At 43.3% G+C, this 106,403-nt stretch overlaps 2 protein-coding genes across 2 annotated transcripts; one reads left to right on the plus strand and one right to left on the minus strand.

The window, feature by feature from the left end:
* Positions 1-34,005: 34,005 nt before the first annotated feature.
* Positions 34,006-49,132, plus strand: COL9A2 (collagen type IX alpha 2 chain). The gene is made up of 32 exons (XM_082440387.1): positions 34,006-34,186; positions 35,472-35,546; positions 36,751-36,786; positions 36,871-36,933; positions 37,963-38,016; positions 38,140-38,175; positions 38,268-38,291; positions 38,600-38,653; positions 39,006-39,059; positions 39,179-39,226; positions 39,476-39,532; positions 39,608-39,661; positions 40,000-40,053; positions 40,452-40,505; positions 40,603-40,656; positions 40,778-40,831; positions 41,962-42,015; positions 42,389-42,442; positions 42,653-42,706; positions 43,654-43,698; positions 44,075-44,128; positions 44,744-44,797; positions 45,083-45,136; positions 45,222-45,293; positions 45,563-45,598; positions 45,746-45,790; positions 45,878-45,910; positions 46,100-46,246; positions 46,528-46,582; positions 46,920-47,108; positions 47,872-47,949; positions 48,352-49,132. Exons 1-32 carry the CDS (start codon positions 34,115-34,117, stop codon positions 48,549-48,551), a joined length of 2,067 nt encoding a protein of 688 aa, XP_082296513.1. The 5' UTR covers positions 34,006-34,114; the 3' UTR covers positions 48,552-49,132.
* Positions 49,133-55,528: 6,396 nt separating this feature from the next.
* On the minus strand, positions 55,529-105,989 carry ZMPSTE24 (zinc metallopeptidase STE24). Its single transcript, XM_082443956.1, has 10 exons — positions 105,763-105,989; positions 103,625-103,771; positions 95,288-95,374; positions 84,369-84,485; positions 83,821-83,973; positions 82,322-82,463; positions 77,261-77,445; positions 62,930-63,034; positions 61,270-61,413; positions 55,529-58,476 (listed from the first exon to the last, which is right to left on the minus strand). Exons 1-10 carry the CDS (start codon positions 105,883-105,885, stop codon positions 58,252-58,254), a joined length of 1,428 nt encoding a protein of 475 aa, XP_082300082.1. The 5' UTR covers positions 105,886-105,989; the 3' UTR covers positions 55,529-58,251.
* Positions 105,990-106,403: the final 414 nt, after the last annotated feature.

Here is a 106,403-nt window from a genome sequence, read left to right on the forward strand (position 1 = left end):
CTGTCCTCCCTTCTCTCTCTTAGTTTCACAATAAAACCTCCATGACTATCAACCAGTACAAATCTGGGAGAGGAGGCAGAGTCGTCTGTACTAGCAGTGTCTGAATCCAGCCTAACTCAAGCCCTGCTGTTCGTGCTGCCGGCCTTGCTGCTCTATGTAGCTTTTGTCGCGGTGCCAATCCTGCAGGTCGCAGCCTACAGCGTGTTTTCTTGGGACAACGGGTATATTTCTTGCATTTTCAGGGCCTAGGAGGGATTGAGCAAGTATACCTGGCCTGGCCTACTCTGCAGACCCTGTTGTATAATAACAGAAACTTACCCCTCACCAAATAGCAGAACACTGGGGCAAAGACAAGATCTTAAGTTTCCAGAAAGGAAAAACAAGTCACATAAAAAGGATCAAGAATCAGGATGGCACAGAGTTCTCAACAGCAACTCTGGAAGCCAGGGAACAATGGAAATTGCCTCCAAAATCCCGAGGAAAAGGAGTTGCCAGCCCAGATCCACCAGAGGGCAGATAGCAGAAGCAAGAAGAACTACAATTCTGCAGCCTGTGGAAGGAAAACCACATTCACAGAGAGACAGACAAAATGAAAAGGAGAGGACTTTGTACCAGATGAAGGAACAGGATAAAACCCCAGAAAAAGGGCTTCCTTGGTGGTGCAGTGGTTGAGAATCTGCCTGCCAATGCAGTGGACACGGGTTCAAGCCCTGGTCTGGGAAGATCCCACGTGCCGCAGAGCGGCTGGGCCCATGAGCCACAATTACTGAGCCTGCGCATCTGGAGCCTGTGCTCCACAACAAGAGAGGCTGTGATAGTGAGAGGCCCGCACACCGCGATGAAGAGTGGCCCCTTCTTGCCACAACTGGAGAAAGCCCTCACACAGGAAAGAAGACCCAACACAGCCATAAATAAACAAAACAAAACAAAACAAATACTTAAAAAAAAAAACCCAGAAAAACACTAAAGATGATACAGGACCTCAGAAAAAGAATGGAGGCAAAGATCAAGAAGATGCTAGAAATATTTAACAAAGACCTAGAAGAATTAAAGAACAAACAAACAGAGGTGAACAATACAATAACTGACATGAAAAATACACTAGAAGGAATCAATAGCAGAATAACTGAGGCAGAAGAACGGATAAGTGACCTGGAAGACAGAAGGGTGGAATTCACTGCTGTGGAACAGAATAAAGAAAAACGAATGAAAAGAAATGAAGACAGCCTAAGGAGACCTCTGGGACAACTAAACGCAACAACATTCGCATTATAGGGGTCCCAGAAAGAGAAGAGAGAGAGAAAAGACCTGAGAAAATATTTGAAGGGATTATAATCGAAAACTTCCCTAACAAGGGAAAGGAAATAGCCACCCAAGTCCAGGAAGTTCAGAGAGTCTCAGGCAGGATAAACCCAAGGAGAAACATGCAGAGACACATAGTAATCAAAGTGGCAAAAATTAAAGACAAAGAAAAATTATTGAAAGCAACAAGGGAAAAACGACAAATAACATACAAGGGAATTCCCATAAGGGTAACAGCTGATTTCTCAGCAGAAATTCTACAAGCCAGAAGGGAGTGGCATGATATACCTAAAGTGATGAAAGGGAAGAACCTACAACCAAGATTACTCTACCCAGGAAGGCTCTCAATCAGATTCGATGGAGAAATCAAAAGCTTTACAGACAAGCAAAAGCTAAGAGAATTCAGCACCACCAAACCAGCTCTACAACAAATGCTAAAGGAACTTCTCTAAGTGGGAAACACAAGAGAAGAAAAAGACCTACAAAAACAAACCCATAACAATTAAGAAAATGATAATAGGAACATACATATCGATAATTACCTTAAACATGAATGGATTAAATGCTCCAATCAAAAGACACAGGCTCACTGAATGGATACAAAAACAAGGCCCATACATATGCTGTCTACAAGAGACCCACTTCAGACCTAGGGACACATACAGACTGAAAGTGAGGGGATGGAAAAAGATATTCCATGCAAATGGAAATCAAAAGAAAGCTGGAGTAGCAATACTCATATCAGATAAAATAGACTTTAAAATAAAGAATGCTACAAGAGACAAGGAAGGACACTACATAATGATCAAGGGATCAATCCAAGAAGAAGATATAACAATTATAAATATATATGCACCCAGCATAGGAGCACCTCGATACATAAGGCAGCTGCTAACAGCTATAAAAGAGGAAATCGACAGTAACACAATAATAATGGGGGACTTCAACATCTCACTTACACCGATGGACAGATCATCCAGACAGAAAATTAATAAGGAAACACAAGCTTTAAATGACACAATAGACCAGATAGATTTAATTGATATTTATAAGACATTCCATCCAAAAACAGCAGATTACACTTTCTTCTCAAGTGCACACAGAACATTCTCCAGGATAGATCACATCTTGGGTCACAAATCAAGCCTTGGTAAATTTAAGAAAATTGAAATCATATCAAGCATCTTTTCCAACCACAATGCTATGAGATTAGAAATCAGTTATGGGGGGAAAAATGCAAAAAACACAAACACATGGACGCTAAACAATACGTTACTCAATATCCAAGAGATCACTGAAGAAATCAAAGAGGAAATCAAAATATACCTAGAGACAAATTACAACGAAAACACGACGATCCAAAACCTATGGGATGCAGCAAAAGCAGTTCTGAGAGGGAAGTTTTTGGCAATACAAGCCTACCTCAAGAAACAAGAAAAATATCAAATAAACAATCTAGCCTTACACCGAAAGGAACTAGAGAAAGAAGAATAAACAAAACCCAAAGTTAGTAGAAGGAAAGAAATCATAAAGATCAGAGCAGAAATAAATTAAATAGAAACAAAACAAACAATAGCAAAGATCAATAAAGCTAAAAGCTGGTTCTTTGAGAAAGTAAACAAAATTGATAAACCTTTAGACAGACTCATCAAGAAAAAGAGGGAGAGGACTCAAATCAATAAAATTAGAAATGAAAAAGGAGAAGTTACAACAGACACCACAGAAATACAAAGCATCCTAAGAGACTACTGTAAGCAACTCTATGCCAATAAAATGGACAAGCTGGAAGAAATGGACAAATTCTTAGAAAGGTATAACCTTCCAAGACTGAACCAGGAAGAGATAGAAAATATGAACAGACCAATCACAAGCACAGAAATTGAAACTGTGATTAAAAATCTTCCAACAAACAAAAGTCCAGGACCAGATGGCTTCACAGGTGAATTCTCTCAAACAATTAGAGAAGAGCTAACACCCATCCTTCTCAACTCTTCCAAAAAATAGCAGAGGAAGGAACACTCCCAAACTCATTCTATGAGGCCATCATCACCCTGATACCAAAACCAAACAAAGATACTACAAAAAAAGAAAATTATAGAGCAATATCACTGATGAATATAGATGCAAAAATCCTCAACAAAATGCAAGCAAACAGAATCCAACAACACATTAAAAGGATCATACACCATGATCAAGTGGGGTATCCCAGGAATGCAAGGATTCTTCAATATATGCAAATCAATCACTGTGATACACCATATTAACAAATTGAAGAATAAAAACCATATGATCATCTCAATAGATGCAAAAAAAGCTTTTGACAAAATTCAACACCCATTTATGATAAAAACTCTCCAGAAAGTGGGCACAAAGGGAACTTACCTCAATATAATAAAGGCCATATACAACAAACCCACAGCAAACATCATTCTCAATGGTGAAAAACTGAAAGCATTTCCTCTAAGATCAGGAACGAGACAAGGATGTCCACTCTCACCACTATTATTCAACATAGCTTTGGAAGTCCTAACCATGGCAATCAGAGAAGAAAAAGAAATAAAAGGCATACAAATTGGAAAAGAAGGAGTAAAACTGTCACTGTTTTCAGGTGACGTGATACTATATATAGAGAATCCTAAAGATGCCACCAGAAAACTACTAGAGATAATCAATGACTTTGGTAAAGTTGCAGGATACAAAATTAATGCACAGAAATCTCTTGCATTCCTATACACTAACAACAAAAGATCAGAAAGAGAAATTAAGGAAACAATCCCATTCACCATTGCAACAAAAAGAATAAAATACCTAGGAATAAACCTACCTAAGGAGGTAAAAGACCTGTACTCAGAAAACTATAAGACACTGATGAAAGAAATCAAAGATGAAACAAACAAATGGAGAGATATACCATGTTCTTGGATTGGAAGAATCAGTATTGTGAAAATCTATGACAAAGGAGGCAAGGATATACAATGGAGAAAAGACAGTCTCTTCAATAAGTGGTGCTGGGAAAACTGGACAGCTACATATAAAAGAATGAAATTAGAACACCCCCTAACACCATATACAAAAATAAACTCAAAATGGATTAGAGGGGCTTCTCTGGTGGCACAGTGGTTAAGAATCCGCCTGCCAATGCAGGGGACATGGGTTCGAGCCCTGGCCCGGGAAGATCCCACATGCTGCAGAGCAACTAATCCCGTGTGCCACAACTACTGAGCCTGTGTTCTAGAGCTCACGTGCCACGCTACTGAGCCCGCACGCCTAGAGCCCGTGCTCCACAAAAAGAGAAGCCACTGCAATGAGAAGCCCACGCACCACAACGAAGAGTAGCCCCCGCTCGCCGCAACCAGAGAAAGCCCGCATCCAGCAACAAAGACCCAATGCAGCCAAAAATAAAAATAAAAAATAAATAAATTTTAAAAAAAATGGATTAGAGACCTAAATGTAAGACCGGACACTATAAAACTCTTAGAGGAAAACATAGGAAGAACACTCTTTGACATAAATCACAGCAAGATTTTTTTTGATCCACCTCCTAGAGTAATGGAAATAAAAACAAAAATAAACAAATGGGACCTAATGAAACTTAAAAGGTTTTGCAAAGCAAAGGAAACTACAAACAAGACGAAAAGACAACCCTCAGAATGGGAGAAAATATTTGCAAATGAATCAATGGACAAAGGATTAATCTCCAAAGTATATAAACAGCTCATGCAGCTCAATATTAAAAAAACAAACAACCCAATCAAAAAATGGGCAGAAGACCTAAATAGACATTTCTCCAAAGAAGACACACAGATGGCTAAGAAGCACATGAAAAGCTGCTCAACGTTACTAATTGTTAGAGAAATGCAAATCAAAACTACAATGAGGTATCACCTCACACCAGTTAGAATGGGGATCATCAGAAAATCTACAAACAACAAATGCTGGAGAGGGTGTGGAGAAAAGGGAACCCTCTTGCACTGTTGGTGGAAATGTAAATTGATACAGCCACTATGGAGAACAGTATGGAGGTTCCTTAAAAAACTAAAAATAGAATTACCATATGATCCAGCAATCCCACCACTGGGCATATACCCAGAGAAAACCATAATTCAAAAAGACACATGTACCCCAATATTCATTGCAACTCTATTTACAATAGCCTGGTCATGGAAGCAACCTAAATGCCCATCGACAGACAAATGGATAAAGAAGATGTGGTACATATATACAATGGAATATTACTCAGCCATAGAAAGGAATGAAATTGGGTCATTTGTAGAGACGTGGTTGGATCTAGAGACTGTCATACAGAGTGAAGTAAGTCAGAAAGAGAAAAACAAATATCGTATATTAGTGCATATATGTGGAACCTAGAAAAATGATACAGATGAACCGGTTTGCAGGGCAGAAATAGAGACACAGATGTAGAGAACAAACGTATGGACACCAAGGGGGGAAAGTGGCGGGGGTGGTGGTGGTGGGATGAATTGGGAGATTGGGATTGACATATATACACTAATATATATAAAATAGATAACTAATAAGAACCTGCTGTTTAAAAAATAGGTAAAATTCAAAAAGAAAAAAAGATGTGGTACATATATACAATGCAATTTTACTCAGCCATAAAAAAGGATGAAATAATGCTATATGCAGCAACATGTATGGACCTAGAGATTGTCATACTGAGTGAAGTAAGTCAGACACAGACAAACATGGTATTGCTTATATGTGGAATCTAAAACAATGGTACAAGAGAACTTATTTACAAAACAGAAATAGAGTCACAGATGTAAAAAACAAACTTATGGTTACCAAGGGGGAAAGGTGGGGGAGGGATAAACTGGGAGATTGGGAATGACATATACACACTACTATATATAAAATGGATAACTATTACGGACCTACTGTATAACACAGGGAACTCTACTCAGTACTCTGTAATGGCCTATATGGGGAAAGAATCTATAAAAGAGTGGATGTATATGTATAACTGATTCACTTTGCTGTATAGCAGAAACTAACACAACATTGTAAATCAACTATACTCCAATAAAAATGTTTTCAAAAAGCAAAAAAAAAAACAGAGTTGCCAGCCCAGAATTCTATACCAGCAGAACTATTGCTCTAGAGGCAGCATTGAGTAAAGACACTTTCAGATACACTAGATTTCAAAATTTTACCTCCTATGCTGGCTGTGCTCCACTGTACCCACCCCCCATATCCACTCTCCACCCTTCACCCTGCTCTGTGCCCCAAGAGGCAACCTCTGTGTAGGGTATCAGCTCAGCTCCCCTGCACACTGGCTTCTGGTTGAATTCAGCCAGTTGGAGGCATGAGTGGGATATCAGAGGGCAGGAGTGAATAGAAGTTGAAATATTTATTTTCCCTGCTTTCTCCCTGCTGGCAGAACCACCACATTCCTAAGTGACAGCCAGAGTGCCTATGAGGTGGCCCTCTCACCACGTTCTGGGAACACCAGCTCCTTTTGCCCCTTTCAGCTTTGAGGGTAGCAGCTTCCAGCTGTTGCTAGCCCCAAGGTACATCATGCCCCTTGAATTTTTTTTAACCCTGCCCACATTTTGTAAAATGGTCCCTTCTTTAAACTCTTTTCAATTGCCCTCTTTGCGTTGTCCATATGCTTCCTGTTGGAACCTGATTCACCTCCCATGCATACTTTGTCCAAAATGACAGAGTAAATCAAGGAAAAGGGAAACACCAAATCCAAAAAAGAGAGAATTCAACAGGAAAAAGATAGAGGTTATTCCCAGTGTGATGGAGAAGGGAAATTCCAGGGTGACAGTTATACAGCAGAGTAGCTACCCCAGATTGGAACAGTAGAATGGCCAGTGCCAAGAAAAATGAAATTTATAGATTAGGTGATGTGTTGGAACCAAGAGGAAATTCTCTTCTGTCAGAGGATAAGGGGTATGAATTAATCATAGATTCATAGAGAATTAAGCAAATAAAAAATGGAGCAATTATTGACTCCAGAAGAAAAAAAAGTTTAGCCAGAAAAAATGTAATCAGTGAATACAAGGCTCAGCAGTCAATAATATTTAGTCATAATATGAGAGACATTGAGTATTAATTGAGCAAAATATTGTTATTTAACTATATTGGGAAGATGTGGGACAGGAAGTAGGTGGTGTGTGTGGGGGGAAGGATATAGAAAAAGAAATCTAAATGCTCATCTTCCATAGCAGGACATGAATAAACAAAGCCAAAAAGGTATATAATGGTAGTATAAGCATGTCATTTAGGTAAATTTGTAAATTCCAGAAGAAACAAGAAGCGTTGAAAACGATTGCCAGGGACTTCCCTGGTGGCGCAGTGGTTAAGAATCCACCTGCCAATGCAGGGGACACGGGTTTGAGCCCTCGTCTGGGAAGATCCCACATGCCGCGGAGAAGCTAAGCCCGTGTGCCACGACTACTGAGCCTGTGCTCTAGAGCCCGCGAGCCACAACTACTGAAGCCCGTGCACGCCTAGAGCCCGTGCTCCGCAACAAGAGAAGCCACCGCAATGAGAAACCCACGCACCGCAATGAAGAGTAGCCCCCGCTCACCGCAACTAGAGAAAGCTCATGCGCAGCAACGAAGACCCAATGCAGCCAAAAATAAACAATAAAATAAATAAATTTATAAAAAAAGAAAACGATTGCCAAAAAAAGAGAGACAAAAATGAAAAACAAAAACAAAAAAACCCCCTAAAAACAGTTGCCTCAGAGGAGTAGGAGCAGGGTGGGTAGGGGTAGGGGTAGTGGTAGGGCAGATCATTATCATTTGTCATTATAAGCCTTGCATAATTAGATTTTTAATATATTGCAACGTTTTAGTTTGATAAAAAAAATTTTTTTAGTTAACCTAATATTTTTTAAAAACCACAATTTTACTATAATCATACCCATGGACTCTGAGAAATGTTTCAAAGTATTTCCTGTTGAGGCGGTTTTTACTCCATGCTAAGTTAGCCTCAAATAAGCATCCTTCTGGATTTTTCTCTCCATCTGCCCTCCCCACAGAGTCCAGCTCTCTGTAAGTTCAGAATGCTTTTGAATGTGAGTCATAAGAAAGCCAAATAACCATGGCTTAAACAAACAGTGGTTCATTTTCTCACAGAACAAGAAATCCACAGGCGGGGCAGTTATTTACATTGATTAAGCTACCTGACAAGGCCATCAGCATCCAGACTCTATCATTCTGCTTTGCCCTCATTAGGCTATTGAATTCCCACTCTCACATTCAGTGGGTCTCAAAGAGTGGTTCCCAGCCCAGCAACATCAGCATCACATGAAAATTTGTTAGCAATGCAAATTCCCAGGCCCACTTCAGACCTAGGAATCAGAAACTCTGGAATAGGTCCCAGCAGTCTGTGTTTTAAGAAGCCCTCTGCATGATTCTGCTGCACACTTAAGTTTGAGAACCACTGCTCATGCTAATAACCTCATGGACACAAAATAGTTGCCACAGCTCCAAATATCACATCATCTTTGAAAGAGGAAGAAAGAATGCCTTCAATCCCTTTTGTCAGGAAAGCAAAGTTTTCCCCAGAACCTCCCAGCAGACTTTCCTTTAAGGCTCCTTAGCCAGAACCAGGCTGCATGACTCAACCCCTAACTACAAAGGTGGTGAGGAAAGTGTGTGTCTGGTTTTCCAGGCCTTATACTGGAAGGCAACAGTAGAGAAGGGGGCTGGGAATGGCTGTGGACAGCCAGCAGACAGTATCTGCCACAGGGTTTATGATGGTCAGAGTCATAGATAACATCATTCCTGACCCCATCCTGGAAAAGCAGCAGAAGATTTTGTCACTCTTCTGCAAAAGTAGCCTTAGAACTTGCGAATTCTTCAGATGGGAGAATCTACAAGACATAGAAATCGAATTCTTATTAATATTATCTGCCTCTCATGGAATGGTGGTTCTGATCATAATTCATTATGCTGAAAGAATCCCTTTCCATTAGAAATAAGCAGGGGAAGGAATAGAGGAAAGAGAGGACAGAAAATCCTCTCCAGTCTACTGGCTGAAAGAAACACTGTTTTTACATGTTAACATGGAGATTTGACATAGTGACTGTTTGATACCATTGATCAAACAGCCCATCAAAATGCCCTGTTTTGGTACCCATAACACACAAAAAGAAGTGCTTAACTGTGTCTTAATAGAGTTAGTTTCCAGGCAATCAAGCAGGAGGACACTCCAGGCAGAGACATAAGTATTCATGAAAAGGCAGAAGTGGAAAAGGAGAACTGTGAATTGTTAGAAAGGGTACATGTGATGAGTGTTAGGAAAAGCTGGAGAAGGAGCAAAGGGCCATATTATGAAGGACCTTGTCTGCTGTGCTGAGGAGGTTGAACTTCACACCGTTCCTAATATCATTAAAGCTTGGAGGGTATCTTAACCTGGGTCCACAGATGGACTTTAGTGCCTTGTCAACCCTCTGAAGTTATAAGACAAATTTCATGGGTGTGTGGGTGTGCTCACTTTTCTGAGGAGTGGGTCCTAGATTTGAAAAATATGCATAACCCAAACAAGGTTAAGAATCACTTCTTTGAGGAATCAAAGAATTAATCATTAAATTTTGTATGTATCACCAGAATAAATGCAGACTCCAACCAGATTCTAGCTCCAGGTTAACTAGAGAAGGACAGGGCTCAGACTAGAACCAGGGTTCTGTTTTCCTGTCCAGAGCCCTTTCCTGTGAAATCTCTGAAATGGGCAATCTCCAACAAATGCCAAGAGAGAGACGGGTACCCCTCCAATGTATGAGAAACACTTGCGAGGTCACAGAGTTCCTCCTCTCTCCATAAACCTCTCAGTCCTGCCCTCTATCACCTCTTCCAAATGATGGGAAAGGAGGAGATGGGACATCTATGATGCAAGAACCACTGCTCTCCGTCAAAGTGGGGACACTCCAGAATGGCACTGCCTGCACCAAGAAGTCACCAGAAAAATGCAACAGGAGTGGATGTTTCCAAGGAGAGTGGGATAAGTGCAGAGGAACTTCTCATCTACGACTTGTCCCTGTGATTCCTGGTAGAGTAGGATCAGTTGGATCTGTTCCCTACTTTGTGTCTTCAGAAGTCTCTCAACTCTGGAGGCTTGCAACCATTATTTGTAATGAATGAACAAGCATAGCAGGACAGAATATAATTGCTTATTTTTCTTAAAGAGAAATTACTTTATTAAAAAATGTTTTAGAAGATGATACAGAAATGTTCTTCACATGACTAAACCTGTTCGACAATGGTGTTCTTTTGGTTCTTTCCAATCAGTTCCTGAGTTTAAGAAGGCTTTTAGGTTCTCAGCCCTTTAAGTACCATATACCTGAAATATTCATCCAGGTAGACTCAACAGACCTCCAAATAACTTTGTCAGTACCCTCGAGTAAGGTGGGAATTTCCCTTGATCCAGCAAGGTGGGGCCCTATTACCCAAATATATTACACAACTAGTGCCTGAACAGGAAGTAGCCCAGATTTGCAAATTGCCACACAAATTCAGTTTTGCACCAATAATACAGTCTTTCTCTTGGTTTGGTCTCTTACCAGGAAACAGATGTATCACCCATTCTTGAAGCCCACTTTCCTCTGTTCTTGAAGTCCTCATTGATTTCTGGACCTCTTCTGGTCATGCTCTTATGGTGTCATGGAGTAGGGACCTCAGGTTTGTACATTGCCTTCTGTGCCTTTTGCTAATCTCCAAAACGGTGTGATGGGTCTGATCTGATTCCTACATATCTGGTGCTGATGTACGCTGAGGTACAGCTGGTTCTGTTTGGGTACCCTGCTGAAGGTCATGGCTGGGGAAGCTTGTGACTTCTCCCCTGGCTCCTCTGGCCTGGTCTCTGGTACTGAACCCAGCTGGGCAGACACTCCATGGCTTCTTGAGACAGAGATCCCATGGCCACACACCTGCTCCTCATTACTGGTGGAGGATTTACCTCCACAGCCTCTGAGAGGGCTGGAGAGTACTGCCCACTCCACCAACCTTTGCTCTCTGAAAAGGCTGGAGACAGTTCTTGCTGTCTATCTGACTCACCAGCCCTCTGCTGTTTCCAAAAACTGCTTACAAGATACCATATTGGACAAGGGGCTCCTGTGAGTGACCTTAGAAGAATGGAAAACGGGAGCTTGGATTGCAGAGAAAATAACACCACACAAGTTGTCATGAGGATTAGAAATAATAAAGAGCTCTCCACTTGCTCTCTACATGACCTCTACCTACTTAACCTTTATGTGCCTCGGTATTCTTATCTCTAACATGGGATTAAAATGGTGGTTATGAACATTTGAAATAATATATGAGAAGTATCTGGGATATTGTAGGTATTTAACAAAAGGGGGGCCTATCCTTTTTTTAAAAATAAATTTATTTATTTTATTTACTTATTTTTGGCTGCTTTGGGTCTTCGTTGCTGCACGCAGACTTTTCTCTAGTTGCGGCGAGCAGGGGCGGGGGCTACTTTTGGTTGCGGTGTGCAGGCTTCTCATTGCGGTGGCTTCTCTGTTGTATAGCATGGGCTCTAGGCACATGGGCTTCAGTAGTTGTGGTGCACAGGCTCAGTAGTTGTGGCTCACGGGCTCTAGAGCACAGGCTCAGTAGTTGTGGTGCAGGGGCTTAGTTGCTCCGCGGCATGTGGGATCTTCCTGGATCAGGGCTTGAACCTGTGTCCCCTGCATTGGCAGGCGGATTCTTAACCACTGCACCGCCAGGGAAGTCCCAACAAAGGGGGCCTATCCTTATTATTAACTATGAGCAGCAGGCCTATTTTTGACCCCACTTTATAACTGAAGTCACAGAACTTCATGCATTAAATAACATAGCACCAACAAGAGGCAGAAATAGTAGTCTAAGAAAAATTCAGAGAAATGCAACTGTGGGAGCATTTAATACATTAAATGTCCCAATAGAAAAATAGGGTAGGTGATATGTGCCGGCACTTTCACTAAAAAACAAAATGATCAATAAACATATGGAAAAAAATTTGCTCTCACAAGAAATACATACAAATTAATAGAATAATAAAATTGGCTTCACCTGTTATATTGGCAAAGATTTTAAAATTATGATACCCTCATTTGGTCTAGGAGGTAGAAAACCAGTAATCTTGTATACTGCTGTGGGGAGGGGTACAGATTTGTTAACACAATTCTGGGGAACAATTCAGAAATATATATTAAATGTCTTAGAATATTGCATATTCAGTCATGATAATTCCACTTTAATGAATTTATTCAAAAGTAATAATTATAGTTGAATGCAAGGATATCTTTAAGCACAATTTATAACACATTAAAATCAGTTTTATTTATTTAATTTATTTACTTTTGGCTGTGTTGGGTCTTCGTTGCGGTGCGTGGGCTTCTCATCGCAGTGGCTTCTCTTGTTGTGGAGCACAGGCTCTAGGCACGCGGGCTCAGTAGTTGTGGCTCGAGGGCTCTAGAGCACAGGCTCAGCAGTTGTGGCACACGGGCATAGTTGCTCCGCGGCATGTGGAATCTTCCCGGACCAGGGCTCGAACCCATGTCCCCTCCATTGGCAGGCGGACTCTCAACCACTGCGCCACCAGGGAAGCCCTCAAAATCAGTTTTGTAAAGGTGACTATTTAGAGGCGGTTTCCATGGAATTATCTAAGTATGAAAACCATAGAAGAATTCACATGTACAAAAAATGTAAATCTATATGCTAGAAAAATCATAAATTATATATAAAAGCAAGCAACAAGCTGGAAAAATATGTATTACAAAATTGACAACATGATAATATCCCAATACTACACTATAAATCAATCAAATGCCCTCCAATAGAAAAATGGACAAAGAATCATTCGAAGACAATTCACAGAAAAAGTACAAATGGTTAATAGACATAAGAAAAATATTTAGCCTTATTAGTAATGAAAGAAATGCATATGTAAACGAGGTTTTTAAAAACTTACCAGGTTAGCAAAAGAAGTTTCATTATAATACCCAGCATTGTTAAAGATATAGGGAACTATGCATTTTCGTTTACTATTGTTAGAAATTTAAATTGGTTTAATTTTTTTTTTCTGGAAAACCACCAGCAGTATATTAAATACCTTAAAAAATCAGACTGTTTTTTGGCCTAGCTGCACTGCTTGCGGGATCTTAGTCACCATGCAGCTTGTGTGATCTTACTTCCCTGACCAGAGACTGAAAGCTCGGAGTTCCAATCACTAGACCACCAGGGAATTCCCCAAAAAATCAGACCTTGAGCTTCCATTCTAGCACTGTACAAAGGAGACAATCCAGTAAATCCACAATTAATTATGTATTGTAACTTTCTTCCCAGCATTACTATTTTTGCGAACATAGAGACTGGTTAAGTAACATATTTCTGTAGGGGCGGAGGGTGAGGGTAAGGGGACCGTTGGCATTGATCTCATCATCTATCTCCTTGATGCATATTCTAGAAGACACCACAAATATAACAGGTATACATGATTTGATATAAAAATGATATAACAAATACAAAAATATACTAAGAGATATAAAAATGAGTTGAAAAGTATGACCTGTGATAGAAATAACAGATTTGAAGGTATTTTTCTAATATAATAGGTAGAAGAGAAGGAAAAAACTCTGATATCAGACTTTCCCCACCTCCTTTCCCTTCCAGCCTGACATAATTTTGGTCCTTCTAGGTCAGGATTCTTTTCCCCTCTGGACCTCCATTGGCTGGTCCCGCTGCCCGGAAGACCATGCCTTACTCCACACCCCTCATCCCCACTCCATCCCTCCTCTTCACTTGGCTAGCTCCCACACAGATCCAGACCCCAAATCATAAGAGGAAACCCTGGAAACATAAAGACTGGTTATATTAAAAAACAAAACAAAACAAACTCCTTTCAAGAATAATGTGTACTACTGTTGGGTGGGATGGAGGGTTTGAAACCTACAAGCGTGTGTTCCAGCAACTGCCTTTAGAGAGGATGGGTGGATTTGGTTAAAAGTAGGGCTTTTGTTTTGCAAGTTTGGGCTAGAGTTGAATTGCTTAGGATAATGGAGGAGTAAAAGAATACTTCCCTCAATAGGTCTCCCTCTCCAACCTTCCCTTGTATAGTATTCTGCTCTCTGGTGAATACATTTTGAATGAATAGTTAAAGACTATTGGCTTAAGTGGGTGACAAATTAGTGTTCTGCCCAAAACACTCAAGGGATCATCTCGCTTGTTTCTGCTCATCTGCAGGTTCTTGCCTAAACATCACTTTCACTGTTGCAGTCTCAGTTCTGAGCACTCAAAAAAAATTATAGAATGAATAAATTATGTGATGGAGTAGAATAGTGACATGACTGGATCTTTCAGAGAAGCTTAAACTCGGAACCAGAGAAAAGACTGTGAAATTAGCCCTTGTTTGTAACCTGGGGTTTTCTGTTTTCACGCAGCTGCTTCCTGCCATGGTGAGTGGGCATGAGCTAGAGGAAATAACGTGGAACTGGGATTCAAGAGAGCTGATTTTCTTTCTTTTTTTTAAATTGAAGTATAGTTGATTTACAATGTTGTGTTAGATTCTGGTGTACAGCAAAGTGATTCAGTTATACATACATATATATATTATTTTTCATATTCTGTTCCATTATGGCTTATTAAAGGAAATTGAATATAGTTCCCTGTGCTATACAGTAGGACCTTGTTGTTTATCTATTTTATATATAGTATAAACAGTATATCTGTTAATCCCATACTCCTAATTTATCCCTCCCCCACCCCCTTTCCCCTTTGGTAACCATAAGTTTGTTTTCTATGCCTGTGAGTTTGTTTCTGTTTTGTAAATAAGTTCATTTGTATCATATTTTAGATTTCACATATAAGTGATATCATATGGTATTTGTCTTTCTCTGTCTAACTTACTTCACTTAGTATGATAATCTCTAGGTCCATCCATGTTGCTGCAAATGGCATTATTTCATTATTTTTTATGGCTGAGTAGTATTCCATTGTATATATGTACCACATCTTCTTTATCCATTCATCTGTCAGTGGACATTTAGGTTGCTTCCATGTCTTGGCTATTGTTAATAGTGCTGCTATGAATGTTGGGGTGCATGTATCTTTTCGAATTAGAGTTTAAGAGAGCTGATTTCTAAACCTAGTTCTGCCACTTGTGGTATACCTTTGGGTAACTCATTGGAACAGTAGAGGTGTTGAAAGTATTAGGTCTGTAAAACACCAGGTACAATTCTGATTAAAACATTTATATTCATAAACATAGAGTGAAAATATCAACCAGATCAAAATGGTGTCATCAAAATGTCTGGCACAACCTCCCTACTAATAAAAAGAAAAGGAATTACTTGGCTAGTGCATGTTTTTCCTATCATGATAGCAAACACATGAAAGATAGATAAGGTCTGGTATTAGTGAGGGTGTAGAAAAATGGCAGGCTCACAAATCATGGTGGGAGCATAAAAGACGTTACAAACTTCTCAGAAAGTGGTTCGATACATTTTTGGAGTGGTATTTAAATGCACATACTACTGAACAAAGGACTCCTCTTCTGGGGATGGATCCTGCAGAAATAATAGCAAAAGCACCTTAAGATGCGTATTCAGTGGCATCCACTGTTTATGTAATCCTAACACATCCAAAGCAGTCCAGTCTTTACATGGAGTCACATTAAGAGATGTTCAGCAATCATGGATGGACCTAGAGATCATCATACTAAGTGAAGTAAGCCAGACAAAGAAAGACAAATATCATATGATATCACTTATATGTGGAATCTAAAAAATGATACAAATGAATCTATACACAAAACAGAAACAAACTCACAGACATAGAAAACAAACATATGGTTACCAAAGGGGAAGGGGAGTGGGAGGGATAAATTAGGAGTATGAGATTAACAGATGCATGCTACTGTATATAAAACAGATAACAACAAGGATTTACTGCATAGCACAAGGAACTATATCCAATATCTTGTAATAAACTATAATGGAAAAGGGCTTCCCTGGTGGCGCAGTGGTTAAGAATCCGCCTGCCAACTCAGGGGACACGGGTTCGAGCCCTGGTCTGGCAAGATCCCACATGCCACGGAGCAACTAAGCCGGTGTGCCACAACTACCGAGCCTGCGCTCTAGAGCCCTCGAGCCACAACTACTGAAGCCCGCGCGCCTAGAGCCTGTGCTCTGCAACAAGAGAAGCCACTGTAATGAGAAGCCCGCACACCACAACCAAGAGTAGCCCCCACTCACTGCAACTAGAGAAAGCCCACGCGCAGCAGCAAAGACCCAACGCAGCCAAAATAAATAAATGAATGAATGAATAAATAAATAAATAAACTTATTTAAAAAAAAGAGGAGTCTTTATGTACTGATCAAAGAAATCCATGATATGCTGATATGTTGAAGAAAAGCAGATTGGGTGTGTGGTGGCGGGGAGAGAGAGAGCTTGAGAGAGAAAGCATTTTTAAGAGGTGGGAGTCTGGATGCCACTTACTATTTTGTTTTTCACAAAAAACAATAAAAAATAAAAGCAAACGTGAACCTTTAGAGCTGAGGAGTCTCCTTTCCATCAACAGAAGGGAAACTCCTTGACTACCCTGGGGTGTGACAGTTGGGGCTAGAAGTGTTGCCTTCTGAGCTGGGAATCAGCGGAAACCATTAGCGAGGCAACGGTCTGGCCGCTCAAGGCTCTCACTTCTGCCTCTGTCACTCACAGCTCAGCATCACTCCCACGAGCATGATGATTGCCTTGGACACCTCTGCCAAAATCCTCCAGCACATCCTGCAGTGAGAGTTCACAGAACAGAATGTGTGAGCTGGAAGGAATCGTGTCCATTACTTCTCAAAGCAAACTCATGAAGAGCCTATCTCATAGTGGACCCTTGCGGGGCACACATAGAGGACACAGCAACGGGGCAGACACAGTCCCTGCCCTCATGGAGTTTACAGTCTAGTGGGGGAGACTGAAAAGTCCACGGGTCATTCCAATGCCATAGGACACACCCTGCCTTGGGAAACGTGCTGGAAGGTGTTGGAGGGGGACACCTAACACAGGGAAGGCTTCCAGAAGAAGATGATGCTCAACTAGACTCGATGCTGAACTCAATGAACAATGACCTTGGTGGCAGCATGGGAACTGAGCGGCTGCATATGGCTGTATTGCAGGGTGCTTGAGGCAGGACTGCAGGGGAAGATGAGAGAGTGTCCAGTGGGTAAGGACGGCCAGATCACAAAAGTTGCTTTATAACAGCTACAGTAGGAATTTGGTCTGTATCCTGAAGTCCATGGGGAACCATTCAAGATTCATTTTTGGTTTGTTTTTTCAGTTTTTTAATTGAGGTATAATTGACATATAACATTATATTAATTTCAGGTGTACAAACATGATATGTTTGCCCCCAAGACAAAACTCATTTAAGAATTTTAAGCAACAGACTTCCCAGGTGGCGCAGTGGTTAAGAATCCATCTGCCAATGGAGGGGACACGGGTTCAGTCCCTGGTCCAGGAAAATCCCACATGCCGCGGAGCAACTGAGCCTGTGCGCCACCACTACTGAGACTGCATGCTGCAACTACTGAAGCCTGTGTGCCTAGAGCCCGTGCTCTGCAACAGAAGAAGCCACTGCAATGAGAAGCCCGCACACCACAACGAAGACCCAATGCAGCCAAAAAATAAATTAAATTTTTTAAAAAATTAAAAAAAATTTTTTTTAATTAAAAAAAAGAATTTTAAGCAGGGAACTAACATGACTGAATTTGTTTGGAGAGACCACACTGGCTAAAATTTGCAGGGGCGTGGTAGGCAGAATAATGGCTTCCCAAAGATTTCCACATCCTAACCTCTGGAACCTGTGAATATGTTACATTATGTGGCCAAAGGGATTTTGCAGGCATGATTAAATTAATGCTCTTGAGATGAGGAGATTAGCCTAGACTAGCCGATGGGCTCTATGTAATCACAAGCATTCTTAAAAGTGGAAGGCGGGGAGGGCAGGAGGGAGAGGCAGAAATTTGCTATGGAAGAATGATAAGAAAAATGTATCATGGCTGGCCGTGAAAAATGGAAAAGGAGGGCCATGAGCCAAGGAATGTAGGAAGCCTTTATTTTTTTATTTATTTATTTTTAAAATAATGAATTGGGTCCTATTTATTTATTTATTTAGCTACTCTTTAGTGGGGGTGCGGCTGACTTATTGTGGTGGCTTCTCTTGCTGCGGAGCACAGGCTATAGGCACGCGGGCTTCAGTAGTTGTGGCACGCAGGCTCAGTAGTTGTGGCTCACGGGCTCTAGAGTGCAGGCTCAGTAGTTGTGGCACACGGGCTTAGTTGCTCCGCAGCATGTGGGATATTCCCGTACCAGGGATCGAACCCGTGTCCCATCCATTGGCAGGTGGATTCTTAACCACTGCGCCACCAGGGAAGTCCTAGGAAGCCTTTAGAATGCAGAAAAGTAAAGGAAATAGACTCTCCTCTAGAGTCTCTGGAAAGGAAGATGGCCATGCTCACATCTTGATTTTAGCCCAGTGTCGGACTTCTGACCCACAGAACTTTGAGATCACAGACTTGTGTGGTTTTAGGCCACTACGTTTGAGGTAATTTGTTACAACAGCAATAAGAACTAATAATACAGATTTGGTGCCACTGTAACAGATACCTGAACAAGTGGAAGTGACTTTGGAATTGGACTGTGGGAAGAGGCGGGAAAAACTCTGAGGGGTATGAAAGAAAAAAACCGAGATCACCTTGGACAGACCTTAGTAGAAATATGGAGACTAATGACTCTGCCAGTGAGAACTCAGAAAAAAGCATGGCAGAGAAAACATAAATCGACTTGGAGGATACCTAAATCAGCGTGAACAAACTTGGTAGCAATATGAATGCTAGAGTGCTGCCTGTGAGGCCTCAGGCTCAGAAGGAGATGAGGAACATGTCATTGGAAACTGGAGGAAAGGGTGATACCCAGTGGCAAAAAAAAAGAAACCCAAAAAACCCCCAAAACCTTAGGATTGTGTGCTCTGCAGTTCTGTGGAAAGCAGAACTTATCAACAATGAACTTGAATATTTAGCTGAGGAGATTTCCAAGCAAAGAGTTGAAGGGTATGGCCTGGTTTCTTGCCACTTATGGTAAAATGAGAGGGGAAACAGATAAATTGAAAGAAGAACTGACCAACAAAAAAGAGCCAGAACTTGATGATTTGGGGAATTCTCAGCCTATCTAAATTGCACATGATATTAAAATGAAGAGATTCACTGCCAGGAAAGCTGCTTAAGGGGAAAAGCTGAGGATGTGCTGGACATTCTTTTGTTAATTTCTCTGAAAGATCCAAAGATTTGCGTATTCAACCACATAAAGGCTTTTTGGAGAGATTAAGTATGTGACCCACAGAGTCCCCTCATCTATCTCAACAGAAGCCAAAAATAGAAATGAAATGATCTAGGGAAGATCTGTGGAGGAGCCTCTTGTCTAATGGAGTGAATTCGTGGGCTTACATGAGAGACTTAAAGGTTCTTGAGAATTTTATACCAGGAGAAACAGTGGAACTTGGACTGAAAGGGACAGAGAGGATGAAATGAAAGAAGACTACATGACTCCCAAAATTCTACAGGCAAGAAACAGGCTGATAAAACTAGCCTTGAAACAGCTGCTATCTTTCAAGAAAAAAGAAAAATGACTCAGGAGGCAGATCTGTGGGCCCGGAGAGCTGAGCCTTGAGCTACAGAGTATTATTCCTAGGCCTTGAAACTTACTGGAGTTTGTCCAACTTAATTTTGAAATTACTTGGGACTGGTGATTCCTTTATCTCTTCTTTTTCTCTCTTTTTGCACACGAATGTCTATAACTGTTACCTTATGCCAGTAGCACCATTCTATTTGGGGAGCAGAGAACTTGTTTTCTAGTTTCACAGGTCCACAGATGGAGAGAAACTTCACTAGATTATACTGAGTGTCATCCAATACCTAACAAACACAGACAGTTTCAGTGGTGAGACTTGGGACTTTTGAGCTGATGAGATTTTGGACTTTGAGTTGATACTTTAATGGGCTGAGACTTTGGGGGAACTTTTTGGAATGAAGTGAATGTATTTTTCATGTAAGACAGACATATTTGGAGGGCAGAGAGACGACTATGGTAGGTAAAATAAGAGCTCTCATGTCCACATCCTAATGCTCAGAATCTGTGAATTTGTTACACTACATGGCAGGAGGATCTTTGTAGATATAATGAAGTTAAGGATCTTGAGATGGAGAGATTACCCTAGATTATACGTGGGTCCAAATGCAATCACAAGGAAATGTGATTTTCTTTTTTTTAAGTAGAGGAAAACAGAAGAGAGAAGCGTAGAGAAATTTGACTATGAACGAATGGTCAGAGAGGTGTAATTTTTCTGGCTTTGAAGATGGAGGATGGGGATCATGAACCAAGGAATGTGGGAAGCCTCTAGAATGTGGAAAAGGCTAGGAGATGGACTCTCCCCTAGAGCCTCCAGAAGGGAACACAACAAACAAACAAGGGGCAAAACTGAGGCAAAGAGTCAAATTCAGAGGTGGTTGTAATCCAAGCAAAAGAGGCTGGGGTCCAGAGTTGCAGTGGGGATGGATTGATAAACATATATGAGGCATTGTGACTGGAACATGGTGATAATACTTCTGGGGGAGAAGAGAGGGAAGAGTCCAGGCTGACACCCAGATTTTTGGCTTAAGCAACAGGACAAAGGAACCACTGGCTGTGTGGGCCACACAGGAAGAAGAGCAAGCTTGGGGGCAAGCAAATCATTTCATTTTGGACATATCAAGTTGGTGGTACCTGGGGAACATCCAAGAAGCAGTTGGATAAGTGCTCTGAGGCTCTGGGGAAAACATAAGTGATAGCTAAAGTCAGTGGAGTGGGTTAGGTGGCCCAAGAAGAACATACGCATTAAGAAGAAAAGGACAAGACAGGACCCTTTGGAGTGGTAAATAAGGGTGTGCAGAGAAAAGAAACCCACAAAGGAGCTTGAGAAGGGACACCTATAGAAAAGCAGGAGGAAAACAAGGAGAATATAGCTCATGGAAGCCAGCACTGGGGTTTACCAATGTTGTACCAGAATTGGGAAAGAATCAGATGCAAGAAATAGGGGGGAATATGGAACCAAGACCAGGATTGGGCAGTTCACAGGAGTCTGGAGGAGCTCTGCTCCAGCTTGAGAAGGAAGTATGGTGGTTGGCATTTTCTGCTAGGCATATGACAGCAGCCAGAGTCCAGGGGAGCAAACCTACTTACGGCTGGGGCTCCGTTTAGAATGGGCAGCTGGTTCCAAGAAGGGCTTCTAGCTCCTCTCACTGTGCTGTGGCTAAGAGACCCGTGCTCCGCTACCCCACCCAATTCCAGCAGGGAGGAGGTATCATGTTATCTACCCTGTGCTCTGAACATTCGTCCTGTTCCCTGTCTTTGCTTTCAAAGTTCCTTCTACCTAAAATAAATATCCAAAGCTTGCAGGGCACTGTGCTAAGCACTTCATGGACATCAAGAGGCATTAGTGTTGCCTCTGTTTTACAAACGAGGAAACTGAGGTTCAAAGAGGTGAAGTGACTTGCTCAAGGTCACACAATTAGTTTGTGGTAGAATCAGGACCCAAGTTTAGCTGAATACAATTTCTAAGCTGTAATTCCCCAGAAGCTGTGATCTCTCCCTCACTGACTTCCCACCGTGTTTTATCTTCTCTCTGCATTCCATCTCCCTAGGAATTTTTCTACCTGAGAAAAAGGCTTTTATTCACCTTGTGAAGTTTTCAGCATGGTGTTATGCGGCAGAGAACCACTAGGTGGCACCAGAGGACCAGAAGCCTGATTTTCTGCAGGCCAGGAGTTGGACTCTCCCAGAGAGGGAGGAATGGGTGGGGAAGGGGGTGTGACCTTTTCTTCTTGATCCAAGTCCACATCTCCTTCCCATCAGAATTGCAGAGAAAGGATCAGGGATTGGAAGATTAGAGATTAGAGGTCCGAGTATTGTAAACTGGAGTGGCACAGGCCTCAAGTCTAAGAATTCACTAAGAGGAATTTCCCTGGTGGCTCAGTGGTTAAGAATCCACTTGCCGATGCAGGGGACAAGGGTTCGAGCCCTGGTCCAGGAAGATCCTACATGCCGCGGAGAAACTAAGCCCGCGCGCCACAACAGCTGAGCCTGCGCTCTAGAGCCCGTGAGCCACAACTACTGAAGCCCGAGTGCCACAAATACTGGAGCCCGCGCGCCTAGAGCCGGTGCTCCCAACGAGAGAAGCCACCGCAATGAGAAGCCCGTGCACCGCAACGGAAGAGTAGCCCCCGCTCTCTGCAACTAGAGAAAGCCCTTGCGCAGCAACGAAGACCCAACGCAGCCAAAAATGAATACACAAATAAATAAATAAATAAATTTATTTTAAAAAAAAAAGAAGGGCTAGGAGCAGCAAAATAAAAGTGATGGCAGGCTTGCGGTGGGGCTGGATTTCATTCCTCTCCCTGCTCTGTCATCCACTTTTGTGCAGAGCTCAAATTGCACAGCCATAAACGGTGATCTTAGTGGAAAGGGGAGGAAATGCATATTACTGGTACCTACCATAACCAGAAACAGGGGAAACCCAGCTGAGCATCCTTGGGGAAATCACTTCCTTCCACTAAGCCTCAGTCTTCTTTTCATAAAATGGGAATAATCAAGGGACCCACCTCATCGAGGGGTTCTGAGGACTTAACAACAAAATGCACATAACACACTAGTACAATATTTGTCATATAGCAAGTGCTCAATATGTACTGTTATAAATATATAATTATAATAATACAAATATATAAATGATAAATGTTCCTAATAAATAGTAGTTTTTAGCTATCCTTTTTATGATTTTGTCACTTAATTAATTCCTCACACTATAGGCCTGACACATAGTAAGTAGGTCCGTGGGAAATAATAGTGGAAAAAAAATATTTTTAATGAATTTCAGTCATGTGCTCTGGGCTGATCTAGGTTGTAGAGGCTGGGAAGACTTTCTGGAGGTGGAGTCTTTAAGGACCAGCTAAGGATAACCACACCCTCTGCAGTATACAGAACAGTGTCTGGGTATAGAAAAAAGGTGCAGTGAATATTTTAGAAAGAAGGAAGGGAAAGAGGATGAATGGAAGGAAGGAAATGAGGGAGGAAGAGCAAAAAGAAAGAAAAGCTCAAGGAAATCTTTTGGCTGAGCTAAGCATATCTGAGAAGGAACTACAAATAGGATCCCTGGCAAAATCCTTATTAGAGAGTTGACATCAATATACCTTTGGCCCCCATAGTCCTCCAAATTTCCCATAACACAGCCTACAGCACGGTTCTTTTTTATCTGAGCCCCCCACCCCCAAGTGTGAGCTCTGTGAAGCGTCTACCTTGTTCAAAGTTATACCTATCCAGTATAAAGCAGGTGTTCACTAAATAGTTGTTAAATTCCTAAATTGGGCTGAGTTCCAGCTCTGGTAACAGTGGAGGAAGTTGTCAAAATATTCCAAAAAAAAAACTGAATTATGGAACAGGAAAGTGACCAAAAGCAGGCATAAACTGAAGGAGGATTCAGCATTTAAAATAAGTGAGCCACGCTAGATGTGGATTTTCTGCCAAAGGTATTTCTCAATCTTCACAGCACAGGGAAGCTAAAATTCAAACAGAAATCCAGAATCCTATTGGTTTGATGAATTAGAGGACAGAGTTCAGAGTTGCCACAGTGCCTAAAAATTTAGGGGAAAACCCCAGAAACAAAAGAGCCAAAAGGAGGGATGGCCAAAAATTTGTACATAAACTGCCTTCTAATCCTTGGCTAACTTCTGAATTGCACATGCACAAACAAGACTCCAAGTACCCCACGGAGAAATCCATAATGAAGGATGAGAGAACTGAGCAAAGATTGTAGCTGCTGTCCACTGCAAGAAAGACAGCTTGGAGTTTAAATTATGCCAGGTTAGAAATGCTTGGTAAACACCCAGGACATTCTATTAAAATCCCAGAAAGACCACAGCTTAGGAAAAAACTCTATATCCTATAACTAAGAGATATATCCTAGATCTAGGAGCAAAACCAAAAGTAGACTTACCCCAACAAAGAGTAAAAGCAAACATCCGTAAGTTCAGGGTGATCCACCAGTAAGTTAACTGTTGGCTGAAAAATATTTTGACACTCTTCAGAGGAATATTACAAAATTCAGAGTCTCTATAGCACATCATTCATGCCCAGTATATATATATATATATATATATATATATATATATGACGAAACCAAGAAAATGTGATTCATAGCCAAGTAGAAAAATAAGTCAATAGAAACAGAGCCATACAGAAATAGAGACACAGATGTAGAGAACAAACATATGGACACCAAGGGGGGAAAGTGGTGGGGGTGGGTGGTGGGTGAGCTGGGAGATTGGGATTGACATATATACACTAATATGTACAAAATAGATAACTAAGAAGAACCTGCTCTATAAAAAATAAATAAAATTCAAAAATTAAAAAAAGAAACAGAGCTATAGACAATCCAGATATTGGAATTAGGACCCAAAGACTTTATAATAACCATGAAAATATATGTTTAATAGTCTACAAGAAAAGATGGATTTTATGTTAGGTAAAAAAATGAGGAAGTTCAGGAGAGACTTGGAAGCAGTAGAAAAGAACCAAATGGAAAGCCTAGAAATGAAAAATACAATATCTGAAATTTTAAAATGTATTGGATGTATTAATAGCAGATTTGACACAACTAAAGAAATAATCCATACATGTAAGACAAGATAATAGTAATCAAGCAGCCTGAATCATAGAGAAAAATAAAAGATTGGGAAAAAATAATCCCAAACTTCATGACCTATGGGACACTATTGAAGGGTCCAATATATGTATAATTAGAGTTCCAGAAAGATGAGAGAGAGATTATGAGGAATAACAAATTTTTGAGGAAATATTGCTAACAAATTTCTAAATTTAATTAAAAATAAAACAAAACACAGCGATCTATATATCCAGGAAGCTCAGAAACACAAAGTATGATAAGTACAAATCAAACTACATCAGAATACATAATAGTCAAACTATTGAAAACTTAAAAATAAAGAGATAACTTAAAAGTGGCCAGAGATTTTCAAAAAACATATTACATACAGGGAAACAACTATAAAAATGACAACTGAGTAGTCACTAGAAACAGTGGAGCCCAGATGACACAGTGGAGCCCAGATGACACTGGAACAATATCTTTAAAGTGCTAAAACAAAACAAACAAAAAAACCCTGCAAATCTAGAATTCAAGGTCCAATGAAAATATATTTCAAAAATGAAGACAAAATGAAGAAATTTCAGTTAGATTGAAGTTGAATTTGTCACCAAAGACCCAAATGTGTGAAATGATGTAGAAGGGACTTCAGCTTGAATGGAAATTATACAAAATGTCACTTTGGATTTACACAAAAGAAGGAAGAGCACTGGAAATGGTAAATATGTTGATAAACATTAAGTATATTATTTTTTACTTTCTAAATTCTTTAAAAGTCAGTGGACTTTTGGAGAGTGATGTCAGCAAGATGGTGCAATAGGAAGTCCAGACCTTGCTCCCCAACAAAGACACAGACTTAATAACAATATACAGTTCAGAATGCCTTTATGAGAACTCAAGAAACCAGTTAAGAAGTCACGGTACCCCAGGCAAATGCAAAGCCAAGAACAGCCATGTTGAAACAGTAATAGAAAATAGTACCTAAACTATTTGTGGAATTTAATTCTAAAAATACAAACGTTATAGGTTCTTATGAAGATAAAATATTTTTATTTCTCTTGGAAAAAAGGTCAATGGACTTCTTAAAGCAATAAATAATAACAACATATTGTGGGGTTTATAACATATGTAGAAGTAAAATATGCAACAAAAACAGTACAATGAACAAGAGGGGTGGCAATGAAATTATACTGTTGTAAGGTTCTTACATTATAAGGTGTATTATACGAGGTGGTATAATATTACTTCTAAGTAGATTGTGATAAGATAGAGCTGCATATTGTAAATCCCCACAGCAATCACTAATAAAAGAATGCAAAGACATATCATTAAAATGCCAGTAGAGGGGCTTCCCTGGTGGCGCAGTGGTTAAGAATCCGCCTGCCAATGCAGGGGACACGGGTTCGAGCTCTGGTCTGAGACGATCCCACATGCCACGGAGCAACTAAGCCTGTGCGCCACAACTACTGAGCCTGCGCTCTAGAGCCTGCGAGCCACAGCTACTGAGCCGGTGCGCCTAGAGCCCGTGCTCCACAACGAGAAGCCACCTCAATGAGAAGCCCGCGCACCGCAACGAAGAGTAGCCCCCGCTTGCGGCAAGCCCGCGCGCAGCAACAAAGACCCAACACAACCAAAAATAAATAAATAAATAAATAAAATTTTAAAAATAAATAAATAAAATGCCAGTAGAGGAGATAAAATAAAATGCTAAAATATACTCAATTATACCAAAAGAAGACATGAAAGAAGGGACCAAGAAACAAGAGAGAAGATAAAAGAAAATAACAAGTTGAGAGCTTCCCTGGTGGCGCAGTGATTGGGAATCTGCCTGCCAATGCAGGGGACACGGGTTCGAGCCCTGGTCTGGGAAGATTCCCACATGCCGCGGAGCAACTGGGCCCGTGAGCCACAACTACTGAGCCTGCGCGTCTGGAGCCTGTGCTCCGCAACAAGAGAGGCCGCGATAGTGAGAGGCCCGCGCACCGCGATGAAGAGTGGCCCCCGCTTGCCGGAACTAGAGAAAGCCCTCGCACAGAAACGAAGACCCAACACAGCCAAAAATAAATAAATTAATTAAAAAAATAAAATTAAAATAACAAGTTGATAAAATTAAACCCAATCATGTCTATAATTACCTTAAATGTAGGTGGGCCACTCTAATTAAAAGGCAAAGATTATCAGGCTGGAAAACAAATCAAGACCCAACTATATACTGTTTACAAAAGATGAAATTTAAATATAAAGACACAAAAGGTTTAAAGTAAAATGATGAAGTAAGATGTCATGCAGGGGCTTCCCTGGTGGTGCAGTGGTTAAGAATCTGCCTGCTGATGCAAGGGACATGGGTTCGAACCCTGGTCCGGGAAGATCCCACATACCGCGGGGCAACTAAGCCCATGTGCCACAACTACTGAGCCTGTGCTCTAGAGCCTGCGAGCCACAACTACTGAGCCCACGTGCCACAACTACTGAAGCCCGCCTGCATACAGCCTGTGCTCCACAACAAGAGAAGCCACCACAGTGAGAAGCCGGCGCACCACAATGAAGAGTAGCTCCCACTTGCTGCAGCTAGAGAAAGCCCACGCGCAGCAACGAAGACCCAACACAGCCAAAAAAAAAAAAAATGATGTCATGCAAACTCTAAACACATGAAAGCTGGAGTGAGTATATTAATATCACACAAAATAGCCTTCAAGATGAGGAGTATTACCAAAGATAAAGTGGGTAATTTTATGATAAACAGATTAATTAATCAAGAATACATAACAATCCTAAATATCAACACACTTAATAGCAGAACTACAAAATACACAAAACAAAAATTGACAAAATGAAATTGAAAATTAGACAAATCTGCAATTGTAGCAGGAGATTTTAACACCCCTTTTAAAATAATTGATAGAATTTATAGACCAACAAAAATCAGTAAGGATATAGAAAATTTGAACAACACTACCGGTCAACTTCGCCTAACTGACATTTATAAAATCTTGAAAGCAGCGGTTGAAAAAACACTACATTACCTCAAGGGAGGAAAAAACAATGTGAATGCTGATTTCTCACCAGAAACCCTGAAGTCCAGAAGGAAGTGGCACACTTTTCAAGTGCTGAAAGAAAAGACTATCAACCCAAAATCAGTGAAAATAAACTTCAATAATGAAAGATAAATCTGGACATTGTCAGGTAAAGGAAAACTAAAAGGATTTGTTGCCAGCAGACTTACTGTAAAATAATAGCTAAAGAAAGTTGTCTAAACAAAGAAGAAAGAATTTTTTAAAATGAATCTAGGAACATCAGGAAGGAAAGAAAAACATGGTAAGCAAAAATATGGGTAAATACTTCTTTGAGTTTTCTAAGTTGTGTTTGGAGGTTGAAGCAAAAATTATAACACTTTTTGATGTGGTTCTAAGTGTACGTAAAATAAATGTTTAAGATAATTATATTATAAATGTGGAAGAGTAAAAGGACATGAAGGGAGATAAGTTTTATACACTTCCCTCAAACTGATAAAATGGGATGTTATGTATCTGTAACATAATATCTATATAGTTTTGCTATCAGAATAATTCTAGCTTCATAAAATGAATTGAAAAGTGTTCTCTCCTATTTTCTGGAACAGAGTGTTGAGTTCTATATTCTTGCTGATTTTCTGTCGAGTTGTTCTATCAGTTGTTGAGAGAGGGATGTTGAAGTCTCCAACTTAAACTGTGCATTTGTCTATTTCTATTTTTCAATTCTATCAGTTTTTTAAATAACAGCTTTATTGAGATATAATTCACATATCATACAATTCATCTACTTAAAGCATATAATTTAATGATATCTAGTATTTTCTCAAAGTTGTACGTACAATCATCACCACGGTTAATTTTAGAACATTTTCATCATCTCAAAAAAAGAAACTCTGTAACTATTAACAGTCACTCCCCATTTCTCCTCAACTACTTCCTTCCCTCAGCTCTAGGCAATCATCGATCCACTTTCCACCTTTATAGATTTACCTATTAGGAACGTTTTGTATAAATAAAATAATAGAATATGTGGTCCTTTGTGATTGGCTTCCTTTACTTAGGATGTTTTCAGGGTTCATTCATGTTGTAGCATGTACAAAGCTACATGTATTTCTTTTTTTTTTTATTTATGTATGTATATATGTATGTATGGCTGTGTTGGGTCTTCGTCTCTGTGCGAGGGCTTTCTCTAGTTGTGGCAAGCGGGGGCCACTCTTCATAGCGGTGCGGGGGCCACTCTTCATCGCGGTGCGCGGGCCTCTCACTATCGCGGCCTCTCGTTGCCGAGCACAGGCTCCAGACGCGCAGGCTCAGCAATTGTGGCTCACGGGCCGAGTTGCTCCGCGGCATGTGGGATCTTCCCAGACCAGGGCTCGAACCCGCGTCCCCTGCATCGGCAGGCAGATTCTCAACCACTGCGCCACCAGGGAAGCCCCATGTATTTCTTTTTATTGCCAAATAGTATTATATTGTATGTATATGTCACATTTTATTTATCCATTCATCAGTTGATGGACATTGGGGTTGTTTCCACTTTTTGGCTATTGTGAATAATGCTACAATGGACATTTGTGTACAAGGAACTGCCAGGCTGTTTCCAAATCAGCAGTACCATTTTACATTCCTATTAGCAGTGTATGAGGGTTCCAATTTCTCCTCATCCTTGCTAACATTTTCATTACCTGATTTTTTATTATAGCCGCCCCAGTGGGTGTGAAGTACTACCTCATTGTGGTTTTGATTTGCATTTCCCTAATGACTAATGATGCTGCATCCAGGCTCTGTGCATCCTTTGGGAGCGATGAGGCTGGTAGGGTGTGATGTCAATGTTTCCTTCTGGTCTAGTACCTGGCTTCTTGGGCCACCATTTTCAGGTTTATTCTTGCAGAGGTAATTACTATGGTAGGTGGAAAGACAAGAGCAGACATTTGAGTTTCTTTTTTTGGCATTTTGAGGTGAGCTTAAACCTTTTTTCTTTAATAATGTGGTGAATTACATTAATAGATTTTCTAATTTTAAACTCGGTATAAAACTAACTTGGTCATGATGTATCTTTTAATAGATTGCTACATTCACTCTGCTAATATTTTAAATAGGATTTTTCCATCTGTGTTCATAAGACAGATTGGTCTCCAATATTCCTTTCTCTTATAGCCCATCACTGGTTTGGATATCAAGGTTATATCAGCCCCATAAAATGAGTTTGAGAGTGTTCTTTATTTTTCCATTCTCTAAAAAGCTTGTAGAAGATTCAAATTAGATATTCCTTTGAAGTGTTTGATAGAGCTTGCTTTATTGATTTGTAAGAGTTCTTTGTATGTTATCCATATTAATTCTTTGTCTGCTAATGTAGATGGTGAATATTTTCTCTCCATCTTTTAATTTTATCTAAACATTTTTATTATAAAGACATTTTAGGGGGTTCCCTGGTGGCGCAGTGGTTAAGAATCTGCCTGCCAATGCAGGGGACATGGGTTCGAGCCCTGGTCCGGGAAGATCCCACATGCTGCGGAGCAACTAAGCCCGTGTGCCACAATTACTGAGCCTGTGCTCTAGAGCCCATGAGTCATAACTAATGAGCCCGTGTGCCACAACTACTGAAGCCCACGCGCCTAGAGCCCATGCTCCGCAACAAGAGAAGCCACTGCAATGAGAAGCCTGCACCGCAATAAAGACTAGCCCCCACTCGCCGCAACTAGAGAAAGCCCAAGTGCAGCAACGAAGACCCAACGTGGCCAAAAATTTTTTAAAATAAAATAAAATAAAAGACATTTTAAAAGTGTTGTGAAGTCACATTTAAACATCTTTTCATGGTTTTGTCTATTGCTCAGGAAAGTTTTCCTTACTACAAAATTGACATTTTTTTCTGAATATATATCCAATTGCTTCAAAATTTATTGACTGATCTACATTTTCCTCAATGATCTTAAAGTTAACCGTTATCATAAACTAAATATATAGACCTTTATCACAGAGTAAATATATGTGATAAGTGTGTGTATGTGTCTTCTGTCTTTCTCTCTTCTATCCTTGGGTTGATAAAACAATACTTGCTATATAGTATGTTTTGATCTCTGGTGGGGAAAGATGTTTCTCATTTGCTTTTAAATTTTTTATTGGCTATTTTCGTGCCATTTCTCTCCTAGAATCTCTCTTTAGAATCAGTTTGTCAAATTTCATAAAAACTGCATTCCAATTTTGATTGCGATTGCGTGGAATTTATAGACTTAAGTTGACATCTTTGCAACATTGAGACTTCCTATCCAGGAATGTGGATATATGACTCTCCATTTATTCCCTGTTCCTTAACAGCTATATGAGATTGGCTGGAACCTCTGATCCATGTCTTGTGTCTAAGATTTCTCTTGATCAGCTCCTGCTTTGAGCTTAAGCTTCCACTGAATTGGTTCAGTTTATAAGCCCGAGTGTGCTAGGTTGTACTTTCCAAAGATGGCTGCACCAATATATGTCCCGTCCTCCATGCTCTTCTTCTTTTTTTGGGGGGGGGGGTTGTTTTGTTTTTTTGGTTGTTGTTTGTTGTTGTTGGCTTAAACAACAGAAGTTTATTTTCTCACAATTCTGGAGGCTGGTAGTTCAAGATCAAGGTGCTGGCAGGGTTGGTTTCTCCTGAGACCTCTCTCCTTGTCTTACAAGTGGCTGCCTTGTCGCTGTGATTTCACATGGTCTTTCTTTTATGCATGTGCATTCCTCATGTCTCTGCTTCTTCCTACTGGTCTTGGAGGGTCTCCTGGGGAGGGGGGGGTCCCTCTCTTGGGACATAAAAGCTGGTGGTGAACATACCTGGGAGTACTCACCCGAAGGCTGACATCTTGTCTGGGCCCCCATGCTCTTCTTGAATTGTGACATTGACACTCATCCATCAAGAGTTGGGGGTCTCTGTTCCTTCCCCTTGAAACTGGGCAAACCTTTGTAATTGCCTGCACCAAAAGAATGTGCTGAAATTGACACTGTGTGACTTCCGAGCCTGGGTCCTGGGAGGCAATTCTACTTTAGTCTGGTATTGTCTTGCTCTCACTGAACTGCTGTGTAAGAAGTTCAGCTACCTTGAAGCTGCCATGTGGGAGATACTTGTGGCAAGCTCACAAAGGGATCAAGGAGAGAGCTGCCCAAGAAATTCCATTTGTTCCAGCCTATTGGAGGCTTCCCAGTACAGACACCAGACACATGAGTGAAGAAGGCTCCTGCTGACTCCAACTCCAGTCACCATCTAACTGCAACCTTATAATAGACCTCAAGTCAGAACCAATCAGCAGAGCCATTCTTGAATTCCCAATCCGAGAAATGGTTGTTTTAAGCCACTCAGTTTTTAGATGGTTTGTTACGCTGCGATAAACAATGAATACACTCGTGTGCTGTCCAAATGTGAAGCTCATCCCCTTTCCACAGTCTCCACACACACACACACACACACACACAAACAACACTTACTCCTCAGAGGCTTTTGTGTGCTTAGTCTACAAAGAGAGGAAGAAATAAACAACATAAAACCAACTACTTTGTACATCCCATTTCTTAGACGTCCTTTACAAATCGTTCCGCGCACCCAGGCAGTGCCCATCAGCCCTCTGTCGCCTCCTCCTCCTCTCATCTTACTTCCTACAAACTTCAAATTCTTCTTCACTCCGTTAGGCAGTGCAATTAAGTTCTCTCAAGCCCTTTCTCCCAAACTCAGCTCCAGGAACCCCTTTCAAAGCCCAAGGCCCTTTGCCAACATGCCCAATGGAGTTGAACTTTCCCAGGTTCTAGAGAGTATTCTCCTTCACTATTTTAGCTGACCTGCTTGCGGTTGTCTTCCCCACATTGGGTGCAGGACTGGTACACAGAAAGTCCTCAATAAATCATAATGAAAGCAGAAATGTATCAAGCACCTACTATGTGCCGCTTGCTAGATTAAGGACATCATATGCATCGTCCCGTTCAGTCTTCACAAAAACCCTGTCAGATAGGGACTATTATTCCTTGTTACAGATGAGCAAACTGAGACTTCATATGGTTTTAGGTCCTGTGGTCATACTCAGTGACAGAGTCAGATTCCAAAGCACTCTACCAACATTGCTTAAGTGAATGAAAGGGAAGGTAAGAAACTCTGGAGAGAGGTTATTTTGGAAACCGGTAAATAAGGTGATGGTTGTTTCCATGATCATGGAGGAGATCACTTGGAGGGAGACAGCTGGCCAATCCCACAGACTCTGGTGCTTAAGGGAGCTGCAGAGAAGAAAAAGCAATAGAAGAAGGGCTGGATGGTGGACACCTGGACAGGGAAGACTTCAAGGATGGAATGGCCAAGGCAGACCCAGGTGCCAACAGCTTCACGACCGGAGGACTGAAGAGGACTTAAGCCTCAGTGGTGACCTCCAGCAGGGGCAGAAGCAGGGAGATGAGAGGAAGATGAGGAAGTTTAGAAGTGCTAGTGTTAGCAGTGAAGCCAGAGGGAGGAGGCGGAGTGGGTATTCACAGGATGGCTGATGCAGGAAGGGTCTTGGTATGTTTTAATATGGAAGAGGCCTGACTGACTGTATGTGGAGAGGAACGAGGTGGGTGGGGAGGGGCAGAGCCTGCTCCAAGGTCTGCAGAACCTGAGGCGCCCTGGGCCTGGGCCCTGGCGTAGAGCACCCAGGCCGGAGCTCGCAGGCAGAAGTGGCCGAAGACGTGGCTCAGGGGATGGGACGCGGACTGTGGGTCGGGGGAAGGGGCTGGGTCCTGGAGATCAGGCTGGACAGGGACCTGGGAAGGCCCTCTGCCTCCTCAGAGAGAAACGGAGGCGTGGTCCCTGTCCCGCACCCTGGCGGCTCTTCGGATTACCCGGCCGATGCCTCGGGGAAGCCCGAGGCGAGGATGGAGGGTGGGCGCTGGCGGCTGGACGGAGCGGGGCGGAGCTGGGCCGAGGGCGCCGGCCTCCCTCCCCGGGTCCTCTCAGGTGACAGACCCCCGCGGGCCCCCCGCCCCGCCCCGCCGCATATTCAGGAGGCCGGACCCGCCCCGTCCGAGAGCAGCTAGCGCGGCCGCGCCGGGAGCCTCAGCGGTCGGTGCGTGCGCGGAGCCGGCACCCATCCTCCTCGAGTCCGCCGCCCGCCATGGCCCCTGCGGCCGCCCGCCGCAGCCTCCTGGTTCTCCTGCAGGTGCTCGGGCTCGCCCTGGCGCAGATCGTAAGTCCCGCGCCGGGGTCCGGACTGCGGGGTCTGGGTCCGGGGTTCAGCATCCCGCGGTCTAGTCAAGGGCTCTCTCTGCCTGACCCCCACCCTCTGCTGACACTCCCTAGCGCGAGGGGCAGCTTCGGACAGTCCCGCGGCGCACGTCCCCTTAGGAGGGGCACAAACGGGGGGCGTCTTGGCACAGTGAAAGGGGGTGGATGAGCCGGGGAGCCAGAGGGACCCTGTCCCGAGATGCTCGGCCCTGCCTGGGACGGGCAGCGTGCGGCGAGAGCTGGCGCCGGGTCCTGGCAGCCCGGAGAGCCCAGGTGGCGGGGGACACAATGGTGCCCATTCACGGGGCTCCGGATTCTCCGCCCCCGCCGCCTCCCAGGGGCCGCCGGCTCCAGCCAGACGCCGCTCTCGCTGGCTGCTGCCTCTCTGCCCGGCTCGCGCGCTCGCGTCTCACTTTCGAGGGCCGGCTGGGGGGAGGGGGCCTAACGGGACGCGGGCGCGGAGGGGCAGGGCCCGGGCGCCATCTGGGGCCTGGTGCGGTTCGCAGCTCGCCTGCCGGGCGCCAGCCTGGCGCTTCTCGGCCTGGGGAGGGCGCGGGCACCTGGCAGGCGGGGGGCCCCCACCCGAGGCGGGGGTGGCCCCGTACGAGAGCCGCCTAAGGGAGGACGGAGGAGCGGTGCTGCGAGAGGGTGCTCTGAACAGGAGGAGAGAACAGGCTTCCCTTCCCTGGGTCCCCCCACGCCCCGTCTCTCTGCGCCTCCCCAGCTGTCCCGTCGGACTTTATCCGCACCGGGGGGAGAGGACGGGGTTCCTACTCACCTTCAGTATCTGTTGTTCACCTAAAAATAATCCGAGCAACCGTCCATTGAGGACCAAGCGTCTCTAGGCACCATCTTCCTTACCATCGGTTATTTATTTGAACCATCAGCATCTCCATCTGCTCCCACCCACGACAGCGCAAGGGCAACATGGTACAGTGGAAGGAGGTGGGCAGACCTAGGACGGAATTCTGGCTCCACCGCTTACTTCCGGTGATCACGGACCCCTTCATCTTTCAGAGCCTGTTTCCTCAACTGCAAACTGGGGCTTTTTAGTTTCGGCCTCACAGTTCTAAGCATTCAAGAACATAATATATGTAATGGTACACAATATCTGGTACACAGTGGGTTCTCAAGAAACGGGGAGTTCGCGGCTCCCTGAGGAGCTCCATTTCCTCAGGGAGAGGTGCACTCCTGGATGCCCAGTTCCCTGCACTATCTGAGGGCTGCACCCCTGTATGTGTTTTCAGAGAGGTCCACCAGGAGAGCGGGGCCCCCCGGGCCCCCCAGGGCCACCGGGAGTGCCTGGATCCGACGGAATCGACGTGAGTCTCTAACCTGGGACGGGAGGGGGAGAGAGGCGGCGGACAAAGGGGAACTTTGTGAGCCCTGGGTGTAGGGGGCGGGGGGCGGGGCGGTGAGGTTGACGCCTGGAGATGCAGTGCCCCCTGTTGCCAGTAGGCGACGCCGGCCTGCACCACAAGGAGACCGTTTGTTCTACAAAAACCTCAAACCAGCCCCGAGATGCAGAGCCCGTTATAGCCGCCGGCGGACAAGGAGCTGCTGTTCGGTCTGCCCGCCACAGCTCACAGAGATTCCTTATCCCTCGCCCCCTCCTCCCTTCTTTTTGGGGTGGGAGGCGCCCTGCCTCCTCGCCCTGCCCCCTGGCACGTCTGGATGCTTCTTCAGGGTAGCTTGGGAGCCTTGGCCAGACCACTGACCAGCTAGGGCCAGACTCCCGTCTCTTCCCTTTGCATTTTTCTCCCCGATTTAGAACCAGCTGGTCTCGTTCCCTGCTCTCCCTACCACAGTGAGGGTTAAATACCTCATTCTGGATGCTCCCCCAGGAGGTCAACCCCATGTTTACCTATCTCGACAGCCTTCTATTCAACCTGGTGCCCCACCCTCCAAACACAGGGCACAGGGTCCCTGCCAGGCTCTCTGGCCGCCACAGGCTCTGAAATGCCTGGAAGCCTCTCTGGGGCTGAATGTGATTCCACAGCCCATGTCTGTCCTCCACCAAGGGTCCTTTGTCACAGGGGAAGGAGGTCCTTCTTGCCTTGGTGACAGATTGAATCTGTCCCCTTGGTCCTTGCCCCTGCCCCATCTCGATTTCCTGACCCCAACCCAGAAGGCCGTCACTGCCCCCTTCGCTTACCTCCCCTTCATGTTTTCCTAAAAACCCCATGTTTCTCCCCACACTTGCTCAAATCCAAGAGGCACCTGCTCTCCAACAACCCTGTTCGCAGGTCTCCTAACTGGCCCCTTACCAACACTGGCATGACGAGAACCCACTCACATGCTGTTATCACCCTCTCCAGCCTGCCTGGGATTGGTCTCAATCCACCTATGGTTTTCTTGCGGGAAAGGGAGCTATTTTCCTAAAAAGCACAAGGCTTGAGAGGGCCCAGGACAGAAGAGAGGAGAGTGAGGAGAGGAGCGTGTGGGCCGGGCCAGCCAGGGCTTGTGTGTGCCCATCTGGCGGAGCACGAGCCATGGTGTGCTGTCTCAACAACTTGTATCTTGCAGGGTGACAAGGGGCCCCCTGGGAAAGCTGGCCCTCCGGTGAGTGCTTTTTCCTCCTTGACCTCTGACCCTTCCAGGTCTTAACCTCCTGTGTCTAATGTTTGCTCCACCTCTGTTTTCAAGGGACCTAAGGGAGAGCCTGGCAAAGCGGGGCCAGATGGGCCAGACGGCAAGCCCGGGACTGACGTGAGTACCTACCTGAGCGTCAGGTAGAGCAGGTTAGGGCTCCACCCACTGACTTCCAGAACCCAATTCTGGCATCTTCCCTGATCTGCTATTCAGAGCAGGACGGAGACTCTACAGCTGTGAGCCCCGCTCACCTTCATGTGAGATTGTGACCTCACACCCACCCCAGGAGCATTGAATCACAAGCAAATGGGGGTCCAGAGACGGGTTCTGCTCATCAGCAGCAGCCAGAATTTAGTCTCACATTTCTGGCCCCCAAGTATCAAACTGAATACTCTGGGCAGAGCTGCCCTTATGCTCCCTCTCCCTTCCTCTCCTTTTTCCTTCCCCACTCCACCCATCACAGCCCCAGGCACCACTCAGGAGAGGAACATTATTTGGCTGATACCACAGAGTTCCCGGGGACCCCAAGGTCACAGGCTCCTGGACACAGCCAGGGGCATTGGGAAGTCTTCTTCTTGGGGCATACATTTGAGTCAGTCACTGAAAGATGGGAGGAAGAAGAGGACCCCATGAGTTGCCTTTGCCCTGCTGGTGCAAGAGGTGCCCATTAGGGCTGTGACCAGCCACCAGGGCCGTTCCAACTCGTCCACACCCTGCAAAGATTACAAAGTATATTGCCTTCCACATCAGTCTTCATAGCCACCCAGAGAAGCAAGCATGATTATTAATCCATTTTGCAGATGAGAAAACTAAGGCTCAGAAAAAGTTGCCAAGGGCAGACATCAAGAAAATGGCTAATCCAGACCTATGTCTATCTAGGTTTTCTAGGCTCCTAGACTTGAGGCATGAGGTTTGGGCTGACAAATCTTTGGGCCTTGGTTTCTCATCTTTCAAAAGACAATAATTGTCAAGGGCTATGGTGGGAACCGTCGGAAGGGAAAGTGAGGTGTTGACGCCCTTAGGCCTTCATGGAGTGTGGTGAAAGGCAGCCTGGGCCCACCCAGGAGAGACCTCTGGACCCGCCCTGCCCCGTGGGTCAGGGAGCAGGTTCGTCTCTCACGGATATACCTTCTCTTTCTTCGCCAGGGTCTAACTGGAGCCAAGGGGGAGCCTGGTTCTATGGGGATCCCTGGAGTCAAGGTAAGTAGCCTGCTGGGGTCCTCAGCACGGGCAATCTAGCGCCAGAGTTTGGGAGGGGCTTCTGCAGACAGGATCAGGGACCCAGGAGACCCCAGCCTCTGAGCCTCTCCATTGCTCTTGCAGGGCCAGCCTGGGCTCCCAGGTCCCCCCGGCCTGCCGGTGAGTATAACTGGCAAGGGCTTTAAAGGACCCTTTGTGGGTAGGGGGACTTGTAAAAGGAGCCATGAACCTAATCTTTTCTTCTGTTCCAGGGCCCTGGCTTCGCCGGACCTCCTGTAAGTCTTCAGGGATGGGGCAGAGTCCCTGGGACTCTCCGGGAAGGAGGGTACAGAGGGCTTCCAGGGGAATGACCAGCATGGGGAGGGGCCAGCATGCTGTGATGGTGTTGGAAGTGGGCAGACTTGTCAGAGAACTCTGGGCGTATCCACTGGCTCTGAGATTCTCTGGCCCTTAAAGCCCTAATCTGTGAGCTTCTCTGGTGTTGGTTGCAAAGTGAAAGTGGGGAAGAGGGCTCTGGGTCCCTCTGTGACAGGGCTGGGCTGACCCTCTGAGGCATCCCAGCCACTGATGTCTCTGTCCCTAGGGACCACCTGGACCTGTTGGCCTCCCTGGTGAGATGGGAATCACGGGCCCCAAGGTGAGCCCCAGCTACCCCTCTGCTCACTCTGCCTCCTGCCCTCTGCCTTTAAGCTGGCAAGCTGAGTATCTCTCCAGGATTTCTTGAGTCTGCCTCTGGCCACCAGGGAGCTCCTGCAGGTCTAGGGCAGAAACCCTTCCTGCTGAGCCCACCCTGTGGTAGGTCTTCCAGGGAGGCCAAGGGCTGGGGCCATCCCCCCGAAGATCAGGCCTTGATCTCCCCAAGAGCCCAGATCTCAGGAGGTGACCTGGAGGGCAGGGTGGACAGGGCAGTAGCAGGAACTGGAGGAGGGGGCAGGGGTGACCTAGGCAGGACTGGACAAGGGTATGATTTGGGCCCTTCTTGCTTCCAGGGGGATCCTGGACCAGAGGGACCAGCAGGGCCCCCGGGGCCCCCTGGGAAACCGGTAAGTGTCCTCAGACCTCCCACACGGCAGTGTGTGGCTGGGGAAGGACAAGAGTCCTTGGCGCAAGCCCGGGGTGGGGACAGTTTGCTTCAGGCCCGTCTCCATACATCTTTTCTCAGGGCCGCCCAGGAACCATTCAGGGTCTGGAAGGCAGCGCGGACTTCCTGGTGAGAGGCGGTGTGGGGGTGGGGGTGGGCGGGGCTAATTCGGGAAGGGGCGGGTCATGTTGAGAGGGGCGGACAAGGAGATAGGTTCCTTCAGGAGGTAGGGTCAGAGGGAGAGGGGAGGGGCTGCAGCTGAGAGTTGCAGCCAGGTGCGGTGGGAGGAGGGCTCGGAGCTGGCAAGATGGGGAAGCACTGCCCAGTTGGCCTGGGGCAGGCCAGTGACCTCAGAGCCCTGCGGGATTTCCTTTCCAGTGTCCAACCAACTGTCCAGCGGGCGTGAAAGGGCCCCCGGGGCTGCAGGGAGTGAAGGTGAGCTCCTGGCCCAAGTCTTGGGGGATGGGGGGTGGGGAGGGGACCTACTCTGAGCTCTCTCCTTCCCTGCAGGGGCATCCTGGCAAGCGCGGGCTTCTGGGAGATTCCGGCCGCCAGGGGAAGCCGGTGAGTGTGAGGGCTGAGGGCCCTGGGAGGGTGTGTGTGGAGAGGGCCCTACAGGAGCCTCCCCCCCATCCTTCTCCCTTCCCCTTCCCCTGTGGGGCTCTGGGGATAAAGCCTTGAGCTGGGAGGCAAGAGGCCTAGATTCTAGGTCAATGTGTCCCTGGGCAAGTCCGTTCTCCTTGCTGTGCTTCCATTTCCCCATCCGTCCATCACATGGGACCGTATGGTTTCTAGGAGGCCTTCCTGTCTGCTTTTGCTGGGAAGAGGATGGTGTCTTTGGTTGTCTGTATGTTTGTCTCTCGATCTGCCTGCCTATCTGACTGCTCTTTCCTGCCCCTTAGGGTCCCAAGGGAGATGTGGGTGCCTCTGGAGAGCAAGGCATCCCTGGACCGCCGGTAAGGAACACTTTCCAAGGGCCCTCCTCACCTCTCCTGGGAGACCTTAGTGGAGTCATTCTCCTGCTCTGGGCTCTAACTTGTGAAAGAGACACCTGTGTCCAGCTGGTGTGTCTCTGGGTTGGTGGGGGGGGAGGGAGGCTGAGGCTGACTGTGAGAGACTGGGGGACAGGAACCAAGGCTGTCAGCCAGAAGACTCACCTGAGGCCCAGGTTCTGCCACTGTCCCTTCTGAGTGACCCTGGCGAGTCTCTCCCACCTCCGAGCATCAGTGACCGTCCGTGATAGGGACTCCGTGCCTGCCTCAGAGAGGCACTGAAAAAATTGGGTGGGGGTCAGGGAAGGTGTCACGAAGTGGGCCTTCTAGTTGCCATCGCTGTCATTATTCTGTCTTGACAGGGTCCCCAGGGCGTCAGGGGCTACCCGGGCATGGCGGGACCCAAAGGAGAGACGGTGAGTGGGTCTGGGGTGTCCTGCAAGAGCTGCTGGAACCAGCCCTCTGGCCTCTGGGGTCCAGCCAGCACTGACCCGCGACCTCTCCTCTCTCCAGGGTCCTCACGGGTACAAAGGCATGGTGGGCTCCATCGGCGCCGCCGGGTCACCAGTGAGTCCACTCCTGCTTCTGCCCACACTCACCTCCTCCAGACACAGCTCCTAGGGCTGCAGAGGGGTGCGGCTCCGCCTGAGCCCACATAACTTGCATTTCTGTTTGTCCTTCTTGCCAGGGTGAGGAAGGTCCTCCGGGGCCACCAGGCCGAGCTGGGGAGAAGGGTGACGTGGTGAGTCCTCAGGCACCCCTGTCCAGTCACGGCCCCTGGGGAGAACTGGGTGAACTCAGCTCCACCCAAGGCTCACGTGCGTGCACAAACGTGTGTGTGTGTGCATACGTTATTCTGCATGTCTGTGCGTGTGGGTGACTGATGTGAGGGAGGAACGTCTGTGCCCAGAGCCCAGCCAGCCCCAGCAGCCCCCTCCTCCAAGCCCAGCCTGTTGCTGATCAAATTCAGACTTTGGGAGAACCGTGTAATGCAGTCCCACGGTCACTGGGGCCAGACAATGAAATTCCAGGGAATCAGTCATGGGGCTAATGGGATTTGGTCCAGATCCCAGTTCTCTTAACTCTCTCTTTTTTTTAAAGTAAAAGACTATCTCTTTTGAGCAGTTCTGAGTTTACAGAAAAATTGAGCAGAAAGTAAAGTTAGGGTTGTTTTTCTTTTTGTTAGTTTTCTTATTGTGCAAGTTTTTTGACAAACGCAAAAGTAGGGCGAATAATATAGTGATCTCTTATGTACCTACCTCCCCAAATTAACCTTTTACCGCTCTCACTTCATCCATCCTCTTCTCCCTTTCTTTCCTTCACTTCGTTGCTTTGCTCTGATATTTTCAAGCAAATTCTTAACATTACGTCATGTTACCCACTTTTGAATGTATCTCTTACAAATAAGGCTCTTTCCTCACATAACCACGATATCATTATCACACCAACAAAATTATCAATTATTCCTGAACATCATCTAATCATCAGCTTGTAGTCTGTTTTTCCCAGTGATCTCAAAAATGTCTTTTCAGGGTTCTTGTTCAAATCAAGACCCAAACCAAGTGCACACATTGTCTTTAGTGGTTGTGTTTCTTCACATCAGTGTCACTCGGGGCCTTGGTGGGTCTCAGCGCTGGCTCCTCCCCTGTCCTGCTCCAGCCCAGCCTGCTTGGTGCTGACCTCTGCTCCCTCCCGCTAGGTCCAGGGCAAACTCACACAACTAGGCCCCTCTCCTCCGGCCCCTGCACAGCATGGCCTGTGCCACAGGGACCCTGGGACCCGGAGGTCACTGTTCTCAGCTGTTCCCTTCTCTGAACAGCCAGACAGGAGTTCAGCCTCCTGAAGGTGATCTGATCTCTGTCTACTTTGCAGGGCAGCCAAGGTATCCGAGGACCCCAGGGAATAACAGGCCCGAAGGGAGCAACTGTAAGTGGACAGAGGGCGGGGTCCAGGCAGCTCTCCAAGCCCCCAGAGGAGGAGGAGCCTGGGGTTCTAGACTGAACTCTGTTGCCAGTGGGCTGTCACCTCGGGAAATGCCCTCTTTCTGCGCCTTAGTTTTTTCACCTGTAAATAGGGTGGTGATGTAGGAGAGGTCCTGGGATACTTATCACCCACACAAGGGAAGGACTGTGGTCCATCCCACGAAATCCCTTCCCACTTCCACTCTCCCACCCCCAATTGGCTGGTGGGGCTTCCCAAGATGACCTGACTCACTTCCTACGCACAGGGACATGGGTGGGTGGCCTGACCCTAGGTATCTCCTCATTGTGAGTGTCCCTTCGACTTTCCTCCTGAGCAGGGCCCACCAGGCATTGACGGCAAGGACGGGACCCCAGGCACACCTGGCGTGAAGGTAGGAGTGGGGACGGCTGGTGGGATTGGGGCAAGGGTCAGGGCCCTTTCCAGCTGAGGCTGTGAGTCCCATCACACTGAGCCTGGAGGCCCAGGAGCCTGGGATCCTCACGCGTGTCACGGACACATTCCTGGTTGCCTCGGGGCCTCAGTTTCCCTGCCTCCACTCGGGTGGGAGACTCATCTGTGTCTCTGGCTCTGTCTCTCGCAGGGCAGTGCAGGACAGGTGGGGCGGCCAGGAAACCCGGGCCACCAGGGCCTAGTGGTGAGTATGGGGCGGAGCCATGGGGGCTGCCACACAGCAAGTTGCTTATCCTCCTCCAGGAGGCCAGGCACCCTGTGGCCCACCTCCCCACGGTGGCGTGAGTGGCTGATGAGATGGAAGTCACACACCCGGGGCTCGTGCTCTAGTCCCTGTCCCCACCCAGCTCAGGCCTCCTCACCAAGTCTGGCCTGGCTTGGGCTTCATTATTTGGACAGTTGCTCCGGCCTTCTCTTTGACCATTCCAACCGTCCATGTTGGCTAAGTGGAATCTGACCATTTCCCTGCTAAACACCTTCCGTGCTCCCCCTCCCCTGCTGCCTCCAGGAAAAAGTCATTCTGTCCAGTCATTCAATAGAGTTACTGAGGTCCAGTAAGTGGCAGAGAAAGTTGTGAACAGCACAGCTACACCCCTCATCCTCGCAGCTCACCTTAGCATCTAAAGACCACCATAATCGGACCCCAGCCTATCCCTCCGCCTCATCAGCCACTGCCTCTCTTCATCCTTTCCCTTCTCAACATGGCCTTGGCTTTTCTGCCTCCACACATTCAAGCCTTTACTGGTCCCTCTGCTTGGAATGCCCTTCCCATCTCTCTGTGCCTTCTCACCGTCAGGCCCACCTCCATCCCACACCTTCTGGGAACCGCCGTCCCTCCCTGCCAGGGGTACTGAGGCCGAGGCCTGCTAACATGTCCACGTGCAGACTGTGTTCCTGTGGGCACTCACATGTGGTCCCCTTCTCCCCATGGACCACAGGCACTTGTAGGCAGGCCCTTCTGTACCCACCTCCTCTCTCACCAGGGATTCGCGGCTAGGCACAGTCAAGTTCATGGCTGGGCCTTCTGCTGTTCAGCTCCCATAAGGCAGGGGAGGAATCCGGGAGGTAAAGCATTAGGTGCACAGGGCTCCCCCTGCCAGGGGAGAAACTGACATCAGCTTCCTTCTACAGGGTGTGCCCGGCCAGCCTGGGACAAAAGGAGGCCCTGGAGACAAGGTGAGAGGGCAGAGTTGGCTTCATCTGAGCAAGGGAGCCTGGGGGCAGGGACCAGGGACACGGCTTAAAGACTGCAAGGCCCAGTCCTCAGCCCAAGATCAGAGACTTGGCCTGGACACAAGTCCCTTGGGCCTAACCACCTCCCTCCTGTCCCCTCCCTCCCACCCTCATCCTGGCTAGAGGAGACAGGATGGCGTGGCTGCATACCTAGATGAGAAACAGGAAAATCAATGGAGTCCAGAGGACCTCACCAATAACCCTCTCCTCTCCCCAACTCATTTGGTTCCAGAGTCTTTTTAAGGTTCCCTGGGCTTCTCCAAGGCCAAGGGCCTGACTGGGCTACACAGACTGACCTCAGAACTCTGTTTTCCTGCAGGGTGAGCCAGGCCGGCAAGGCTTCCCAGGAGTCTCTGGTTCCCCCGGGAAGGAGGTGAGTGTCCCCTCTTCTGACACAAGGGCTCTTGCTTTGCTCCCTTCCCCCGCTCCCCCAGGCCTGAGGACCCTGCACTCATTGTATGGGGCCTGAGTGAGACTATGAGGTGGACCCCTAGCCTAGGGGTGCCCTCGGTGCCAGTCAAGGCTCTGCCACTGACCCAGGGAAGCTCTCTTCTCTCTCTGGGCCCCGGTTTCCCTGTGTACAATGCAGAGAGGGTGGGAGCTGCTTCTGTCCTGGGGTAGGACCTCTCCAGGTGGCCCAACTGACTGGGGCTGAGAATCCAGCAGGAAGTCATTGATTCATTCATTCCATAAACATTCACCAAATATCTGCAACCCGCTAGACGCTGAGATAGACAGTCTCCTACTCACATGGAGCTTACAGTTTCGTGGGAGAGACAGACATTAAATTAAATAAATGATCGCATGATGACTACAACTGTATTGGGTCCTATGAAGGAAAAGTACAGGGACCGGAAGAAGAGGAGGTAAAGGAAGTCTTCCTGATGAAGCAAATTAGCTGAGCCCCAAGGGTGGGTAGGGGCTGGCCAGGTGTGGAAGGGAGGGATCCTCCAGGCTATTGCTCACCTCTGATTTCTCTGTCCCCCAGGGAGAGCCAGGGCCTCGAGGAGAAATCGGTCCCCAGGGCATCATGGGGCAGAAGGTAAGTGCCTGGCACAGTGGCCCCTCCCTGGGGGCCTCTGCAGCAGCTGGCACTGCTGGACCCAGGATCTGGGTCCTCTCAAGGCTCCAGTACCTGCCCAGTCCTGCCCAGCCTGCATGAGGTCTCCCAGTCAGGGCCTCAGTTTGCTGGTCTGAAGTGGAGCCAAGGACCTCCACGGTGGTGACAGCAGGAATGGAGGGCACCCTGACCACGCAGGGTCTGGGATCTGGCAGGGAGAGGCTGCCCCCACTGATAGCCGGATGTGACCTTCACTTTCCATTTCAGGGTGACCACGGTGAGAGGGGGCCAGTGGGGCAGCCAGGCCCTCAAGGCCTACAGGTAAGTGCAGGGCGGCTGAGATGGGCATGGGGAGCATGTCTGGGCACCTCATCTGACTTACTCCTCTGGTTTCTTTTCTCCTCAGGGCCCCAAGGGGGAACAGGGTCCCCCCGGAATTCCAGGGCCCCAAGGCTTGCCAGGAATCAAGGGAGACAAGGTACCAAATGGGGCTGGAAAATACCAGGGAAAGAAGCCTTAAGACTCTGGGGGAGGAGTCGGTGGAGGGCAGTGAGATCCTTGAGCACCGCAAATCTTCGTGGAAAAAGTACTCCCTGCGGGTCCCAAGGGACTCCGGAGGTGGGGGGCGGAGCTGCAGAAGGGCGTGTGGCCAGGAGCCGGGGTTGGGGGGACCCTGTGGACCTAGCCTCCCCTGGACCCGAGCTCACCAAGCCCCGGAACCCCCCCCCCCCGCCCCGCTTTCTCCAGGGCTCCCCAGGGAAGACCGGGCCCCGCGGCGGAGTGGTGAGTGCCAGCATGTCCCCTACCTCCGCCGTCTGGGCATCCCGCGTCGGGGCGGGGGACGCGGGTGTCACAGGCCAGCACAGCCGCCCCACCCCTGCTCCCACGCCACGCGGGGCCACAGCGGTCTGACTCGGTTTCAATCTGCAGGGCGACCCGGGGGTGGCTGGCCTCCCAGGAGAGAAAGGCGAGAAGGTGAGCCGGCTGTGAGGGGCGGCGGGGTGGGGGGAGCGGCGGGCGGGCCCTGGGACCCCTCGTGACCGTGCTTCCTTGTGCCTGCAGGGCGAGTCCGGCGAGCCGGGGCCCAAGGGACAGGTGAGTCCTGCAGCCATGACACCACCTTCCCCCTCTCCCGCCATCCCCCTTCCCTCGGCGCCGCTGGGGACCAGGACCGCGGCTCCCCAGGCTTCCCTCCCCCCATCCCATCCTTCCCCGACCCCGCCCCCCGCTGACCCCAGCGCGTGCGTCCTCTGACCCCGGCTCTGCACCCACCCCGCTCGGCAGCAAGGAGTCCGCGGAGAAGCCGGCTATCCGGGCCCCAGCGGAGATGCAGGCGCCCCGGGGGTGCAGGGCTACCCCGGGCCCCCGGGCCCTCGAGGACTGGCTGGAAACCGAGGCTTGCCCGGACAGCCCGGGAGGCAGGGTGTGGCGGTAAGTTGGCCTCCAGGGGTGGAGGAGTCTCTTTGGAAGGACATCTCTTTGGGTTGCTGCTTATCGCCCCAAAGTCTGGGAATTCCCAGAGGAAGCTGGCTTCCCTGAGGCTGATTCCAAACCTCAGGGTCAGAGAGGATGGGTGTGGGTGCAGGAGGGATTTCAGTCAGATGCTGAAAATACTTCTGGTGAGAAAATGGGAACAGGAGGGGGTCATAGCGCTGGAGCGGTCAGCCCTGGCAGCCAGGGGCTTCTTCCCGAAAGACCTCCTCTGCTTTCAGGGCCGAGATGCTAGTGACCAGCACATCGAGGATGTGGTGCTGAAGATGCTGCAAGGTGAGGGGCGGGGGGGCAGCAACTCCTCCCCACAGTCAGGGCATCGCCATCCTTCAGGAGCCTCTTCAAGTGGCCTTGCTGGAGAGTCTGCAGTCAGGGGCGGCCCTTCCAGCTCTGCCTCCAAGGGTCTGGGGACCTTACCTACATCCCTGCCCTCTCAGGACCTTTGACCTCCATAAAACAGCCTGAGGAAGGTGGAGGTTAACCCCCAGGCTGTTCTGTGTGCACACGTAGGGGCCAGGGGCCAGGGGCCAGGGGCCGGGATGCTCTGCCTTCCCCAGTTTTACTGAGCTGACACCCATCTTACAGACTTCCCTGTCTCCCTCCCTCCCTCCAGAGCAACTGGCAGAGATGGCTGTGAGTGCCAAGCGGGAGGCTCTGGGTGCGACCGGGATGATGGGTCTCCCAGGACCCCCTGGGCCTCCTGGGTACCCAGGCAAACAGGGACCCATTGGGCACCCTGGCCCTCGGGGCATTCCTGGCATCGTGGGAGCCGTGGGTCAGATTGGCAACACTGGGCCCAAGGGTGAGTGCTATTCTGTGGTGGCCAGGGGATGGGGATTTGGCCAAGACCAGCCCCTGGGGGGTCTCAGTTACTGAGTTGATTGCTCCGCCTCCTGTTTTATCTTTCATCATTCTCCTTCCCAGGATGAGGTATAGACACTTTCACCCATTTCTCCCACATGTGACTCCTGGGCTTGCTTTTTCAGTAGCTAATTGATAGAAATGAATGTACTGTTTTACAGATTGGGCTTTTTGGGGGGTTTTGTTTGTTTTAAATTTACTTAGTGGTACTCCATAAACCTCCTTCCATGTCTCTAAAAGTGGGGAGGCAGATTAAGAAAATACTAATGAAGGCAAGCTCAAGTCACAAGACAGGTGTGAGTCCAGACTCTGCCACTTTCTCATTGTGGCTCCTGAACAACTTACCTGTTTATCTTCCTGGGTCTTAGATTTATCATCTGTAAAATGGGGATATTAATAGCAACAACCTCATAGTTGTCATGAAGATTACATTTATAGGTAACTTACATAGAGTTGGTACATAGCAAATGCCAACTATTGTTATTATTAGACACTTTCCTGTAAAGAACTTTATCAGCTGTATAGTCTTCCATCCTTTGGACTTGCCTTTATTTAATCAGTTCTGCAGTCATGTCCAACTTTCCCCTATTATAAACTAGCACAAAACAAATAATTGTGTGTGAAATAGAAATTAAGTAGCAAGCCGAGTAGAAAAAAAGCATTTTCCTATTCTGAAAAACTAAGGCTTGATTCTTTCTCTGCAGGAAAATGTGGAGAGAAGGGTGATAGGGGAGAAGTTGGACGAGGGCATCCCGGGATGCCTGGGCCCCCAGGGATCCCAGGTAAGATCTTGGCGCTGCCCAGTGGCAGTTGTGTCCCTCAGCTCTGGGATTAATGACCCAAAGACAACTGGGTCTCTTCCATGGAAGCCTCAGGCTCAGCCAACTCAGTCCCACACATCCGATTTTTGATACTTTCGGAGCACCCAGGAGCCTCTGGGTGGGGTCTGGCTGAGAACTGGACAGCTGGGATTCTGAGGACTTCCTGGGTTGCACAAAAATCTGCTTCATGGAGGGAAAGGAAGGGGCATGTGCTCCCCAGAGTCACTGACTGGGAGTTGGGAGGAAAGGACAATCAGACACGACTCTCTCAGAACCTGTGTGTCTGGGGCAGAGTCCCTCCTTTCTGTGTGTCCTTGGCTTCATTTTTCCCACCTTGATGTCTTGACCTTCTCCCTCTCATAGGACTGCCTGGCCGGCCTGGCCAGGCAATCAACGGCAAAGATGGAGATCGAGGGGTCCCAGGGGCCCCAGGAGAGGCAGGCCGACCTGGCCTGCCAGGCCCCATGGGGCTGCCAGGCTTCTGTGAGCCTGCGGCCTGCCTTGGAGCCTCAGCCTACACGTCTGCACGCCTCACAGAGCCTGGATCCATCAAGGGGCCATGAGCATCAGGCCAAGACGGAGCCCAGTGGGCATCCTAGGGTGAAAGGACTAGGTGCCCTCTGGGTGGACATGCATCCCATTCCTCTGCCCAGGAAACTAGCTTCCCCAGGACCTTTGTCTGGGACCCAGGAGTCCTGAGGAAAAGGAAATTCTAAAACATGGGGGAAGGGAAGGGAGGACATCAGAGTGAAAAGGTGAGGCTAACAGACAGGGCAAGTGGCACCGGAGAGTGCAAGGTCCAGAGGATGGGGTGGCTTTCCTTCCCAGAGCACCGCTCAAATGTCACCAAAACAAATGTCTCCTTAATTTGCACCATCCTCCACTGGCCATCTTGTCCTTGGGGCAAGTGGACTGACGCCTTTGCTGGTTCCTGATTCCATTTTCACCCCCTGGGCTTACTGGCTGACTGCCTGGAGGTGGCCATCCTTAAGCCAGTCCACTACTTCCTCCCTGCCTTCCTCCCATCTGAGTATTTAAACACCCATCTCTCTTCCCTTTCTGGCATCACCCTCTCCCACCAAACCGCTAGATCCACCCAGGCCTTTCTGTAAATAAAAGCCCCTGACTTGGGTACAAACCAGGATGTGAGTGTTGGGCTTAATTTCTTGTGGATTAGGGGTGGGCCTCCACGTCCTGAGCAGGATGGTCAAGGGCTCCAGAAGGGGAGGGTGGAGGGCGGGGTACCTTCCTCTGGGTACATCCTGAATTATGAGGATGGCACAGCATATTTGAGGAACACCTGTGGGATGAACCTGCAGGTAGAGTTAGGATGGTGACCCTCTGTCTAACTTTGGGCAGATCCTTCCCAGCCTTTGTACAGCTGGGCAAGGACTTGGCCTTGCCTCACTTATTCAGTAGAGCGCACCCAGTGTCTTGCCAGGGCCTGACACACAGGAGGTCCTCTGTGAGTTTTGGCACCCACCGTGTGCTGGCCCTGGGGCAGGAGTTGGCAGCCAAGACTGGAAGTCCTGGCTCTTGCCTTCCAGAGGCTTCTAGGCCCGTGAGAAAAACAGACCTGGACCTGGATGATGAGGGCAGAAGTGACATTCACTCATGCCACTTTCACTGAGGGAACATCTAGGGGAGACTCACTCAGATCTGATGTGTGGGTCTGGGGGCTCCCAGCCTCATAGCTGTGTAGGCCAGCAAGGCCACTGCAAGCAGCAGGAGCAGGAAAGGGCGTGGCAGGTAGCTCTGACCCATGCAATGATGGGAGCTTTGGGAATTCAGGGAGTGACCCATCCCTTTGCGCCATTATTGATTTGGGCATTTATTCCCCCAAATGAAGCATTCTGCCAATCTTCCTCCTGGAGGCACAGGACTCCGGCCTGAGGTCCCAGCATTTGTGAAGCTTGGGCTCTCTTACACCTCACCCTAAACCTCTAAACCTGGCTGTAAGTCTCCACTTGTGCTGGGGCAGCCTTCTCTTCCTCTGGCCAGCAGATGCCGAGAACTACCCTCAGTAGCCTCCCCTGCCCCAACACACACACACACACACACACACACACACACACACACACACACACACACACACACACACACACACACACACACACCCATGGGCGGCCTCTCAGCCCCCTTACCTCAATCCAGGGACAGGAAGGAGAGGGTAGGGTAGCCCTAAGGGCCACAGAGGTGGCTTCACCCTCAGAGCTTTGGCAAATCCGGAATCACAGCATCCCAGGCCCCAACGGGGGCCAGAAGGCCCCGTTGCCGCTGTGGCTGCCAGGGGAGCCGCTGGAATGCAGAATCTAGAGCTCAGTGGAGGGCTAGAGGATGAGGGCTGCAGGAGGCAGCTGCATCCCGGCCCTGAGCAGCAGGCCCTCAGGCATTTCATACCTGCTGGGGAAGGGTTCTCCTTCCCAAGGCCATGTCACTTTACTTGTCCCGGTGCCTGAAACTTTGGGCTTAGAGAGCCAGTCTATTCCTTGAGCTTTCCTCATGTGCTGGCCCTGGCCTCTTTCCTTCTCCCTCTCTGTGACTTTCCCTGAGAGTAGTTCCACTGGAGGATTTGAATTACACGATTCACAGATCTTATGCAGAGTTACACCTCATTCCTTACGACTCAGGCATTTGAAGGAGACAAAAGGGGGCTGATTCCTAGGAACTAGTGGCTGGTAGCCTTTCTGATACTTCCTGGAGGGTGATTCACTCAGGAAAAACACACGTCCTTACTTTGATCTTACAATTCTCCCAGAAGTCTCTCTGACCTCATGTCCACGCTTGGACCCTGGTACATTTCATTCCAGCCACTCCAGCCCCTGTGCTGCTCCTCAAACATGCTGCGCCAACACACGTGCTATTTATGCTCTCTACCTGGAATGTCCTTTTTCAAAGTGTCACGGTCAGCGACCTCGCATCAGGTCTTTACTCAAAAGTGACCTTCTCATCCCTACCCCAATATTGATACCCACCTTGGGTTTTACTATTTCTCCTTAGCACTTATCACTATTCAACATACAACATATAACATACAACATATAAGCTCCATAACGGCAGAAACTTTGGTCTTGTTTGCCACTCCGTTCCCCAGCACGTAAAACAGTGCCTGGTAAAACATAAGTGACTCTGGTTGATAAGACTATATAACTGAAATTTGCTAAGAGGGTAGAACTTAAATGTTTCACCAGAGATATATACATACATATCTCTGTACATATGAAAAAAATCATTTGAAAAGAGAAAAGTAAACAAAAGAAAGTTTCAAAAACAAAACCTCAAAACGGTGCCTGGCACATAGCAGGTGCTCAATAAAGTAGTTGTTAAGTGAATGAATAATATGTCCAGGGTGCTCAAAGAAGACCCCACCAATCATCAAACCAGGAAGGAAGGGATTTGGTCTCAGCTTGTGTGTGGCTGAGGCATTTTCCAAGATGACCCAGAGCATCCAGGTTATTCCCTCCACCGCCAGGAATGGGTATCATATGATGGCACCAGGTGGCCTTAGAAGCTGACAAACCCTCTGCCAGGTAAGCACTGGCAAGAGCAGTGAAGCAGCAGCAGACAGGCTAATCCAAAAGATCCTGGTGGGGGCAGACATTTCCCCAGGATAAATGGTGGGCTTGTATCTTACCTGTAAAGGAAGGCTTCCATTGGTGACAGGACCCATAGCCAGTTGTCCTGGTTAACAGACCTCTGTCATGCTGTTCATGAGGTTACAACCAACTAAAGTCAAGTGGATGAGAAGAAATGTGTCCTTTGCCCCTTTGCACACCCTCTCTGATAAGCACCTCAAACTCAGCTCATCCCAAACTGGTCACCCCCTGCCCCTAACCTGTTCCTTCAGGGTCCCCTATCTCAGTAACTAGTTCTACCATCTAGCCGGTACCCAGGCCTGAAATCTGCATCATCTTTAACTCCTTCTGCCTTCACCCCTTCTTGCTAATTCATCTCCAACCCTGTCAACCACCTTTTCACTAATTTGTTTAGCAAATATTCATTCATTCTGTGAGCGCTGTTGTCTCAAGTAGAATGTAAACTCTGTGAAGCAGGGGATTTTGTCCTGTTCCCTGCTGTACCCTCAGAGCCTACAACAATGTATGGTATTTAGCAGGGACTTAATACATATTAGCTAAATGCATGATTGTATTATTTAGGATAATATCCATTTGCTTTATTATGGCACACAGGCCTTTACACCTGGCCCGTCTTCCTCTCTAGCCACATTTCTCACTCTGACTTCTCATAATCCCCCAAATGCCCCATGTTCTCATGGTTTTGTACCTCTGTCCCTGGAATACCACCCCCTTGTCCTTCCTTGTCTAGCCAATTCCTACTCCTCTTTCAAAACTTGATCATGTCTTCCAGTAATCCTCTCCTCACCCCAACTGCCAGCTGGGTTAGGCATTTCTGGTTTTGTGCTTATTTACATCATAGCAATTATGGTGAATTTTTCATATCATTATTAACAATTATCATTATTAACCAGTTATTGAGCTCTTATTATTATCAGCTATTGTGCTAAACACCCTGCAAACATGATCTCATTCTACCCTTAAGACAGCCCTGCAAAGCAGGTATTATCCCCATTTGTCATGTTAAAAAATGAAATCTCTCTCAACCCCACTTCTCCCTATGGCTACCATCCCATACTTTTTGCTCCCTTTTATGGGAATAAAAGGTTGTATAATCTGGCTTCTAGCTAGACATCTAGTAGACATCTCAATTTTAACATGAGGGAAATGTTAAAATGCTCTGCCCCTCCAAAATTCCTCCCTTGTCCCCCTTTCCCCATCTCAGTTACTGGCAACACCATCCCTTCTGTTACTTAAGCTAAATATGCTGGAGGCATTCTCTACTCCACTTTCTTTCTTGCACCTCACCTCTGATCCATCAGCAAATCCTGTTGGCTCAGCCTTCAAAATATTTCCAGAATCCAACCACTTCCCATCACTTCCCTGACTACCACCCCAGGTTCCATTTTTACTTCTTGCTGGAAGTATTTTTTTTAAAATATTTATTTATTTATTTGGTTGCATGGGGTCTTAGTTGCAGCAGACGGGCTCCTTAGTTGCAGCACGTGGGCTCCTTAGTTGTGGCACGTGAACTCTTAGTTGTGGGATGCACGTGGGATCTAGTTCCCTGACCAGGGATCGAACTTGGGCCTCCTGCCCTTGGGAGCGCAGAGTCTTATCCAGTGTGCCACCAGGGAAGTCCCTTGTGGAAGTATTGCAAGAGCCTCCCAACTAGTACCCTGCTTGTACCCTTGCTCCTCAACATAGCAGCCAGTGATCCTGTTAAAACTTAGACCATGTCACTCCCTGGCCCAAAACCCTCCAATGACTTCCACTGTAGTCTAATAAAAGCCTGAGTCCCTCCAATGGCCACAAGACCCTGTAAATCTGCTGCATCCCTACCCCTCAGACTTTATCTCCCACCATTTCTTCCTAGAACACCCCACCCCAGCCTCTCTGGCCTTCTGGTGCTTCTCAAACAGCAGGCCTGCTCCCACATCAAGACCTTTACACTTGCTGTTCGCTCTTCCTGGAATGCTCTTTCCCCAAACACCTGCAGAGATCACCCACTCACTTTCTCCAGGTCTTTGTTCAAACATTACCTTCAGTGACACCTTTTATCAACTCCCCTCCTCCCCCAACCCCACAAACACCTCAGGCCCTCCTTTTTCTCTAAGACATGTATCACCATTTGATATCTGTTTTGTGTATTCTGACCATCTATTTCCCACACTAGAATGTAAACTCCACGAGGTGGGGATTTTCTATCGTTTACTTACTAACGTGTTCCCCAGCACCTGGAGCAGAGCTTGGTACAGCGTGTGGGCACAGTATTTGCTGACTAAATGACAGATGGAGAAATAAAGGCTCAGTCAAGTTCCTTACCCGAGGTCTTCATAGTAAGTGGTGTGTTGCATTCTAGAGCCCTGCCCCGGATCTTAACCCTAAGTTATGCTTCCCTGTTTGTTAATCATCAGGCAGAGAGCCAGAGAGGGGCTCTGACCTGAAGGCACAGGTTATTTGTTAACTGAGATGCAGCTTCATCCTGCTCGCTGGGTAAGAACAGTCCTGGTTTCACAGGTTTTTAGAACACATGGAGGTACCTTCCTATCTGTCTCTGGTCATATTGTTTGGGAAACCCTCCTCCCTGGAAACTACGCTGGATAATAAGAGAAGAGCCAGAGGTTTCCCTATCCATATTGTCGGAATAGGGCTATACCATCCCACTATGGATTATTCCTGCTTTTCCACCAAACTGTACATAGCCTGACACAAGAGTTATTTGCTCACATCATCATGATCTTGAATCAGGAGTTTCTGGAAAGAAGTTCTCTGTACTTTTCTTTGTATAGCATCTATGACAGAACTGAAGGCCCTCAAGGCAAGCTTTCTGCTAAGGTAAAGCTTTTCTGCAAATGACAATAGAAAACTCAAAACAGTCAAAGCTACATAAAGTATATATGTACAAACGAATCCAAAAGATTGATGACAAAGACCAAGTGGAAGAAGGAGTCCTCAGGGAGGGGAAATACCACATAAAGGATTAGGGGTGAGCGTGAGAATATACAGGTAAAGGGCAAGCTGGAACCATCATTGATACTAAAGTCGTTGATTTAATCCCAGCTCCTATCCTAAACAGAGGTAGCATTTACTAGTAGCTCTCAGACTTCAGCAAAGAGCCAAGTCAGATAAAGGCAGTATGTACACACAACAAGGACTCCGCCTTAGATTCAGAGATAAACCCTGCTGAGGTCATGCCATTTTATCTGAGGCCTTGATCTACTTCATTCTGCCCCGTGCACATCCACCAAATATTAGGGTGCAGAGTGCCACCTCTTTCCCTCCTTGGCTGACCTCTTTACTCCTTCCCCTGATTGGTCAATACCTCAGGAACCTACCAGTATCCTCTGGCCATCCCTACGCCTCCCATAAACTGTAGGTGACCAGTTCAAAACAATCACATATTAAAAAGCTAGTTACTGGGACTTCCCTGGTGATCCAGTGGTTAAGACTCTGCGCTTCCACTGCAAGGGGCACAGGTTTGATTCCTGGTCAGGGAACTAAGATTCTGCATGGCATGGGGTATGGCACCCCCCCCCCCAAAAAAAGCTAGTTACTGCTGCCACACGAAAGGAAGACCAAAAAGGCACCTGGAGCAGACCAAACAGGCCCAAGACAATGAGAGGTTATGGGAATGGGGAAGGAATGATTCTGAATGACACTTCTGAGGAAACATCAGCAAGAACCAGTGACACTCTGGGGTGGAGCAGGAGAAAGGCACTGAAGAGGACTCCAAGTGAGGTGCAGTGATGGTCCTGCTGCCACTCGGCACTCAGGCCGTTCCTTCACACTACTCTTCACGTAGTGGGTTGGCCAAAAGGTTCATTCTGTTTTTTCCGTAAGATGGCTCTAGTAGCACTTAGTTGTCTTTAACTTCATTCAAAACAATTTTGTTAGATTGTATGTGACAGGGCTGCAGCCCTGTCATATCAGCGTGCATTTAAAAAAAGACTTATCAAAGTTGGTGAATTTTTATGTAGCCATTTTAATATTGAAGATGGAAGAAAAAAAGCAACATTTTCAGCATATTATGCTTTATTATTTCAAGAAAGGTAAAAACGCAACCGAAATGCAAAAAAAAGATTTGTGCAGTGTATGGAGAAGGTGCTGTGACTGATCGAACGTGTCAAAAGTGGTTTGCGAGGTTTCGTGCTGGAGATTTCTCGCTGGACGACGCTCCACAGTCAGGTAGACCAGTTGAAGTTGATAGCGATCAAATCAAGACATTCATTGAGAACAATCAACGTTATACCACGTGGGAGATAGCCGACCTACTCAAAATACCCAAATCAAGCACTGAAAATCATTTGCACCAGCTTGGTTATGTTAATCGCTTTGATATTTGGGCTCCAAGTAAGTTAAGCGAAATAAAACTTCTTGACCATATTTCCACATGCGATTCTCTACTTAAATGTAATGAAAAGTTCCATTTTTAAAACAAATTGTGACGGGCGATGAAAAGTGGATACTGTACAACAGTGTGGAATGGAAGAGCAAGCGAAATGAACCACCACCAACCACACCAAAGGCCGGTCTTCAGCCAAAGAAGGTGATGTTGTGTATATGGTGGGATTGGAAGGGAGTCCTCTATTATGAGCTCCTTTCAGAAAACCAAACGATTAATTCCAACAAGTACTGCTCCCAATTAGACCAACTGAAAGCAGCACTCAATAAGAAAAGTGCCCAGAATTAGTCAACAGAAAACGCATCATCTTCCATCAGGATAATGCAAGGCCGTGTGTTTCCTTGATGACCAGGCAAAACTGTTATAGCTTGGATGGGAAGTTCTGATTCATCCACCGTATTCACCAGACATTGCACCTTCAGATTTCCATTTATTTTGGTCTTTACAAAATTCTCTTAATGGAAAAAATTTCAATTCCCTGGAAGACTGTAAAAGGCACCTGGAACAGTTCTTTGCTCAAAAAGATAAAACGTTTTGGGAAGACGGAATTATGAAGTTGCCTGAAAAATGGCAGAAGGTAGTGGAACAAAAGGGCGAATACAGTGTTCAATAAAGTTCTTGGTGAAAGTGAAAAATGTGTCTTTTATTTTTACTTAAAAACCGAAGGCACTTTTTGGCCAACCCAGTACTAGCACTTGGTTCCTCTAGGGTAATAAACATATATCTACTAGGTAACAAATGACAGACAAATTTTGTCAAATTAAAGACAAAGAACATCAATATGCATTGGCAATTTTTAATGTTTCACTTGTGCAGAGCTGAAATTTGTATTTAAAGGCACGGAAGGAAGGAAAGGCAGTTATCACAGCATGAGTTCACAGATGAAAGGTGCTGGATCAAATCATAGCACTGTTCCTCTTTAGCCTTAGGAAAATAAATAATGCGGTACTAAACTAGATGTTTATTTTTATTGTATTTCCATGTAAAGACATCACCCAAATATCAGCTGAGCAAAAGACTTTCTGGCCAGATACCAAGCACGCACAGTTGATCCCACTTTGGAATAAATGCCCAGAAGATACACATCACCAGTGGGTGGGAGCTCTAGGCACAAAGTTGGGTCTCATTCAGAAAGTGGACAGAGATTTGAATCAGTCAAACATGCAGCTTCAAAAACTGGAAATCTTTCATGACATTTATTTTGAAAATAAAAATTGTCTGCATATCAAGAACTATAATTTTCTAAAATGGAATCAGGCCTGATTAAATAGCACTTATGACCTACTGATAAAAATTAGAAAAATAAAAACGGAAACTCTTCTGTCCTTGAAAGAGATAGAAAATTATATTTTTTCCTGTAACATCATAGAAGAATCATCAGTATTTCAATCTTATATCTCTTAAAATGTCATTTCTTCTTCTTTCCACATTCTCCCACTTTTAAAATAGCAAAGCCTGTTCAACATGGCAATTTCTAATAAGTAAAAGGATGCACTGTTTATTGAATACAAGAGTATGAATGAGAAAAAGCTGAATGTTTAGAAAAATACTCGTTTACCCCTAATGGGATCATACCCACCAGGTGGAAAGAAAGAGAAAGACTTTCTTAAAAACAAAACCAAAACCCAGTGATTTAAAACATTCTGCACATAATTTCTAATTTCAAAGCATTATTAGAAACTCCTGATCAGTGTATAGCAAGAGAGGGAACAGAGAAATTTGATAGAACAGGAGAGAGCATATTTCTAACTACTTTCATTTACAAAACATCAGCCTTACCAATTATTATCTTTCTTCCTTATTTAAAACACTGATTAGCCAGCTTAAATCATAACAGCATGAAAGTAAAAATAAGTCTCAACTTAGGTATGAGCACAGTGATTCAGGACCACTGTTTCTGCCTTACAGAGAGGATTCAGAGGTGGTGTTCCCTTTTAAACATATGCCCCCAAACCCCTTATATGCAGGTTCCATATAAGCATGTAAATAAAACAAGTTCTGTATTTTCTCAAGTAATTTTACAAGTTGATGGTAAACTAGATTTTAAAGATAAAACTATGCCTTTAAAAACATGAAGCCTCAAAATTTCATCCAGTGTTTTCTTTAAGAAATGGATTATTAAAATCATTTTTGAAATGAGATATTAAATGTATTTAAATCTTGGCTTTTCCATACTTAATAATTTTTCTTAAAAAAAAAAAACGTTTAAAAACATCAAGAGCCAGAACATGCTGCCAGGACAGAAATAATCAGAAATGTCTTCAGTTGCAGACCTTGGGCAACTCAGTCCTGTTTTGAATTTTTCAAAGCCTGAAGTCTCTCTAGTAGTGGAGGATGAGAATAATGCCACATAGAAAACAACCAGTCAGAAACAGGGAAACCCAAGTTATCTTTGTTTAGTTTGATTAAAGCAGAATATAAGTCTTTAGCCTTCCCAAGTTTCTTGGCAAATGCATCAGCTTGAAATTCAAATCTGCGGCTTAGGACTGTTAGGCAAAAAGAAAGAACCTGAAAAAGTAAACAAAAGTGTTTTAACCACTGCTCCCCTCTTTGTTGTCACTAAAGTTTTCATGAGCCAAAACTGTAGAGGAAGTTTGGCTCAGGATAAGAGAAACAGCAGGCCAAAAGAAAGATCACTCATATTTAGGGGACCTAGGGTGGGGGAATTATTAAAAATTGAGCCTTTTCCCCCCAAGCCAACAGACCAGAAACAGATATACATCCAAAGGAATGTCAGTCTTAACAAAGAAATACTAATATTTGAGAACCTGCCATGTGCTGGACACTGAATTGACACTTTAACATATTCTCCAACAATCCTACAAGGTAATTATTCTTACTCCTGTTTTACGGATGAGGAAGGTGTATCTCAGAGAGGTGAGATAACTTGCTTGTAGTCACACTGCTAGAAGGTGGCAGTGCTGAAATTCTTGATGATTCCAAAGCCCATGGACACTACCTTCCTCAGATACAGGTAAAATGTGGTGATTTATATTCAGACTCTTTTTTTTCTATTTTAAAAAAATTCTTGCTCACTTATCCACCTTTAAATGATAACTGAGAACATTTTAATATATATATGTGTGTGTACATGCACACACACATATATATATACTATAGCCACTAATGACAATCTCAAAATAGAATTTTCTAAAGTGTTCTGAGCTATGGTAGCTTCATCAGAATAAATGTTCAGTCCCTGAAGGTGACAACTATGAAGAGGACAAATTTCATCCGAAAATATAAATTTTGAGGGAAAAGTAATTTATTTGCATATTGAAGTATTACAGGTTGAATGACATGATGTCTATTTCTTACCTTAAAATATGTCAGCCAAAAAAAAAAAAAGTTTAAAAAGTCTCTCCTCTGTACCTCTTATTGCCACTAGCAGATAAAGAGTTTCAACATAAATTCTGGGAGTTCCTGATACCTTCTTAGATATGTTCAAAGCTAATATCTGAATTCTACCTGAAATTTCTTTCCAAATCTTGAATGTACTTTTTGGGACAGAATCATTAACTAGTATCTATCTATCTATCTATCTATCTATCTATCTATCTATCTATCTATCTATCTATCTATCTATCTATCATCTCCTGATTTCAAGTGTCCCAGGCTAACTGTTCCTTGAATCTCACTGTAAGACATAAATAGAAACATAAGCAGATACTAACCTATACCTACCTACTCTGCTGTAGGTTTCCAAGCTCTTCTTGATGGGGCAATTTCCCCATTTTCCAGGAAAATATGTCTTTCCTATCATGACCTCTTAAATGCTGACATTAAACATAAGATTTTCTGTTTAAATATTTAGTGTTTTTGAAATGAATCTCCTGGGCTCACCAAGGTTTTTAAAAGTTGCTAATATCTCACATTTCAAATTACTCTAATACCCTACATTTACTTAGACATTTTTTGAAGTGAACTCAACTACTCAATATAAGGAGACAAAGACAAAAACTGAGAGGCCAAATTAGATGCCCAAAGGAGAACCACTAATGTTACTGGTGCCTTACTTATAAGAGGACAATTATACTCAGTCAGAATCTAGTAACTTTTACTTAATGAGTTTGATTATCTGATTTCCCAGTCTATGATTGGTTGAAGAAGAAAATTATAAACAGATAATGACCATAACAGAAAGTTACACTGGTATTAGCAAGGATTATCAGCCTGACAGTGAGTGAAGAGATAAGAAAATTAGTTAAACAAATAAATAAACAAACAAACAGCATAACTGCTTAAAGAGCAAAGCAGTCTGGGGCATTTCATACACATAGCTCAGTGTCCTTAAGGCATTCCTGAATTGTGACTGAAGACAGAAATGACAATTACCACTATAAGGTGTTCTATAACCTCTTTAAGAAGTAACAGTCTGTATACAGCATTTTATAAATATTCTCAGCAAAAGGTAAAATAAGAAATTAAAACATTTAGAGTTTAAAGATAATAAATCTCAGTTCTCTGGAAAATGAATGTAGATTCTGTGGACAGCACTATACAAACATGATCTATTCCTCTCCATTTTTCTTTGCTGGTGCCTTACACCCCAGCCCACCCCCACCTTTTACGGAGAAAGTTAAAACCTTAACTCTACAACCTGTCCCAAGAAAGAATTCTTCTGAATGGAGACATCTCAAGATCCCCGATACTATTTCTTGGCTTAATGTGGAAGCCTAATCAATTAGTATCAGGACATGTTGCCATCACTGGATTTATTCATATACAGTCTCATTAATCTATGTCTTATCACATATACAGAGTCCCCCTACTGAGTGGTTCTTAAACTACACTTATCATAAAACACCCAATTCTGATTCAGAGGGTCTGGGGTGGGATGCTAAGGCTATTATGAATCAGGTGGTCAGGGAATGCAATCAGAGGAACACTGTCATACAGCCTCCCTTATCCAGTCATACTTACACTCAATTATTATTTGCTTTGTCCCCTCACACACAGAAGATTTTCACCCAAGCACTGGTGAATATGTGGTCTAGGACATAGCATTCCAATAGTTAATCTCCATCTACCAAGTCTCTAGGTACCTGTTATATCAAGGTTTTCACCACTAAAGTCTAATGCTCCACTTTTTTTTTTTCCCTAACAGTATGCAAGCACTTATTATTTGGGATTGGGTTTTTCTGCTACTTTCTTATACTAGCTAGTATATCAAGGGACTAAAACTTTGTTTCATCTGCTTGTTAAAACTATAGTTTTGTTTTGTTTTTTCACTACCCTAAAGGTTCTAGATTTGAAATAGACAAGGGTATATGTGAGATAATTTTAAAGAGTATACGTTACCTCATTATAAGGTGAAAAAATAAACTGGAAGATGATCAATAGTCCAATTAGAGTGGGTTGGCTGTCATAAAAACCAAATGCAACAAAAAGCTCCTTTCGACCAATTAATACAGCAAACAAGAAAAAACACAGGAAAGAATTCATCTAGAAAGAAGGATACAAAATTTCTAAGTTATTTCTAAGCTGATTTCACTGTGGGATCAGTAGAACAAGACATCATGATGTGATTTTAAGAATGATGTTAGAGTAATAACAGAAAAAGTTATTTAGGTAGTTTTATAGTTTTACTTTTATTCTAGAAGGAGAGAGGGCCTGAGTTGAGGATATATATACTAATTCATTGTTAGTGGACAAATAATGTTTCAACTGGATGATTAGGGCCTTGGAGAAAACTAGTGGATGGCTAACAAGAAGATCTGGAAAGAGGTATGTGGTAAAACTTCCAAAATTAGCCCAGAGTATGATAATACTCAGGTCTAACGTGAATGTTCACCAAAAGCGTTCCATGGTAGAGGAGGCCCTCTCAGTGATCAGGTGGAGAAGATACCTGCTCTGGGGATGTTAGCCAGCTTCTTTCCCTAGCCACTCTAGGACTTGGTCAAGGGCTCATGAACAGAGTGGCTATGGTGATAGGGATGGAGTCAATGCATTAATCAACAACACAGACATCCCCCCACTGGCTCTTGCTGAGTGTCCAATTTTTCAGAAGAGGCAATCAACCCCAGCCCTGATGAGGTACCTCAGGGACCAGCCCACCACCCTCATGGTAGGCTGATTCTATTGGACCCCTTCCTTCATGAAAGGAGCAGTGATTTTCCTTATTAAACTGAATAACTTACATTAAACTTGGATTTGGACTTATTTAATGTCTTACTCACTGCCATGTATCCGTACAACATAGCTTCCAGCCAAGGAATTCATTTTTATACCTATAGATGTAAGGCAGCAGGAAGGTACGTACAGGGGTACACAAGTCTTCCCATATAATCCATCACCCAGAACCAGATGGCCTTTTAGAAAGGTACAAAGACCCATTTAAGACTCAGTTGCGGCCATATATGCTCTGAATCAGTCAACAAAACACAGTGCTACTTCACTTAGAGCCTTAAAACTGTGGTCACTCTGTTGGTTTAGTGGTATTAATACCCAGAAGAGGAGTATTACAGAAATTATTATCTTCTTTATATTTACTACCTTTTCCAGTTTTTTTTCGATGGGTATATAATGACTTTTTTAAAAGAGAAAAAATGTTCTTTAAAAAGTATTTTAATGCCCAAGTTGTCTGGGCTCACTCCTTTTGATCTTCACAGCTCCTTAGCTGAGCGACTCAGGAGGTGGCGATGATGATGATGATGATAGCAACAATAAATACTTATATAGTACTTACCATATTCCAGGTACTACTCCAAACTCTTTACATGTATTAACTCATTTAATTCTTACATCAGTCCTATGAGATATCATCACTCAATAAGGGACTGGAGACAGAGAGAGGCTCAGGAACTTGCCTGAGGTCACACAGGTAGTAAGTCAGGGAGCCGTGATGTGAAGCCTGGCTACAGAGTCTGTCTTAACCTCTCTACTATATGAACTCTCATGCCTGCTATATTTATAATTTGACTATCCTGCCATAAAAAGAGAATTGTCACTCCAAACTTACCTGGCTAATAATGATATTTTTGACTGTGTGTCCCAACTTCCAGTGCCCAAGTTCATGGCCTAGCACAGCAAGCACTTCCTCATTTTTACATCCTTGTTTCTTATTCTGAATTGAAGAACAAATTGAAAATAAATTATCAACAAACTTCAAAAAGTTTATACATTTTAACACAGAAAGAGCCCTTCTTAGATTCTAACTTAAGAAAACAATCGGACTTTTGTACAGAACTGTTCATTCACTTAACAAAACATTCCCTGAACCACTCCACATTAAACACCGGGTTAAGCTAGAACACAGAATCATGAACAAGACAGACATATTCTGACTTCATGAGTCTACTTTAGATTAGAAAAAGTATAAATCTTTATCAATAGGACAAGAGTTAAATAAATCATGACACAGTCATGTGACAGCCGTATTATAAACCCATTAGAAATTTTGCTTTCAAAGATTATGTTGCAATATGGGAAACTGCTCATGATAGTGCCAAATAACATTTATGTTATACATCCACTAGATGTATATACACTAGATGTTTTCAAAGATTACGTTCTGACATGGGAAAATGGTTCATTAGGTGAAGAAAGCAGGAAACAAAACCAAAAATATATAGTATGATTCCAATTATGAAAAAATGCAAATGTGTATGTAAAAATACACAAATATAGAAAACAGACTGAAAGTATATCAAAATGTCAACAAAAGTTTTTCTATATGGTAGAATTACAGTGATGTTTATTTCATATCTTTCCTATTTTCCAAATTATCTACTAATAAGCACGTATCACTTATGACCTCCAAAAACACCAGGAAATGCTATTTAAAAAACTGAGACTTCCAAGCTAAGATGGCAGAGGGAACATTCACAACTAATTTTATTCCCTCTAAAAACTCCAGTAAAACTACAATCAAGAGTTGTTTTTTTTTAAGATATAAACCCACAAGGATAGGGAAAACAGGTGAGGTAGCAATAGCAACAACATTTTGGAAGCAGGAAAGCAGACAAATGATAATGGACTAGGCAGGCCAAAGAAAGTTACATCATAAGCTAGCAGTGGAGAAAAGAGAACCAGCCTGATTTACACTGGCTGAGAACACTGATTAACACTGAGAATCTTTAAAGGGCTCGAGAACAAACAGTACCAGGTAATTCTGGAACTGGGGAACAGGAGGTGGTGGCTGAAATAAGAATTGAGAGCTGTTTGAGAAATGGTTAAAGCTCCAGATTCCTTCTCCAACTCCACACCAAAAGGCAATTGCTCCTCCCTCGTTCTGGCAAAAGCCTGAAAGCTCATTCTCCCTGGATAGGGCAAAAGAAAAGGACACTTCAACTGGGAGTTCGACATAGTTGAGGGCCTGGGTACACTAGCAACAGACCATGTATTTGCTTACCTAATGGTATGGTACACTGAACACTGAGAACTCCCTCTCCCAAACTAGTCCTCTCCCCATACCTGGCTCCCAGATAACTACCCACCAGGCAAAAGATTAGAAGAGTACTCCCTGGGAACTGACCATTCTACCAGGAAAGACCTGAAGATACTAACAGCAGGTATTCCTCAACTACAAGCACACCCAAGCCAAGCTACAGTGAAGCTCAAAGTTGATAAGCCTTATCTATAGGCTCAGAGATTCCAATCAGGTTTTCAGTTCCATTCCTTTACTAAGGAGTACAGGAACAAGGATTATCAGGTATACAAGGTAAGCTGTTAAGATGGAAGACCAGATACAGAAAAAATGCAGTACGGAAGAAACAGAAATTATAGAAGGAGAAAATTCAGAGATAAGATATTACATTCGTGGAAAAACAGAGGATACTGTAAAAATGGGAAATTCAGAGAAAAATAAATCTTGAAAATTAAAGCTTAATAGAATGATTGGAAGGACTTCCCTGGTGGCACAGTGGTTAAGAATCCGCCTGCCAGCGCAGGGGACACGGATTCGAGCCCTAGTCTGGGAAGATCCCACATGCTGCGGAGCAACTAAGCCTGTGCACCACAACTAATGAGCCTGCACTCTAGAGCCCGCGAGCCACAACTACTGAAGCCCACGCGCCTAGAGCCTGTGCTCCGCAACAAGAGAAGCCACCACAATAAGAAGCCCGCGCACAGCAAGGAAGACCCAATGCAACCAAAAATAAATAAATAAATTTATAAAAAAAAAAAAGATTGGGAGATGATGGAATCTCCCAGAAAATAGAAGAAATAAAGAAATGGAAAAGCAGGGGAGAAAAGCTAAGAAAGTTCAATATAAGGAAGCCAACATTCAAATAATAGGAACTCTGAAAAGAGAGAATAAAAAAATGGAGAGGAGAAAATCATCAACAAAACAATTCCAGAAAGTTTCCTAGAACCAAAGAACCTCAATTTCCAAATTAAAAGGGCCCAATGCATACCCAGCACAATGGGTAAAAACAGACCCACTATGTTGTACATTTGAAACTAATATAATATTGCAAATCAACTATACTTCAATTTAAAAAAAAGGCTCACAACAAGGCATGTGAAATTTCAGAACACAGAGAAAGGATCCAACAATTTTCTAGAAGCGTAAAAATTAAGGTAACATACTAAGGATAAGTAAACTGAATGGTTTCAGACACCTCACCAGCAACATTGAAATCAAGAAGACGATGGAGAGAGTTCCCTGGTGGCCTAGTGGTTAGGATTCCGGGCTTTCATTGTTGCAGCCCAAGTTCAATCCCTGGTAGGGGAACTGAGATCCCACAAGCTGTGTGGCACGTCCAAAAAAATTAATTAATTAATTTTTAAAAATAAAAATAAAGCAATTAAAAAAAAAAGATGATGGAACAATGCCTTCACGACCTTGAAGAAAAAGTATTTCCAATCTAGAAATCTAAACCCCAGTCAAAGTGACAGAATAAAATGTGACAGAAAAGTGAAGGCATTTTGATGCAAGAACTCAAAAACTTTACTATGCAGTCTTTCTCAGGAAGGTACTGGATTGAGGATGTTCTTTACCAAAATGAAGGAGTAAATTAAGGAACAAAAAGTCATGGAGGGCTTCCCTGGTGGCGCAGTGGTTGAGAATCTGCCTGCTAATGCAGGGGACACGTGTTCCAGCCCTGGTCTGGGAAGATCCCACATGCTGTGGAGCAGCTGGGCCCGTGAGCCACAACTACTGAGCCTGCGCGTCTGGAGCCTGTGCTCCGCAACAAGAGAGGCCACAACAGTGAGAGGCCCGCGCACCATGATGACGAGTGGCCCCCGCTTGTCGCAACTAGAGAAAGCCCTCGCACAGAAACGAAGACCCAACGTAGCAATCAATCAATCAATCAATAAAATCTTTAAAAAAAAAAAAAGAAAAGGATACAAATTAAAAAAAAAAAAAAGTCATGGAATACAGAACACAGGAGACCCAATGCAGGAGAGAAGTGAAGGAAATCTCTAATGGTAAAGGGCAACCTCAGAATGACATCTATACACCACCTAGAGAGGGTAACCCACCCAGATTTGAACAGTGTGGCTCGAAAGAAAATCTGTTGAGGGCTGCCATGATCACACGCTCAGTCACCACACCATCTTTTTAACCTGAAGAAACTAGCAGAAGACGTACACTATCAAGAGAACACAGCAAATCAACATGGAATCAAGGATGAGCACAAGGGAAGTCCAGTATGAGAGCTGAAGAGCAGGGCTTCAGAGAAACCACCCCAAAGAAAGAAAACAGAGATCTCTCTCGGGGTGTGGCAGGGGTGAGGGGGACTAAAACTAATAAGGTAAATGATGCAATTAAACTTGAGGAAATTATACTGAAAGACAGCAGAAGTCGTGAGAAGAATTAGCAAAAAGATAAAAGGAAAACTAAGCACACTTTTAAAAAAAAGCAATTATTAAGCAAGAGGGAAAAAAGGTAAGGCATGCTCAGCAGTGAGTAGGTACAATGCTGTTTTACAATAATGTTTACAAAAATGTTTTGATTCTGATTAAACCAAGAACTGTAACAGGGACTATATTGCAAGAATTGAGGGAAAGGAGGAGCAGAGCGGATGTTAGGACAAGAGCTAAATCCTCATCTACCGTAAGTGAAAGTCAAGAGATATAGTGTCAGGGACTTCGCTGGCGGTCCAGTGGTTAAGACTCTGCACTTCCACTGCAGGGGGCGCAGGGTGGATCCCTGGTTGGGGAAACTAAGATGTCACATGCCGTGCGGTGCAGAAAAAAAAAAAAAAGAGAGAGATAGTGTCAATAAATAATAGTACACATACAATATAGAAAAATGATATGTGTAAATGTCAGAAGAAGCTAAAAGAGTTGCAGTCTGTGGGGAAAGGGACCTGGCAGGACGTGAGCAGCACAGAGAAGCGAGAAACATGAAACTGCTATATTTTATTATATGCTTTTTTTGTACTCTGAACTTTTAAACAATATGTTTGTGTTACTTTAATAAAGTAAAATTTAATGTTAAAATTTATTGGAGCTCTGCTTCCCTAACTTTATTATAGCCTCTCAAACCAACATTACAAATATATATGTAAATACACACATACACACACACACATACACACACAAATGCATACATATTTTTTCTTCCTTCAACACATATAAAGAATAGTCCAGGAAAGATTAAAAAAGTAACAACAAAGTTGCTAACATTTATTAAACAGTGACTATGTACCAGGTCCTCTGTGCTAAATACTGTATTATAACTCATTTATACATCATAATCACAATATGAGATAAGTACACTTATTACTGCCCTTTAAAGATGAGAAAATCTAGACAACGGATGGGAACATACTGTATAGCACAGGGAACTCTACCTAATGCACTGTGGTGACCTAAATGGGAGGGAGGTCCAAAAGGGAGGGGATATCTGTATGTGTATGGCTGATTCATTTTCTTATGCAGTGGTGGCTAACACAACATTGTAAAGCAATTAATTAATAAAAATTAATTTAAAAAATTAAAAAATTTAAAAAATAAAGAGAAAATCTAGGTACAGAGAAATTAACTAATCTTCCTATGGCCATACAGCCAATAAATAGAAAACCTGGGATGTGAAGCCAAGTAGTCTGATGCCAGAGACCTGTGCTTTCAACTTTCACACAACTATAGGTATAAAAGTAAATTATGCAACATTTATCAAATAAACAATTTTTTAGTTAACAGATATGTAATCATTTGCATATTATTATAGTACTGCTTTAAAAATAACTAAACATAGGGAATTCCCTGGTGGTCCAGTGGTTAGGACTCCATGCTTCCACTGCACGGGGCACAGGTTCGATCCCTGGTATGGGAACTAAGATCCCGCATGCTGCATAAAAATAAATAAATTAAATAAATAAATAAAATAAAATAACTAAACCTAAATGGTAGGTGGTCATATGAATGATAAAATATGTTTACAAAGCCAAATAAAATTCTCACTGTTTATAAACTTTCCAGATTCAATTTAAATAGTGCCAAGACACAATGAACAATTTAATCTTATACACACACTCTCACATGTGCATACCCACATTCACTCACCAACACACACATACTCTGAAAAACATCTGAAAATGCTTAATAAGGTAAAACAAATATCCTTTAAACATACAGTTTAGTTTATTTTAAAGTAAGAAAAAGCCAAAGGTGAGGAGTTGAAATTAACATCCCTTGCATAATCCCATGAAGGGGTATACTCTGAGTCAAAGAGTGAACCAGAAAAAAAAAAAAAAAATGCTGGCAAAGTAACCCAAGTGTGTCAAGCTCATCTAAAGTGGAAAAAAAAGAAAAGTCTCCATTAAAATTCAAAAACATTATCTGCATGGTCCAGAAAACCCCAAGATGAGATATTAAAGTGCTTCTGGCTTGGTAGCACTGGGGCCAACTGATAGAAGCAAATACAAATCCTCTGTTGAGGAATGTACCCTAAACCCAGGCCCTTCAAGATTCCCGAAGATTAAGATCATTGACCTATTATGAGCTCACAATAAAAATTACCAAATACTTCAGAAAACAAGCCACAATGAGTAAGAGTTAGCAGAAACAATATGGAGCTGCATTAGCTCCTTAAGACTTCAGATACTGGAATTATCAGATACAGAATAAAAAATAAGCATGTTTTATACAAACAAGGGAACTAAAAACATGAGGAAGGAATAAGAGACTACCAGAAATGACTGATTTGAAAAAGAACCAATTAGAACTTTAAAACACAATGGACTGGTTAAAGAACAGATTAAATATAGCTAAAGAAAGAATCCATGAACTGGAGTGTAGAGCTGAAAAATTACAGAATGCAGCTCCAAGAGACAAATATAGAAGAGTGGTTAGCACCCATGGGAGACAGAATGAGATGGTATAACATTCATCTAACTGGAACTCCAGAAAGATAGACTAGGGAGAACGGGAAACAAGGAAAACTTTAGATAATGGCAAAGAATTTTTAAAACTTCAGGAAAGATATGAGTCCTTAGATTTAGGAACCACAGTATATCCCAAGCAGGACTGGCATAAAGAAGTCCGTACTTTCACAACACGAAAATCAAAGAAAAATCTTAAGAATAACCAGAGAAAACTAAAAAAAAAAAAAAAAAGACAATAAGCTCAGAGCAGACTTTTTTTTTCTTTTTTTTTTGGCCATGTGGCAGGCAGGATCTTAGTTCCCCAACCAGGGATCGAACCATGGCCCCTGCAGTGGAAGCGTGGAGTCCTAAGCACTGGACTGCCAGGGAATTCTCACAGAGCAGACTTTTTCAACAGGAACAAAGGAAATCAGAACAGAATAGGAAAAAATAAATAAACAAATATTAGGATGCTAGGATAAATAGCTGTCAATCTTGAATTGATATCTAGAATGACAGTGATATACAAACAAAAACAGGGACTCACCTGGTGGCACAGTGGTTAAGAATCCACCTGCCAATGCAGGGGACATAGGTTCAAGCCCTGGTCGGGGAAGATCCCACATGCCGCGGAGCAACTAAGCCAGTGCGTCACAACTACTGAGCCCGCGCTCTATGACCTGCGAGCCACAACTACTGAGCCGGTGTGCCACAACTACTGAAGCCCGCGCACCTAGAGCCTGTGCTCCACAACAAGAGAAGCCACTGCAATGAGAAGGCCGCATACCACAACGAAGAGTAGCCCCCGCTTGCCGCAGCTAGAGAAAGCCCGCGCGCAGCAACAAAGACCTAATGCAGCCAATAAATAAATAAATAAATAAAACAAAAACAACTTTCCAAAGAAATTTCTAAAGCATATACTCTGGAAGAAGCAAAGTAATTTCTAAAAGGAATATGGAATGGTAAGCAAAGACACAGGTAAGCACATAGGTAAACTTAAATAATGATTGTATAAAATAATAATAATGCTAATTTTAGGGGTAAAAAATAAACAAGATAAAACTAAAACATAATATGAAGGGGGTATAACTAGATCAAAGTGTTTATTTAAGGTTCCTGGATTGTTCAGGAAGCAGTGAAGATACTGTATATTTTAAGATTTTAGGTTATATGGGCATGATTTATTTTTAACAGCAACCATTAAAAGAATAGTCATATATGAACCTTCAAACCTTAATGACAACCCAAATACCATTTTTTAAAAACCTTCAATAAGTTCTAAAAATAAAGCAACAGGAGGATGTGTGTGTATATGTTTGGGGTGGAGGTGGGGAGGATATGAAAAGGATAGAGGGGAAAAAAGGCATAAAATAATATGGTAAAAATAATTCCAAATATATCAGTAATCACAATATACATGAATGAATAAAGCTTGTCAAAAAAAAAGACAGTGAGTGTTAGATTGGATTTAAAAGCAACCATAACAACAAAGTCTATGTATGAGACATCTAAAATATAAAAACAGTAAGGTTAAAAGTAAAAGGATGAATGTGATATGGTGATGGTTGCACATTATATACTAAAACCCACTGAACTGTACACTTAACCAAAACATAAAACAGAAGCAATATTGTAACAAATTCAATAAAGACTTTAAAAAAATGACCCACATCAGGAACTTCCCTGGTAGTGCAGTGGATAAGACTCCAGGCTCCCAATGCAGGGGGCCTGGGTTCAATCCTTGGTCAGGGAACTAGATGCCACACGCATGCCACAACTAAGAGTTTGCCTGCCGCAACTAAGAAGCCTGCATGACGCAACTAAGACCTGGCGCAGCCAAAATAAAAAAAATTTATTAAAAAGTAAATATTTTTCGGGACTTCCCTGGTGGCTCAGTGGTTAAGAATCTGCCTGCCAATGCAGGGGACATGGGTTCGAGCCCTGGTCCGGGAAGATCCCACATGCCGCAGAGCAACTAAGCCCGTGCGCCACGACTGCTGAGCCTATGCCCTAGAGCCCGCGAGCCACAACTACTGAGCCCGCGAGCCACAACTACTGAAGCCCGTGCACCTAGAGCCCGTGCTTTGCAACAAGAGAAGCCACCGCAATGAGAAGCCCGCACACTGCAATGAAGAGTAGCCACTGCTGACTGCAACTAGAGAAAGCCAGTGCGCAGCAACTAAGACCCAACGCAGCCAAAAATTAATTAGTTAATTACTTTAAAAAATAAAGTATGTTGCTATTTAAAAATAAATATTTAGGGCTTCCCTGGTGGCGCAGTGGTTGAGAATCTGCCTGCCAATGCAGGGGACACGGGTTCGAGCCCTGGTCTGGGAAAATCCCACATGCCGCGGAGCAACTAAGCCCGTGAGCCACAACTACTGAGCCTGCGTGTCTGGAGCCTGTGCTCCGCAACAAGAGAGGCCGCGATAGTGAGAGGCCCGCGCACCGCGATTAAGAGTGGCGCCCGCTTGCCGCAACTAGAGAAAGCCCTCGCACAGAAACGAAGACCCAACACAGCCAAAAATAAATAAATAAATAAATAAATTTAAAAAAAAAATAAATAATAAATAAATATTTTAAAAATATTCTTGTTTTAAAAAAAATAAACAAAATAATAAAAAAGCTTCATCTATGGGACACATATCTATCCCGCAACAATTACACAATATATACCCTAGAAAGTGAAGGCTAACAGTTTTGAAATAAACTCCAGCTACTTAAAAGAGTGAAGTACAAAAAAAAAGAGACAAAAAGGGAATTTATCTTGTTTTATACACCTTAGAAAAATGCAACCTAATGGAAACACAGGCAGCAAGATACTGGAATCTAGATATTCTACCACTTTTCCACTCCTTCACCAATTCCTCATTTTTAAGGAAAATGACCACTTAAAAATGAGGCTGGGTAGATGCATGAAAAAGAGGGATAGATTAAAATGACTGGCAAGATAGCATTTACATTTATTATCTCTTTTCCTTTTAAACATCAGTATTTAGGTCAGAATACATTTGGTAGAGAAAGTAAAGAATGAGATAACTAGCCTAGTTTCTTAAATGGCTAAGAGACACGTGTACCTGTACCTTCAGGGAATGGCCATCAAGACGGAATAACGAACAAAGCACCAATTAATAGACATGTATTCTAAGGGGGAAATTAAGAGGTGCAGCTGAAGATTTATATACAAAAATATTCATTGCAAGAATATTTTTAACAGCAAAACACTGGAAACAACCCATATACCCAATAAGAGGAGAATGATTTTATTTTATTAATTTATTTATTTATTTATTCATTTATTTATTTTTGGCTGCTTTGGGTCTTCGTTGCTGTGTGTGGGCTTTCTCTAGTTGCGGTGAGCGGGGGCTACTCTTCATTGCAGTGTGCGGGTTTCTCATTGCGGTGGTTTCTCTTGTTGCGGAGCACAGGCTCTAGGTGCGCAGGCTTCAGTAGTTGTGGTACGTGGGCTCTAGAGCACAGGCTCGGTAGTTGTGGCACATGGGCTTAGTTGCTCTGCAGCATATGGGACTTTCCCGGACCAGGGCTCAAACCCGTGTCCCCTGCATTGGTAGGCGGATTCTAACCACTGCACCATCAGGGAAGTCCCGAGGAGAATGATTTTAAAAAATGATGGTTTATAAAGACTAGAAATATATATAGTAAGATGTTTATGGTTAGTTGGATTTTTCATGTTTTCTAATTTGTCTATTAGTTTAATAATAACCAAAATAGGCTGCTTTGTTTAATAATAATGATAACAGTTCCCACTCATTAAATGGTCTATGTACTAGACACTGTATTATTAGATATTTTACATACAGTTTGTTAATCTCCACTACTAGAAGGCAGCTATCATTAGCCTCATTTTATATAAAGTAACACAGTCTTTAGGCTTCTATTTTCACTAGTTACCTGCTTCCCAGTATGAGCTATGAATTAATTCTTTTATAAAACAAGCAGGTCTCTATTAGATAACATAGGTTCTTGTCTCTTGGTTTGATGTCTGGGTTTAGGAAGTTATTCAGAACTGCATGGAGTCACATTCAAAGATATGGAATGAAAAGAACTTAAATAAGGGTCACTTTCTGCAGAAAGGAGACTTGTTTATTGGTGGTACATTCTTAGACAAAACTGGATTTTCTTTTCTTCCCTTGCAAATTTCACATACAAGAACAAAAATAAGTACCACATATCTTTCACTTTTCTATAGCACTTTCCTTTTCATAAAATTCATATGCTGATTCATTTGATCCTCACAACACCAAGCTGCACAAGATGGGAAGTAATATCTTCATTTTAGAGATAAAGGACACCGAGAAGTTAAAATGTCTTAAGATCATCTTGCTAATAAGTAGTGGGTAAAAGCCAAACCCACATCTCAGGATCTTGTCCTCTATTATACTTATCAGCTGGGAAGACTTTCACATGACCCTAGCACTTGCTGGGGAAATACTTGTTTTCTTCTATAAAAGGACAGCTTTTATATACAGCTTTTATATATTAAAATTTTTGCTTTTACTTAAACTGCTTTTGAGACAGGTTGTTCCAATGATCGAATTTATCTTCTGAAGGATAAAACTGCAGAGAGTAAGTTTCCTAGACATCTTTTAAAATGTGAATAGCCAGTATGGAGATATTCATCAAAATGTTAATAGTAGTTATCTCTAAGAGGAGGGATTTCAGATAACTTTAGTTTTCTTCTTTAAACGTCTGTTCAAAATGAAACACTTCATCCTTTCTATGTGATCCAGACTTAAAACCATTTTTGTATCCCCCACTGTGTTGTACATAGTAGGCGTTCAGTAGCAGGTGCTGAATAAACCACTATTTCCTAAACTTCTGCCACACCTGTGTATTCTCTGTGTGATTATTTAATATCTTTAAAAAAATCAATTCACTTTTTAAAACTTAGCCTTATCCTAAATGACAATTTTCATGAAATCATAAGCCAGTTTTATCTTTTTCCTAATATACATTAATACACATATAGCCATTCAAATTTTAAATATTGATATACTACCTAAAATTACCTTACCTGTGGTACATGCACTGGCATTCTACGTCAATCTTTGACTTTCTCCTTTACTCCCCATAATAGCAATCACCCAAGTACTTTAAATCCATCTTTTATTATGACTCCACACTTATTCTCACCTCTCACTCTAGTGTAGGCCCTTATTTCATGCTTATCTTGCTTATCTTGATGCAATAGGCCCCTAGAAGTCCCCCTTGCCTCTAATCTTTGCTCTATCATATACGTTGCCACCAAATTTTAAACTTCCTAAAATAAGCTTTGGCCTCTACCCAAATCAATCTAAACTTTCCAGGCCACTGAAAACAACCACTCAATGTCTTCAGGAAGAAGTACTTTACAAACTGGTCCTGGCCTACCTTTCTATCCCCTTCTACAAGAATCCATTTATTCATTAGTCTCAGAATAGCCATTGTGTAGTTGTCTTTATAGCTTTATTCATTCCATATCTTCAACCTGAAAAGCTCCATCCCCAAGTCAAAATTTTGCCTAGTTCAAATATCCTCTCTTTTAAGAAACCTGTCTGACCATTAGCATCTGCATTAATTTCTTAATTTCTAAAAGCCACACTATTTCAGCCACTCATTTACCACCCTCTGCCTTAAACTATGGGCTATTTGTATACATATCTACTCTCCTCTACTACAGGTTCTCTAGGGTAGGACTATGTAACTTATACATAGATGCTAAAATATTTGCAGCTACTCTTCAAGAAGCCAACAAAATAACCCAAACTCCGTTCAACAGGGTTCAAAAGACTAATCTTTTCTAAGATTTAAGCCAAAGAATACTGTTCTCACAGATTCTAAAGGTCAGTTATTTCATTACTGAAATCAGCAGACCACTATCTAACACCCAGGTTTGGCTATAAAGTAATCCACCCTGTATGTGGATACCTCTTCAGCAGGTTGACTTGCTGAACTTGCATGATTCCCCACTGTTGTCACCTGGTTACTCTTTTTGGACTTCAGTTTTCCTGTCTATAAGATGACCTTAAGAGCTCTTCCTAGCTTAAAGTCCTATTACTCTTGGTCAGACCAAAACGACTTTTATTCCAATATCCGGACAGGATAAACCCACTTGTTTCCCCCCCCCCCTTTTTTTTTTTGGCCCCGCCACGTGGCATGTGAGGTCTTAGCTCCCCAGCCAGGGATCGAACCCGTGCCCTCTGCATTTGGAGCGCAGAGTCTTAACCACTGGACTGCTAGGGAAATCTGATAAACCCACTTAAAAATAAATATAATTGGGGCTTCCCTGGTGGTGCAGTGGTTGAGAATCTGCCTGCCAATGCAGGGGACACGGGTTCGAGCCCTGGTCTGGGAAGATCCCACATGCCGTGGAGCAACTAGGCCCGTGAGCCACAATTACTGAGCCTGCGCGTCTGGAGCCTGTGCTCCGCAACAAGAGAGGCCGCGATAGTGAGAGGTCCGCGCACCGCGATGAAGAGTGGCACCCGCTTGCCGCAACTGGAGAAAGCCCTCGCACAGAAACGAAGACCCAACACAGCCAAAAATAAATAAAAAAAATAAAGAATTATAAAAAAAAAAAAAAAAGAAAAAAAATATAATCAAAGGAGTTAACCTTCACCCAATGCTGTTTAACCCCTTCACAGAATTTTGTTCCATCTACATATTTAAAACAGGCTAGGCACTCTATTAGACCATCTCTTTAGAGTCAAAACAGAGGCTCAGTGATAATAGTTATTTTCTGGTACTTAAAGTACATAGAGTACAAGGTTATTCACATATATTATTTAATTTAATCTTAACAACCCTAAAAGGTAGGCATCTTTATCCCAGTGTTTTTCAACTAGGAGTGATCTTGCCCCCTCCCTCCAGCACCCCCCAACCCCAGGGACATCTGGCAATGTCTAGTGACATTTTTCATTGTCACAATTGTTGGGAAAGGAGGGACTGATACTGGCATCTAAAGGGAGAGGCCAGAGATGCTGCTAAACATCTTATGATGCACAAGATAGCCTCCCATGATGAAAAATTGTCCAGTCCAAGATGTCAATAGTGCCAAGATGAGAAACCCTGATGGCACTGTCTTTCAGTTAAGAAATCAAAGATTTAGAGAGCTTAAGTTACTTGCCCAGAGTTACACAGATCCCAAATCATCTCTGAATGACACCAAAGCCAATGGCACATTCCGTCACACACACAACTACTGGAGACTGTTTCTGATGAAATATGTACTGTTTTCTTATCAGTGTTTCCCCTCCCCATTTAGTCTTGGTATACTTTAGATTTTGCTAATCAGCATTAGCTGACCTCATCCAGGAGAAGATTCAGAAAAAGCTTTCTCAGACTAAAAGGTCAGATTTAACAAACGTCTTATCTTGTGCTCTCACTGCATACAGTATTTATAGCTTCACTGCAGCAATTACCATATTGTACTATGCTTGTATGACTTTCTCCCCTTTAGACTATAAACTCCTTAAGAGCAAGGTTTGCCTCTTTATTTTTGTATTCCTAGTGCCAAGGAAAGTATCTCAGCACAGAGTTTACATTTCATAAATATTTGTTAAACAAACAAAAGAAAACTGACCAAGTTACATAGTATACCCAAGAATGCACAGCTACTAAATGACAGAACCAGGATTCAAATTCAAGTCTCTCCACTGCCAAAGCCTATAGTTACTATATCTCAATTAAGCTAAAAATGAGATGTTTATCGCCTTTTTATCTTGCCTGTGGGAATTCTTCAATCATAAACATGTCAGGAATTATATATAAAGTCCCTGTTTTAAAGACAGCTTATAATCATAAGAACTTTCCTACCTTATACTTGTGTACATTCTGTGAAAGCTTGCAAGGTAGTTAGCGTGTAACGATAGTGATAATCTCTCCCAAATACCACAGTTATAAAGGTGCCACTGTGTTTTTATTTGATAGTCTCCCTGAATCAACACTCACTACATAGAAATTAATGTTATTTTGAGTTGTCACAGGAACTGTTCATAAAAACTAAGCCAGGGTCTCTTAGGAAGAGAAGAACTCACTTTAACTTTAGCTTTTATTTCTTCACTGTCCCCTTCTCCATCATTGCGGGGTTCCATGCCAGACTCCTCCTGGTTGTCTTTGTTTAGTACAGAATACTCTTCTAGTAGAGTGTCAAACAAAACTATTCGCTTGTTCTTGAAGAAGCCATAAAAATAAGCATTGCTGTGGGAAGAGCGTTTAGATCCTAAGGAAAAGACAGTTCAAAGCATGGAAAATAATTAAAAAGTATGGGGTGTTTTGGAGAGACGCCTAGAAACTGAATTACTGGAAAGGACGTTAACATTTTCAAATTGTTTAACACCTGAAGAGTATTATATCAACATAAATCACCACCAGCAGTGGGAAGTGTCTGTTTCTTTGCAGTCTTGACAACAAATATTTATGCTCATTGCAGCTTTATAGCAATAAGTAAATAAATAAAGCCTAAATATCCAACAGTCATGGAATGATTAAATTATGGTAAAGCTATGAAATGGAATTTTAAGCAGCCAGAAAAAAAGTATACTTTTGAAATATTTTAACAAGATAGGAAAAAGCTCACCAACATAACTGAAAAGGATGTAAAATTTCATGTATATAAAATTCCATTATTATCATGAAAAAATGTACATGTAAATAGAAAAGCAGAAACACAAGCCTATTAAGAAATATATTAAAATATTGAAGTGTTTATCACTGGCTTCTAGAAATATGGATTTTTGTTCCCTCCCTTATACTTTTCTCTGTTCCAAGGCTTTTAAAGTCAGTATACTTATTTAATCAGAAAAAATTAAAACTATCTTAAAAAGACTGAAAAAAAAACCCTAAATTTTTAACAGTGGCTAACAGTAGCTGAACTATGGTTGATTTTTATCTTCTTCTTTATATTTTTCTTTATTTTCTATACTTTATTTTCTTTATATTTTATGTTCTAGTATGTGCAGTGAATTTAGTGGTTAAGAATGACTTTAGGTTCAAATCTTGGCTCTGCCATGTATTAGTTGTGTAAATGTAAGAAACTTTCTTAATTTCTTTAAGCTTTATTTTCTCATTTATGATATGAGGCCAGGACTTTTTGGTTTGGTTGCCTGGAAGTTAAGAGCCAAACATGTGGTCCAATTTTATCAATAATATAGGACCTTAGGATCTGGAAAGCTGGGTATCTGGATCTTATACTTCTATCTCATTTCTATCTTCTCTGATTCTAATTTTTAAATTAATTTAAAAATATTTCTTAGAAGCTACCTGAAGTTATCTATGGAAGTAGGCAGATAAATAAAACAAAATGAATGTCTTAGTATCTCCCACTGGTCTAAGTATCTCAAAGTGTGGCCCAAAGAATGCCTACACCAAAATCACCTATGGGTACTTGTTAGACATAAATACTAGAAACACCCAATATCTGGGAATGGAGCCGAGGAATCTTTTAACAAACTCTCCAGGGAATTCTTATACTCACTAAAGTTTTAAGAGTCCCTGCACTAGACCATAAGCTTTTTGTATCACTATGCCTTGCATGTAGTATTTATTTAATAATGCTTGTTTACTGAATGGATTTATCGTACCACTTGAGGTATGAAGTAATGTATTTGGGAACTCTGAAAACCAAAACGTTCTATGAAATTGTAAGGCATGGCCAGCTGTCTCTTCATCTTTCATTTATGATGTCTTATCTTAATCAGCTTCTTGGCAGCATTTGATACCGTTAACCACTCCCTCCTTGAAACACTTTCTTCTCCTATCTCAAGAGAAACACCATCTTCTCCTGGTTTTCTTCCTACCTCAATGGTCTCTCCTCTTCAGCCTCCTTTGCTGGCTCTTCCTCCTCTGCTGACTCTGACTTGAGCCCCCTTCTCTTCTCTAAGTGCCCTCATCCAAGGAGGTATCTACATGCCAGATACAGATATTTCCATATTACTATTTCTAGCCCTGACCTCTCTCTAGGACTCTGGATTTATATATCCAGCTGCTTATTTGACAGGCCTACATCTCCACATGGATGGCTAAAGTGCCTATCTGTTGTTTATATTCTCAAGTATAGGTTTTTCCCTGACCAGTATTAGAATTCCCTTGCAGAGTTTAGGGAATTTCGCATCATGCAAATCTTGTGAGAGACTGCTTCTCATTTGAGAAATCTAAAAAGCTAGATATCTGCTTCCCCAAGCACTCCTGGCAGCTAGCCCAATGCCCTCGCTCAGTCAATCAGATGCACCCACTGGGGACTCTGAAACAGTTAGCTAATTACATAAAGAAGCAGGGCAGTGAGGAATGAATTCTGCAGGTGCTAGTGGAAGTGATGTTAGGGATACACACTGCTGACTCCAACATCAGGAGCCACTAGCAGTGTCCTCCCCAGACTGGTTCTGCAGGATGATTCTGAGTTCCTAGTCTCCCGATGGAGAGCCCACTTCCCAAGTTTGGTAAACTTAACTTTCCTGGTGACTTTGTGAGTTATCAAATATTGTTTCAATAAGGAATTTCTCTGGTTAAATCATAGTTGGTTTCTATGGCTGGCGTGCAACTAACTACTGCTTGTAGAACTCTAGTACAATGTTCAATAGGTACGTAACACACCCATCAGAACTTAAACCCTCACAGACTTGCTCTTCTCCCAGTTTTTTCCCATCTCAATAACCTACCATTTATCCAACTGCTTAGTCCAAAAATCTAGGGCATTATCTTTGATGTCTCTTTCTCTCTTATTCCTTTACATGTCATCTACTGGCAAGTTCCATCAACTCTACCTCTACAACACATCCCCAGTATATCCACTTCTCTCCATCAATTACTACTATTCTAGTCTAAGCCGCATTATCTCCTCCTGAACAGCACTGGCCTCCTAACTGCTCTCCCTGCTTCTACTCTTGCCTCCCCTACTGTCTATTCTCTATAAAGCAACCTAAAATAGGTAAAAAGTACAAACTAGGCCATGTCACTTTCCTTCCTAAAACCTTCAATAGCTTTAACCCTAGACTTAAAATAAAATCCAAGCTCCTTACTCTGATTTACAAAGGCCTATGTGGTCTGACTCTCACCTATGTCTCAGATTTCATGTCATAACACTTTCCTGCCATGCGGTAGCCACACTGGACTTTTTTCTGTTTCTTGAAGATACAAAGCTCTGGAGGGTCTCTCCATTGATCTTGGCATGGATGGCTCCTTCCTTCAGATCTCAGCTTAAATTCATTTGCTCAGAGATGTCTTGTCTGATGACCTAATCGAAAGTATCTACTCAGCCATTCTTTATCACTTCACATCAGTTTAATTCTCTGTGCAGTACTTGCTATCTGACATTTTCTGAGAGCAAGACTCTTGGTTTCTCACTCGGTTTTTCCTTTCAATTTACAAATCCATCATGTGTGTTGTTATTGTTATTAACAACATTCATTCACTCAAAATATTTTTGACAACATTATTAACAACAACAGAAGCATGCATTACAGATGAGTAACTTCTGTTTAGCAGAGGTAAGTTGCCCAAAGTCACACGGGGAATCTGTGCTAGAACTAGAATTTAAACGCAAGCCTATTGGCTCCACAGCCTGACCTCTGAAATGCTACCCTCCACCTACTCAAATCTTGATTTTCCACAAAGTCCCAGCTCATGTTATAACCCTCCATAAAGCCTTCCCTGACTATTTCAGCTAAAATCATATAGCACTGATGGTATATATCACATATCTTCTCAACTACCTCTATTGTCATAGCATTAGCATTCATGTTATCTGATTATAAGTGATCGGCAACTTAGGTTGCCCCTTCAGTAAAAGTGCCTCAGAGATTGTTCTACTCTACTGATCATTGTGCTACTAGTTTAATATTATTAAAAGACTAGCAATCTCAGAGGCCAAAGCAGTAGTATGAATTGGCTTCTTTTTCTACCATTTCCCCATAGACATGTTCTAATTGTGCCTTTAGTTGGCCACCAAATGCCTGAGATTTCTACACTCTTCTCGTTGCTGTTAATTCATTCTTTCCAGTTGTGACCATCTCTGTCCTCCCGGACCCTGCAATTACTTCTCAGTTTCTACTCCTTCATCCGCCATAGCTACCTCTCAATGGTGATTTTTACTTTAGAGGAGGAAAGGGCAAACTATGGCTTGCAGGTCAAATCAAACCTGCCGCTTATTTTTATAAATAAAGTTTTATTAGAAAACAGCCATGCTTGTTTCTTTATGTATTACTATGGCTGCTTTTGTACTATCATGGCAGAGTTGAATAGTTGCAACAGAGACCATGTGACCTGCAAAGCCTAAAATAATTACTGTCTAGCCCTTTACAGAAAGCATTTGCCAGACCATAGTTCAGAGGAAGCAAAACTGAAACCCAGAGATGCAAAGTGACTTGTCCAAGATCCCACAGCTGGTAAGTGGCAGAGGCAGAACTACACTCATTCATTTACATGGATTTTAATTTACAGATTCTGAAAGTCATGGTACCACACAGTTTTTCTTTGCATCTTTGTGGGTTTCATTGAGACTTTAGTAGTCTTACACAAGCTAACAGATAGATAGCTTAATTTTCAAAAGCAATCATCAGAAAAGCAGAGTATAACTAATCTAAAGTACCAAGTGGTACCAATCATGGGTAATCTGCAGGTGAAATCAGAGTCCTGCAGAACACTGGAAGTTTTCTTGGTGGAGACAAAGCCAATAACATTGGTTTTGTTTTTGAGCCCCCAAACCAAGTGCCAAATGGAATCTAACTAAGCAAGAGTCCAACTCAATTACATATAGGAGCCAGGCAGGTAATAGAAGTGAATAAATCAGTCTAATATCATGACATAGCAGGGAGTGATAAAGGCCGTGGTGCAGAATTAAAAACAATAAAGCCAACCAAACATAGCTGCAGGCAAGAGCAGGACTTGGCATCAGGCCACCAGTTTCTATCCCTGGAGTATGTCATCAATTCTTATAAATCTTCAAAAGCCAAAATGTAAATCCTAATCTTTAAATAACAAAAACAAACAAACAAAAAAAACCCCAAACCAACTGATTTGTTCTTTTATTAAAGTTTTAAGAATAAACTAATCAAATAAAACAAATCACTCAAATAAAATCTTCTTACCCCAGGGAGCCTTACCTTCAACAACATACACCTTAGTCAAAGGGAAGTCAATACTCTTTGCCATGACTTCAATTTCTTGTTTAAGCTTTCCCTCAGGAAGAGGTGTGAATTTGTCAAATAAAGGGGCAATGTAATCAGCATAGATGGTGACAAGCACCTGAAACGCAAATATGAGAACAACCTATGAATATGTCCTTAAAGAGAAACTACTCACTATACAGATTCAATATTAAAACTATGTGATTCCAGCCCTGAGAACAGGGACCTTATCTTATTTGCTCTGTTATTCCCGAAATAGTACCAGTACAGCATTCAATATCTGTTTGATGAATTAAATCAAAATGAATAGTCTCTATATGGTAATAACTGAAAAGCCAAATGGTCCATTCAAAACTATCTTGGGGATTTCTGACACTTCATAAGCCTATCATAACTTGGAATTCTGTCTTTCAAGGTAATCATAATAGACTTGAAGTGTTTGCTAAAAAAAGAACTACTAGAGCTTGACTGTGTGCTATTATTTGGTTTGCCTGCTAACATTACTGACCTGCAGTTCATAACTATACACACTGGTTGAAACAGCACTTCCTTATGCATTTTGGGAGCATTTCCTCTGCTCTCTCTCCTGTCACTTCAATTTGCCATACGACATATATTTGTAAGTCCAACTAGCACCCATTTTCCAGTCATGATCCCACCAGCAGGAGGTGAAGCAATGAGCATCATGGTAATTCAGACTAAAAGAAACCTCATCATCAGTGCAGCTGAAGAGCTGATAGGACGTATTTTCTGGGGGCTGTTAACAGACCATTTTGATCGTGTTGTAGTGTTTGTGCTGTAAAGCAGTTTGGAATATGGGAAAGAGAAGAGGAAAAGAAGACGTGAAGAAGGGACAATGGGGAAGCAGAGAGAGGAAAAAGGAGGGAGAAGGAAGAGAGGGAAGAAGGGGGGGCTGTGGGGGGAAAAGGGAAGAGGCAGGGGGAGGGGGAGGGGGAGGAGGAGGGGGCAAGGGACAGAAGAAGGGGTAGAGGGCAAAGGGGAGAGAAGGAAGGGGGAGGAAGGGAAAGGTAGGGGAAGGAGGGCAGGAGAAAGCAGATACGTTTATGCTTTCTTTTTCTTATCCCGCTTACATCTATTCTCTCTCCAAAATATCCATGGTTTTTAGACACTGGAGCTCAGTCAAGAGTCATCAAATTGTCAAACTTAGTCATCATTCTGGTGGCAACTCACAAATGCACAGCCTCAAACTGCTTGACAACTGGATCATTAAAGGTAACTAACAACTAGCTTCTAGAATCTATAAGAGCCAGTATAAGGAGAAGAAAATCTATGGTCAGAGTCAACTCTCCCATTTCTATAGCTAAAAGCAGAAAACAGAAGAGGAATTTATATGAGCACCTATTTATATTTCTTCTGCTTCTTAAGAACCATTTAGATGCTAATGAAGATTAAATGATAGTTATCTCACCAAGGAACATTTTGTAAAAGAAAATCGAAACAAAGATTTCACTTACCAGAGACACAACTAGTGTGAACAGCCAGGCATAAATAAAAAAATAGTCTCCCCCAATTTTAATAATGTAAAGTAGAAGTGAAGACACAGGTAATAAAATGCACTGAGTCACAATAAATTTCTTGATTGCATCTTTCATGAAGAACCCCAAAGTCTGAAAAAATAAAAGGTCATCATGAGAAACTAAGAAACTGCTTTTAAAATAACAAATAAGTGAATAGAAAGGATACATTATTAAAGCAATTTTAAAAATTAAAAGGCAGTGAGCCTATATGACAACAGGTAGCCTAAGACAATAAGTCAATGTCTTGCATTTTATAGCTTAAAATAAACTCATTTAAATGTTATTAGCTGAAAAACACTAGACATTAGTGCATTAGACATTAGACATTAAAGGAGTTTATGGCAAAACTTTAAACTATGATCTTTACCATATCTGCAGTTCCTTTTTCCTCGATTAATTCATGCTCTAAAATAGCAAATTATGTTTTAATTATTCCCAGCAGAGGACAAAAGCACAAAAGAGAACATTTGCATTCTCTATTTTACCTGCTGATTGAAACCATGTTTTTCTTCTATCACAAAAGTATTATAAAGACTCCACGGCAAACCAGTCAATGCACTGAAAAGTGTAGCCAACAGCAGAAACACCAAGGACTGAGTGATCTAAACACAAGAAAAAAAGAGGCAGTTTTTTAATATTAATTCGTTCTTCAAATGAATTATTAGGGAACAAATCAACGAGTATTTGCTGAGTACTTACTATAACTCAAGCAATGTGCTTGATTCTACGGGTCATACAAGGCCTGAAACATCACCACTACCCTCAGAGTTTATTTGCAAGATAGGGAGGCAAAAAAACACTTCTTCTTTTATTACACGGCACCATATGAAAGTTAACTGAAGTCATAGAGACAAAATGGTTAAAAGAACTTAAATTGAGCCACATATGCTGGTGAATTCAAGAAAGGCTTACAACGCTGATGAGAAATGGAATGCTACTCTGAAGAAAGAGATAAATTAGAGGGACAGAAGAGGCAAGGAGGAATTCCACACAGTTTGCAAAAGCAAGGAGAAAGAAAAGAGCACCTTAAAAGTGAAAGATGACAAGATGATGGGCCTAGTTGGGACCAGGCAGAGAAACATAATGGAGCATCAGGAAAGCTGGGCCAGGGCAGGTGGGGCAGAGTGTGCTAAAGTTTTACCAGAGCCAGAATTCAAGAGAGAAAATAACCCTCCAGAACTCCTTTAATTGCCTTAACAACAGGTCCTTAGGAGATCAAAAGCCAAGAACTGCCTCATTTTTCTTTACAAATATCTTTTCCTGTGACAGTGGAGGATGAGGGCTAATTGGTATGAAGGAACTTGTGGGGAGGGGAAGGCAATGAAGCAAATAAAACCCTCACTCTCCCTCCCACCACGCCATCACTCTCCCTCTTACTCCCTAGAGTAAAACTGAATTCTTCTAAGTGTGAGTACACCAGCAAAGCATATTTGACTTGGTAGTAAAGACACAGCCACTACGTTTCTAAACATAGGAAGAGGGAGAAGGGAAGAGGAAGAAAGGAGATTTGTCTGGCTACAACATGCAGGGTGGTTTATGCCAGCATTTGTCCCCAAATGGGAAATGAGAAATTTTTAAAAAGTAGATTCCAGGGGCTTCCCTGGTGGCGCAGTGGTTGAGAATCTGCCTGCTAATGCAGGGGACATGGGTTCGAGCCCTGGTCTGGGAGGATCCCACATGCCGCGGAGCAACTAGGCCCGTGAGCCACAACTACTGAGCCTGCGCGTCTGGAGCCTGTGCTCTGCAACAGGAGAGGCTGCGATAGTGAGAGGCCGCGATAGTGAGAGGCCCGCGCACCGCGATGAAGAGTGGGCCCCGCTTGCCACAACTAGAGAAAGCCCTAACAACAGAAACGAAGACCCAACACAGCCAAAAAAATAAATAAATAAAATAAATAATAAAAAAAAATTAAAAAGTAACATAGGCAAGGAGAGAGCCTGTGAGAAGGGCTAAAAGCCTCCTTAAAAAGAAAAAAAAAGTAGATTCCAGGACCTTCCTCAAAACTACTGAATCAGAATCTCATCTTCAAAAAATACAACCATATTGTATAGATTGTTTGAATACCTGCTTTACTCATTTAACATATCACGAACATCTTTCTATATCAATAAATATAGATCTACTTCTTCATTGCTAATGGCTCCATTACATATATTTCCATTATAGCATTCATTCCAATGCTACAATGAACCCCTTTCGTTCATTCCCCATAAATTCGTAAAAGTGAAATGTCTGGTGTCAAACTTTTAAAAGATTTTTGATACACACTGCCAAAGTGTCCTCTAGAAAAACTATACTAGTTTTCAGTCTGACAGCAGCATGAGACTAGTTCCCTATCCCTCAACAATTCTGTCTTATGATTCTTTTAACTGTTTTTTCCCCAATATGATATGATAGGTCAAAACAAAGAAAGAAGCACAACTCCTAGATTCTTCATTGTTGTATTAAAACACATTTCTTTGATTGTCAGTATGGATTTATATTTTTCATGTATTTTATAATCATACGAATTTCTGCCTTTGCCCATTTTTCTGTTGAGGTACTCAATTTTTTCTAAAGTGTTCTTTCGGGACTTCCCTGGTAGCATAATGGTTAAGAATCCGCCTGCCAATGCAGGGCACATGGGGTCGAGCCCTGGTCCGGGAAGATCCCACATGCCTCGGAGCAACTAAGCCCGTGCGCCACAACTACTGAGCCTGCGCTCTAAAGCCCACGAGCCACAACTACTGAAGCCTGCGTGCCTAGAGCCTGTGCTCCACAGCAAAAGAAGCCGCCACAATGAGAAGCCCATGCACTGCAATGAAGAGTAGCCCCCGCTCACCACAACTAGAGAAAGCCCGTGCACAGCAACGAAGACCCAATGCAGCCTAATTAATTAATTAATTAATTAATTTAAAACTCTAGATCATATTAAAATTTATAGTTTCTTCAGACTCACAGACTTAGAAAACGAACTTATGGTTACCAGGGGGAATGAAAGGGGGAAGGGATAATCAGGGAGTTTGGGATTGACATGTACACACTGCTATATTTAAAATGGATAACCAGGACCTACTGTACAGCACAGGGAAGTCTGCTCAATGTTATGTGGCAGCCTGGATGGGAGCGGAATTTAGGGGAGAATGGATACATGCATATGTATGGCTGAGTCCGTTTCCTGTGCACCTGAAACTATCCCAACATTGTTAATCGGCTATACTCCAATATCAAATAAAAAGTTAAAAAAAAATTTATAGTTTTTTTTTGTTTAAGTATTGTCAATGTATCTTTGTTTATATTTAAATACTCAATTCATCTAAGTCTTTCTTTTTCTTGGATATAAAATTGGAATTTATTTTTTTCTCAGTTGTCCTAAGAAAATTTATAATCTATATATTCCTCACCAATCTGAAATGCCACCTTAATCATATACCAAGATTACATATACTTAGTTAGGCCTGTTTCTGGTACCAATACACTATTTAAGATTTATGATACATTTTAATATCTAAAAGTTACCACTCATTATTTTACGTATTCAGAATCTTTCTGGCTATTCCTCTGTCTTTAGTCGTTCAGATTAACTATAAAATGTTTTATCATGTGCCCTTCACAAGCTGCTCTGGGATTATAACTGGGCTCTATTCTTTTTTTTTTTTTTTTTTGGCTGCATCGGGTCTGAGTTGTGGCACGCAGGCTCTTCGTTGCAGCATGCGGGCTTCTTTCTAGTTGCGGTGTGCAGGCTTCTCTGTAGTTGTGGCGTGTGGGTTTTCTCTCTCTAGTTATGGCACAGGCTCCAGAGCACGTGGGCTCTGTAGTTTACGGCACACAGGCTCTCTAGATGAGGTGCGGGGGCTCAGTAGTTGTGGCGCCAGGCTTAGTTGCCCTGCAGGATGTGGGATCTTAGTTCCCTGACCAGGGATTGAACCTGCGTCGCCTGCATTGGAAGGTGGATTCTTTACCACTGGGCCACCAGGGAAGTCCCTCTACTCTTTTTTTTAAAGTTCATAAATCTCTTCCTTAATAATTCACTGAAGAATTGTGATAAGGCACTGATTATCAAGTTTAGCATTCTGCACAGAATCTACCATTTTCTCCTTTTGAAAATCTAGATTTTGCTCACCTGTAGTCTTCTGAAACGTTCTCCATTCTCCCTAGTTTATCAACATATGCCATAAATTCAATTTCCTTCTGCACACTAACATATAAATCATCTATGTCTGGAGCCTTGAATTAATTTAAGACAACTTGATTCCTTCTTAATCTCACTTATCTTATGCATAAATACCATTTTTAAATGAATAATTCTATCAATAAACCATTTTTCTTCTTAAAGAAGATGAACAGTAAGTCTAATTCCCCAATCAGTAGGCTTATTCCCTCCTTAAAACACTAAGATTCCAAGAGCTTTGTAAATTATTTTGCCTTAAACAGTAAAACAGCCTCTTAAATGGTCCCTCTGCCTAATATCAATCCCTCCCCTTTCGATCCATCCTACATACACACCAGATGAATCTAAAACTCCACTTCTCTACTTTAAAAGCTTGTAATGGCTGTATAACAGGGGCCCCCAACCCCCAGACCACAGACCGGTACTGGTCTGTGGTCTGTTAGGAACCAGGCCGCAGAGCGGGAGGTGAGCAGTGGGGGAGCGAGCGAAGCTTCATCTGTATTTACAGCTGCTCCCCATTGCTTGCATTACCGCCTGAGCTCCGCCTTCTGTTCAGATCAGCTGCAGCATTAGATTCTCATAGGAGCGCGAACCCTACTATGAACTGTGCATGTGAGGGCTCTAGGTTGTGCACTCCTTATGAGACTCTAATGCCTGATAATCTGAGGTGGAGCTGAGGCAGTGACGCTAGCGGTGGGGAACGACTGCAAATATAGATTATCATTAGCAGAGAGGTTTGACTGCACAGAGACCATAATAAATCAATTGCTTACAGACTCATATCAAAACCCTATCAGTGAGTGGCAAGCGACAATTAAGCATCAGATGGCAGGCTTTATTGTGGCAAGTGAGTTGATGTACTTCAATTGTACAGCTGCATCTGGTGGCAGGCTTTAAGTCAGAATCCGACACATTTTAGTCCGTGCGTGGCCCGCCCATTATTTTATCTACTTCCATCCACGCCTCTTTCCCACACTGTGCACTTGTCTCAGTCACAGTTTTGGTAAGCCCACAAGCTAACCCTAGCCAGGATGAGTAAAAAAACAAACATCACTGGAGAGCTTCTTTGAAAAGGGAGAAAGACCCAGTGATGAGACAGCAGAAGACTCTAAGACTGCCAACAAAAAGAAAGCTACATTTAAAAGAAAATACCAAGAGTCCTACTTAAATTACGGGTTCATTGCAACAGGTGATTCACATTCTCCAAGCCCACTTTGTATAATATGTGGCCACTGGCTATCCAACAAAGCCATGAAACCTTCAAAACTGCTTCGCCACATGGAGACCAAGCACCTGCATTGAAAGACAAGCCTTTGGAGTTTTTCAAAGGAAAAAAACCATGAACACGAAGAACAGAAGCAGTTATTGAAGGCCACCACGTCATCAAATGTGTCTGCACTGAGAGCATCATTCTTAGTGCCCAACCACATGGCTAAAGCTAAGAAGCCCTTTACCATTGGTGAAGAGCTGATCCTGCCTGCTGCTAAGGACATTTGTCGTGAACTTTTAGGAGAGGCTGCAGTTCAAACGGTGGCACGTGTTCCTCTTTCGGCTAGCACCATAACTAGACGAATTGATGAAATAGCAGAGGATATTGAGGCAAAATTGTTAGAGAGGATTAATGAGTCACCATGGTATGCAATCCAGGTTGATGAGTCTACCGATGTTGACAACAAGGCAGCAATGTTTGCCTTGCGATATATTTCTGTGCGATATATTTTTCAGGAGGATGTGCATGAGGATATGTTATGTGCACTTTTGTTGCCAACCAGCACCACAGCTGTGGAACTATTCAAGTCTTTGAATGATTACATATCAGGAAAACTGAATTGGTCATTTTGTGTCGGTATATGCATGGACAGAGCGGCTGCCACGGCTGGATGGCTTTCTGGTTTCACTACTCAGGTCAAAGAGGTCGCTTCTGAATGTTAGTCTACTCACTGTGTCAACCATAGAGAACTGCTGGCTAGCCGAAAAATGTCACCTGAACTTAACAGCGTTTTGCAGGATGTGATTAAAATTATCAACCACATTAAAGTACATGCCCTTAACTCACATCTGTTCGTGCAGCTCTGTGAGGAGATGGATGCAGAGCACACACGTCTTCTCTTATACACAGAAGTGAGATGACTTTCTAAAGGTAGATCACTGGCCAGAGTTTTTGAGCTATGAGAGCCGCTCCAGAGATTTCTTTTAGAAAAACAGTCACCACTGGCCGCACATTTCAGTGACACACAATGGGTCACAAAACTTGCTTACTTGTGTGACATATTCAACCTGCTCAACACACTCAATCTGTCATTTCAGGGGAGAACGACAACTGTGTTCAAGTCGGCAGATAAAGTGGCTGCATTCAGAGCCAAACTGGAATTATGGGGTCGACAAGTGAACACTGGGATTTTTGACATGTTTCAAACATTAGCAGAGATTTTGAAAGAGACTGAGCGAGGGGCTTCTTTCTCCCAGCTGGTGCATGATCACATATCTCAGCTTTCAGAAGACTTTGAGCATTACTTCCCAACCACAAAAGACCCCCGAACTGGGAAGGAATGGATCTGCGACCCATTTGTGAATAAGCCAGGTGAACTAACTTTGTCTGTGCTAGAAGAGGATTAACTGCTTGAGATCGTAAATGATGGCGGCCTTAAAAGTATGTTTAAGACAACTTCAAATCTCCATATGTTCTGGATGAAAGTCAAGGTGGAATATCCTGAGATTGCCACAAAAGCACTGAAAAGCCTGCTTCCATTTCCAACATCCTGTCTTTGTGAAGCAGGGTTTTCTGCAGTGACAGCAACCAAAACGAGATTACGGAGTAGATGGACATAAGCAACACACTTCGGGTGCCACTGTCTCCCGTCACCCCCAGATGGGACCATCTAGTTGCAGGAAAACAAGCTCAGGGCTCCCACTGTTTCTGCATTATGGTGACTTGTATAATTATTTCATTATATTTTACAATGTAATAATAATAGAAATAAAGTGCACAATAAACGTAATGCGCCTCAGGGGTTAAGAATCCGCCTGCCAACGCAGGGGACACAGGTTCGAGCCCTGGTCCAGGAAGATTCTACATGCCAAGGAGCCCCTGCGCCACAACTACTGAGCCTGCACTCCAGAGCCTGCAAGCCACAACTACTGAGCCCACGTGCCTAGAGCCTGTGCTCCGCAACAAGAGAAGCCACCACAATGAGAAGCCCACACACCGCAACAAAGAGTAACTCCCGCTCGCCGGAACTAGAGAAAGCCCACGCGCAGCAATGAAGACCCAACATAGGCTAAATAAATAAATAAATAAATTTATTTTTTTTTAAAAATGTAATGCTCCTGAATCATCCTGAAACCATTCCCCACTGTCCCTCCACCTCATCCATGGAAAAATTGTCTTCCACGAAACCGGTCTCTGGTGCCAAAAAGGTTGGGGACCACTGCTCTATAAGACTGCAAACTCATTATGCTTTTAAAGATTTTCATAATCCAACCCCAAAATGCTACTTTTCACTACTCTTCTCTAAGACCCTTCTACTCCTAACACACAACTGTGAGCTGGAGTTTAGACAGGTGACTGCGTTAAGGAAGATACTCTAGCTGGAAAAAGGAGTTGTGACAGTCACACTGGGGAAGTTGGAGAATACACAAACTTCCAGGAGTTTTTCTCAGAAGATCTCTAATTCTAATTCAGGAAGGAGAAAATATCCTAGGAATAAGATCTACTGGGTAGTGAGGGGAAGGGGTTTTGACGCATAGCTTCTCAAAGGCAACAAGATCTGGGCTCTAGCCCTATCAGTGAACACTTGAAGACTCCAGGACACAGAACGTTATAAAGTGCTGCGCCATGAGGGCAGAGTGATCCAGACCAAAACATCCTGATGGCACAGTTCACCTCTTGTCTGAGATGAACCTACTCATTCCATCTTATATGCATAACGTGGCAACAGAACTCTGGAGCATCCTGAGTCATTAAGTCGATTACCTGCTGAAAAAGGCTGGGCCAAATATCACTGTCAAAAAATAAGGACACTGATTATGAGACCACTTGTTGGTAGTTTGGAAAGCAAAAAGTCCTGCCAAAAGACACACTGCCTATGCCTAAGGGTAAGCTGAGGTCCACTTAGTTTTCTTCTTCTTCTTTTTTTAGTGAAGAAATTGGTTTTAATTATATGAGAAGTAGATGCTTATTGCTGAATTTTCTTAAGAGATAAGCAAAAATAAGGAAATAAAAATTACCAAAATTCTCTCCCAAGAAAACCACTTTTGGAATTTTGGTATATACTATTTCAGACTTCTTATAGATATGGAATATGTGCACAACGACATGTGTACAAGGATGGGCACGAGTGTAGGCAATTAAGAAAAATTGAACCGTACTTCCCTGGTGGCGCAGTGGTTAAGAGTCCACCTGTCAATGCAGGGGACACGGGTTCGATCCCTGGTCCAGGAAGGTCCCACATGCTGTGGAGCAACTAAGCCTGTGTGCCACAACTACTGAGCCCGTGTGCCACAACTACTGAGCCCGTGTGCCACAACTACTGAAGCCCAAGCACCTAGAGCCTGTGCTCCGCAACAAGAGAAGCCACCGCAATGAGAAGCCCATGCACTGCAACGAAGAGTAGCCCCCGCTCGCCACAACTAGAGAAAGCCCATACACAGCAACGAAGACCCAACACAGGAAGGAAGGGAGCTGGGGGAGGCGGGGGGAGGAAGGAAGGAAGGAAGGCAGAGAGGGAGGGAGGGAGGTAGGAAGGAAGATTGAACCAATCTAAATGTTCATCACCAGGACACTAGTTATATTAAAAATCTGTATGGATATTCACACACTTTTACTTACTTATGTTGCTTCATAAGTGACTTTTCCATTCAACAAGTTCCATTCAATAAGTTGTATGAAATAACAGCACAATAACATTTTTTTCCTGACTGGCAAAAGTTAAAAATCATGTATATAATAAGTACTGGTGAGGATCCAGGGAAAGGGTGTTTCAGTGCTTCATACATTATGAAAAAACAAAAACCAAAAAAGCTGTTTCAGGTGGGAATTTGGTCAGCTGTTTCCTCTGTACCATGTACATCAGATTTGAATTTCTTTTTCTTTTTTTTGGCCATGCCACACAGCATGCAGGATCTTAGTACATCAGCTAGGGATTGAACCCATGCCCCCTGAGTGGAAGTGTGGAGTCTTAACCACTGGACTGCCAGGGAAGTTCCTAGATTTGAATTTCAATTCCAGTGTTATCATCTTCCATTTCTTTGCTACACTTTCATCTTTGTTGGCCAATTCCCTCTTTCAGTGATCCATCTTTGTAAAATGTCATGTGGATTTATAGCTGGGAGACCAGGAGGCAAGACGACTGCACGCTCTGATTCACTGAATAGCAGATGTGCAGTGACCAGTCACCAGCAGAATTTGAAAAGAGTGACATGATTGGTCACTGCACGAGCATCTGTTATTTGCACAGTGATTTGTGGACTGAAGAGCTAGCAGGGACCTTGTACTTTATGCAGTTATGCATGTAACATACTGTGGTAACTGAAATTTGAACCTGCTGAGGGACTGGTGTTATTAACTAAACCATGGTAAGTGAAACGTGTGTATATCAGAACTGTGCAGAGTGAGGACTGCCAGTACCATGCAGCCATTAAAGAAAACAAATATCTATACAAACAGACAGGAAGAGATCTCTAAAGCATTGTTAAATACAAAAATAATGTCTCAGAACATTATATAAAATGTCCCATTAACGTAAGGAATATTTTTATATGTATGTATATAAACTGGGTTTATTCGTTCAACAAATACTTATGGAGTACCTACACCGTGACTGGCATTGTTCTAGGCACAAGTCACAGCAGTGAAGAAAATATGTAAGGTCTCTGTCCCCTTGGAGCTTAAAAGTCTTGTCAGGGTGACAGATAAAAAGTAAACGAATAAACAATAAGATAAATGCAAATAGTGGTAAGTGCCTCTATAAAGAAAATAAAATAAGGTGATATGCTTCACTAAAGAGTGACAGGGGGGAATTCCCCAGCAGTCCAGTGGTTAGGACTCCGCGCTATCACTGCCAAGGGCCTGGGTTCAATCCCTGGTTGAGGAACTAAGATCCCACAAGCCAGGTGGCTCGGCCAGGGAAAAAAAAAAAAAAGAGTGACAGAGGGATGCTATTTTAGATGAGAGTGGTCAGAGAAGGCCTCTCTGAGAAAGTGACATTGAAGATGGGAACTAAAATAGGAGCCAGTCATGTTTATACAAAACCACCTTAAATTGTTTATGAAACAATACAGAGGACATGCAATTAAACTATAACAGCGCACATAGCAGGTCAGGACAGAGTCTATGAAGATACAGAGATATCACAGGAAGAAGAGGTCTTAAAAAAAGAGTTTGGCTCCTTTAGAAAACGGTACACAGAAAAGGGATACAGGATGAGCTGAATTAAAGCCCAAGGTACCTACATGTATAGATAAGACCCATCATTTCAAATAAACAATCAGGAAGGAGAGAACAGACTTGGCAATTTCCAAGAAAAAGTCAAAAGCAGTGTCCCAGCATCCATTATAGGCAGAAAGTCTCAGGTCGAAGGCTTTGATTCCAATAACTGGTATTCCTGGAAGAGTGGGCAGTCAACTCAAGCAGCTCAGTGGAGATTCTAAGAGGTATACTCTCTGTCTCTGTTGAAAGTATCTGCTAAGCATGTGTGGCACAGGGTATCTACTTAGCGTGAGTTCAACATAGTTCATGCTTCCCCTTTCATAGAGTTGTTCCCAAGAAGCAGCTGCCTACCAGAGACTACATTACCCAGGCTCCCTTGCATCTGAGACTAAATGACTGGCTCACCAATGAAATGTGAATGCAAAGGACACGTATCACTTCGGAGCCAAGGGAGTTAAGAAGAGGATGTACTTTCAACACCCTCTTATTCCATCTGCCTGTTGGATGCAGAGAACTTAGGGGCACTTAGGGAATGGCAGAGCCATATAAGAAGAGACTGGGTCTCTGACTTACCACATAAAAGGATGTCACCTGCTGACACCCAAAATACTCACACTGGGTTATTATGTGATTAAGAAATTAACTATTGTAATAAGCCATTGAAATTCTGGGGTTTGCTACAGTAACTTGCATTATGCTAACACAGGTCAACAAGGACTGCAGAGACAGAGAAGCCTAATAACGGTAGGAGCCAAAAAATTAACTTTAGTAGAAAGCTGGCCAAGGAAAAAGAAAGACTGACAAATATATGCTAATGAATGACATACCTCATATTCTGGTCCAAAGCCAGCATGGCCACAGAACCGCCCAGAGAGTCTCCAGAGATAAGGGATTCCTCCAAAGAGAAGAATAAGCTATAAAACAAAGCACATGTTGGTCACATTGAAGCAGTACTAGAAACTATCATATGAAAGTATGTTAAAAAAAAAGAGAGGTCTTATTTAGGATAAAATACGCATTTAGACAGATACAAACCAATTGAGATACTAAATTTAGACTGTTAAAAGGTTTTTGCCTGTACACTTTATATGGATGAACTGTATGATTTGCTAATTTACCTCAATAAAGCTGTTAAGAGAAAAAAAAAAAAACTTTTGCCAAAAGACCACAAAAGACCTTAAGAATCAGGAACTAAGCTTAGAGAGGCTAAGCAACGTGTCAAAAATCCCACAGCTAACAAGTGAAAGAAATGGAATTTGAGCCAGGCTTTACGGCTCCATAGCTGGCTTTGCCTTGAAAGAAAATAGCCTCTTGGTTAGGACAAAGTATTAGTATCGGTATAAGTAGAGAGTCATGTCCACCTACCATGTTGGGGGACAGAATGGGCTATCAGAGCTTTCTCTGGGTCAGGAAAAAGTAAATCCTGAGGTAGGAGTCAGGGTATCATAGGAGTAAGGCCCTTTCTCAGCACCACCCTTTGTCTTGGGCAGATAAAGCGAACACAGATATTCACCAAACCAACAAGACATATGAATGAGGGAGCAGTTCTTAAAATGTGAAAAGAATACATGCTTACAAAACACGACTTCTCACAACAGATACCAAGTTCATGGAATCATTTTGCCCAGAGGAGTCAACATACTGCTTCTTCACCTGTGGAGCCCCGGGAACACAATGATCACACTCCTTGGTTAGAAGCACAATATTCCCATCCGTTCAGACATGGTTCCTTGTGGCTTTGAGGGTTTTGGGCACTATCATATATTTCTTAGGTGTCCTTCCAATCTACTTTCCATTTTTATATATGTATCCATAAATAATAAAGCGGTTTACATATGTTTTTTAAGAACATATAAATAAATATATATATATATATACACACACACACACACACATAGGGACTTCCCTGGTGGCACAGTGGTTAAGAATCTGCCTGCCAATGCAGGGGACGAGGGTTTGAGCCCTGGTCCGGGAAGATCCCACATGCCGCGGAGCAACTAAGCCCGTGCGCCACAACTACTGAGCCTGCGCTCTCAGCCCACGAGCCACAACTACTGAGCCTGCGTGCCACAACTACTGAAGCCCGAGCACCTAGAGCCCGTGCTCCGTAACAAGAAAAGCCACTGCAATGAGTAGCCTGCGCACCACAGTGAAGAGTAGCCCCTACTCGTTGCAACCAGAGAAAGCCCGCGCACAGCAACGAAGACCCAACGCAGCCAAAAATAAATAAATAAATTTATTTATTTAAAAAAAATTTTTTTAAATGAATATATATATATATATATATATACACATATAAATAACATCATATTGTATTTATCATTCTACAGCTTACTTTTTACACTCTACATCTTTTTAGACCAATACATGGTGAGTTTTAACTTTATTTGGCATTATCAGCTTGTTCTTTAAAGTGTTTACCTCAATTTACACTCCCATTAGCAATACTTGAGCATTCCTATTTCCCCACAATCGCACTCATACTTGATGCTATCCATCTCTTAGACTTTTACCAGTATGCAGGGGATTGATGCAGTACCATGGGTCTCAAATACGGTCTCTGGACAGCAGCAGCAGGATCGCTGGGAATATGTTAGAAATGCAAAGTCTCAGCCTCCACCCCAGAACTACTGAATCAGAAACTGGAAGGGGGGCCCAAGAGTCAGTCTCCAGTTAAATGTGATGTACACCAAAGTTTGAAAATCACTATTTTAATAGACTGCCTTTTTAAAGGCCCCTTAACTCTACATCCAGCTATTTCCACTTTACTTTAACTAACTCAATCTTGGATATAAACTGTTTTCCCAGAAGACATGCTTTGGCACCACTGTATGTGGTATATGCTCCACTTGTTGAACTAATTGACTTGGGATGGCATTTCCTTCATCCTATTCTCAATACTAATAAATAATGCAGAATTAAGGATTTATAATGCTTTGGGGGAAAGGCTGGAACACCTACTATTAAAAGTCCAGCTTTTTTTTTTTTTTTTTAATTTATTTTTGGCTGCATTGGGTCTTCTTTGCTGCCCGTTGGCTTTCTCTAGTTGCAGCGAGTGGGGGCTACTCTTCGTTGTGGTGCGCGGGCTTCTCATTGCGGTGGCTTCTCTTGTTGCAGAGCACGGGCTCTAGGCGCTCGGGCTTCAGTAGTTGTGGCTCGCGGGCTCTAGAGTGCAGGCTCAGTAGTTGTAATGCACGGGCTTAGCTGCTCTGCAGCATGTGGGATCTTCCTGGACCAGGGCTTGAACCCATGTCCCCTGCATTGGCAGGTGGATTCTTAACCACTGCGCCACCAGGGAAGTCCCAAAAGTCCAGCTTTTAAGTAAGTATCAAGGGTACCTTTAATATGAACTTTGAATGCATTTATGAATGCATTTGGAAACTGCTATTGCAAACTTGCTTAGCATGCTTTGGGGAATGAAAAACAAAACACGATGAACAGTAAAGTTTCTCTGTATTGATAGGATGTCCTGTAAAAAGAACTAATGATGCCTACAAAAACAAGTCCTGTGCTTCCACATATATTATTTCACTAAAGTCTTGAGAAGCAGGCAGGGCAGGGAGCATAGTCATCTTGATTTTACAGATAAGGCAATTGAAACTCAGAAATGTTAAAGTAACTTGCCCAGAGAAACCCAGTGACTAAGTAATTGCTATGTGTTGAGTACTATACTAATTGCTTCATTACATTATCTTACTCAGTCCCTGCCACAAAACATATGAAATATGGTTTAATATCTATCTTCTTCTCATCTTAAAGAGGAGAAAAAATGAGACTCAAAGAGGCTAAACTGCTGAGTCAGAAACAAGCAGAAATTGGAGAAGCTACAGTTTGAACTTTTCTAGTCTGCCCTACTCTACTCCCCAGCCATTCCACTTCTTGAGAGGGCTCTTTATTGACACCTATGAGATATCAGGAAAGTTTGTCTCAGAAAGGGGGGACATTTTATCTCTGGGTGCTCTGTCACATTTGTGTGAACAGTGGCATCTGTAATTGGTCACAAGGGCCTCTTATGTTCCCTCAGGTAGAAAGTACCATGGCAAAAAAAAAGTCTAAATTAATCTTTGCACTTGTTCTTTGTGACCAAAGCTTACAAACCAATTAATTTTAATCAACACAAAATAGGAATTAATGAACTTGTTTTCAAACAGAACAGGATTTCAAAGTAACACAAAATACTTCCTATCTAATGGCAAATGTAGTTTACTAATTCCCCAAGGATAAATTTAGCACATTCATGTCGCAGTCCCTAGAGTTTCAAGAATGGTTTCTTCTGTGTAATTTTAAAGACTCAGAAGAGCAGAGTTTGAAATTCAGTTCTCCCATTTAGCAGTGAGTGTCACCTGGCCATTATATGGGCAAGCCATTTAATTTCTCTGAGTCTTTGCTTTAACCACACTAGTCTTAGTATTCAATATTTGTCAATGCAAATTTTGTGACTAACTAGACAATTTTGTAATCATTTAACAAAGCTACAAACAGCCAGTTTCTTCTCTTTAAGTGAGGAAACAATTATGGTAGCCAATCTCAATTATTTTTACATGTCTGTATCTTCACCATAAGCTTCTTTGCCTTAAATACCTTGCTGCAAACATTTTCGCTGCATAACCAAATGGCTGTAAGGAAATTCTGCTGTGAAAGATAAAATAACTGGTTGACAGTTTCGGGGTTGACAGTTTGGTTTCAACTGGTTAGCATATCCTCCAGTTAGCGATGTTATTGATGGCTTTATTGAGCTGACAGATGATTTGCCCCAAGAGTTGGCTTCTTACTTTGAAACACACTACTTTGGAGGAGAAAGAGGTCTCGAAGGTGCAGAGTTGAACCCACATTTCCCATAGAGCTTCGGAACGTCTATCAGTGGACATATGACTACATACCAAGAACGAACTATGGTATAGAGGCTTTCACAATGCAATACAGAGCTCAGTTACAAATATGCCTCCTAGTATTTGAAAACTGATACTTCTCTTAACAAAGGAAGAAGTTTTAGCAAAAAAGAAAAAGTGCAATGCTGAACGACGAGACAAATCAACAAGAAAAAAATTGTATAAAATACTATGAACAGAAGACTTGGAAGACAAGTGCTTAGGTACAATTCACAAAATAAAATCAGTTATTTGTGCAGCATTGTCATGAATCAACACACATTTTTTACAATTTTTTATTTATTTATTTATTTTTGGCTGTGTTGGGTCTTCGTTTCTGTGCGAGGGCTTTCTCTAGTTGCGGCGAGCGGGGGCCACTCTTCATCGCGGTGCGCAGGCCTCTCACTGTCGCGGCCTCTCCCGTTGCGGAGCACAGGCTCTAGAGCGCAGGTTCAGTAGCCGTGGTGCACGGGCTTAGTTGCTCCGCGGCATGTGGGATCTTCCCGGACCGGGGCACGAACCCGTGTCCCTTGCATTGGCAGGCGGATTCTTAACCACTGTGTCACCAGGGAAGCCCCACACACATTTTAAATGTATTCAAATGTTTTGTATTTTGCAATAAAGTCTTTTTAATTTTGTTATTCATTTTACGTGTTTATGTCCTTTTTAATGTCCCTCTTTTATTTTTCATTATTTTATCTTTTACTGCAAAATTGCCTTACAGTCAATCGGTTATGTGGTGAAAATGCTTGCAGCAAAGCTGTCTATAGCAAAGATGCTTACGGTGAAAGTACCTACAACCTTATTTTCAATTTAGGAATCTTTCTCTTAGTGGTACTGAGGGAACTAAAAGAGTTCTGGAGGAATTATGACAGAGCATTTTTTCAAAAAGAATATAAAATTGGCTTCCTTGGTGGCACAGTGGTTAAGAATCCGCCTGCCAATGCAGGGAACACGGGTTCGAGCCCTGGTCCAGGAAGATCCCACATACCGCAGAGCAACTAAGCTCCTGCGCCACTACTACTGAGCCTGCGCTCTAGAGCCCGTGAGCCACAACTACTGAGCCCACGTGCCACAACTACTGAAGTCCGCGTGTCTAGAGCCCGTGCTCTGCAACAAGAGAAGCCACCGCAATGAGAAGCCCACGCACCTCAACAAAGAGTAGCCCTCGCTCGCCGCAACTAGAGAAAGCCCACGTGCAGCAACGAAGACCCAACGCAGCCAAAAAAATAAATAAATTATATAAATAAATTAATTAAAAAAAAAAAAGAGAGAAAAGAATATAAAATCAAGCCATGCAAAGACATGGGAGACTCTTAAGTGCATATTACTAAGTGAAAGAAGCCAATTTGAAAAGGCTATAAACTATATGGTTCCAACTATATAACATTTTGGAAACGGCAAAACTATGGGAATGATAAAAAGATGAGTTGTTGCCGAGGATTAGCGGGGAGGCAGGGATGAATAGGCAGAGCACAGAGGATTTTTAGGACAGTGAAGCTATTCTGTACGGCACTGTAATGGTGAATACAAGTCATTATATTTTTGTTCAAACCTATAGAATGGAAAACGCCAAAGGCAATGGTAATGTAAACTATGGATTTTGAGTTATAATGATGTGTCAGTGTAGGTTCATCCATTCTAACAAATGTACCACTGTGACTTGGGACACTGACAGTGGGAGAGTTCTGCGCATATGTGGGGGCATGGGGTGTATGGGGACGCGCTGTACTTTCTGCTCAAATTTGCTGTCAACCTAAAACTGCTCTAAAAAATAGTTTATTTTTCAAAAAGAATATATACCCATTTTTCATTAATATAGACTTCTGGATTCTATTCATGTTTATATCACTTTATACTGCACTATTCTGTAGCCCTTAAAAATTTCAACAAGGGATTTCCCTGGTGGCACAGTTGTTGGGAGTCCACCTGCCAATGCAGGGGACACGGGTTCGAGCCCTGGTCCAGGAAGATCCCACGTGCCAAGGAGCAACTAAACCCGTGCACCACAACTACTGAAGCCTGCGCGCCTAGAGCCTGTGCTCCGCAGCAAGAGGAGCCACTGCAATGAGAGGCCCGAGCAGCTCAACGAAGAGTAGCCCCCGTTCGCCCCAACTAGAGAAAGCCTGCGCAGCAACGAAGACCCAATGCAGCCAAAAATAAATAAATTAATTAATTAATTTAAAAAAAAATTCAACAAAATATAACAACTTATTTTTTTTGCCTAATGAAATAAGTAGAGTATGGTGGTTTGGCTCAGTTAAATATATGATAGATATGTAGAATTAGTTACATTTCAGAATGACAGAATGGTGCTGAATTTTAAACTGTTTTATAAATGAATAAAGAGTATTAGATCTGTCTTTAAATGTTTATTACATGTTCCAGTTATTTATTGCTGTTAGTAAACCACCCCAAAACTTAAAGTAAATAAATAAGTAAGGGCTTCCCTGGTGGCGCATTGGTTGAGAATCTGCCTGCCAATGCAGGGGACACGGGTTCGAGCCCTGGTCTGGGAGGATCCCACATGCCGCGGAGCAACTAAGCCCGTGAGCCACAACTACTGAGCCTGCGCATCTGGAGCCTGTGCTCCACAACAAGAGAGGACTCGACAGTGAGAGGCCGGCGCACTGCGATGAAGAATGGCCCCCGCTCGCCGCAACTAGAGAAAGCCCTCGCACAGAAACGAAAGACTCAACACAGCCAAAAATAAATAAATAAATAAATAAGTCTTTTTAAAAAAAATAAATAAATAAAATAAATAAATAAATAAATAAGTAAGTAAAAGAGTTCTGGAGGAATAGTGATGATAATCATGCTTATGATGATAAAAAACACAAAAGCCAATGCTTCTGGAGCACTTACAGCAGATCCAGCACTATTCTAAGCATCCTACATATATTAACTAATTTTCAATCCTCTCACCAACACTATGAATGAGGAACTATTATTACCATACGATTTTAACAGAAAACCGAGGCACAGAAATGTTGAGTGACTTGCTTGAGGTCTCATAGCTGGTATGGTACAGCTGAGACTCAAACTCAAGCCACCTGAGTTCAGAGTCAGCTCTCAACCTCAACGCCATGCACTTTCAATTGTTCTTAGGGGTAGAAAACCAAGAACTGATCTGCGGTGGTGGGTAAGTAAAAATTATCTGTCACTCATTATTTCATTCAATACATATGAATTATGTGCTTATTATATGTCAGGTACTAGGTATAAAATGATGAACAAGACTTTAAAGTACCCTATCTTTAGGGAACTACCAGTCTGTCAGCTAAACAGGCAAATTCAATACAATATGCTAAGTACTCTGATAGGAATAATGATGGGATGCTACTTTATCCAGACTTGAGGGATGGGGAAGTTTCAAACGGTTTCTTAGAAGAGATGATGTCTCAGCTGGATCCTAATGAACAGTAGGGATTTATCAGGCCCCAGTGAGAGAGTGGAGACGAAGGGGGAGAGAAAGGGCACCCCAGACAGAGATACCAGCATGTGAAAAGACTCAAGGTCATAAGAAACCAAGCTGGGTATGAGATGGACAATAAAGAAGCGGAAAGAATTTGGGGGAAGGAATAAAAAGATGAAGCTCAAGTAAGCAACTGCCAGGTCAAAAGGACCTCATAAAGCGTGCCAAGAAATTTGGACTTTACCCTGAAGGAAACAGCGGGCCAGCAAAAGGTTTTATGTAGGAGAATAACATGATCAGAATCGTGTTTCAGGATTCCTTGGGCTACAATGTAGAGGATAGGTTACAGAGTTGAGAGGCAGGAAGAGGAGCTGGGATTGCTACAAGAATAACTTACAACAAAAGGTTCTTTTTTGAGACTTCCCTGGTGGTCCAATGTGTAAGACTCTGCACTCCCAATGCAGGGAGCCCAGGTACAATCCCTGGTCAGGGAACTAGATCCCACATGCTTCAACTAAGAGTTTGCATACTGCAACGGAAAGATCTCGCACGTTGCAAGGAAGATCCGGCGCGCAGCAATGAAGATCCCACGTGCCCCAACGCAGCCAAATAAATATTAAAAAAAAAAAAAAAGGTTCTTTTTCATACCTTGCCTCAGGGTGACAGTTACCATATTCTACAGTTTTCAACTGCCTAAACAGTTATGTTTCTGCCTCTTTTGCTCCACACTCATTACCATCAATAACAAAGGTTAAGAAAGCATTCTGGGATTTGTAGGTGTGGTACCCTCTTTTGTGTCACAAAAATACAAAAATGAAAATAAACATTCCAAAGTATTAAATAAGTTGACAGACTGTCTCCCCAAGAAGTAAATTACTCACAGTGCCTTCAATCTCCGAATAGAGTCCTGACCAGAAGCTGAAAGTACTTTTATCCAGCTGATACAGTCGAGATTTCTCAAATGTTTCTGAATCCATGATCTGTCCTAACTCCAGTGGTACATGAGTTGTTGTTTTATATATCCGTCTCTGAAATATTTTGAAGAAAACACCTTAAGGAAACAGTCAAGCCAACTCATCACTTATTACAATAGTCATTTACGATCAAACTTTGAATGGTTTATAACATTAACTTGTCACTTAAGCCTGTTGAATTTGCTTTATACATACACAAATACTGCGTTTGATGAAGTACACTGACCACTAAAACAACTCGTGCAGGAAAGTAAAAGCACGAGAAAACCTGCAACTAGTTGACTAGGTGAAATTAAAATCAAAGCTGTCACACACTTTGGTTTGCACAGGTAAACCAAAATTGTAACATTACAAAGAGTACTACTCATTCCAGGTATAGCATACATCCTATAATATAGAAAACAAATTCATGGACAGAAGGAAGTAAATATGCTAATCATGAGTTTTAACAGTTAATGTGGCTAGTCATTAAATTTGATTCTAGAAGCCAAATTAAGGGAAATTTGAGGAATGACAGAAACAGATCAGGTCTTCAAGAAAGACAAACTTTCTCATTACACCAAATTCTAGAAAGTAATTTCAGCCCATGGTACATAATACAGAGAACAGATACCAAACAATATAATGGACAGCATTTTCTACAATGGTTTTACAATAAATCTCTATTCTCTATTTATTATTGGATATCTTACCAAACCCTTGATAAAGGGCATTACATTAAAGTATAACTGAAGAAAGAAGACATTATTGAAAAGTAGTTTCTGTAACTAGGCTTATTATTAAGGTAAGACAAGTAGGTAGATGTTCAATACCCCATCTCCAATTTAGACAGTACATACTGTGTGCTTACTTTCTGCAAAGGATCTTCTCTAGGCCTACAGCATTCTGTACCAACGAAGCTATCTTAAGAGCTAGTCAGAGAACCTAGTGCTATACAGCTTAACACCTCTTTGAATATCCTGTACTAAAGAAAGAAATCTAGATATAACCCAGACAATGACAGATATAGAAAATTTTTAAATTTTCAATTTAAAGATTCATACAGAATGTAATCTGAGAGGAGAAATTTGCAGAGGAAAAAGATTGTAGTGCTCAAGGAAAAGGTTCCAGCAGTTAAAAAAAAGAAAGCTTTTCCTAACCATTCCAGTTGACTTGATTCAGTGCCAACACAGAAGAAAACCAGCAGTGAAAGACTGCCATAAAGTCGTCAATGAAACTTCAAATCTATCTCATTTAAAAGTTCAGATCTCAGAAATTCCCTGGTGGTTCAGTGTTTAGGACTCTGCACTTCTACTGCCCACCAGGGTGGGAGAACTAAGATCCCGCAGGCCACATGGTGCGGCCAAAAAATAAATAAATAAATAAATAAAGTTCATATCTCTAATCCATCGAACTGTTAATTGTGATTATCTCCAGGGAACTGTTATTAAGTAACTTTCACTTTCTACTTTACTGTTTAATTGTTTGAATAAAAACAATAAAGAAGCTTTTAAGAAAATGTTCTTTGGGCAAAAACAACATATACACTTTTTTTATCTTTCTTTTTTATTTTTTAAAGGGAAAACAGTTCAGGTCTTTGGAAGGACTGAGAAATCTTCATTTTCAGAAAATGGTTTCCCAGTGCTGTGGTTGAGCATGACACAAATATCATGGGGAAGTTGTGATTCTAAAATTTTAACATCTTCTTTCTGAAGGTTTATGAGTTGCTGCCAAAAATAAAGGAAGTAAGTCTGGGCCCGAGAATCCTTAGGAAGCTGTGCGGCAGGTACAAGAGCTCAGGCCTGAAAAGGCGGCAGCCCTGCCTTCCCTTTCACCAGACCCTAAGCGGCCTGGGGCCCATGATCACGTTGCGGAAAACGTCCTGACGCACCAGATCCCCTCAAGGCCTACCCCATCATCGGGCCAAGTTAGGAGGCTCAGTAGGGACCCATAAGGTCGAGGCCGGTGCTGGGGCCGCAGCAATCATCCAGGGACTTGGAGTCGAGACCGAGGCTGGCCTAGAGATGGCCGGGTGTCGGGGTCAGGTGGCCCCTGTCTAGGCTCACCTGCCGCCGTGATAGGAAGGTCTCCCAAAGATACACTGTCCAGGAGAAGAGCAACACGGCCCCGAAGATACGCTTCTCGGCCGACATCTCCCACATCGCGTCCAGCGACGCCCACATCCCCATGACCACCCCGTTCCGCCGGCTCCTTCAGCGTGCACTGGTGCCACACCGACACCCGTCCCCTCAGAGCATCCCCGCAGTGTCACAGCGATATCCGTCCCTCCCGAGAGCCCTTATACCGACACCCGTCCCATCCCACTCCCTCGGCTCAGCCCGCAGTGTTACACAGACTCTCTTCCCCCGGCTGACGCTCCCTAGGGCCGCCTAGTGTCTGTAGGAACAGGATAAGCTCCGCCTTCCTCACTTCCGGCCCACAGTCCGAGTTCCGACCTCCGCCAGCTCCGGCTACCCTAAGCTGCGTCGCACCGACATTCTTTCCCCTCCCCTCCACGGCGTGTTCCTGCCGAGGGTCCGGCTTCCCTCATGGGCCTGACAGAGCCGCGGACTCTCCGCTTTCTAGCCTCCCGAGTGGCAGTTTCTTCTCTTCGTTCCGGGGCTTGCCCTGGCTGGGCTGCAGACTGCGCCGTTCTTTCCGCGGTCAGGACCACTGGTCTTCGGGCTAAGCGGGAACGGACAGAGTG

This window comes from Balaenoptera physalus, assembly GCF_965194825.1.
Source record: "Balaenoptera physalus genome assembly, chromosome: 1".
Lineage (NCBI taxonomy): Eukaryota > Metazoa > Chordata > Mammalia > Artiodactyla > Balaenopteridae > Balaenoptera > Balaenoptera physalus.

Excerpts from the sequence above, each read along its gene's own strand:
- COL9A2 (XM_082440387.1), top strand. The coding sequence starts at position 34,115 with ATGGCCCCTGCGGCCGCCCGCCGCAGCCTCCTGGTTCTCCTGCAGGTG. Across the intron at positions 38,292-38,599 it reads CTGGCTTCGCCGGACCTCCT|GGACCACCTGGACCTGTTGG; the intron begins GTAAGTCTTCAG and ends CTCTGTCCCTAG. Across the intron at positions 45,137-45,221 it reads CAGGCCCTCAAGGCCTACAG|GGCCCCAAGGGGGAACAGGG; the intron begins GTAAGTGCAGGG and ends TTTTCTCCTCAG.
- ZMPSTE24 (XM_082443956.1), bottom strand. The coding sequence starts at position 105,885 with ATGGGGATGTGGGCGTCGCTGGACGCGATGTGGGAGATGTCGGCCGAG. Across the intron at positions 84,486-95,287 it reads GCTTTGGACCAGAATATGAG|ATCACTCAGTCCTTGGTGTT; the intron begins GTATGTCATTCA and ends TCTTGTGTTTAG. Across the intron at positions 61,414-62,929 it reads AAAATATCATTATTAGCCAG|ATGAATTCTTTCCTGTGTTT; the intron begins GTAAGTTTGGAG and ends CCTTCTTTCTAG.